The following is a 144179-nucleotide window of genomic DNA, read 5'->3' as shown; positions in this document are numbered from 1 at the left end:
ATCAAGGGTGGAAGCAGAGGGAGATCCACACTTGAAAGAGGAATTTCCTATGAGAGCCATTAAACTACTGTAATTGTGGGTGCTTACAGGGGTGGGATTCAATTTTTTAAACAACTGGTTCTGTGGGTGTGGCTTAGTTGGTAGGTGTGGCTTGGTGGTCATGTGACTGGATGGGTGTGGCCAACTCGACATCACTCATGTCTAGGGGTGTTTCTCCTCACCTGGCCTCTCATGACAGTGGGGATGCTGCAATGGTCATAAGTGTGAAAAATAGTCATAAGCAGGGGTGGGTTTCTGTCCACCTCTGTAAAACCAGTAGCTCTGAAGAGCAGCAGACATAGAACCAGTTCTATGTCTGCTGATGTTTTTGCCCACCCGCCGACCTGGGTTCTTACTTGACCTTTATTTCCTGATTTTTTCAACTTCAGCTGCTGTGCAAGGCACAGCTGCAGTTAAAAAAGCAAGAAAAAAGAGCTTTTTGAAAGGCTGCTTCTCTGCATGCAGCATGCTGATGACAATTTACAGGCGCACACCGGCAGCATGCAAGGAAGCACATTGTAAATCACCGAACCTCATAAATGACTGAACTGGTAGTTAACCCTGTTGAATCACACCCCTGGTCATGTCACTTTTTTCAGTGCCATTGTAATTTTGAATGGTCACTAAATGTACTGTTGTAAGTCAAGGATTACCTGTACAAAAATACAAAAAGCTTCTTTGCTTGCAAAAAGCTGCCCTAAATACCAATCATTAGATTAAAAATACCTGCAAGCTGGAACTTCCGGTTTGTCGGCTTCGCTAGCAGCAGGGATTTGCGATCCTGCACGATCCCTGCCACGCTAGCCGCTTTGGTGCCTCCGATCCACGGATCTGGAGGCTAAGGCTGCCACGAAGAGGCAGCCGAAGATAAGGGGGAGCTGGTGAGGGGTTTGGGGGTGTTGCAGACCCCCTTCCCAGCTGGCAAAACCCCCTTCTCCCAAGACGGTCAAGCGGCGGTCCGTAATGGCCGCCTCAAAGAAGCCGGCAGCTGGGTAAGATTGAGCAGGAGGAAGAGAGGAGAAAGTTGTCAAGAGAAAGGTTTTTTTGGCTGACCCAGGATTTTAAGAGGCGTTTAATCCTGAGAACTATGGTTTTTTGAACAACACTTCGTTTCCAGAGGAGGTTACAAGCGGCAAAATTGAGTGCTGAAAGGGAAAGTTTACTCTCCTTCCTTATGGAATCAACAAATGGCCTGTTTGTTTTTTTATAAAACAAATGGCCTGTTGTTTTTTATAAAAGGTAAAAACTTGGCTTCTTGTTTTAAGTGGGAAAGAAGAGGACAATATATATATATTATATAGATATATATAGATATATATATATATATATATATATATATATATATATATATATATATATACACACACACATACACAAATTAAGATTTTGTTGGGGATGCCTTGAAGATTTTGAGACCAGAAATTAATTGCAATAAGGCTTTAAAGTATAGATTGGAGGTTTTTTCCTTTCCCTTTGATACCTCCCCAGGAAGAGAAAGTGAGAACTTTGTGTATTGTTTGGACTGATTGACTCTCTCTGGAACTTTGGGGAATTGCTCTAACTTTTGAAACATTTTGGTTGCTTTAAGAAGAAGAATAAAGAATGGCTTTATCTGTTGATGAACTTAGAGAATATGAAGAAAGAAAGGACGCTGTGAAAGAAGCCTTTCTCTTTTTAGAAATGGCGCTTGTTAATTATCAAACACAACAACAGATGAAGGAAATGGAAGGAGAAGAAGAAGAAGAAGACGCCATCTTCAATGAATCTAAAAATTTAGTTAAGAGAGAAAGGAGAAAGGAAGGAAGGAAAATGAAGGACTTAAGACTTAAAAAAATACTTAAGAAAGAAAAAAATAAGATGCAAAACCAACTCAATGTTAATGTTATTGAGCAAAAGGAGAAAGGAATACAACAGAGAGGGGAAGCTAAAGGGGGAGGAAAAAGGGTTAGGTAGGATAAGAAAGGAAGGGAAAAGGGAGGGAAAAGCCACAAAGGTATAAAACAAGATGGGAAAAAAGGAATTTTGTTTAGGGATAAAGGGTAATGTATAATTTCTTTAAAAAAAGAAGATTCTGCAAGGTACATAAGATGGTATTGTAGTATTCATATTAGAAATAGAAAACTAGAATGTTTATAAGAATTAACAAAAGATTAAAATATTGAAATGTTTAGTAATGATAGATTTTAAAATTTAATAAAAGATTAAAAGGAATGTTTAAAATATTGAGTTTAATTAAAAAGTTTAATTTACTGTTGTTTTGATCTTATTATAAACTCATTATTGTAGCACTTGTTTCTTGAAATAGACAATTGGAATGTTATAAGATTTAAAATTTAGATTTGTTATTTCATTATATTAATTATTATGGACTTATTATTTTCTCTCTTTAGAGGTTAGTAGGTTGAATGTACTAAGCAGAATCAGATTGGGTATTTTAAATATTTTTAGGGGGAGGATAGAAAGGCATCATACCTTGATCAGTGATTTCAGGAGAAATTCTTTTTTTTTTACTTGCTCTAGGGAATGAGATAAATGGATAATTTGGAGAATGGACAAAAAATATAAATATAATGATTTAAATTAAAATGAATTAAATAAAATAGAAATAAGAAGAGTGAAAAGCGGGGAGAAGTTATATAGAAGATATAGAATGGTAAATAAGATAGGTAATGGTATATAAGATGAGCATGAATTTAATTGAAGTCCATACAATGAGAGGTAATCTGGGGCCAAACTACTTTCTTAAAAGAAGTTTTTATATTTTTGTGTTTTGTGTGTCTATGTTTTCTTTGAGAATTAATAAAACCTCGGAGGAATGTTGGATGAGAATAATGTTAAACAAGACAGAGAGGAATGAAGATGATATTAAAATGGTGAAAAACAGAATGATGTTGTATAAAATAATATTTTATTTGACTTGTAAAGTTAATAATGGAGGTTTTATGTATTTAAAGGTTAAGGATGGTTTGTTTGTCTTCAAAATCAATAAAATTTGTTTCAAAAAAAAAAAAAAAAACCTGCAAGCTGGAGTTACAAATCAGGCAGGGTGCCAGAGCACCTTGAGGAATTAAAATAGTTAAAATGCAGTGATAACTATCAGCAGCCAACTCTTGCTGATAAAGTGAAACCTTTTAGCAGAGAGGTCATTTAAGCTCTCCAGAAAGAGCACACCCAGAGAAGCAATCCTTAGATCCATTTGCACCACTTAAAGACACCAGCTGGTCTCACTCACCTCACAAGGCATCCTAAGGAAACCATCCAGATTTAAGGAAAGGTCACATGCCCCCCAGAAAGGCAGTAAAAAAATCAGTGCCAAGCTTGCATCCTGCCTTTTGGAAGTACACCCCAAAAGGACAGTGCCAGATACCACAAAAGCAGTGAAGGAAGACCCCCTCCCCAGATAGAAAAAGAAACCACGAGGCAGGAAAAAATTCAAACACAATACAAATAATTAAATCACAACAGTAGCTGTTGCTTGTTGAAGCTGAATAGGGAAAATTATCCCATCAATAAACACAGGATTAAATGTCACCAAGCACAGAATTAACCTTCACAAAAAAACTGTTTTAGACCAAAACTCAGAAAGGGTATATAAACTCACGTTTGAATGTCAATCTTTCTAGCTAGCCAAGAAGTCTTGCTGAATGTCACTCATCTTGGTTCCCTGCCATTAAAAGCTTCTTTCTGACAGCTCTGCTTCATTATTCAATTATTTCTTCAAAGTGCTGATTGTTCAGGGAAATATTTCCTCCCTACAGCAGTGTAAAAACCTTAAAACAATCCTTCCCCTTTTAAGAAAGTCAAGCCCCAGAAGCTCCAGAGACAGGAAGTCTAGGCATACTGGCAAGAATGTAGTAAGGGTGGGAAAAAACAAAAGGAGATTGCTTCTAGCTGTTGGTTCTCCAAACTGCTTAGAAAGTTAACAAGGGGTTCTATAGAACCAGTCAGAACTGGTAGAATCCCACCCCTGGTGCTCTATCACTGAAGGTTTTTAAATAGATTCGGGATAGCCATTAGTTTGAAGTGCTAGGATAATTCCTACTCTGGGCAGAAATTGGCCTTAGAAGATCTCCATTTTTCCTTCCAGTCCTATGATTCTATGAAATTCTTGTAGTTATTCACACAACAGGTCTACTGGATAGGGACAGAAATGTGAGGGTATCTTTGTATGCAGATAATGTATTGTTGGCTGAGAACCTAAATGATTTGTATCCAAGGTTTATATGATACAAGAAGTATGGTCCTGAAAATTAATGACCTAAGATGATGGAATCATTACACACACACACACACACACACACACACTAACACACACATAATCACCACCATATATATCTGTGGATAAGCTGAGAATTGTGGGTGTCCCAATGCATCTAAAAATTGGTTTCAGTTTCTCCATACATTGGCTTAACTATGTATACAATATTTTTAAAGTACCCATATTTCCCTTATATACTCACATACACAGTGGCCTTGCCTATTGGAAAATTCTATTTCAAGGTTTGTGTATATCTCTGGATTTAGGAAGAACTCATTGAGATGGGCCATTATTCCTAATTTGTACATCACAAATATTAAGGACTTCCTAGAAGTAATGCAAGATAATTCAATGTTGTTCATCAAAACACAATTACATAACATTTCCCATAGCCAACACGGATCTGTTATCACATCAAGTTCCAGCTTTCTCCTGTTTCAGTCACACAGTTTTAGACAACACAGAGGAAATGGAAAAGTTGAAGATTTTCAGCTCTGTTGAAGAAACTACCTTTCCACCTGTAACAGCCTAGTGACATCTGCTTTCTTCTCATTAAATAGTCTGGAATGATGGTACAGTAGTATAGCACTGAAACACTTTATTTTTTTATTCAAAAATGAATTTTTGTAAGCCAACCTGCTCAACAGTGATGTACAAAGCAATAGATATTAAATAACCTGAACAGAACTGTTGATTCAAGAACAGTTTGCAAAGGAAATGGATAAACACCAAAATAATTAAATAGATAGGCACTAGCACTTTCTTTCTAAGAGCAAACAGGCTGAATTTAACCAACAACACAGTTGTTTTCAGAAGAAATGTGAGAAGTGCAAAACTGTATATCCACTGCTCAAAAAAATAAAGGGAACACAAAAATAAGACATCCTAGATCTGAATGAATGAAATATTCTTATTAAATACTTTGTTTATTACATAGTTGAATGTGCTGACAACAAAATCACACAAAAATTATCAATGGAAATCAAATTTAGCAACCCATGGAGGTCTGGATTTGGAGTTACACTCAAAATTAAAGTGGAAAAAAACACTACAGGCTGATCCAACTTTGATGTAATGTCCTTAAAACAAGTCAAAATGAGGCTCAGTAGTGTGTGTGGCCTCCATGTGCCTGTATGACCTCCCTACAATGCCTGGGCATGCTCCTGATGAGGTGGTGGATGATATCCTGAGGTATCTCCTCCCACACCTGGACTAAAGCATCCCCCAACTCCTGGACAGTCTGTGGTGCAACGTGGTGTTGGTGGATAGAGCAAGACATGATGTCCCAGATGTGCTCAATTGGATTCAGGTCTGGGGAATGGAGGGCCAGTCCATAGCATCAATGCCTTCGTCTTGCAGGAACTGCTGACACACTCTAGTCACATGAGGTCTAGCATTGTCGTGCATTAGGAGGAACCCAGGGCCAACCGCACCAGCATATGGTCTCACAAGGGGTCTGAGGATCTCATCTCGGTACCTAATGGCAGTCAGGCTACCTCTGGTGAGCACATGGAGGGCTGTGCGGCCCCCTAAAAAAATGCCACCCCACCCCATTACTGACCCACTGCCAAACCAGTCATGCTGGAGGATGTTGCAGGCAGCAGAACGTTCTCACATGTGCTCAGTGTGAACCTGCTTTCATCTGTGAAGAGCACAGGGTGCCAGTGGTGAATTTGCCAATCTTGGTGTTCTCTGGCAAATGCCAAACATCATACATGGTGTTGGGCTGTAAGCACAACCCCTACCTGTGGACGTCAGGCCCTCATACCACCCTCATGGAGTCTGTTTCTGACTGTTTGAGCAGCCACATGCACATTTGTGGCCCGCTGGAAGTCATTTTGCAGGGCTCTGGCAGTGCTCCTCCTGTCCCTCCTTGCACAAAGGCGGAGGTAGCAGTCCTGATGCTGGGTTGTTGCCCTCCTACGGCCTCCTCCACGTCTCCTAATGTACTGGCCTGTCTCCTGATAGCGCCTCCATGCTCTGGACATTACGCTGATAGACACAGCAAACCTTCTTGTCACAGCTCGCATTGATGTGCCATCCTGGATGAGCTGCACTACCTGAGCCACTTGTGTGGGTTGTAGACTCCGTCTCATGCTACCACTAGAGTGAAAGCACCGCCAGCATTCAAAAGTGACCAAACCATCAACCAGAAAGCACAGGAACTGAGAAGTAGTCTGTGGTCACCACCTGCAGAACCACTCCTTTATTGGGGATGTCTTGCTAACTGCCACCTGTTGTCTATTCCATTTGCACAACAGCATGCGAAATTGTCAATCAGTGTTGCTACCTAAGTGGACAGTTTGATTTCACAGAAGTGTGATTGACTTGGAGTTACATTGTGTTGTCTAAGTGTTCCCTTTATTTTTTTGAGCAGTGTAGTATTCAACTGCAAACAGTCATTGAACTGGCATGATGGTATGATGATTCCCATATTTTAATGAAATTACAACTTCTGACTTGAAATGGCCTTTAATTGGCTTGAAATGGCCTTTAATTGCAAACATTTTAAAATGTTTTTAGTATTTTTAATTATTATTATTTAATTGTAAGTCGGCCAGAGTCATTGACAGAAATGGGTGGCTATAGAAATTGAATAAATAAATAAATTTCTTCTTGAAAATTTCTTTGTAATCTGTAACATTAATTTGAAACCATCTAATAAGTTCTTTTTACAAGACTTTGAGGAAAAGAAAGAGGAATTTGTAGCAGACCAATGCCATCCTATGGCTAATGTCAGCTCTTCAAAGTAGGTCAGATCTGGCAACAGACAGTGTATGAGCTACTGGAGTTCTATTTTACTGTGATGGAGGTATATACTATTAAAACTCTCATCGTGACCTTTAACTAGGCAAAACAGTGCGTTATAGGATTTTGAACCAAAGTACCTCAAATCAGTGGTGGGATTCAGCCAGTTTGCACCAGTTCAGGAGAACCATTTGTTAACTTTCTGAGCAGTTTGGAGAAGTGGTTGTTGGAAGAAATCTTCTTCCAACAACTTTTTGTTTTTCCCACTTTACAGGGCTAATCCTGTCAGGAAGGCAGGAAGGAAACATTATGGTGTACCTCTGTGTTGTTTCTAACCTAATCCTTATCTTTAGTGTCCTGCTTTAAATGTTTTCAGAAACTGCCTCTCTGATTAAGCCTTGTTACATTGTAACAACAGTTCTTGGCAGTACACCCAGACTAGCTAGAGCAGTTTCTCTGAAGTGGTTTTTTTTTTTTTTTGCTGGTACTTTTAGGGGCTTGACTTTTTAAAAAGCTTTTTACACTGCTTGGGGCATACTTTTGGCGTGTAATTCCAAGAGGTGGGATGCAAGCTTTAGCACTCTGTCTGATTTTTTTTTTTTACTGCCTTTCTGGGGGCATGTGATCTTTCCTTAAATCTGGATGATTTCCTTAGGATATATGGGTGGAAAGGGTGCTTCATCAGTTCACTGAGCACAGGAGTCTCTTATCTATGGGGATTTTCCACTCATCCAAGTCATGGTTGTCCCAAATGTGTTCTTTTCAAGAGTGTTGGAAGAAATATCCATCTGATTCAGTTCCAAGTGGGAAGAAAGACACTGGAAACCTGAAGGTTGATTGGAAAGATAGCTTATTGGTGAAAAGGACCACATGGGTGTGAGGTCCTGGGCAGCTGACCAATTGGTTTGATGAGTACATGGATTTTTATACAGTTTGTTCTACAGCATTTTGTAATTTAGAGGCTTGTTTTGTGTATTTTGTTATTTAATTTTAATTAGTTTGTCTCATGAAGGCTGGCAATGAGTTGGGGGTTTTAATCTTGTTTAACAAATGTAATTAATCCTAGATGCTGGCTTCCTTGGGTTTTAATCCTGTCTTGAATGGATTACCAAATCTGCATTTTTAAAAGGTGACCTCAGTCTCTTTGGGGCTATTAAAAAAGACTGAGTCTGTTTCCTGCCTTTTAAGAGCATGTTTCTCTATTTCTCATTTAGGAAATATAATTTTCTGCCTTTTTAATATTTCTCAAAATATTTCATTCTTGGGGGTGGGGCAGGTGCTAACCTTCTGCAAGAGGCAATTGGACTTTCTTGGTTACCAGAAAGTCCACTTGCCTCTTGAAAAAGTACCTTTGGGACAGGAGCCTCTTTCATCATTTTGGAGTGGCCAAGGCTCATGATTGCTCACTGATAGTAAGATTAAAAAAATATAGGAGGTAGGGGTGTGGATCCTTCAATTTGTTTTAGTCTTCTCTCATGATAATATGGCTTAGTAACATGGGACCCAGGCTTGAAGTTTATTTAGATATCTGTGACATGTACTAATTTTATTGTGATCCTGACAAGCTTGGGAGACTTAAACCTGGGTCCCCTTACACTTTGTTAATTTGTCTCTTTAGCTCGGCATTTTGTAGCCAAAATGTGCCCACTCACTTTCTAGAGAGCTTAAATAACCTTTCTGCTAAAGGGTTTCATTTTATGAGCAAGAGTCAGCTGCTGATAGTTATCATTGCTTTTTAACTATTTTAATTCCTCAAGGTGTTCTGGCACCCTGCCTGATTTGTAACTCTGGCTTGCAGGTATTACTCATGAAAAGGAAGGTATTCAGACAGAATGGTTTAGGTTTCCATGATGGCTGTGGCTATTGTTGATCTTCAGTGTGTATTCCCCCATTTCTAATCTAATGATTGGTATTTAGGACAGCCTTTTGCAAGCAAAAAAGCTTTTTGTATTTCTGTACAGGTAATCCTTGACTTACAACTGTTCATTTGGTGACCAAAGTTACAATGGCACTGAAAAAGTGACTTATGACCATTTTGCACACTTACAACTGTTGCAGCATCCCCATGGTCATGAGAGCCCAGGCGAGGCGAAGCACCCCTTGACATGAGTGATGTCGAGTTGGCCACACCCACCCAATCACATGACCACCCAGCTACACCTATCCAGCTGGTCATTAGGACAGAGAACCAGTTGTTAAATTATTTGAATCCCATCACTGCCTCAAATGGGCTAATTTACAGAATGTGTCCAAAAGCTGGTACCCATGACTCTTGAGGGAATAACCTTTGGGAAACTTGTGGCTGCTTCATTGCTACTGGCTATTTCTGGGCTGCTGCTGAGGTCATGTGATCTTCATTTTCAATATTCTCTGAGCCAATTTGATAACCATAGAATATAGAATAACATGGTTGGAAGGGACTTTGAAGATCTTCTACTCCAATCTGCTGCTTTAGTAGGAGATCCTATACCATTCCAGACAAATGGTTGTCCAATCTTTCTTGAAAATTTCTAGCGATAGAGCACCCACAATCAGGGGTAGGACTCAAATTTCTTAACAACTAATTTGTGGGTGTGGCTTGGTGGTTCATGTGACTGGCTGGGCGTGGCTTGCTGACTGGGCATGGCTTGGTGGTCATGTGACTGGCTGGGCATGGCTTGTATGTAAATATTATAAATATTTATGTAAATATTGATTTTTTTATAAAAAAGAGCAACTTTTACCCAAAAGCAGGCAAGCCAGGCAGGCAGATTGAGTTGCTCACAGAATCATAGATTCACTAAGATATCTATATTTCTGCAATCTGCTATTTGAGTCTGTCACATAAAATTTGTTTGCAAGCAAACTCATAAAATTTGCCAGCAAGCAAACTCACAAAATTAACTCATAACACACCATGTATGTAAATATTGATTTTTTTTAATTAAAAAAAGAGCAACTTTTACCCAAAAGCAGGCAAAACAGGCAGGCAGATTGAGTTGCTCACAGAATCACAGATTCACTCAGAGATCTACCATTCTGCAATCTGCTATCTGAGTCTGCACTGAAAAATAGAAGCTTCAGTCCTAAGGAGGGCTGAGCTCTGCTTTTAGATTAGCTAGAAAGCAAGAAATCCAACGATTTCCTGCTTTCTAGCTAATCTAAATCTCTTGGCACAGCAAAACAGCTGGTGGTTTGGGGGAAAAAAAAGGAAAAATAGCAACTTAGCAGGCAAGTTTGCCAGGTAAGGAGTGAGTGGGCAGGGAGGGGAGGGACCAGCCAGTGGCGTGATTTGCGGGTTCTCCGAACTGGCAGAATTGTAACAACTGGTTCTATAGAACCAGTCTGACCAGGTAGAATCCCACCCCTGCCCACAACCTCTGGAAGACGCCATTCCACTGTTCCCAAAGTCAAGAGATTTCACCTTAGTTCTAGACTGGATCTCTCTTTAATAATAGCAATAACACTTAAACTTACATACTGCTTCACAGTGCTTTACAGCCATCTCTAAGCAGTTTACAGAGTCAGCATATTGTTCCCAACAATCTGGGTCCTCATTTTACTGACCTCGAAAGGATGGAAGTCTGAGTCAACCTTGAGCTGGTGAGATTCAAATTGCCAATCTTCCACCCAATACTTCTTGTTTTGCCCTCAGACACTTTGGATAGTAAGTCACCCTCACTTCTCTATGATAGCCCCTCAAATATTATAAGACTGCTATCATGTCACCTCTAATCCTTCTCTTCAGTAGCCTAGACATACCTAATTGCCTTAACTATTCATATGGTTTAGCCTACAGACACCTTAACATCTTTGTTGCTCTTCTTGGCACTCTTTTTAGGGTCTCAGCATCAGTCTTGCAATCCATAACTGCCTCCCCCACATAGGAACAGTCACTTACCTGTCTGCTAGGAAGAGGAAGGGAGGGAGGGAGGGAGGAAGGAAGGGAAGATTTCTGATGCTCCCTACAGCTTCCCATAAGGAAAGTCAAGCAGCGCCACGCCCACCAGCACCTCTGCCTACATGGCCCGCAGCCTACGAGTGCTTCCCTTTCACCGGGATGATCCCCCCACCTCCCCCATGGGAAAACCACAGCCACCCTCTCCCCCTCCCCCTCATCCCTTTCTGGGCACAGAGGGAGGGAAGAGGAGAGGGAAGAAAGGAAGTAGATGGGAATGAGAAGGAGGGAGGGAGGGAGGGAGGAAGGAAGGAGATTGGAATGAGAGGGAGGGAGGGTCTGCTTTAATGCTTGTTCATCAGCAGCCCTACTGTCCTCTCGTCATCTCCTTGCCCCCTCCTCCTGACCATTCCTGGTGATCTCTCATCCTGCAGCTGAGGATGTTTTGCTTACAAAGCCAGGTCTTCTTGCATGGAGAGGGAGATGGACTTCCTCTGACACACACACTTTGCCTCCTGGATCCACCATGAGTAACCTGGCCAAGGAAAGTGAGCACGGCAGCAGCAGCCTCAAGGAGGTAAGCAGAGCTGGGTGCCCCTTCAGGTAAGTGGGGCTGGGCTGGGCTGTGGGGTTCCAGTGCCTCGGGAGCTCGAGGGCTGGGCTGGGTATTTGCCCTCCTCTGCCCAGGGCTCCGGGCAGCCTGCACCACTGTCTGGAGGTCCTCCACATGGTCAGAGAGGACAGTGAGGCCTGGTCTCACCTTCCTTTACTGGAGACCTCCAGATCCCCCATCCCAGCCTTGCCTGATCCCCCACAGGATGCAGTGGAAGCTGTTGCTGTGTGTGGAAATACGGAGGAGAAAGTTTGCAGGAAGCAGTTTCCTCTGAGTCTAACTTCTGCCTTGACAGATCTCTGGAGTGGAGGAGAGAATGGCAGGGGAGCTGCATGAAGAAAGGCTGCCCCAACAAGCCAGCATCCTTACCACACATGATTGGAAATGGGGATTCCCTTTCAAGAAGGGCCAGTCTCCTCGTGCAAGATCAGGAAACACTGCTCCCCTGCCTCCTCCTCCTCCTGGTCTCCAGAGATCTGTCAAAGCAAAAGTTGGACTTGGAGGAAACTTCTTCCTGCAAACTTTCTCCTCTGCACTTCCACATGTAATAGCATCATCTTCCACCTCCTGCTTTTCTGGGAGGGGGCACTAGACAGGGAAATGCCAACGATGTCTGAGATTGGAAGAAGAACATCTCCTTTGTCATGCTGTATACACATACGCATATGCACACACAGACACCATTCCAAGCTTGGGAGACTTTTATTCACATCTGAGCTTGCAAACTGACAATCATTTAGGGAGAAGGTCCTCTCCTTCCTCTGTGGATAAAAGTCCCCAAACTTAGAATGAAGTGCGCTTGTCCCAAGAACAACTTCCTCTCCCCCTTCCAGCTCTGCCTCCGCAGCCCTGGCTGGCATGGCTGGCTGCATCCCGTGAGATGGTGTTGAGCGAGGCTGTGCCCAGAGCTCCTGTGTTGGCTTAAGCCCATGGCAACCTACCTACCCAGGCGCTTCTCCCCTGGCAGACCCTGGAACAGGTTGCTGTTAGAGTTTGCAACAATCCAACTAGCACACAAGTAAAAAATTCAGCAGGATTCATTCATAGAAGAAACTTGTTTATATACAGTAATATAAAGTATGATGCATGTATACAATACTCAGTCATAATCACAGAAGCAATACAAACACAGAAGCAATATACTACAAAGGCACACACACACACACACACACACACGTGTGTGTGTGTGTGTGTGTGTAGTGTATGTGGTACACTACAGAGAGAGAGAGAGACAGAGACAGAGAGAGACACACACACACACACACAGAGAGAGATCAGTGAACCTAAGCCATGCCCAGGCTCCGAGCCATCTGGGTCACCAAACAGTCCCCATTGGCTGACCTGTTACCTTGTCTATACAAATTTATGAACCTTATACACTTTCATTTCCTTCCTTCATGACCGGAATAGACAAAAAACCAAAGAACTTAATATTCTTCCCATGGTGTACTTCACCCAATGGCTTGGTCATTATATCTGCCAGATTGTCTTCTGAAGAACAGTGAAGCAAGCTAATTAATTTACATTAGATGCCTTCTCTGACATTACAATACTTAATGTCCACATGCTTGCTTCTATTCTTTACTCACCTGTTGCCATTTTAATGCAAACAGCATTATCCTCATAAACTGTTACAGCATCATTTACCTTTACGCTTAAATCCTGTAACAGCTGTACGTTCCAAGTTACCTCTGAACAAAGTTTAGGTAGAGCTATAAATTCTGCCTGTATCTATTCCAATTCCAATTCCTGGCTGACTGCTTCAGCCCATAAATGGCCTTGTTTAATTTATACACAGTGTTAGGCCACAGTGTTAGGCCTCATACCCTGGTGCTTGAACCATGTAAATTTCTTCCTCTAATTCTGCATTGAGGAATATTGTGGTTAAATCAAAATGGCCAAATTTTATGGTCATATGCCACTGCCTATGCTAGTGCCAATCTTATGCTTTCACTCTTTACCGTTGGTGAGAATACCTCATCATAATGCACATTTTTCCTCTATGAAAAACCTAGTGCCACTAATCTTGCTTTATATTGAACCTGACTGTTGGGTAGAACTTTCCTTTTGTATACCCACTTACATTCTATGGTTTTGCAACCCTGTGGCAAAGTCATAGATGCAAACACTTTATGTTCACTCATGGAGTTCATTTCTTTGTCCATGTCTTCTTTCCACCTTACATGTTCAATTTTGAGTAGTGCCTTATAGTTCCTTGGCTCATACCACACATTATACACCTTTACTTCACTAGCAGAATACCTGTCATATGGAATTCCCTTGTTCTCAACCCTCTCTGGCTTCATATCTGAGTCATCATCTTCTCCTGACTCCTTTTTTAGTTCTTTTTCAGTTTCTCCTCCCTGAATGCTGACACCATCACTAATTGAGTTACTGTCACTAAGTGGTCATCACCACTAAGTGGATCAATCCAAAAATTGGCACCAATTCTGTTCCAATTTTGCTCTGCAAAACTAGCAGACCTTGAAATCACTACTCTTTTGCTCCCATCGCTTGGTGGGCGTGGCTATGTGGTCATGTGACTGGGTAGGTCAAAAGGCAGAAACTCACTTTAACAATGCTCTTGCTTAGCAACCAAAATTTTGGGCTCAATTGTTGTCATAATTTGAGGACTACCTTTATAACTCTGGATTAACATTTATCACTGGATTAACATTTTTAAAAGGTTATTTAAAAATATTATATTTTGTGCAACAAATATGCAAATATGCAACATATAAAAATTAAAAACAGAATGGCTAAAATTACATTAATATAAAAGTTACATTGAAGTGGAAAAGTTAAAATATTAACATATTTATATATTAAGAGGTCTTGGAGAATAAAAATATTTTTGCTGTAATGGAAAGAGAACAAAGTATGTACCAACTGTGCCTCATAGGAATGGGCAATCTACAGCTATTCTCTGCCTCCCTCAAGATAACCCACTTTTCAGTTGAGGTTGTTTGTTTAAAAATAAATTATGTTTTTAAGAATGACCATTTTCCACTGCATTTCAGGCAGGTGGTCCCAGTAAGGCATAACAATCATAATGATGTCACCTAGCATTCAAATACCCACTATCATTCATTTGGGGCTTGTATAAATAATTGTCCTTTTTAAACTCATGTTTTTGTCTAACTTATTTTATAGTAGAAATCTGCTCCCTCCCTCCCTTTCTTTCTTTCTTTCTTTCCTTTCTTTCTTTCTTTCCTTTCTTTCTTTCTCCCTCCCTCCCTCTTAAAGCTACTTCCTAAATACTGTACTTTCAAATTTGAAACATTCAGTTTATAGCTGAAATAAATTTTGCTAGATTGCACTAATTTGTTTAACTTGCTCGTTTCATTATAAGTTTGCAAATATGGTGGCACTTTCATTTTGGGAACATGGTTAGGTTACTTTATAATTCCAACAAACAGGCTGGTGATAGAAAAATGACTCTTGACAAATAATATTTGGCAAGTGGCAAAAACAGGCAGAAATGGGGATAGGAACAAGTAAATAGAACACAAGGTTACCAGGTATCATCTAATAACACTGCTTAACATTTCTCTCCCTTGGCTTTTCTTCCCAAGCATGAAATAGAATCTCAGCATCTCGGGATTTCACAGCTGCCAAAATGACTCCCCAATAATCCTGAAAATAGTGGGAGTGGTTCTGTCAATTTAGCCTAGAGAGCTTCAGATGGGAAGCTATTGCCAGAGTTAGCCATTTCTAAGTTTTTCAGGTTCCAGCAAGATTTATAGCACAATCCGGTGCATGTTTTCTGAGATTCATGTTAATAAGTTCAGTGCAACTTCTGATTCTGTAATTTTGTTTAGGATTACAGCCTTGACAAATGCTGGCTTTCATTACATCAGGAAAGTAAATTAAACATCATAGGAATTTGCAAGGAAATCTATGGCTGATTCAGAGAATTGAATCAAACCAGGTATAGAGGACTATAATACTTATGATAGATTCACTTCAGGGTTCTTGCCAATATTCTCTGTTGTTTAATGTTAGTCTGCTTCAATTTTCCCCAAGCATCTGCTGCTTCATACCAGGCATATTTTCATAATACAAGTAATTAAAAGAATAGGAAATGTATAATTCTTTTTTTTTTTAAGTGCTTTATTTAATTGGGCAGATTTTTAAAATGTTTGCATCATTTTTAAATGATTCCCTTCCTCTTTGTTTCTTTCTCTTTCTTTCTCCCTTTCCTACCTTTCTTTCTCTCATCTCTTTCTTTTTCTTTCTTTCACTGCACCCCGCCCCGTACCATGTTTTGGGCCTAGGAGGCCTCCCTGCAGCCTCCTGGAAGCAAAAACGGGGCATAGGGGGTTGTGGCCCTCACACGCCCCATTTTTGCTCCCAGGAGGCTGCAGGGAGGCGTCCTAGGCCCAAAATGAGGTGCAGGGGGGCAGCCCTCCATGCCCCATTTTGGGCCTAGCAAGCCTCCCTGGAGCCTCAGGAGAGCCAAAATGGGGGTGGGGCATCACACACCCCCACACCCCATTTTTGCTCCCAGGAGGCCTCCCTGCACTTACCTGGGAGTCAGACAGGCCTCGTGGGGAGTCCCAGCTGGTCATTGGACCTACCAGTTCAGCGAACTGGATGTAAAATTAACATCCAGCTCACCTGAACTGGCTGAATCCCAGCCCTGATCCCAACAACTCCTCTTCCTCCCATTATTCTCTTCCTGCCCTAATTTTTCCCAATATAACTCTGTTTAATTGATTAACTGATCTTACTAAATGATTAATTAATTTTTACAATTATTTATCATTAGTGAGTAATATATTATTATAGATTATCATAGATTAGTGGTTATTGATTAGTTTGGTTAACTATTTTGAATATTAGTATAATTAGTATGTTTAGTGCAAATTAATGATTAGGATAATTAATTGACTAGTGTGTTTATTGATTAGTGTAATTAATTATTAGGGTGATTATTGATTAGTTAAATTAATTGACTAGTGTGATTAGTATAATAGACTGTTTGGCATGATATTACTTTATTGATTTCCACAATACCTTGTTTGATTGAACAACCTAATCAACAAACCATGTCAACAAACCCACCATGGCAGGAAAACAATCCAATGTCAAACCTCAACCTAAAAAGAAAGAAACCCCTGCTAAAGAACCACAAGACTCTTGCTCTTGCCTTATTTGTAAGGAATCTTTAAAGGAGAATGAAGATGACATCAAATGTTCTCTTTGTAACAACTACACTCACCATAATTGCTTAGGATTACCCAAGCAAATGGATCTATTCCTAAAAACATCTGCCAATGCTTTTCCATATTTTTGTCCGCCATGCAGACCCAAACTAGAAAAATACATTACCCTGTTTGAAAGAGTCAATACCATTGAAACACGTATAACATCCCTTGACACCATTGTAGCATCCCTGGACACTATACAAACTAGATTGGCAAACCTTAAAAAAAAAAGAGTCAGCACTAAAAACAAATATCAAACATCTACAGACTATATCTCTACTCAACAACCGCAACCAAAACCCAATACACAAAAAACAACAAATCCTACAAATATTGATATCCCCATCCTCATCAAAGAAGCTGTTGAGCGTGAACAGAAGCGACCAAATGCCATCTTATTTGGTCTAGAGCAGGGGTCCCCAACCACCGGTCCGCGGACCGGTACCGGTCCGTGGAACAAGTCCTACCAGGCCGATGAAAAAGTGCTTCCGGTGAGCTTTTCCGGGTAGAAAGCCATTTCTACCCGGAAAAGCTCACCGAAGCGCAGTCGCTTATCTTTTTGATGAAAAGTGCTTCCGGTGAGGTCACCGGAAGCACTTTTTCATCAAAAAAAGATGGCAGTGCCCAGCTAATGCCGGTATCGGGCCGCACCATAAAAAAGGTTGGGGATACCGGGCCGCGGCGTAAAAAAGGTTGGGGATCACTGGTCTAGAGGTCAATGACAATGATGACATCTCTAATGTTAGAAACATCATCAGAGAAAATCAAGCATCAACCATCTCCCCTGAAGAAATACTTGATATTTCCTGCGTTGGTCCTGAGCTTAAAAACAAAGACGGCTTGATGATCCCACACCTCTGCAGGATTGTTTGCAAAAACGAAACAAGCAAACGCAAATTCATTTTCTCAATAAATTCACTCGCAAAGAACAACAACAACCATAAGAACCTTCGTTCTCGCCCTGATCTAACCTTACAGCAATGTGTACGATCCCAGGAGCTATGTTCTGAGCTCAAAAGATTACATGAATTAGGTAATACAAATCTATACATTGATTACCGTGCTGACTGTATCAAAAGCAAGAGCCTCAACCCACGTCACAATATCCATCACCCAAACATCCAACATTAGGGATGCACGCCCCTTACTTTCTCCAGACCTACCACTTCATATCTTAAATGCAAACTACTTAATGTAAGAAGCCTCGCAAATAAAATGCATGAATTCCTCATCCTTCTAAGCTCAACCACATTTGACATTATATTTGTCTGTGAGACATGGTTAAATGCATCTTTCCCAGACTCCATTACCACTACAAGAGAATATCAAGTTTTTCGGTCAGATTGTGAAATCCGTAGAGGTGGTGGAGTTGCTATATTCTATAAAAAGTCTCTAAATCTAAAAAAGATCCAAATTATACAAGAGCTTGCTCTTCCTCAGACCATCATCTGTGAACTGTCCTTAAACATCTCAATCTGCTTTTTACTTTGCTATCATGCCCGACTATGATATAATTCATGCAAACAAGCTAACTTCACTACTGACATGGGCTGCCTCCTGCCCACACCCTCTCATTTTTCTTGGTGACCTCAACTTACTTCTTATAAATTGGACACTAAATGAATGTACATCTGAACCCATTCATACAACCCTGTACAATGCCGTTACTACACTAGGACTAGAACAACTAGTAACCAACAATACTAGACTTAACTGCCTCGATCTCATCTTCTGCAACAGTTTGAATTCAATTTATGGAATACAAATTAATGAACCCTTTTCCAACAGTGACCACAGCATGATTGACTTTTGTCTCAACATATGTCCTCACAAAAATCACCATAACGACAGGATCCCCAATTATAACTTCAAAAAAGGCAACTATGATCTTATAGACAACGATCTCTCATCTCTTGATTGGCAAATTCTATTCACTGGATGCAATACTGTTGAAGACCACTACAGCATATTTTTACTTGAAGTCAAAAGAGTCATCAAACTATATGTACCAATAACAACTCCCAAAACCAGAAAAAACAAATTACCCATAACAATAAGGAAGCTCCAATCCAAAAACAAATCACTTTGGCGGAAAAACAAATCTGGTCACATTGCCAACTTTAAAAGCCAATACAAAAATTTATGCCACCAGATAAAGACTGAATGTACCAATTATCACACTAAACAAGAGGAAAACCTTCTATGCACCAATTCCACCCATGCTTTCTACAATTTTGTAAACAACAAACTAAATGACTCAAGGTCCATCCCACCCCTAAAAGAACCAAATGGTAAAGACTGCAACAATGACACCATTAAAGCCAACCTCTTTAACACATTCTTTGGCTCAGTATTTGTAAACAGCAATGGATCATGCCCAATATTTCCTAGTTGAACCAGAGACAACTACAATGATCTAATACATATCGATTTTACAGAAGACAATGTTGAAAAAGCACTACGCAATCTAAAACCATCTTTATCTATTGGACCGGATGGAGTTTTTAAAAAAGCTATCCACTGCTGAACCTCTAAGCATAATCTTTGAAAAATCTGCTGAACCTCTAAGCATAATCTTTGAAAAATCTTTCAGGACCAGCTCCTTGCTAAATCTATGGTCACTAGTCACTGTTATTCCCATCTTCAAAAAGGGAGACCCCAGCCTAGTTGAAAATTACAGACCAATCTCTTTATGCTGTGTCACCTGTAAAGTAATGGAATCAATTATTAACCAATCCATTATTCTCCACTTAGAGACAAACAACCTACTCTCTAACAAACAGTTTGGTTTCAGAAGGAAACTGTCCTGTAACCTGAACTCTGTAAAAACATATAGACTACACAACTTGATCAGGGCAAAGCAATTGACGCAATTTACATAGACTTCTGTAAAGCCTTTGATTCAGTGGTACACGACAAACTACTCCTAAAACTAAAATCTTATGGTATCTGGATGCCTGCATAACTGGATAGAAGCATTCCTGTCAAACAGGCAACAAATGGTCAAAATTGGGAGTGTCCTATCAAATCCTGTACCTGTCAACAGTGGTGTCCCCCAAGGCAGCGTTCTAGGACCAACTCTCTTCATACTCTTCATACTCATGGATAGAAGCATTCCTGTCAAACAGGCAACAAATGGTCAAAATTGGGAGTGTCCTATCAAATCCTGTACCTGTCAACAGTGGTGTCCCCCAAGGCAGTGTTCTAGGACCATACTCTCTTCATACTCTTCATACTCATATTAATGACCTCTGTGATTATATTAAGAGCAACTGTGTTCTTTTCGCTGACGATGTAAAGCTATTCAACACCACTGACAATGCTGCTACCCTTCAAAAAGACTTCGACTATGTGTCAGAATGGTCAAACAAATGGCAACTTCAAATCTCAACAAATAAATGCTCTATCTTACATATTGGCAAAAAAATCAAAAAATAAAATACAAGCTGAATAGTCAAGACATTGTTGATGACAAAAATTTTGTCAAGGACCTTGGAGTACTCTTCTCAAATGATCTAAGTGCTCACTAAGAGCCCACTGTAACTACATAGCCAAAAAGGCATTAAGAATTGTTAACCTAATCCTGTTTTTTCTCCGGTAATATCACTCTACTAACTAGAACATATAAAACATTTGCTAGACCAATACTTGAACACAGCTCATCAGTCTGGAACCTGCATTACATATCTATTATTAATACAATTGAGAAAGTCCAGAAATATTTTACGAGAAGAATCCTCCACTCCTCTACTTGTTGCAGAATACCTTATGCCACCAGACTTGAAATTTTAGACCTAGACAACCTAGAACTATGCCGCCTTCGGTTCGATCTAAGTATAGTATATAAAATTATATATTGCAATGTCCTACCTATCAATGAATACTTCAGCTTCAACCAAAACAATACAAGAGCACTAAATAGATACAAACTAAAGATAAACCGCACCAAACCTGATTGCAGGAAATATGACTTCAGCAACAGAGTAATGTCTGGAATACTCTACCTGACTGTGGTTTCTTCCCCAAACCCAAAATCTTCAACATTAGACCTCACCCCTTTCCTAAGAGGTCTGTAGGGGACATGCATAAGCACACCAAAACGTGCCTACTGTCCCTGTCCTATTGTTTCTTTTTTTTCTTATTCGTATCCATTTCATGTATTTATAACCATGTTTATACTTATACCTGTTATCTAATAATTGTTTGACAAAATAAATAAAATAAATAAAACTTGCTGACATGAATTCTGAACCTCTATCAGTTTGCAGCTGACATACCTGTTGTTTATATCTCCTTTCTACAAAACTTTCCCATTGCTTAAATTTCTGTAGCACCTCTATTTTACACTTTAGTAAATAGCAGAACCCAAATCTGCTGTAGTCATCTACAGTGACCAGTGCATACTTTGCTCCTCCCAAACTGACTTGCATTGGCCCCACCAAATCTGCATGTACCAGCTCTAGAGCTCTTGTTTGCCTTGTGCTGTTCTTTCTTACTGGGAATGCCTTACACAGTCCAAGTATGCCTTACACCATTTTAAATTTATACCATCTGCAAACAGTTGCATTTTTTGCAAAACTTTGAAGCTGGCATGGCCAAGCTTCCTATGCAAGAGATGAACACATGAATCATGTTGTGCCACATTTCTAAATGTTTGGGCACATTGAACCTTTTGTCCCTGCGATACATAAAGGTTATCCTGTTTTATGCCCTGTGCACATTCATTTCCATTTCTCTTTATGAGACACTTCCCATTGACAAATGTGGTCTCAAACCCTTTTTGGCCTAGACCAGAGACACTCAGTAAATTATGCTCCATTTCAGGCACACGTTATTAAACTTTTCCTTCAGACATGGAATCTCCACACTGCCTTTTGCTGTGACTTTAGCCTTCTGGCCATTTGCCAAGGCCACTACATCACCTCCAGATGGATCCATTCTGAAAAATAATTTAGAATAATTAACAATTGTTTGACTATTAACCATTTGTCTCTGCTATTACAATAGCTAACTTTTGCAACAGCAGCTTGTCTATTTGTTGTCTTTCTTCCTTGCAAAGTCTTTCTTCAAATGATTCTTATCACCACAAATGAAACACCACCGCTCTTTTTTGCTAGAAAATCTTTGCTGGGATGTAATCTGGTCTCTTCCTTCTGGTCTCTGCAGAAATCCTGTCTGTTGCTTTGGAATGTGCAGACCAGAGGTGGTATTCAGAAGGTTCTGACCAGTTCTGGAGAACTGGTAGTGGAAATTTTGAGAAGTTCGGAGAACCGGCAAATACCAACTCTGACTAGAGATTTTACAGTATCCTTCCCTTGCCACGCCCACCAAGCCACGCCCACAGAACCAGTAGTAAAAAAAATTGAATCCCACCACTGGTGCAGACATTTTATCTGTTGCTTTTTTTTCTTTCTGCTCCTTGAGATCCCACCTCAGGAATTTCTCCTTGTGGCTTTTTCTAAAATGGCGCTTGTTTTCTTCTGAAATCAAACAGGTCTTTAGAGCTTCCATTCGTAAGTCTTGTTCTGGTTTGCACTCAAAAACTGCTGAAACAATGTCCCATGTTTCATCAAGACTGTTTAACACTAACAGCATGCTCTGAGATGCAGGAATCTTCATTCCACGCTGTTCCAACTCAATAAAAGTTTGCACTTGCACCAATTGCTGCTCCACACTCGCTTGTCGCTGCAGCTGGGCTCTGTACAATTGTCTTGTTAACTGCACAATATTGCATGCTGATTCACTCACATGCACACTTCTCAATTTCAGCCAAACCTCATTTGCAGTCTTTAAATCAGTTACATTCAAAAGTTGTTCATCTTCTAAAGTTAAGATGATGCCTTATCATGCTGCCTTTGATCTGCTGCTGCTAATGGTGCCTGGGGTGGATTAATAACAATATCCCAGAGCTCCTTAGCCTTTAGGAAGCATTCAAATTTTGCATCCCAAACAATATAATTCTTCTATCCCAATCGAGGCAGAGAGCTCTCCTTAAACTGAACAGCCATCCTGCAAGCTTTCTCAGCCTTGTTCTCCTTTCCTTTTAACACAGGCTGTCCTTCAGCTTTATTACAGTTCAGTCTTACTGTGTGCTCTGGGACCATAACCTGTTAAGAGTTTGTAGCAATCCAACCAGCATACAAGTAAATAATTTAGCAGGATTCATTTATAGAAGAAACTTGTTTATATACAATAATATAAAGTATGATGCATGAACCAGAACTAGGATCCAGAAGTCATAATCACAGAAGCAATATACTACAGAGGCACATGTGTGTGTGTGTGTAGTGTATGCAGTACACTACACACACACACAGATCAGTGAACCTAAGCCACGGCCAGGCTCCGAGCCGTCTGGGTCACCAAACAGTCCCCATTGACTGACCTGTTACCATGTCTATTTCAATTTATGAATCTTATACACTGACAGTTGCTTGGCCTGCCTGCCTTTCCTGGCTCTCCAGCCACTCTCCTTGGGTGAGGTACCTGCAGCTGACTCGATCCAGGAGGTAAGTTGCAGAACTGGCCAGAGCCTTTATCCCCACAGCCCAGCTTGGAGACTGCCGGCCAATGAGCAGCTGAGAGGCCAACAAGCTGAGGAAGCGACCAGCCGGGTTGGGGTGGGCAGCGGCTGCTCCCTCGCTGTCTCCAAGGCAGCTACGTGGCGAGACCCTGGGCCTTGAGTTTGACACCCCTGCAAGCTCATCACAAAGTTGTTGATAAGAAGTTACCAAAATTAAGTGATATTACAGTCGAGAAAGACTGGGAAAGTGGTCTAAAGGGAGGTTTTCCTAGGAAGTCACAGCTGTTTAAACATTTATCATGAGGGAGTTTACTATTCTTAATACTCTTTTTAGATATTTATTCTGAATCATAGCTTATTATAAACCACAACAATGCTAAGGTGCAATAAAAGCTTTTATTGTGCAATCTGAATAATTAGACAAAACTTGCATATATTCCTTTACTAAGATTATACAATTAAAAAGATTTAAATCATTATTTTAAAAAGTATGATTTTAGCTGCTACTTCTATTGCAGGTGCTCCTTCATTAAAACAGTGAATTTGTCTTAAGTTTCTATGTATCAACATACAAGTCCTGCAGGATCAGACCAAAGGCCTATGTCACCCAGTATCTCTTCACATAATGAGCAACCAGAGAAATATCTTTAGAAAATTGCCAAGAAGGGCATGAGTGCAATAGCACCATCATAGCAGATCCCTTTGTTCCCTACTGAGAGGCACAGTAAAATACTGGAGGCAATACATAGTCACAATAATTACTATTCTAAAAAAATAAGTACATTATACATTTTCTAGAGAAGTACACAATTATCTTTTCAAAACAGGGTTGAGGTTCAGCATTACATGTCTGAAAATATGGATACTTCAATAGATGGTCTGAAGAAATTTACCAGGAGTCATTAATTTATGATGAGCCATTTGTTCAGCTGCTCAAAATTACAACACATGCAGTCACATGATCAAAACTTGGGAGCTGATCTGCATTTATAACAGGGATACATCAATCCCCCCACCTGCCTAGTCCCTCCCCCACTGCTCCTTTGGCTGCCCTGATCCCTGCCTTGCAGGGTAGCAAGCAGCCCCTGAAGTGCAGTATAATGCGAAGCCTCAGCTGTCCCAGCTAGTCAAAGCAGCTGGGAAGCCAAACATTTGTTCACCTAGTTGCCTTCTCTTTCTGCAATGACCTTTCATTTTTTGCATCCAGCCATCTTGGTTGAAGCAGAAATGCTTTGTTGCCTTTGCTGTTTTCTTTTCAGAAGTACTATCCCACACAACTTAGCTTCTATGGAGAACATTTCCTACACATGGCTCCTTGAATCTTTGGAAAGCTGAGCTGCCTTCAGAAAGCTTTTGAGGTCTGCTAAAACATTGGGAATATGGCGTGCTATTTGAATAACAGCAGGCATTCTCAGAATACTTTGCAAGATGTCAGAAGCTTTCTGAAGGATTAGGAAACCATATGTAGGAAGCATTTGCTACAGAAACTGAGGTAGCCCTCAGCACTTTCACATTGGGCAAAACCACTTCTGACCTTCCCCATTGGGTAGCATTCTTATTTATGGTATGCCATTGAGCCAGCCTGGGAAGCCATTTGTAGGGAGTGTTCACTTTTTCCGGGAGCTTTTTTGCAAAAGGGTATTTTGACACACCACATGGCTCAGGGCTCAGTGAGGTTTTTTTGTATGTGGAGTCAGGGTGGGCAAGCCTTGTCAGCAAAAGAGCAAGAAAACAGCTGAGGTCAGCTGAGGCAGTACAGCTCAGGGTGACAGGGGTCTAGAGTGCAGGGTGATGAGGGCAACTGTAACTGGGTAGTTCTGGCTTCCCAGGGCATGGCAAGCAGTCCCAGAGCTATGCAGGTCTGGGCTGCTTGCCACCCCACAAAGCAGGTACAGGGCAACTAAAGGGAAGACATAGGTGAGCGAGGGGAGTTGAAGAAACCAAGTCCAGAATGGCTCAGATTCCAGTGGGCATTTGCTTAACAACCCATTATTTTCAGTTAATGACAGCAATTTGGAGGGCTGGGGTTCCTGTCATTATTTAGTATAATCCTATGTCTTACTTTATGATACATTGCTTAACAATGGAAATACTGGTCCCAATTGTGGTCATAAATCAAGGACCACCTGTAAATTGCAGTCTCAACTTGCTTATTTTATCTATATAGTTTACATATAGACCTTGGAAGTCTTCTGGTCCAACCCCCTGCTCAAGCAGGAGACCGTATACTATTCTTGATAAATAGCTGTCTAATCTCTTTTTAAAAACTTTCAGTGATAGAGCACCCACATGTTCTGGAGGCAAGCCATTCCAGTGATTTGTTTGTAGGCTAGGAATAAAATACAGTATATTGTTCCAATCACAATTGGCTAGGAGTTGTGCAGAATTTCCCTTTCATAAATTGGGATAAAAGCAAAAAAATAGACAATAAACAGCCATACAATGTAATGAATATAATAATATAAAACCCAGGAATAAAACACAATCAGCAAAATAATTTCAAACTGCTCAAATTGTTCAAACCTCTGGGCCTACTTAAATTGTAGACATCCTAAATGCCAAAAAGAGAATTAAAAGCTTAGAAAGTGCTGTTCCATAGGCGGATGGCAGCAATAAAGAAGTCATGTTTTTGTGGCTTCTCAAGATGATATTCCCTGAGCAAAAGGATATGAAGAGAACCTCACCTACCGTATTTGCCGGCGTATAAGACGACTTTTTGCCCTAAAAACATGCCTCCAAGTGGGGGTCGTCTTATACGCCGGTAATCATTGTCACGGTGCAAGAGCGACGGGGCGGAGCTCCGCAACTTGCGAAGCCCCTTCAAGCCCAGCCAAGTCTCTCTTCCTCCTCCTCCTCCCACCCACCCACCCACCCTCCGCCCGGCTCGGGCGCTGCGGAGGCCAATCTGGAGGTGGGGTGGGGTGGAGCGGGAGGGTCTCTGGCGGGGCCGCTCGCCCAGCCAGCCCCGAGCCACGTAATGGCCCGGGAGTGGGGGGAGAAGGTGGTGGGGGTGGACTGTGGCGCCCTCCTTCTGGGCAGCGGGCGGGGGCGGCAATTTGCTCCTCCGCTTCTCCCTCCCTCTTTGAAAGACCGGGAGGGCTGTGCTTGGGGCGGGGGGGTGTCCTCAGGAAGTTCCTGATGGGACCCCGCTGGGCAGGGCCACCCGGCTCCCGAGCTGCTTTCCAGGGTCCCCTTGGGAAGAAAAGGGTCCGTGGGCGGTGGAAGAAGGCGGCGCCTCCTCCCGCCCCCTGTCCCGTCCCGTCCCTCCTCTTGTCCCCTCCTCCCCTCCCCGCTTAAGAGAGAAAGATCTGCCTCCCCTGCACCGAGCTTCCACCCGCGCCGCGTCTCCCGGCCAGCGCGCGCCATGGCACTTGGAACCGGCCAAGCGACTTTAAAACCGAGCGGAGGCCAGAGATAGCCGGATTACCCTCCACACCACACACACACACACACACACAAGAGAGAGAGAGAGAGAGAGAGTTGGCAGCTGTCCATCCCCACCCTTGAGTCCGATGGCACGCACGCGGGGCTGTCACAAAGAAAGGGAGAGGAATTGAGTGCCAGCCTGAGAAAGGCGAAGCTGCCTCTCTAAAGCATTTTGGTGGCTTTGTAAGTTTGGGGAAAGGGGTTGGGGGTGTCAATCAAGAATTATATCCAGAATACCCCAAGTGTTACAACTTACCGTATTTGCCGGCGTATGAGACGACTTTTTTGCCTTGAAAAGCATGCCTCCAAGTGGGGTGGTCGTCTTATACTGCGAGTATATAACAAAAACTATATTTTGAGTGGAAATGTTGGGGGCTCGTCTTATACGCCCAGTCGTCTTATACGCCGGCAAATACGGTACTTGATCTTCTCACCTACTCTTATGTTACTGGGTAAAGGCAGATATCCAGACCCTGAACCATGAAGGGTATTAAAAGTGACAACTTGCAGCTTTAATTACACCTAGAAGCCAATTGATAACTAATGGAAGTAGTTACAAAGGGACACTGAGAAATGCTTGTGACTATTTGTGTTGCCTCATCAGTTTTCAAAATTTCTCAAGAACAGTTGAGAGGTGATTAAGACCTAAATATTTCATGTAAAACTTTTCATTCTAGAAGGAGTTGTAACTGTTGCACTTATTTGCTGCCCACTCCTTGAGTAGGAACTATAAAGTTGTGGGTAATCCCTTGCAGAGCAATGCTGGGTGCAGAATTAAAGTCAGAACATTTCTGAAATTGGGAATGAGAGACTTACAAACCAAGATCAATTTATCTCACTGGAATTAAGCCTCAGCCCGGTCCTCCTCATCCACAACTAATTAGGCTTCAGACATCTAGTAGACAACATTTCAACAGGATCTCCTGTTTGACCCAAGGTAAATCAAGTATCATCATCAAACTGATATTTTATGCCATGAGAGCAGATGGCCTGTTTTCGGGGCTGATTAGAGTTGAGGGGGAGATGAATAGATGGCTCAGAACACACTCTTTGTTTTCAGGTGATTTTAGTTTCTGTATAAGAATTGGCTCCTCGCCCTTCCAACAAAGGCTATGTGATTTATAGTAATGATTCAAGAAGTACAATTTCTCCGATAAACTAGCAGCATTAGAAAAAAACTGCATTTACTGAATTTCTGCCTGGCTTTAAGAACACAATACATAGCAAAAATTCTTCACAATCTTTGCTGAAGATATATTCTTCAAGCAACCAATGTCCTATTTGACATTCAGTGGTATTAATATTTCAGTAGTTGATTCTTTTACAGTGTATTTAGTGTCTGATCGCACTGAAAACTAAAATGCAGTACATCAGGATGTGTTTCTAGTACCCTTCTTTCTGTCAGTACTTCCCATTTTAGTGAAACTATCAAGGAACCTCTACTAATAGCTGATGATTTAGATTTATCTTGAAACTTGAAGCTCAGTTTACCCAAAGCCATTTCTATCTTCAGCATGATGCATCATAAATATAGAGTGGGCAACTTTTGTAGAGCTGATTACAAAAACAGTCAACGTTCTTTTGTGGCTAAACTACACAAAGATGGCTAGAGTAGTAGTTAGGAAACAGTATTTCATGGAAGCTACAAATAAGAAAAAAGATGCTTCCAAAGAGTCAACTGAAAGTTAGTTGCTATAAACCACCATCCAATAGTGAATAAATTACTGTGTATAGCACTGGTGAAATAATATACAATCAAAATGAATATTTGACAGTAACTGACAGTTGAAATAGATTTCATACTTGAAACCTACTGAAATAAAGAAATGCAATAGAAATCTCAAATTTTAAAACGTTCACTTTGGATGATCAAACAGGAAATTTACTGACTTTTAGATATCCATGCATATTTGTTTCAATTTGATAAAAATCCCTGTGAGAGTAATAACAGAAGTAAACATGCAAAAATAGCTGGATTCCAAGCTGACTCCAATATTAAAAATAATAATATGAGTACTTATGTTGCTTTTCACATTTGGATATGTTCCTATATGAGATTGATACCATTTAACTGACATGTTCAAGGAGTACAATTAGATAGATATTCAAGCCATTAAGTTATAGGTGCATATAGAAAAATGCATTGGAAAGATTCATTGACAATCTCTCTCCCCCCACTATTTCAATTTTGCAGAAAGTTAATACTGAGCAGGAAAGACACCTCCCAGGTGAACAGGTAGCCAAGAACAGATTAATTTCAGTATAGTGTGCTCAGTGCTCAACTCTTTTCTTTGGTTTCAAATGGCCACTATTGAGTGATATGCCTACATAGTAAGTGACACAAATATGAAGGGCTGAAGGATTATATGATGGACTGGAATAAAGGCATTACTAGCAAAGATTGTTCTTCCTGCCAGACAGGTGGGTGGAAGGCAAAGGGAGGTACTCAAGCATCATATTGCTTTATAAGAGTTTCTCCATCTTGGATCAGGTCTAGGCTTTTTTGTTATGCTTTTTGAGAAAGGCAAACAAGGTCCCAGGGCACCTGAATGGACAGAACTCCAGCTAGATTTTTGGATGGAATTTAATCACATGTATAGAATTCAAACCCAGCCCAAACTGTTGATCTAAGTTAGGAAAGGCCCATATGGAATTCCTTCCTGCTTCTGAGGGATGTGTCTATACAGAGATTTTGTTGCTGTTTTTCACCCTCAGGAATTAAAATATTTATAAATGAAGCAATTTTATATATAGCAGGAACCCAAAACCTCTCCATTCAGGGCAATCAGAACAATGCCTAAAGAAATATATTCATAAGTTTCTCCAGGGAAACTGAAAGAGAACACAATATAATTTTTGGACCAGAGTGTATTCTCCTCCTCTCACCTCTCTCCAAAAATAATGCTTTGATTCTGAATTGCACTCTGAGTTAACGACTCTTATGAAATTTTGAAACAAGAAACATCTGTTAGTGATTATAATCCAGCATAGAGAGTCTCATATGAAGTACTACTACATTTTTGTTCTGCTCATGCAATTTCATTTTCATCCTATGGATATTAAAAATGCATTTGAAGAATATATCAAGAATGTCCTAATTTGGTTGCAGTTTCACCACAAAAAAATTCTCACATTCAGGTTACGCAGATTATCTTTGTTGAAGCTGTCTACACAAGAAACTAAACCAGAAATAGCACGTGGAATGCATTCCTATGGCTAGCTGAATGCAAGAAATATGTTAGAAAAGAGACCCACTTTTCCCTCAAGATGCTTCCTGCTATCACTTCCTGAGAATAGAAAGCTGCTTTCAGGGAATGTAGAGTCAATTCCAACACCTGGCTCAAGAAGTTTTCATAAAGAAACTGCTATGTTGACCAGTTTGGCTATAAAAGTGAGGCACTGTTGCAAATAAAAGACAGTTTTACTCAAAAGACAACAAGTCTGGACTATGACTTTCACTTTCAAAGGTTGGTATCTTTGCTTCTGAAGGTGTCTTACAGCTTTGGTGTTCAGGAATGTTTTTACCAGCACTTAAATCAAGTCTAAGAGTCACATTTTCTGGGAGAGCGGAAGAAGATATACCGTGAATTGCACTTTGTTTGGGCTCCATATTCTCCTTATGAATGAGATCAGGCACATCAAATACCCTATTGCTGGTTCCAATTTCCCTCTGGGTCAATGAATTAATTTCTTTAAAAGCTGCCTCTGTATTAGTGGGTAGCCACTGAAGTTCCTGGAATTCCTTAGGAAGTAAGGTTTCTGTAGTCTTCATCTGTGGTTCAGAAGCAATCAGCAGGTCTTGAGTGGTTTTCAGAGCTCTTGGAGTACGCTTTTTGGTACTCAATGGGGGTGGATTAAGCCGTGGAATTACACTTGTTGGTGTCTGCCTAAAAGTTCAGGAAAGATTAAGATTATTACATTAAAACTTTCACTTAAGTAAAAACGTCTCCTTTCCATCCAGTATTTATTCTCAACTGTCTCCCAAGCAAGGGAAATTGTTAGTCCTAAGTATCAGAACTCAAATTCACATGTTGTTATTGGCAAAATTAGGTTTTTAAGTTGGGTGGCTAAGAACAAAACTATTTTTCAATTTGAAAAATACCTGTCAGTGAGCCTATCCTAGACCCAGGTCTGAGTTGTTGGATTATGTGGACAAATATGGGCTCTTCCATCATCTGCTATATCACGAGAGGATGCATATAATGTGATGATCAGCCACCAAAGACCAGTCACCGAAGTTCATGATTGTCAACTATATGCCCCTCTTAGGTTTAGAATACTTAACATCCCTGGCTGAAAGAACAGCCCATTGGAATTGACTTGCAAATTGTCCTATTTCTTTCTGGGCTCTAACCTATATACTGTGAGCAGAACTGCTAAGTTTATAGTTAAGGAAGTTGATCTAAGAACCCAATATATCAACCAAATTAAGATATCCTATACAGATGATTTATTTCTCTGAATACCGATTCTTTATACTTATGTAGATATAATGTAAAGTATATTATATAAACATAAAACATGTATGTATTTTATTACTGTATTTTCTTTTATCTATTTTACCCTGGAATTAGATTCTGCATTTTATTTCTCTTTTATATTTTTGTCATAAGACTAATCAATTAATAAAGTATCTACCCTTGTTTTGCAATTAATAAACTAATAACTATTCTTTTGTAATTAATCTCAGGTTACAGGTTTGATTATCAACAGCTTTTTCACTAAGAAACAACTTTTAAACTTATTAAAAGCTCTTTTTGGCAAAGAAACAGTCAATATTTTGACAACTGGAATATTTTACCTTCAGGAAGTAGAGAAGATATTTAGAGAAAACATCTTCTTTTTTATGTCTCTAGAGAAAGCATCTTCCAAAAGTCCCACACAGTAGTCCTAGTGCTCATTTACTTGAAAAAACTTAGCAACATCGCCCTTTCCAAATTTCTTCCATCAAAACCCAATTGTGATTTCCATCAGGTCTCATTCTAAGCCACCACCATCGAAGTAATTTATGTTTGATTGCATCCTTGCTGGGCTGCCTGATATCCTGAAGCTTCAACTGTATGCACCTTCTGCTTGTGCACATACATCTCTTTCCTCTTCTGACCATGGCTTGCCTCACCTATCTGTACATACTCCTCCAAGGAATACATGCACTAAAACCAAAATGAATGCCTTTTTTTTGCTCTTTCAATTTCACACACCACCTCCCCAGAATAATTAAATAAATGAAGATGTTTAGGAGTAGGGGAAATATAATATACATACTGGACAATGTATGTACCATCTACATACTATATACTCAGCAATGGCTAAGACAGGACAGAATTTCTATTTATTTATTGATGAAATAGTCTGAATCAGAGCCCCAGTCTCTTCATTGCAAGTAGCTGTTGCAAAGGAAAACGAAGCAGAGAAATTTAGGTTCAAAGATATGCTCTTGAATATTTCATCAGTCAAAATTCCCCCTCTGCTTTGCATTTGTTATAATACAGTTACCTGCCTTTCAAAGACCTCTTGCTTGGCCTATAGCAATATCTCTTTTAATTTTTAACATCTAGGAGTGAAAGGTGAATAGAATTATTTAACTGAATCTTCTCTTCTAGTTCCTTCCTTAGCAAAGGGAAGATTGGGGTTAGATTGGTTAGTGGCAGAGAACCAGGAAGAAATGGTTGTTGTTGTTTTTTTAAAAATTGCCCTTGCTGATATAACCCAGATCTGGGAAAGATGAAGAACTAACCCTAACAAACCTTATTGAGCCACTTACCTATTTGCCTGGTCCTGACCTCCCAGCAATGTGCCTTGTCCACAAGAGAGGGCTGCCTCTGCACACTCATTGACTTCTGTTACCCCAAAGATGCTGTGGTTGGTGGGCTCTTTCCTGCGCAGGAAATCACTGACTTTTGCACCAACAGTCATACTGAGGTTTTTTAAATTTTGACTGCCAGTTTTCCATTCTGGCTGCACTCGCAGATTTATACCAGTGGAGGACCGGAAGGCAGATTTGACAATGGGCAACTTTGCTGCCAGGGTAGTGTTTGAATTCTCAAATACACTTTGGTCAACTAAAAAAGAAAGAGAACGCCTCTGTGAATAGGAGATGTGCCAGGCAGAGATATTATCCAAGAGAACAATGGAAACAATAATGGAAGCAGCAATGGAATTCAGGTTGGTACCTATTGCAAAAAGGTGGAAAAATTTCAACTTCCTAGCCAACAAGGGAAAACTTGTTGATCTACTGTGCTAAATTAAAAGCAACTTTAATATTTACAAATGAAAGCTGGACCACACAATATTTTTTCCCTAGCTCCTCCCCTAGTTCTTAATTTATTTCTTGCTATTTGGAAAATCCAACTTTAGTGAATATTTTTAAATATTTTTAATCCATCACAACGCTGATACAATTTATCTTAAGACAAAAGAGGAAAAACACTCCGAGTGAGAATCTGGTGGAGGCAAAGAGAGATCTGTATTTCATAGATCTGGTCCTCTGTAGCAATTCAATTCACTCATCTGTCTTTCTTTCATTTTGATTTAGGAATTTTCTGCCATGTAGAAATAAGTCAGCAAATTAACATAAAATAAGTAACAAACTAATTGATCACCATTAATGGTCATATTTTATTTACAACCAATACATCTTCAGGGATAGCTTTGAGGCAGTAAAGGAATTCAAGATTTGTCTGTCAAATAATCTGTAGAGAAATTGACTATATTTGAGGGAATAAAGACCCCCCGCTTTTTTTGCAATGGTACACTGAAACACTATTCTTTGTACTGACTGAAAAGCCCAAAATGGAAAATTCAAGATAGAAACACCTGTGTTTTGATTCTTAAGAAATAGAAATTAAGAGAAGCAAAAATTTTCATTCATATTTCTGGCACATTTACGATGGTTGCAGTGTCCCATAGTCACAGGTTTACCATTTGTGATTTTCACAGCCAGCAAAGTCACTGGAGAAGAGAACAAGAAGTTGCAGGTGGTGGTCTCATGACATTGCACTTAACAACTGCAGATGATTTACTAATGATTGCAGTCAGAACTGCCATATAAGTCAACAAAGTGCAAGGAGGTGATATTGAACATTGGTTAATATCTGTTAAAACCATGTGATAATTGAAGATCCAGCAAAATGAATAAGCAACAGGCCAATTACCTATCCACCAGCAACTTTCAAATTGCTAACCAAAGTTATAAGCAAAGGTCACTGAAGTTAGTATACCATGAAGGCTTATAGGTTTCTGAGTGTAATGAAGTCTTCCCATTATGGTTGCAAGTTGAGATGGTTATTAAGAAAGACACTCACGAAATTACTTTGCTTAACTATCTCAATCACAACTCTCCCTGTTGCAGTTAAGTGGAGTCTGTGGTGTCTCAGGGATGGGGGTAGGTGCAGGCCTGGCATTGCAACACTTCCCCAGCTCACACGTGGTCTTTCCCGGGTCTCCCCCACCCTCTGAGGCAATATGTGCTCCACTTCCTACCCTGCTTGGGTCTACTTCCCACCCCACTGGGTCCCACATCCTTCTTCCACTCCTCATGGCTCAGGTTGCTTACCTTTTCCATAGATCTCTTTTGGGAAACAACCACTCCACCATGTGACCTTCCTATACTATATGGCAGATTAGATTGAATTTTCATAGTCCACGCTAAACATGCTTACATTTTCCAATTTCTTCACTTGACACTTGTCAGGCAGGCCAAAAAAACCAAGTCAAGTGATTTTTCAAGCTGATTTCTTCATTGTCCCACTCCTATAGACAGCATTATGCAAAATGAAGCATTCTATCTGCATCTACCATATTCTCTGAGAACCGTTAGGGAGGAGCTGTCTTCACTCACTTTCTCTCACACAAAATATTTGCTGCTTATTCCTCTGAGATTCCAGCCTACTACATTCTATTGCCTCTTATTCAACACATTTCTTCTTGTAAAATTAAGTTAGGATAATAGGTCTTGATTATTTCTCGTGTATATTTGTGCCTTAGGTAGATAATTTTTATTATTTCTTTTACATTCTAAATGATAAAGTTTCAATGACAATTTGAAGCATTGTTTGATCATCTATTTTTTGTAGAATTACAGTTTCAACAGATCTCAGAATATTTGGAATCATATTTGGAATTATTAAAGCTCACTTATCTGCCCAAAGCAGGAGACTTTATTCCATCCTGGAAAAATGGCTGTCGAATCTTTTCTTGAAAATTTCCAATTGGAGCATCCACAACTCTGGGAGATAAGCTGTTCCATTGATTAATCATCCTTATTGTCAGGAAGCTTCTCCTATCTTCCAGGTTGGATTTCTGTTTAACAAGCTTCCACCCAACAAACTTTTTGTCCTGCCTGCAGAGGCTTTGAAGAATAAGTCAACCCCTCATCTCTGTAATTGTTCAAGTACTCGAACATAGTTATCATGTCACCCCTACTTAATCTTTTTGTCAGGCTAGACATGCCTAGTTCCTTTAAGCGTTCAAATCATATTTTCCACTATAGTTTTATGGACAGCTTCCCTAATTACTGTATTTTTCCGAGTATAAGACGCACTTTTTCCACCCCCCAAAATGGGTAGAAATGTCTTTGCATCTTATACAGCAAATGTTGCCAAAGCCCTGCCCACTCGCTGGCCCCCACCCTTTGGCCTCTGCCGCCCAGCAATTTGCCTCTTTGCAGCAAACAGCCTTGTCAGCTTCAGCACAGCTTGATTAGCAGAAGCAACTGATTGTAGGTAGGATTGGCCTCCTCTGATCATCAGTTGTTTCAGGCTGTAGGGATTGCCATTGCCTATAGCTGCTTCGGTGAACCCCATTTTCAGCCTCCGCAGCCCATTTTTGGCCTCCGCATGCCCCATTTTCCTCCTGAAAATGGACCGGGAGGCCGATCCTACTGACAATCAGCTGCTTGTGCTAATCAGGCTGTGCTGAAGCTGACCAGGGTGTTTGCTGTTTGCTTCAAGGAGGCAAATTGCTGGGAGGCAGAGGCAGATTTTTTTTTCTTGTTTTCCTCCCCAAAAGCTAGGTGTGTCTTATACTTCGGAGCATCTTATACTCTGAAAAATATGGTTAGTTGCCCTCTAGCAACATTGCAGAGAACCACCCACTTGGATTACTTGCCATATTTCCAAAAACAAACCATAGTGTTTTATAACAAAAGCTGAATCTGATGGTCCAGTTATCAAAAGGTCACCTTGAGATAAAACATATGCTCCTTTTCCTGCGAAAGCTGAGCCAGATCACTGGTAGCTTGCAACGCAGGCCCTACTAGTAGATGGGATTGGAGGAATGCCCAAACTGCAAAAAATAAACACAATTGCAAGCTCAGAAATGGGCTGAAAGTATATTTCAGGAACCTAAACAAAAAGATAAAGCTCAGACCAGAGACAATATTCCCACAAATATTTATCGGATCAATAAATGGTTGCATTTGTACAGCATGGTATCCTTGTTTTATTTTATTTTGTAACTTATAGTGTTTCATTAGCTTAGCTTATGTGGTTAGTTTATGGCTTAATATAGTGTGTGAACATAGCCAGTGCTTGAAAATAAGAAAATCTGAAGGAGAGAAAAAGCCAATGTCAATAGAATAATTATGACTATATATTTAATTTTTCCTTTTAAAAGGTCATAATGTCTACGTCAGTGATGGCTAACCTTTTCATCATCGCATGCCGAAAGAGTGTTGTGTGCGCACCTGCACCCATATTGCAATGTATGCATGACCCATCTCCGCAATCCCCGCCCCCTGCGCATGCGCATGTCTCCTGCATTCACCCTACACCTGCGCATGTGCAGCAGATACCCGACAATCAGCTGGCTGGCAGGAGGCGGGTGTGCAAGCACAGTGGAACTGACCTGGGGCGATGGCTTGTATGCTGGTAGAGATGGCTCTATGTGCCACTTCTGGCATGCGTGCCATAGGTTCGCCATCACAGGTCTATATGAGGACCAAATTTACAAATCCCTCAACATCCAGTTAAAGCTGTCTCATTTTTCTTCTTTGCACTCATTCATTTTCAGGAAACAACCCACAAGCTCTGATCCTCCTCCCACAGCCCAGCAGACTGAGTCAGAAGCCAAAATTCTAGTTTCAGCAGAGAAACGTTGCATTCAACAACTAGAAGAGACTGCATAGCACATTTTCTAGCACATAGCACAGGAAACAAGAGATAGATGTCTGAAGGGAAGCAAAGGTGCATTTGTTATATTTTTAGGCTAGCAATTTCTTTGATTTCTTCTCCATTTTGCATAAATTTTGAAAGGAATTACTACATAAGGGATGTGAGAGGAAAGAGTTAAACAACACATTACATTTCTTGCTGTTTTTAAGAGTGGAAATGCAAAACATAGTGACCTTATGTACCACATTAGTATTGCCTAGCATTTTAAAAAGTTTAATAATTCATAGTTTCAATTAAGATTAAACACCCTATGCAAATGTACCTAACTTTACTGCCAACTATACATTTTGAATCTTTGCAAAAGATTAAAAATATTCTAAAAGACCCATGTTAGGTGGCAAACCTATTGGTGGTGAACATATTTTGCAGGAAAATAGAAACTAAAAACATGCAGACAGTGTATGTTTAATGATGCATTTGAAAAAGATTTTATACCTCTACTTCAGGACTTAATCCAATCAAGACATTTAAAAATCATGAGTATACTTGTCCACTTCTTTACATGTTTGCTGTAGAAGTACCAATTCAAAATAACTATGCTCAGTTTGGAGCATTCTGTATTCTGTTCAGCTTGCCTATTACTGAGAGTTGATCCTGTAAATTTTTTTGAAACTGTTATGGAAGAAGGCTTTTGTAAAAAATCTATAGGCTTAGATTTTTCAGCATTTAAACCTGTAGTAAAAGTAATTCCATGCATGATCAAAGAAGATTGTTTAAATACATTGTTAAGATAGAAGGTTATGGATAACCCCAGTATTTGAATAAATTAACATTGTCTAATTTCTATATATCTTCAGATTCTAAACTGCAAATATTTAGTAAGAATTGTGTAATATTCCTATTCTGAAATGATTGCTTGGAAATATGAAGCATAACCTGTGTTCATTGAAAAGTAGCATATAGTAATAGCTCTTAGAACATTTTGGGGTTTTTTGCTTGATCCTTATTTCTCATCCTTTTAACAGCACTTTGTATGTTTAACTTCTTCCTAGGAACTATGAAAGGACAATTTGCTTTGAAAACATGGGAGTTCACTGCAGTTTATAACAATATATATCAATAATAATGCAAGTAAATTTTCAGAGTAATTTTCTTCCTGTGCTATTTCTCTTTTATACTGCAAGAAAAAAACCTCAAGATGTAAAAGAATGGAGCAAATGGTTAATTAAAAATGATTTCTTAGAAAAAATAAAAGAAAGCATTATTCTTTTCCTGCATGTTTAATTGATATTTTTTATGAGCAGAAAAGGACTCAATTCCTGATTTACTGTGTGCCTAAGCACAGAAACCTCTTTCCATTATACAGGAATAATTGCTAGGTAGCCACCAAGAGCTTTAGAAGCTCCCTAAGCTCATTTTGAAGAGATCTTGTGTCCAGGGGTGGGATTCTACCGGTTCGCACCAGTTCAGTAAAACCAGTTGTTATGGTTCCCGGTAGTTTGGAGAACCAGTAAATCAGGCCTCTGGCTGGCGCCGCCCCTCTCCACCTGCTTCTCTGCTCCCTGCAGTGGTGCAGCGGTGCAGCGGTGCGGCCCCATCCTGTCATCAGTGCTGGCTGGGACCTACCAACCTGTTCCCCCATCCCCGGGCTCAGCTGGCTGGCTAAGCTACCACACGGCGCTTTCCCAGCTCTCCCTACCACGTGGCGGCTTCTCGTAAGAAGCACCATCGCCCCAGCACCTCTACCGCTTCTACCGGGAGCAAAATGAAAGGAAGCAGGCGGAAGGAGCCAGGTCCACCGCCTCTGCCCAGTTCCTTTTCTTTTGCTGCCGCCGCCCCAGCCGCCTCTGCTGCTTTTACTGGGAGGTCTGCCGCCTCCACCCACTTCCTTTCATTTTGCTGCCGCCATCTGCAGAGGTACTGTACTTTTGGAGTGCTCCACGGCCCGGCTACCACCGCATGCGCATGTCTCCTGCATCTTCTTCCTTTTCCTGCCACACGCTGCTATCTGTAGCTCACAGGATCATCCCAGTTCATCCCAGACCGGGTGTTTGTGTGAGTGTGTGTGCATGTGAGAGAGAAAGACAAGAAAGAAAAAAAAGAAAGAGCAAGAAAGAAAGAGGAAAGAAAGAAAGAGAGAGAAAGAAAGGGCAAGAAAGAAAGGAAGGGAGAGAAAGAAAGCAAGCAAGAAAGAAGAATAGAGAAAAAAGAAAGAGAAAGAAAGAAAGAAAGAAAGAAAGAAAGAAAGAAAGAAAGAAAGAAAGAAAGAAAGAAAGAAAGAAAGAAAGAAAGAAAGAAAAAGAATGAAAGAAAGAGGAAGGGAGTGAAAGAAAAAGAGAAAGTAAGATGAAGGGAAAGAAAGAAAGAGCAAGAAAGAAAGGAAGGGAGAAAGAAAGAAAGAAAGAAAGAAAGAAAGAAAGAAAGAAAGAAAGAAAGAAAGAAAGAAAGAAAGAAAGAAAGAAAGAGATAGGAAGGAAAAAAAACATAGGAAGGGGAGGAGAAAACTCTGTGCTATTATTTTTAATTGTTCCATTATTTATCATATATTAATATTTTACACTGTCCCTACACCTAGAGTGATTTTACAACCTTCCTTTTGCCCAGGTATTTTTCAGGGTTTACATGTCCAGAGCATAAATATATGTGTGTTTCACAGAGTTGAAAGGGACTTTGGAGGTCTTCTAGTCCAACCCCCTGCTCAGACAGGAAAACGGAGGATGCCAAACTCTGAGTAGAGGTTCTGGGAAAGGTGTCAGAATAACAGAATAACATTTAGAAGGGACCTTGGGGAGAATCCTACTATTTCAGAGAAATGGCTGTCCAGTCTTTTCTTAAAAACCTCCAGTGTTGGAGCATCCAGAACTTCTGGTGGCAAGCAGTTCCACTTGTTAATTGTTCTCACTGCCAGGAAGTTTCTCCTTAGTTTGCTTCTCTCTTTGTTCAGTTTCCATCCATTGCTTCTTGTTTGCCTTCTGGTGCTTTGGAACAGGGGTCTCCAACCTTGGCAACTTTAAGACTTGTGGACTTCAACTCCCAGAATTCCTCAGCCAAGTTGCCAAGGTTGGAGACCTCTGCTTTGGAAAATACATTGTCCCCCCCCTCTTTCTGGCAGCCCCCTAAAAGCCTCTTGCCTATCACATTCTTGAGCAAAGTATGTGAGCCATTTCCTCCTTTCAGTGATCCATGAAAGTACATCTATAGTACGTAGATAATAAATGCAAAAAAAGGTGAACAACATTTTTACAGAACTATAGATAAGTTGAGGCTGGGTGTGACAAGGAATGGCTGGTAGGGGAGGGGCCAAGCAAGGCAGGCACCCCTTGACGTGAGTGACATTGAGTTGGTCAAGCCCACCCAGTCACATGACCACCAAGCCATGCCAGCCATTCATGTGACCATCAAGCCACGCCCAATCAGTAAGCCACACTCAAAGTCACATGACTACCAAGTCACACCCACAAATTAAACCACGCCCACAGAACCGGTTGTTAAGAAATTTGAATCTCACTCCTGCTTGTGTCACTTCATTGTAGAGTGAAGATTGCTGGCCACAATCTTTTCTCTTACATTTCCCCATTAAGGAAGAGATGGAAGCTGGATACTTTCTGTCATGGGAAGTCAACAGGCTTCAAATGATGTCACTAAATATCAGCTACTGTTAAAATGTCGGCATATGTTGTATGTTAACATTCAATTAGTCCATTCAGCCACATTATTCTGGTCATTTATACATTTTCTACTGCTCTACTACTGTATCCTGTTGAATGCGCTTTCTCACAAAGAAATATTTATTTTCCTCCATGATAGTGACATTCATTAAGTGGTTTTCATAGATTAGGGCGAATGTATCAGCATTACAGAACATATCAGTTCCTTCCCACCCCAAATTTGGTCATACATGTCTGCATTTGAGACTAATTTAGGATGTTACAGTTTAATGGAATTTGTCTACCAAACTATTATAAATAGGTTTGAGCCTCAATATCTTTCTGGATCTTGGATAAAGAGAGATGGGGAAGCTTTTGCCTTTGATACAACAAAGGAATCAATCAGTTTGAATGGATTGAGGTGACCCAGGAGGATTTCCAGGCTAACATGACAAGACTGATCATATGGATATGGATATGGTTATCATGGAATCTGACCTGCCACTCTTACTAAGTGCCTTGATGCAGGGGGTTCCTGTAGGAAACATTTTGTGTAAAAGAAAGTTGCTGTATAGGAGAGAGACAGGACAGATATTTCTTATTGGCTTATCTCTCTATTGACAATATTAGCCATTGATTCCCATGTGGCTTTTCTCTACAGAAGATGCTTTAGCTGCAGCTTTTTAGGAACCTTGAATAAATCACCCATCTCTTTTCACGATTCAATTCACAAAATGTAAAAAAAGCAGATTTGCAAAGAACAGAGAAAGCAAAGGAAGCAAAGAAAGCAGAAACAACGGTTTTGCTTTAGAAATAAGGAAGATTTATTTAGCAAAAGCCAAAAGCCAACATCACTATCCTGGGCTTAAGTGCACTTACAGAAAAAGTAATTCCATAATAACCACTCATCTAGCAAAAGAACACAAGAGATATAGAAATACCAGGGGGCTTTCTGAAGAAAATACATGCAATATAAAAATACACTAATGTTAGGTGACCAGATGGACAACCTGAGTTATTCCTAGGGATTCAGTTCTGGATTTCCAAGAGGATGGGTGAAAGCTGCTAGAGATGGATTCTGCTAAGTAGAGCTGATGGTGTTCTTTTTACATGGTATGCTCATGGTATCTGTGAATACCACTCCTGTGGATGCTACTGCTACTGCTGTGTCGATTGCTCTAGCTTTTGCTACTTGCAGCCTCATCTTCTTAGTGTTCCATCTCCACATCTTCATACTTGCTTTCCTGCCAGTTGGATCTAAATAAGAGCCATTGTGGCACAATGGTTAGAGTATAGTACTGCAGGCTATTTCTGCTGACTGCCAGCTGCCTGCAATTTGGCAGTTCGAATCTCACAATGAGGACTTAGATTATTGGGGGCAATATGCTGACTCTGTAAACCGCTTAGAGAAGGCTGTAAAGCATTATGAAGTGTTATATAAGTCTAAGTGCTATTGCTATATGCTCTTTCCATTTCTCAACATTTATTTCCTGTTCTTGACCACTCACTTCCTTGCCTTGCCTATTTCCTTAGCACAGCCCTCAGATTAATTTTTCACAATAGGCCCTGGCCTGAGGGGTAGCCCACAATAGGTGGAAATAGTCCTCCCTCCTTCCCACTACTTTTATCATGGACACCAGAGGCCACAATGCTCTCTTTCTATCTTTCAAGTAGGTTTGCAGGATAAAAGATAATGGTGAGGAAATAAGTCACCCACCTAATTCATTCAGAAGGCACTTTCTCCCTGAGTTGCATTCCTGAAAATCCAGCTGATGAATTAAGAATGGTCCTTGATTTATGGCTTATCTGCTCCTGTTTTAACAATGCAGGAATGGGCTATGATCTCTCTACTTCCCATTCATGTGAAGCCACAATAAAAAATAAAACTGATTTGATTTGAAATATTCCTCTGACATGTAGTGATTTAAGTATTTTTCCAAGACCAGGGTACATTTTGGGCTTCACGGGGAACTAATTTAGAAAAAAAAGTTACAGACCAAGCAAGAAAGGGAGAATCAGGAAAAGAACATGTGGACATTCTGCTTGTTCCTGGGAAAACCTAGGTTTTCACCTGAATGGCCTGGATCTCTGAAATTAGACCTTCAGAGGAAAGCAAGGGGAGTTTGGGGGAGGAAGGAGAACACCCCTCCACACACACTGCAACATAAAGGAAAGGCTTTATTTTCACCTCAGTTTTCTTCACAAATACCCATTTCAGGTTAGGCAAGACAATTGCCATGGCTGCAAGCCCTTACAGCCAGGAACACTTCTTGTCCTTCAGTCAGCTATTATACTCTTCAAACTTCGTACAATTTCCTTAGAATCCAGGGCTGCTCCAGGAACTCTGGAAACCCAGAGGGTATTCAGAAAACTGTGTTGCAAGTGACCACCTCCATAATTCTCTTTTTAAGAGTTCTCAGTAATATCAACTCACCAAAAATATAAATAATATTATAATTAGTTTAATGGAAAAACACAACAGGCATCTGTTGAATGTTTGAGGCCACCTGAGGTACATTTGGCCACATCCTATAACCAGCATCAGCTGATTTTGGAAACATACAAAATGCCCAGATATGTATTATCTCTGACCTTCCATTGCTGCCAATCTTACTCCAATTTGAAAGTCTGGAGGTAATAATTCTTTAAGATTAGATGTTTTGTGAATGAAATGACATAGCTGACAAATGAAAACAGGAAAGCAAAGCGGAATTTGTTTGACAATTTTTGAAAAAGAAAAATGAAAAATGTTTCAGTTTGAGGTACTGCCAATGGTAAAAGTAGGAATGAAGAAAGGGCCACCACTGCCATTGACTACCAATCATAATTATATACAGGAGCATAATTTGGAATATTTCAAAATATAAAATTAAATTTTCACTTTCTTTGCACAGAGACAGTTTAGATTAGAACATAGAATAAGAAGGTTGGAAGACACCTTCTAGTCCAACCCTGCTCAAGCAGGAGACACTATATCAATCTGGACAAATGACTGTCCAATCACTTCTTAAAAATCTCCAGCACCCACAACTTACAGAGGTAAGCCTTTTCACTGATTAACTGTTCTCAATGTCAGGAAATTCCTCCTTAGTTTTAGACTGTATATCTCTTTAATGGTCTTCCACCCATTACTTTTTGTCCTACCTTTTGGTGCTTTGGAGAATAGCTTGACCCTCTCTTCTCTGTGATAACTCCTCAAATAATGGAAGACTGCTATCATATCACCCATAATCCTTCTCTTAGTAAGACTATACATACCTAGTTCCCTCAATCATTTCATAACTGGCTGACCCACCGCACTCAGTGTTTAGTCCCCAATGGAACTGCATCTACACAGAGAGAAATATGCAGTGGAATACCCCAAGGCTCTGTTTTAGGCCAACTACTCTTCAACATCTTCATCAATGAATTGATGAAGATATATGTGGAACTCATCAAATTTGCAGATGACACCAAGCTGGCAGGAATAGCCAACACTCCAGAAGATAGGCTTAAGATACAGAAGCATCTTGACAAACTTGAACATTGGGCGCTATCTAACAAAATGAAATTCAAAATGAAATGGTGAAAAAAGTAAGGTTCTACATTTAGACAAGAAAAACAAAATGCACAGGTACAGTATATGTGGTACCTTGCTCAATAGTAGTAACTGTGAGAGAGATCTTGGAATCTTAGTGGACAACCATTTAAATATGAGCCAGCAGTGTGCTGCAGCTGCCAAAAAAAGCCAACACAGTTCTAGGCTGCATTAACAGGGATCAGGTGATGTGTTAATGCCACTTTATAATGCCTTGGTAAGGCCACACTTGGAATACTGCATCCAGTTTGGTCGCCATGATGTAAAAAGATGTTGAGACTTTAGAAAGAGTGCAGAGAAGAGTAACAAAGATGATTAGGAGACTGGAAGCTAAAACATAAATAATGGTTGCTGGTATTGGGTATGTCTAGTTTAATGAAAAGAAGGACTCGGGGTGACATGATAGCAGTATTCCAATATCTCAAAGGTTACCACAAGGAAGAGGGGGTCAATCTATTCTCCAAATCAGGGATCCCCAACCTTTTCGACGCCGCGCCCGGTTCCGACATCAGCTGGGCGCCGCGGCCCGGTATCAGGCGTCAACTGGCGCCGCCATCTTTTATGACGAACGGCGCTTCCGTGACGTCACCGAGCAAGCGCGCATAAAAGATGGCGGCGCTAGCGCTTCTGGTGAGCTTTTTCGGTAGAAATGGCTTTCTACCCGGAAAAGCTCATCGAGCGCTGGCGCCGCCATCTTTTATGACGAAACAGCGCCCGGTGAGCTTTCTACCCGGAAGCGCTTTTTACCAAAAAAGATGGCGGCGCCCAGCAACCAGCGGCCCGGTAAGGGTTGTTCCACGCGCCCGGTACCGGGTCCGCGGACCGGCGGTTGGGGACCCCTGCTCCAAATCACTTGAGGGCAGGACAAGAAATCAATGGATGAAAGGAAACTAATCAAGGAGAGAAGCAACCTAGAACTAAGGAGAAATTTCCTGAGAGCAATTAATCAGTGGAACAACTTGCCTCCAGAAGTTGTGAATGCTCCAACACTGGAAGTGTTTAAGAAGAGACAACCATTTGACTAAATTGGTATAAGGTTTCTTGCCTAAGAAGGGGGTTGGACTTGAAGACCTCCAAAGTCCCTGTTCTATTCTATTCTATTCTATTCTATTCTATTCTATTCTATTCTATTCTATTCTGTTCTATTCTTACTCCTACTCCTATCTACTCTTTTAATTCTATTTATCATGTTTTAGCCTCCAAATCCCTAATCTTTGTTGCTCTTCTTTGCACTCTTTTTAGGGTCTCAACATCATTTTTGCATTACGCTGAACAGAACTAGAGGCAGTATCATATTCTAAGTGTGGCCTAACCAGTGCAATATAAAGTGGTACTAACAGTTTAGGTGATCTTTAAACTATCTCTCTGTTGATGGAACACCTAGGTCATTTTCACGGTTACTACGGTCGAGCCAGGTACAATCTATTTTATACTTTGGATTTGAATTAGATTTTTCTTGCCTATGTGTAGGGCCTTATTTTTCTCACCAGTGAAGTGCATTTTATTGGGTAGGACTTAGCTTTCAAGTATGTCAAGATCCTTCTGACTTTTGAGTCTATCTAAAGCGTTAGCTATTTGCCACAGCTTGATGTCATCTGCAAATTCTATGAGTTCTCCTTCTAAATCATTTATGAAGTTATTGAAGAACACTGGGCCTAGGGCCGAATCTTCAGGTTCCCCACTGCATGCTTCCCTCTATTTAGATGTAGTTCCATTGAGGACTAGAATTGAGTGCAGTTATATATCCAGCTGGTGGTGATGCAGTCTATCCCAGATTGTTCTATCTTACCAAGAAGTAGGCTGTGGTCTACTTTGTCAAATGCCTTACTGAATTCCAAGTAAACTATCTGTTTCTGACAAACCCATGTTGACTTCTAAGTAATAGCTTTGCTTGTTTCTAGATGCTTACAAATGCAGTGCTTGATTACCTTTTCCAGAATTTTCCCAGCTATTTATGGCAGGCTAATTAGTCTGTAGTTTATTAGACCCACTTTTTTCCTCTTTTTGTAATTTGGAACCACATCAGCTCTTTTCCTGTTATCTGATATATTCCCTAACTTTTCTGTAGCTTTATCAAACTACTGTATTCCTTAAAGTTACTACAATCAAAACTAAAAATCTAGTGATCTATTTTTCAGAAATAGATCTGAACAAAAGCAAGCTCTACAATGTGCCAAAAGGGCGCTTTTTTCAGGAGGCAACTGGACTTTCTAGTTTTTCTTTGAAGACATTTTGCTTCTCGTCCAAAAAGCTTCTTCAGCTCTGGACATCATAGACATCAAGGTCTACAGTCTTAATTCCCAAGCAACAATTACAATATCAAGCAGAAAATATGTTAAATACTAATGATTAAGAAGTTAATCTGGGTATATTTCAAAGGACAGATCCAGATAAATTTATTCCACTGCCATAACATAAAGCAAGCACTAAACATTATCATTTGAATTAAAATACAAACTAGAAAGGAACTTCACATGCCAATTTAACCTTTTTCCACATCCACTGCAGGCACAAAGACCACTTGTGTATTTGGGCTATATGCAAATGACATATCAGCCACATAGTTATGAGAGCAGAGACTTTACTAGATAATCAGCACCCAGTTATATGGGACAGAATCTATCATGTGGAGAAGACATAGGTGACTGGCTGTGCTAAACCTCATTGCCTCAAAGATACATCTGGGTTCATGCATTTCAGCAGGCAACCAAATTAAAGACAGTAATGTTAAATTGGAACCAAATAAACTACTCCCATGAGATGATTTTCTAAGGTGTCAGGTTACCCACATAATCTGCATTTGATGGACGATAGAAAAACTGATTTGACAAGGACTTTCTACTCCAAAGACAAAATACTATAGCGATTCTTTTGGAATTGGGGGAACCTTTTCTAGAACATATTCATGAATGACCAGGTTTAAATTCCAAAAGAGAATGGGTGTCAGGTTAAACAATTTATCTACATGTAATTTGTTCAAAGCTGAACCATTTTCTTCAAATTTCATAGACATAAGGCAGTTACTGGTTCTGTCTGAAGATTAAATAGGGAGGCTTAAACAGGAAAGGTAGAAAGTTGAAAAGTTTTGGTTAAGAACACAGGACTCTACATATTCTACCTGCAGAAGGCAGCACAATACAAACAAGGCAATTCTGTACCAAAGTCAAACACATTGTATGCAACAAGTTCTCTTTCCAAATGGCATTTTGCAAACCAGGCAAATAAAATAAATTGCTTGACTTGCATAATTTATTCAGTTTCCACATTTATAGAGAGAGGTAAAGAGAAATATTGTACACTGAAGCCATGCCTCCAGGCCTCCAGTAACTTCTTCACTCCCATTGCTGGCTTTGGGTTTTTATCCATGCCCTTTCAATACTATCCTTTCACTCTCAAAATTGCTTTTCTAAAAGAAAGCTAAATTTTTGAGATTCCAATGCTCTAAAGTGATGGAAGATCAGAGATGTGTGATATCTGAGGTAATACTTGTCCTGTCAGTAGAAAAAGAGCAGTTTTTCAAGTGGCCTAACAGTGTGGACCAGGAACTATAATTCCTCAAGAGATTCACTCTTTCACAGGAAGAACCTGTACTCAGAAGAGAGAACAGAAATAGACATGCTTGTTGAGAACTTTTAAAAGGAAATGTAAATATCATTTCAGATATCATCAGACCTAAGACACTTCATTTTCCTTTCAAAGGGCAACCGCATCTTCCAGGCTATCTCCCAGCCCCTGTTTGTCCAGGACATTGAGCAGGTGATGTGGCTCCTCTTGGGCCCACTCCTCACCCTCATCCATGTTGGATTCACTCTCAGAGGCAATACCAGACTCATGAAATTTGATGAGCTCCAGGCTGCCCAAAGGAGAGTCCGTACTAGGAAGGAAATGGAAGCATTCCAGCTTCACCAAACAGTCACTCCTACCTAAAGGGCTGCCCAGAGAACTGGAAACATTGGAGAAGCTGTTGTCAGGATGAAGAAGGTGGGTGTCTTCAGGCATAGGGGTAGTGGGGTCACACAGAACAGGCAGGACACCTGATGGGTAGGTAATTTCCAACAAGCTATCTTGAGAGTCCACTGCAAGACAAGAAGAAAGAATGGCGCATCAGACCAATTACCTTTGCCATGTTTATATCAGAGAAGCTGGCTACCTTAACCATCCAAGAGAACAATTACCTGTTGCAATTATTTCTGCTGCTCTTGAAGACCACTAAGAATATACAGTTGGTCTAGAGTATGACTGCAAAAACAGTTTGGGGGGCATCACAGTATGCTTATAACACATCTCAATTCTGTGAGCTGCGCTGATTATTCATAAGCCCACTATGAATAATCAGCTCACAGAATGCACAGAATGGAGGAGTGTTACAAGCATACTTGTCATGGTTGACTCGCTATACAGCCCCACTCACAACCAGACAACAGTAACAGAAGGAGGATGGAATATATTGGAACGTAAGGGAGGCTTGGGAGGGAAATGTGGAAAGGAAGTGTGCCGATTGGAAGCCTGAGAAGGACCCAGAACCCCAAAGTCACCAGATGAGAATGTCTGAGGCAGACAAACTGTTCCCAAAACAAAGAGAATGCAAATGATTGGGGAACAATGGGAGATTCAGGAGGAAAAGGGAAGGTTTACTTATGCATGAAATAGTTAGAACTGGTTTTTCTACTTCTATACCCATATGGAATTTTCAGTAAAGTTATACTCTTGGTAAAAAAATGTCCCAGGAGTTTCTTTTGGTATCTAAGCCAGTGGGACTGTTGACAATACTATGATGAACCCCAAACTGTTTTTGCAGTCAAATTCTGGACCAACTGTACATTCTGAGTTACAATTCAAGCTACCAGTTGTCCTCTATATAACATCTCACATGGATTTGGGCCTTGTATTTATTTCTGCATTTGTCTCTGTTCATCCCATAAGATCAGACATTGTGGAAGTGCCCAATGCCCCATGGAGTATTATGTATATCTAAAGAATAGTGTCCATAGGAGTTCTGGTCTGCAGCGGTTCGGAGCAGAGAGGAATCCGCGACTGTGCACGGTTTCTGTCTGCGCTCGCTGCCGGAGTGCCCTGAGCCACCCGGCTTCAGGGCTAGCCACCTCCGTAGAAGGTGGCGAAGATAGGGGGGATCTGGCAGGGTCAAGAGATATCGCACCTCTCTTCTCTAGCTGGCTAAACTCCCTTTTCCGAAGGCAGCTGAGCGGCGGTCAGAAATGGCCACCACATAGAAGCGCTCAGCCGGAAAAAGAAAGTGTAGGAGGAGTTGAGAAGAAGTGAAAGTTTGTTTTTTTTTTGCTGACCGGGACAAAGCAACAACGAAAGTACCCTGGAACTTAAAATTTGCGAAAGATACATCGTTTCCAGAGATTTACAAGCGGCGAATGGAAGTTAAAAGGGAAAGTTTTTCTTTTTTTTCACTCTGCTTCCTAACGTGACAGCGAATAGAAATGCAAGAGAAATCGGAAAAACCCGCATTGGCACTAATAGGTAATTAAATGCTAAAGGGATAAGGATTTCTGAATATTTAAAAGAATTTTTTTTTGCTGTAAGTGGGAAGGGAGAGGAAAAGAATTGGAGCAGGATTTGGAAGTAAGGAGGAGATTGCCTAGAATCTCAAAGAACTATTAAATACTAACAAGACTTCTAAAAGATATATTTTAACTGGAACTTTGTAACTAAACAGTAACCCCAGAAAGAGAAAGTGAAGAAAGAAGAAAGTGCTAAAAGAAACAGCTTATTTGGATTGTTTGGTGACTTTGGGAATTATCATTGACTAAAAACACTTGGGTGGTTGTTTTGGAAAAACGTTTTCTTTCTACAATGGCATCACTTTTGGATGAATTGAAAATTGAATACAAAAAATACAAAGAAGAAGAACAAGAAGGGAAAGACTCTCTTGGCATTCTTTTTCAATTTTTAGAAATGGCGATTTGCACTTATGAGAAACTGACTGCGCAACAAGATGATTGGGACAAAGAAGAAGCCATCTTTGATGAACAAGTAACTGTATTTGGGGAAGAAAGGGAGAAAGAGGAAAAGAAAAAGGGGACTTTAAGACTTGAAAAAACAACCAAAAAAGAGAAAAATAAGGTGAAAAGTGGATATAATGTTAGAAAACAACAGAAAGGGGGAAAGCAGAAGAAGAAAAGGGAGGTGGAGAGACAAGGGGGTAAAAAGGGCAGGGAGAAGAACAAGCAAGGGAGGAAGGAAGGGATGAGAAGCCTTAATGGTGGGGAGCAAGATGTAAAGAAACAAGATTCATTTAGAGATAATGGGTAAATTTAATTGAAAAAGGGATTCTGCAAAGGTACATAAGATTGTATTGTTATATTTGTACTTAGAAATAATGTTAGAAAATTGGAAACAACATGTGATCAAAAAATGGGATAAAATATTTAGTGTAACTTAGTGAAATTTTTGTGAATAAAAAGAAGGCAATGAAATAAATGAGAGAATTGAAGTAGGAGGAAATGGGAACACTTTAATGATACAATGATTTAAAATATGTGATGTGGGGGGGAAATAACTATGGAAAGTATATGGAAAGTATATGGAAAGTATAAGTGTTCCCATAAAAGTATGATATTCAACTGAAAAGTAACGTGTAAAATGTTTAAGATATAAATGAATATTAATATTAATGATTAGATTTGTATTGGCATTGATAGTTGTTTTAATTATATTATATAAAATATAATGTGTAATTTTAGAATGTACTAAACAGAATCCCAATGGAAGCCATGTATTATATTAAGTATTATAAATTTAGGGGAAAGAGTTAAAGGCGTCACACTCCAATCAGTGTACAGGAGTTTTGTTTAAAGAGAAAAGAGAAATAGATAGCTGGAAAAACAGACAAATAATAATAATAAGCATTATGATTGAGATGAGATAAATAAAATAAAATTAAGAAAGTTAAAAGAGGTGAGAAGCTATATAGAAAATGGAAAATGGTAATAAGATCTGGAATGGTATGTAAAATGAACATGAATTTGAATTTGTGTCTGTACGAAGAGATGTAACCCGGGATCAAGCACCTTTCAGAAAAGATATTTTATGTTTTTATGTTTTATGTTTTGTTTGTTTGTGTATTGTCTTTGAAAATTAATAAAATCTGTTTAAAAAAAAAAGAATAGTGTCCATAGTCAAAGACGTTGACTGACTATAGTGAATCCTAGTGTAGTAGAAAAACTGAGGATGTGTCACAGGGAACTCAGGGTCCCTTTAGTGTTCTGCCAACTGGATGGCTCAGTAGCAGGGGCAGCCTCTGCACATTCAACTAGAAAGTCACATATGGCAGCACCTGTACTGTTTCAGGAGAAAAAGGGTGGATCCCTCTGTCTATGTGTAGATTACTGTTGGCTAAATGCAATTTGCATTGAAAACATCTACCCACTACCATTGAAGTGCTGACGTTTGAATTTTCCTGGATTCCTTCTTGCTTCTTGGCTTTCTGGACTCTTTCAACTTGCCTGCTGGATTTTCTTATTTGCAGCCGTGGTGCTCACAGTATTGGACTGGACTATTTGCAGCCAGAGGCTGCATGAGGCATGTGTGTGTGTGTGTGTGTGTCATCCTTTGGTTCTGGGACTTGCCAGGAACATGGGAGTATTTTGGGGGGGGGGGGGTTGGAGCAATAAAGCGCTGGTTTAAAATGTCAGCTGCCTGTGTTGCCTCTGTGCTGTGCCCTGGGTCATCAGACAAACTTTAACATTGGCGTGTCCCTCCCGAGCTCCATTTTCACTGGCAGAGAGTTGCAGGAGGCCGTTGCAGCCAAAAATGGAGCTTGGGTGGGCTACGCATGGCCCTCCCTAGCTCCATTTACGCTGGCAGAGGCACCACGGGCCGGTCCTTCACTGTTTCCAGGATGGCCCTGTGGGCCAGATCTAAGCACCCTATGGGTGGGCCTGCTATAGACATTTTACTTTTTCCTCAAGTAATTCAATTAGTTTACATTTTGTACAGATATAATTTGCTGTAAAGAAAAATACAGCATTAAAGACAAATGGAAAGTGTCTTCTGAACAGAAACTAAAACAGGAAAAGAAATGGTTCTTATAGACAGGAGGAAAAGTCCTTACTGGTGTTGAATCCCAGCAGTTTTGCCTCCAGTTCCTGCACTTGCTTTACCAGAAGTGATATATGCTGGAGAAGATCCTTATTCTGAAGCAAGAGCTGGTGTACACGAGCCTGGGCTTCAAGGCGGGCAGCTGCCTCTGTAACTAATTGGTCTTTCAACAGATGTACCTGCAGACACAGACAAAAAGCACATGGTTATACATAGCTGCAGAGAGAAGTATACAATAAAGATTTGTCTTTCTGTCAGAAACCTACACTCTGAATATAGATACGAATGGAGGCTGAATATACTTCAAGATTGCTTCCTCTGAGTCTTCCGGTTTGCAAGGTTTCGGCAGCGGCAGGGATTCGCGATACTGCGCGATCCCTGCTGCGTTCGCCGCCAAGGTTCCCCCGATCCGTTTGGATCTGGGGGATACAGCTGCCCCGTAGAGGCAGCTGAAGACAGGGGGGATCCGGACAGGGGCTTGGGGGTGTCGCAGACCCCCTCCCCAGCCGGCAGACCCCCTTTTCCCAAGGCGGAGGAGCGGCGGTCAGCAATGGCCGCCACGAAGAAATCTGCAGCCGGACAAGCAGGTGCAGGAGGGAGAAAGTTGGAAGAATTATGAAAGTTGCTTTCAACTGGGACAAGGCAAGAGAAAGTGCCCTGGAATTTTGAAGGCTGCTAAGGATACATTGTTTCCAGTGAGAGTTACAAGCTGCGAATATTCTAAAAGGGAAAGTTTTTTTTTCCTTTCGTTTCACTCTCCTTCCTAACGTGACAGCGGATGGAATCATAAGAGAAATCCGAAAACCTGCATTGGAGGTAATTGAATGCTGAAGGGATAAGGATTTCTGAACATTTAAAGGGAAAAAAAAAATCTTTTTGGCTGTGAGTGGGAAGGGAGAGGAAAAAAAGAATTGGAGCAAAATTTGAAAATAAGGAGAAGATTGCCTAGAATTCTAAAGAGTCACTAAACATCATTAAGACTTCTAAAAGATATATTTTAAAGGGAACTTTGTGACTAAACTTTAACCCCAGAAAGAGAAAGTGAAGAAGGAGAAAGTATTTAAAAGAAACAGCTTGTTTGGATTGTTTGGTGATTTTGGAACTTCTGAGAACTATTTCTGATTAAAAGCACTTGGGTGGTTGTTTGGAAAAACTTTTTCTCTGTACAATGGCATTACTTGTGGATGGACTGAAACTTGTATACCAAAAATATGAAAAAGAAAAGCAAGAAGGGAAAGATGTCCTTGGAACTCTTTTTCAATTTTTAGAAATGGCGGTTTGTACTTATGTAAAGCTGAATGAGCAACAGGATGACTGGGACAAAGAAGAAGCCATCTTTGATGAACAAATAACTTTGGTCGGAGAAGGAAAAAAGAAAGAGAAAAAGGAAAAGAAGACTTTAAGACTTGGAAAAACAATCCAAAAAGAGAAGAATAAGGTGAAAAGGGGATATTATGTTAGGAAACAACAGAAAAGGGGAAAGCAGAATAAAAGGGAGGTGGAGAGACAAGGGGGTAAAGAGGACAAGGAGAAGAAGAAGCAAGGGAGAAAGGAAGGGATGAGAAGCCTTAATGGTGGGAAGCAAGATGTAAAGAAGCAAAAGTTTTTTAGAGATAATGGATAAATTTTATTGAAAAAGGGATTCTAGAAAGGTACATAAGATTGCATTTCTATATTTGTATTTAGAAATAACCATAGAAAATTGGAAATAATATGTAATTTAAAATGCGATAAAATATTTAGTATAATCTAGTGAAATTTTTGTTAAGAAAAGGGGAGTACTGTAATGAAACAATGATTTAAGATATGTGATGTGGGGGGAGAAATAATTTTGGAAAGCATAAGTGTTCCTACAAAGGTATGATATTTAACTGAAATGGGTAAAATGTTTAAGATATAAATGGTTGTTAATATTAATGATTAGACTATGTTATCCTAGTGAAACTTTTTGTGAAATGAGAGATTTGAAGTAGGAGAAGGGGGAACATCGTAATGAAATAATGATCTATAATATGTGATGTGGGGGGGGGGGAATAACTATGGAAAATAGGTGCTCCCATAAAAGTATGTGATTTAACTGAAAAGTAATGTGCTAAATGTTTAAGATATAAATGAATATCAATATTAATGAATAGATTTGTATTGGTTTTGATAATACTGTATAATTTTAGAACGTACCAGACAGAATCCCAATGTAAGTTATGTGTTTTATATTAAGTATTATAAATATAGGGGAAAGAGATAAAGGCATCATACTCCATTTAGTGTACAGGAGAAGTTTTTTTCAAAGAAGAAAGATAAATGGATAGCTGGAAATAGAACAGACAAATAATAATAAATATTATGATTCGAATTGAGAGGAGATAAATAAAATAAAATTGAGAAAATTTAAAAGAGAGGAGAAGTTATATAGAAAATTGAAAATGCTAGCAAGATATGGAATGGTATATAAAATGAATATGAATTTGAATTTGTGTCTGTATCAAGAGTTTTAACCTGGGACTAAGCAACTTTCAGAAAAGAGATTTTTTATGCTTTTATGTTTTGTGTTTCTGTGTATTTATGTTTTGTATGTCTTTAAAAATTAATAAAATTTGTTAAAAAAAAAAGATTGCTTCCTCTGAGATAGCTAGTGAAACTGTCTTCTGGGCCTACAAAAGACTGAGAAGATCCAACCCACCAAATGCTTTGCAGATTCCTTAGATATTAAAGAGAAGCCAAGATATTGGCTTAAAGATAAAAACAACATTCATAATGATATCAATCTTCAGTAGAACTGCCAAGAGAGCAGTTCATAAGTAAGAATACAAATGTTGTATTGTCTCAACCACCACCAAATATTCTTAAATTTTCATTACTATCTTGGCAGTAAAGACAAAGATATTCCACGAGAGCTATGCAATGAAGTTGGCATTGAAACTGCTGGCCTAGGGTTCTATTCCTTTAAATCTTTTGCAATTTCTTAGCTAAAGGACTGCAATTGAACAGGCAACTGCTATTAGCTAAGCTCAGGTTGGAACATTTCATGCACTAACATGGTTCAGATTATTTTGTATAGGATTTCTATGCAGCCTTTTCTTTAATTAAATCTTCCTGCAAAATAGATAATAACCTGAGCCACAGCGAATTGAGTCTGTTGTTGTTGCTGCTGCAAAAGCTGTTGCAGAAACTGCATTTGGTGATGAGCAGAGAGAGGAACCTCTGACTCAGGCAACTGGGTAGAAGAAGGGAGAAGAATCTTATGAGAAGCCATGAGGATATTCTCTTTGTGAACCAAGTCCTACGAAAAAAGCAGATGCAGTGATCAATGCAGGATTCAATTTAGACTTTCCTATACCCAGTATACATCTCTTATTTCTCAGAAACATAATTCTTCCCCACCCAACAGGCAGAAAGGAGGAGCTACAGTCGCACAATCAAAGCAGAGTTACACTCTACCTTAGGAAGGAGACCACAGAAATTCCAGTGCTCACATAACTCAGCAAGTACAGCTAACCAGGATAATGTACTCCAGCTCATTCATAGTTTTGGAGAAACCATCCATATTATTTTCTTTACCCAATTAAAAAAAAAGTAACAGCATGAACCATAACGATGCATCAAGGCCTCAATCCAAGAGGATCTGATATTCTGGCTAATATGAAAAGTATCCAGTAATTTGTCATCTATGTATGTAACCATCTTAAACATCAGAGACTGACTTTAAAATATCATTGTTTCCTGCCAATATCAAATGGAGGAGGAGATGGAGAAGGCAAAGGGAAAGCAGTGAAACAGAAAAAAACTGCTTCTGAAGTACAAAGTTTTCAAATATTGTATGGCATCAAAAATAGAGATCATTTGCTGAGAACACTGGGAATGGGCTGACATGTATCACAATAACATTCCTTTGGAAAAGGCTCTACTGAGTAGGGTCAATTTATTTCCAATGAATGATATATTTCTCATATTCCCCACAAATGAAATATAAATGGATAATTCCCATTAATGAAATGAAATATTTATCATGAACAATGTAAGAAAAAATCAGTTTTTCAATTCAAGAATATAATAATTTGATTTGATTTGCCTTTCACTTTAGGATTAGAATAGCGTACGGAAGGTAGTGGACCATATGTCAGTTAGACTTTTGATTCTATAAAAGGCAAAGGCTATACTCTTCTTAGAGCTGCATTCTTTGAACATAAGCAACACTAACAAGCATACATATACCTTGATGCAAAGAAGACCAGACGTCTCTTTACCAACAGCGTCAAGATCTGTCACCCCCCTGGTAAATTCCAAGTGATCACTCCCTGGTCGTCTGATGTCCACAGCATCAATGTCTGTTTCCTCAGTAGTGTTGACAGGTTCAGGTTCAGTCAAACCAGAGGCTGTGAAAAATTATTGGTAGCAAAAATTATTGTTAAGGTTGAACCACTTTTGAACCATTTAAGTTTTATCGCTATTCAACTTGCCAACGAACTGGGTGGAGGGAAGAATGCAGATGCTCCAGAGACAAGAGAGACAAGATCTCACTAAGGATGCAGGTGTCCAACAGAGGAGTGAACTGTTCCCAAAACAAATGGATGATTCATAATTGGACAACATGATCAAATCGGGGTGGGGAGAAGGGGAAGCTACTGTTTAACTATACAAGCATTGCATGGGAAAACCAGAGTTGGTTTTGATTCTTCAGTGCTGAAATGGTGTATCCAATAAAGTTTTGCTTTCAGAATTTAAAAGTTCCTGATAGTATCTACTTTTCTTAGATTTGCTAGTCGGACCACTGCCAATTATGACAGCAATTTAGGCAGGCTCTAAGATAAGGTCCTAACATCTGGTTTAGGAGAGTCAAAGTGAAGTCCCAGTAGGCCCACAGAGAAAGATTAATTCCACGCAGAGAAAGATTAGATCTACTCTTTCAGTTCTGTATGCAAGGGGTGAGGGCATTTTTCAACCTGCTCTGGGCAAGTCGAGCCCATTCTTTACTCAAATACATTTTTGCCATTTCTTTTTCTATCTGTCTAGACTTCAGTTTTCTGTTTGTAGAAAGACAGAACCTTTCCCATCATTGTTGTCTTTTTACCTGATGCTTCCAAATCCTCGCTGCTCTTTTCACTATGACTGTCCTCTTGGCCATCAGCATTCTGCTGTGTATGCTGAAGGCTCAATTTATGGCAGACTTCAAATGCTTGCCCCACTGTTCTGACAATGCGCATGGCTTGACTCTGCAAAGTAGAGAAAAAAGGCAATAAGAACATCCCATCTGAAGACCAAGGCTAACAGCTTTCCTGCAGAAAAAGATTTATGCCTTCTCTTAATATTCAACTAGATAAAGTACCAATAATCTAGTTGCAGTTTAAACCTGTGTCAAGTTTGGTAATAATCCATTTTCTTCTATGTGCTATTAAAGCTTTGGTTTTCTCTCATTTCTGTAGCTAACATATTGTCTCAACATAATTAGACAATCTGCTCCCAAAGAGTCCATTTTCCTATATTCTTCTTTTAAACTTTGGAGTCTTGCTCTTTAGTGATGTGGAAAGAATCACAGATGAGCCAAATTGGAAAACCAGGTCTCGTTTCTGGCTAATATGAAAGTTCCGTATTTGTCATCTATTTGTAACCTCTTAAACATCAGTCCATTGAATATTGTACTCCAGGATTCAGAAGCTGCATTTGATTTTAAGCTATTCATTCTGAATTTATATATAGAAATGTACATCCTCGTAGACTTACCTAATCCACATTTATAAACTTCTATCTCAATCAGAGCTGAAGAAAGAAGGGAAGCGAAAGGTAAGGGAGAAAGATACACCCAATTGAATGCAGAATTCCAGAGAATAGCTAGAAGAGAAAAGAATGCCTTCTTAAATGAACAGTGCAAAGAAATAGAAGAAACAATAAAATAGGGAGGACGAGAGATCTCTTCAACAAGATTTGAGATATGAAGGGAATGTTTCATGCAAAGATGGGCATGATAAAAGACCAAAATGGCAGGGACCTAACAGAGGCAGAAGAGATTAAGAAGAGGCGGCATGTGCTGTCCCAAGCCAGTCTATGGGAATTGGATAGTTACTTAGGAATTATGAGCTGTCCCCTTAACGGAATGCATCATGGTAAATGTAGTTAAAGGTATCCTGGGAAATGTAGTTCATGTCACGTGGCTACATCTGTAATCCTGATTGGTCACTAATTTGACCCTCGATGGTTGGGGGAGTTTTCCTCACTTTTGCCTGAATTTCCTAACTCATGGCAGCTGCTTTCTATTGCTATGAGATGGGTTAGGAGATAACCATCTTTTACCTACAAGACAGATATGCAAAGGATTGGTCATTAAAGAAGAACTTCATCACAAATGTGAGTTATGAGGATACCTGATTAACCAATAAAAGTACTTTGTTATGGATGTTTTGTTGAGTTTATCTACCTCTGTAAAGAATACAGAAAACGGCAAACTTACACAGAACTATACAAGAATGAGCTTAACGTCCCTGATAACCACGACGGGGTGGTCACTGACCTAGAGTCAGACATCCTAGAATCAGAAGTCAAATGGGCCTAAGGAAATCTGAGCAACAACAAAGCTAATGGAGGTGACAGTATTCTAGCTGAGCTATTCAAAATCTTAAAAGACGATGCAGTAAAAGTTCTATACTCAATTTGCCAGCAAATCTGGAAAACTCAACAGTGGCCACAGGATTGGAAAAGGTCAGTTTACATTCCAATTCCAAAGAAGGGCAATGCCAAAGAATGTTCAAACTACCACACTATTGCATTCATTTTACATGCTAGTAAAGTTATGCTTAAAACCCTACAAGCTAGGCTCCAGCAGTATGTGGATCGAGAACTACCAGAAGTACAGGCAAGATTTCAAAGAGGCAGAGGAACTAGAGATCAAATTGCCAACATATGCTGGATCAGGGGTTGCCAACCTTTTGGACCTCAGGGACCACCAAACTCATAATTTTAAATTCCAGGGACCACTAACCAGTTCTATGGGCATGGCCTAATTTGTGGGTGTGGCTTGGTGGTCATGTGACTGGCGGGGCATGGCTTGTATGTAAATATTATCAATATTTATATAAATATTGAATTTTTTATAAAAAAGAGTAACTTTTACCCAAAATCAGGCAAAGTAGGCAGGCAGATTGAATTGCTCACAGAATCACAGATTCATTCCGATATCTATCTATCTGCCATCGTCTAGCTCAGTCTGTCAAATAAAATTTGCTTGCAAGCAAACTCATAAAATTAATTCACAACACACCATGTATGTAAATATTGATTTTTTTTATTAAAAAAGAGCAACTTTTACCCAAAATCAGGCGAAGCAGACAGACAGATTGAGTTGCTCATAGAATCATTCAACCATCATCAATCATTCATATCTATCTGCCATCGGCTAGCTCAGTCTCTCAAATTTGCTTGCCATGAGTCTGCACTAAATAATAGAATCTTCGGTCCTAAGGGAGGTTCGGCTGTGCTTAAAAGCAGAGCCGAAGATCTAAAGACTAGCTAGAAAGAAAGAAATCCAACCATTTCCGGCTTCCTAGCTAATCTAAATCTCCCGGCACAGCAGAACAGATGATGGTTGGAAAAAGGAAAAATAGCAATTTAGCAGGCAAGTTTGCCGGGTAAGGAGTGAGTGGGCAGGGGGAGGGTTCCCGGGGGCCATGTGGGCTGTGTAGCCTTGTGTTTCTGCGCAGCCTGGATTAATTGCTTTGGGGAGGTGCTCTGGGGGTGAGATTTCTCTGTGGCCCACCAAAATTTTCTCATGGCCCACCAGTGGGCCGTGGCCCACTGGTTGGCGACTGCTGCGCTGGATCATGGAGAAAGCTAGGGACTTCCAAAAAAAAAAAAAAAACCTCCTTCTGCTTCATTGACTATGCTAAAGCCTTTGATTGTGTGGATCACAACAAATTGTGGCAAGTTCTTAAAGAGATGGGAGTACCAGACCATCTTATTTGTCTCTTGAGAAATCTATATGCAAGTCAAGAAGCAGCAGTGAGAACTGGACACTGAACCACTGATTGGTTCAAAATTGGGAAATGAGTCCAGCAAGGCTGTTGTCCTGCCTATTTAACTTATATGCAGCGCACATCATGAGAAAGGCAGAGCTAGTTGAATCAAAAGTTTGAATTAAGATTGCCAGGAGAAATATCAACCTCAGATATGCAGATGATACCACTCTAATGGCAGAAAGTGAAGAGGAACTAAAGAGCCTCTTGATGCAGCTGAAGAAGGAGAGTGCAAAAGTTGGCTTGAAACTCAACATTAAGAAAACTAAGATCATGGCATCCGGCCCTCTCAATTCCTGGCAAATAGATGGGGAAAAAATGGAGGTAGTGACAGATTTTATTTTCCTGGGCTCCAAGATCAAGATTGGGACTACAGCCAAGAAATTAAAAGACGCTTGTTCCTGGGAGGAAAGCTATGGCAAATCTAGACAGCATATTAAAAAGCAGAGACATCACCCTGCCAACAAATATGTGTATAATCAAGGCCATGGTTTTCCCAGTTGCAATATATGGCTGTGAAAGTTGGACCCTAAGAAAGACTGAGTGCCAAAGAATCGAGGCCTTTGAATTATGGTGTTAGAGAAGACTCCTGTGAGTCCCTTGGACTGCAAGGTGATCAAACCGGCCAGTCCTAAAGGAGATCAACCCTGACTGCTCTTTAGAAGGCCAGATCCTGAAGATGAAACTCAAATACTTTGACTACCTAATGAGAAGGAAGGACTCACTGGAGAAGAGCCTAATGCGGGGAAAGATTGAGGGCAATAGAAGAAGGGGACGACAGAGAATGAGGTGGTTGGATGGAGTCACTGAAGCTCTAGGCATGAGCTTAAATGGACTCCGGAGGATAGTAGAAGGCCTGGAGGAATGTTGTCCATGGTGTCGCGATGGGTCGGACACGACTTTGCAACTAACAACAATCTCAATCAGAAGGCAGATATAGAACACTATTCTGAATTTTGAGTAAGCAACAAACTAGATACATTTTTGCAATAATATGTAGTTTGTCACTTAGACGTGAGGGCATAACAAGGAACACATTTTTGGAGTGGCCATTCCTGAATTATATTCCCAGAGAGCAAATAATAACTATCATAAAAGTTATGGTGTAATTTAGGTTTAAATGGTTTTTTTAAAGTAAAAGGTAATGGTAAAGTTTTCCCTGTCAGTCATATCCGACTCTAGGGGATGCTACTCATCTCACTTTCTTGGCTGAGGGAGCCAGCACTGTCTGAAGACAATTTCCATGGTCATGTGGCCAGCATGGCTATATGCCAAAGGCACAATTTAAGCTGTTACCTTCCCACCAAAGTAGCACCTATTAATCTACTTAGATTTGCATGCTTTTGAACTGCTAGCTGGATAGGAGCTGGTGCAAGTAATGGAAGTTCACCCCGTTGCATGGAACTCAGGTCTTGAACCTGAGCTATCAGCTCTCCAGCTGACAAGCTCAGCATCTTTAAAAGTAAACCAATTTAAACCTAGAAACAGAACAGTGTTTTCCAACCTGACCAATCTTCAGTCAATGGGATGTCAATTTCCATTATTCTCAGCAATAGCCAATGTGTAAGGATAATTCTCTCTCATCTTTCATCCCAGATAACCAAAACACATTGGCTTTGCCTCAAAGCAAGCAATGTGACATGCTCTGGCTCTATTAAGGAAAAAGGTCTGCCTAACGCCTTCTGCTCCAAGTTAAAAAACAATCTTGCCTATTTGAAACTGAGAAGAGCGAAAATGGAATGAAAATAAGGAAGATGTATTTGAATAAAGAGAAAGGGCGTTGGTACTTACCTGACACACCTGTTCTCTTTGAACTGTGAAGAGCATCCAGTAGTGGGAGGTGCTTCAGTTCTCTGCACATCTAGGCTGGGCTTAATTTGTGGAACACTCCTCCTCCTCCACAGGACTCCTCCCCAGCGTTCCCCAGTTTTGGCGAAGACGAGAGAAATAAACACCCTCGCCCTCAATGCCCTAACAATTCATTGGCTGAAACAGGACCCCACCAGACGGAAAAGGGGTGGGGCTGGATGCTCTGAACAGCTCAAAGAGAATGGTGTGTCAGGTAAGTACCAATGCCCTTTCTCCCATGAGCTGTTCAGAGCATCCAGTAGTGGGACATACCAAAGCTTGGCCTGTCCTACGGGAGGGACTCCATCTGGCTTGGACTCTCCTCCTGGTGCCTGTGGACCCGTTGCAGAACTCTTCTGCCAAAGGAGGCCTCAGCGGATGGAAACACATCTATTTTATAATGCCTAATGAAGGGCGATGGAGAGGCCCAGGTTGCAGCTCGACAAATTTCAGTTATTGGTGCCTGCGTGGCCCACGCTGCTGATGTTGCGGCACTCCTTGTTGAATGAGTTGTTATGCCCCTAGGCACCTATAGTGACTGAGTATGATACGTTTTCGCTATTGCAGCCTGTAGCCAATGACCTATTGTGGAAGATGAGGCCTTGCATCCCTGAGTGTTGGGCTGAAATGACACAAATAAAGCTTCCGTTTTTCTGAAAGTTGCTGTGCGGTGAATATATATTTGCAATGCTCGTCTCACATCAAGCCAATGCCACCCTTGGAATGGCCGGGGACAGAAATTAGGAAGTATCAGCTCTTGTGTCCTGTGAAAAGCTGAATTAATTTTGGGTATAAACGTAGGATCAGGACAAAGGACCACCTGGTCAGAATGAAAAATGCAAAGGTCCTGTCTGATCGCCAAAGCTGCCAGTTCCGAAATACGACAAGCGGAAGTGATCGCTACAAGGAAAACTACTTTATATGTCAGAAATTGGAGACTTGATGATTTCAAGGGTTCGAAAGGGTACTTGGTGAGTGCAATGAGGACCTTGTTAAGGTCCCAAGTGGGATAATGGTGAACTGCTGGCGGGTGTAAGTTTGTGGCTCCTCGAAGGAAACTCCATATGTGTGGGTGATGAGAAAGAGACAGTAGACCCTCACAAGAGACAACTGATGCCATGGCCGCCACCTGTCTTTTCAACATATTAGGTGATAATCCCTTGTCAAACCCCTCTTGTAAAAACTCTAGGATCTGAGCCACTGATGGAGAGATGGGATAAATGTGAGACTTAGTACACCATTTGCAGAAACTGGACCACGTGGCATTGTAAATGCGGGGTGTTGAGGGGCGTCTGGCAACTTGGATGGTGGTGATAACTCTGTTGGAAAACTTTTCGCTCTTCAGACGTCTCCTCTCAACCTCCAGACGGTCAGGAGCAACCATTGAGGGTCCGGATGTTGAAGGGGTCCCTGGGTTAGCAAAACCCTGTCCGGCGGAATTCTCCATGATGTTGATAAGGATAGACTGCGGAGGTCTGCAAACCACGGCCATCTGGGCCAGTAAGGAGCTACTAGCAGCAGCTCCGCCCTCTCGTCCAGCAGCTTCTGGATGACCTTGGGGATCAGTGGAAGTGGTGGGAATGCGCACAGAAGACCCTGGGACCAACAGCAGCGGAGCGCATTGAAGTTCTCCGCTCCTTGTGAGGGGTACCTGGAAATGAATCTGGGGAGCTGAGAGTTGAGGGTGGAAGCGAACAAGTCTACCACCGGCTGTCCGAATCTCCTGACCGCCTCTTGAAACAGGGTCGGATGGAGGCGCCACTCCAACTGATCGATCGTGGCCCTGCTTAGCCAGTCTGCCTGTGTGTTCGATAGGCAAGAAATGTGCTCTGCTCTGATGGAAAGCAGGTTGTTCTCCGCCCAAAGACACAAATGCTCCACTTCCCGCATAAGGTGTTTCGACTGTGTGACTCCATTTGTTTATGTGAGCTTTTGCTGTTACATTGTCAGTCAATATTAGTATGTGTTGATTGCGTACCTGTGGAAGGAAATTGCGGGAGAGCCAGGTGTACTGCTCAAAGCTCCAGCCAGTTTATGCTGCACGACTGTTCTATGGAGGACCAGCGGCCTTGGTGCTGTGAGCAATTGAAAGTGAGTTCCCCATCCAAACAGGCTGGCATCGGTGATGATGATAAGTCTGTGGGGCTCTTTGAACAGACAACCTCTATTGATGACTGGTCTGGTCCACCAGTGGAGAGATATGAGGATCTTTGATGGTACCTTGACCTTGTATTTGGAGTTGCTTTGGCCAGAGCGCTGGTACGGGAGCAGGAACTACTGGAGGGATCTAGTGTGGAGCCGGACCCAAGGAATAATAGATATACATGAGATCATCTTGACTAACAATTTTGATAGTTCAGCTAGGGACACCCTCTTATGAACCCTGATCTCCTTAACGAATTGATGAATGCTGTTTTGTCTATCTGGTGACAGGAAAACTTTGTCTTCCACCGTATCTATGACTGCCCCCAGATGGATTAATCGAGTCGAAGGTGTTAAATGACTCTTTTCCCAATTGATTGAGAACCCGTGTTGTTGTAGGGATTGTAATGTAGTCTGAATATCTCTGACTGCTTGATGAGGGGAAGATGACAAAATTAATATGTCATCAAGGTAACACTGGAGTCGTACAGGGATACCTCGGAGATGAGCAGCGAGAGCTGCGAGAACCTTTGTGAAGGTCCTGGGGCAGAAGCTAGTCCGAAAGAAGGGGCCACATATTCGAAATGGTGGTTATTATAACAGAATCTCAAAAATTTATAGTGGGAAGGCCAAATAGAAATATGTAGGTATGCCTCCGTCAGATCTATAGACGTAAGGATGTCACCTTTTCTGATGCCGAGTAAGATAGATTGCAGGGTGTGCATTTTAAACTTGTGATATACTAAGAAATGGTTAAGACGTTTCAGATCTAATATTGCTCTCCACCCCCCCCGAACTTTTGGGAACAACAAAAAGATGTGAATAGAAACCTTGCCCTCGTTGGTTGGTAGCTGGTGGTTGGATGGCTCGTATGTCCAGTAGATGTTGGATAGCTGTTTCCATAAGATTGCGTTTAACCGGATCTCTGGAAAGAGGGCACGACATAAAGAAGTCTGGGGGAGTGGATTGAAACTCCAGCGCAAGGCCAAATCTGATCGTGTCTCTGACCCAGGAATCAGACGTTGGAGTCCCATTGGTCCGCGAATAATCTAAGGCGTCCACCAATGGGAGTCGGGTCCAGGGAGTTATCTTGGGCGCCAGAAAGACCTATTTCCTGCTCCTCGAAAGGATCTCTTGGATTGGCCACCCCTTCTGTTCCTATCCCCGAAGTTGGACCTCTCTGGCTGCTGCCCTGGTCTGAATGATGGGGGTCTCTGGTATCTGGGTGAGAAGGGTCCCTGATAAAAGGGCCGAAAGGATCCCCTCCGAAAGGACTGAGGGTTTCTAGAATCTGACTTCCGAAAAAGGGAAGGTAGAATTTTCTTTTTGTTTTGGGTTTCGATTAGCAGCGGGTCGAGGGCAGGGCCAAACAGTCTGTCTCCCACAATAGGAGATGAAGCCAGCTTGCATTGTGTTTAATGTCCGCTTGCCAATGTTTTAACCATAATAAGCGTCGCGCTGTGACATGTGAAGTAATGGCTCTGGATGAAAACTTGACCGCATGATGAGTTGCGTCAGCTGAGAATTCAGCGGTTGCTATAAGTTTTGCAATATCTTGGTGTGCTCTAATGTTGGAATTAGGGACATACTCCCGTAAGAGACGGAGCCACCTGAGAGAAGAACGGGTAAAGAAGGAAGCGGCCGTGGCTGCTCTGATGGCCCACGCATCAGACTGATGGGCCCTGCGTAGGGCTAGCTCAGCCCGTTTTTCCTCTGGCTACAATGGCTCCAGCACTTCACTGGGATTGGAGGACGAGGATGCTAATCCCACTATAGGTTCGTCTACCTCGGGAGTATTCAACAATTTTGAGAAATCAGGGGCCAAATTAAAATATTATCCTGTCATATCCCATGGGGGCAGGGTACACCGCTGCAGACGCCCACTATTTCTGTACCAGGTCCGAAAACATGTGAGGAACTGGAATCACATCTGCCTCGACTACCGGTTGGTTGATCTTCTGGTCCCTCTTCTGAAGGAGTTGGAGTGGTACAAGAGATCGACTTGTTCAGGCACGCAATGTTTTTTGCCTTAAACAAGAGTGATCTGAATAGTTGTGGGCGGAATAAGCCTGTAAATACAGGTTGATTGGGAACAAGGCCCTCATCCTCAGACATCCCCCTTTCTAAGGGGTCCACTTCCGACAGGGCCGGGTCACTGTCATGTATTGATCCTGATTCAATCTGTTCCATTTGATCAATTTGATCCACTTCTTCCATCTCCTCCTCCTCCATCGGCCCTTGGAGGAGCACTTCCCCTTGTAACTGTACCTGGGTATAGTGTTGCTCTGACCTGGTCAACGACCTTAGCGATTGAGAATCATAATCAACAGTTACAGGATGTTCCCTGGTCAGAACTACGTGTTGAAGATCTGCTGCTATTCCCTGGCGGATTGCCTGCTCCATCCACACCTTCATCCTCTCTGGAGCTTCCTCTGGAAGAATATCGTCCTGTCGAAGACCAGCAGCCATTGGAGTGAATGTAGCTTCGGGAGACCTTTGCATGGTCAGTGTTCCAGGTAACTGGGCCTGTTGACTCAGGGGAATCAAGTTGCGCCTGGATGAGAGTGAGACATCTAGAGGAGGAGGAGGGTGGGAAGAGGTAGACGGTCCTGGACTGGGGGACGGAAAGTCCTGTGAGGCCCTGTGTGCCTCCCTTACACACTTATCTATTTGCTTTTCTAATGTTTTATGGTGGCCTGTTGGCATCCTTTTCTGAAGCTTTAGAATTACCTTTTGTCTGCTTACATTTGCACTGAGATTTAGCTTTGACCCTTAAGGTCTGAGAGCTACTACCACCTGCCATTTTGATTGAAAGAAATGCAGTATGCTCGTTATTCAAAGCGATATTGTGGAGGCAGTTGGCACGCCCAGGGGCCTGATCCAAGAAGGGACTGGGTGCCCTGATAATATCTTATCCCCTTCTTCTTTTTTTGTTAAAGATATATATATGAGTCGTATCAGAGTAATAATATATTTCGTTATTAAGATATTAATACCGAATATTTATTATCTGTAAATTATTATTATTATTATTATTATTATTATTATTATTATTATTATTATTATTATTATTATTATTATTATTATGGATGATAATCACCAATATGTATAGATATAAATATATATTTCTAAATTAATAGAAAACAGCTTGATATAGTGACGATCCAAACAGCCAAATGAAGAACTCCTGAAAAGGCCAAGATAATAAAGAGAGGCCTTCAACAGCTTCCCTGCACAGGCAGACATGGGCCTGGGTGCTCACTGTTGTGCCACTGGGTGGATAAGGCTGTGAGGGTTAAGCCAACAATAATCCATGGATGGCCTAGAATCTAATAAGAAAACGAGGTGTAATAATTCCTTAGATTATCTGAAGAGAAACCTGATTGAGAAGGAAAACTACCTCACACAGCTCGAGTTACAAATAGCGCGGCCACGCAGTCTTTAAAACAAAAGCAAAACAATGGCCATTACTTTTGGTGTGCGCGTGCTTCCCAACAACAAACTCCCGCCGCGTGGAGAAAATGCCTCTGACGACTTCTTCTTGTGGCTAAAAAATGGCCGGGAAAGGGGTGGAAAGAATTAAGCTTTTATGCTTTCCACACCAAAACGGCATTCTGAGCGGAAAAAAATCAAACGATACGACTTGGATGAGGGTGAAAACGTCCACGCCGCTATTGCCGATGTAAAAAAAGGCAATGCGGAATCACAATGGCAGGGGGTAGAACAAGCAGTTAGGGGGGCTCGGAGTGATGCCGAAGCCGCCTGCCACTTCGGGGCGCGAAACAGCGCTGCCCGAAAATGCAAATGATCTCCGATGGCCAGATGGAGAGAGTTAACATCAGGAGATCGTAATGTGATTTGGAGGCTAAAAGCCTGAAAAAACAAACCGGACTATTTCCAAACCTGCTGAATAATTCTCCTGTTTCGGCCAAGGAAGAACAAAAAGCACTGCCTATCCTCAACGAGGCTGAGCCAAAACTGGGGAACGCTGGGGAGGAGTCCCATGGAGGAGGAGGAGCGTTCCACAAATTAAGCCCAGCCTAGACATGCAGAGACTCAAGCACCTCCCACTACTGGATGCTCTGAACAGCTCATGGGAGAAGGGGAAAGCTAAGATTATTCAGGCCCAGTTTTAAGCTTAGATTTTCTAGAAAACTAAAAAATAAGTACAATTGTACAAGTAAAATTGAATTCTTCTGATTCAAATAAATTCCTTACTTATTAGATATTTCCTTTTATTTTCATCAATTTTTCTAACCCATCTAAGATGTTTTTCAAGTTTTATTTCTACTTCCTAAGGCTTGAGCTATCTCACTCAATTTTGTGTAATCTGAATTTATTTTATCTTTATGTGTTAAACTAATTAACAGAAATAAAGAACAAATTATAGCATTGTTTTTGTTTCTGGTGCTTATTTTATTTATGCAAGCTCAGTTACTGTAATGACACTTTGGGAACTCTGTGCAACAGAATGTCCTATATAAATAGTAGATCCATTCTACCATCAGCCTTAAAGTTATCCCCATCTGTGATTTAAGCAGCATTATGTTTTTTTGAACCCAACCTTAATTATATTTTCAGATGATTATATAAAACAATTGAATTAATTTTTACAATGTTTTTCATTTTGAAAATAATGTTAGAGCCACTGTGGTGCAGTGGTTAGAATGCAGTACTGCAGGATATTTCTGTTGACTACTGGCTGTCTGCAATTTGACATATTGAATCTCATCAGGCTCAAGGTTGACTCAGTCTTCCATCCTTCCGAGATGGATAAAATGAGGACCCAGATTCTTGGGGCAATATGCTGACTCTGTAAAGTGCTTAGAGAGGGCTGTAAAAGCACTGTGAAGTGGCATATAAGTCTAAGTGCTATTGCTATCTCCCAGTTGATATCTGGGGTGTATGGAATGTTCAGGGAGGGGTAACACCTCTGGTGTAGGGACAGGTTGTGTTCTTTTAGGGCAGCTCATCCACCTTTGGTCCCCACCTGTCACTCAGCTCTCATCCTAGTAGCTGTAGAATGTGCAGCAGCCATACCCTGGGCAATAGTTTCAACCAAACCAGGTTGAGAGTAGCTGTTGGGTCATTGACCTTCAGTGAGAGGGACTTGTTTATCCCGAGCATGTGAGGCAGATTCTGATGGAGTGAGCAGATGAAATCTACCAGAATAGAACAACGGTCATGAAGGCAGTCTCTGCAAGTAATGTGGTTATGCTAAGAGGTTATGCAAGACATGAAAGGCGCCCTGGTCAACCACTGTGCTCAGCCCATCTCCAACTGTCTCGACTCTTGTCCTGCCATTGGAGCAAGATGGAATCTGGGAAGAGAGAGAGATACTGACTATGCACACTTCTCCCTCACTTTAATCCAATTCATATGCAAGTCTTGACATCCCCCAACTCCCATAAACCTTCAAAGTCCTGTGGTGATGGGTGAGTGATGAAGTAGCAGGTGTGGATACACCAGGAGCTGTAGCCACAGACCTGCACATAGGCAGCTCAGATCTAATGGTCGTCTTCTTGCTGACCAAAGCAACAGTTAGCTTTGGCAGCCCTCTTTAGGACTATACTGCTCACCTCCGTAGTAAGAGGAAGGGGCTAAAAAAGGTGCCCTAAACATTGTTGCTTCATAGAATCCTGGCCAGCTTACCACGGGTAGAGGGGATCCCATTTCATATGATAGAATAACAAAACTTCAAAGAAAACTTAAAGTGACACCACTCACTATTGGCACATGGAATGTATGCATGCTTCAAGACAACCCCTCAGGAGATCGACCAGAAAGAAGAACAGCCCTGGTCACCAGAGAGGTTGCAAGATTTAACATTGATATTGCATCCCCGTGTTAAACTCATCTAGCCAGCAAAAGTCAGTTCACAGAAACAGGAGGTGGTTATACATTCTTCTGAAGTGGACACATCAGTAACGAACGCTGTGAATCTGGAGTTAGTTTTGCAGTTAGGAATCATCTTATCCACAAACTTGCCAGTCTTCCCAAGGGCGTGAACAAATGACTCATGACACTGCATCTCCCACTACCAAGAGGAAAACAAGCCACACTGATCAGCACCTACATACCCACAAAGACGAATCCAGATGAAGTAAAGGACAAGTTTTATGAAGGTTTCGATGCCCTACTCTCATCCAGGAAGCGCACCGACAGGCTGATTCTACTTGGGAATTTCAAAGCAAAAGAAGGAACTAATCATTCTGCCTGGGATGGCATCATTGGAAAAAATAGAATCAGAAAATGTAACAGCAATAGCCTATTACTACTGAAGACATGTATGGCTCATGAGCTGATCATCACCAATACCATCTTTCGCCTGCTCACTCGCAAAAAGTTGTCCTGGATGCACCCATGCCCAGAGCACTGGCATCTTATTGAGTATGTCATCGTGCAGAGGAAAGACAGACAGGATGTATGGGTGATCAAGACCATGCCAAGTGCTGACTGTTGGACTGATCATAGACTCATCATCTCTAAATTAAGCTTTCACGTCAAGCCAAAGAGACATCTGCAGGGAAACAAAGATGTGATGAAATGGATTAACGTCAGTAAACTGAGGAACCTCAACACAGCAGCTTCACTAGCAGAAGATCTTGACAACCAACTCTCAGAGCTGCAATTTAGAAGGAAATGTTGAGAAGGACTGGGACTGCTTCAGGAATCTGTGCACTCTTCTGCACTTCTTGGACCCTAATACAGGAAACAGCAGGTTTGGTTTGATGAAAATGATGAAGAGATCAAGGCCCTGCTTGCTGAAAAGCACCACCTTCACCGTGTTTATCAGAATGACCCACCATCAACGGCTAAGGAAAATGTCTTCAACAACACTTGCAGGACCATACAGAACAAGCTTCACAAGATGCAGGACTCCTGGTTGAGTGCCAAAGCAGATGAAATTCAGACGTCTGCTGATAGAAACAATGCCAAATGGTTCTACGAAGCCCTAAGATCCTTGTATGGACCTCAGACCTCAAGGAGCTCCCCTCTATTAGACTCAAATGGTGCAACTCTCATTACTGAGAAGACTCTGATTCTACAGCGTTGGGCTGAGCACTTCCAATCTGTACTGAACCACCCATCTTCCACCAACAATGATGTGATCAACAGAATGTCCCAGGTGGATATCAACCACAGCCTGGATGCCCCACCATCAAAGACTGAAACCCTACAGGCCATCAGCCAGCTGTCCAGTGGCAAGGCCCCAGGATCTGACATGATCCCAGCAGAAGTCTATAAGGATGGCGGTGCAGTGCTTATCAACAAACTCACTCTGCTGTTCCAGTTCTTCTGGAATCAAGGATCCATTCGTCAGGAACTGAAAGATGCACCCACCATACATCTCTACAAGAGGAAAGGGAATCGATAAGTCTGTGATAATCATAGAGGAATATTACTGCTTTCCATCACAGGCAAGTTCAGCACAGGTGTTGCTGAACTCAGATAATAAACCCTTTTCCAGGTGGTCAGTCAGGTGGTTCAGCAACACCTGTGCTGAACCACCTGACTGACCACCTGGAAGAGGGTTTATTATCTGAGAGACAGTGCGGTTTTTGCAAAGAGCGCGGTACTGTGGACATTGTTGAGGTAATTCCCCGCTAGGAGAATGAGCGCATGCAGGGAGACGTAGTGAGAGTAATGTTGAATAATACACACACAGCACACAGATACACTGTACAGTAAATGTAGGTTTTTACTTCCAATAAACGTTTAAGCAAAGTCCAAGATAAGCAGTTCAAGTCATTCACAGGTAAAGCAGTCAGTGTTCAGTTCAGGGATAAACCAAATAACAAAGTCCAGTATCAAAAAACAGTTCAGTAACAGACTTACATCAACAATCCGTAACAGTCATTAGAAGGAATGGCAACACTCTCCAGCAGAAGAAAACAGATACTCACTGAGACTTTCTCACTCCTAACAACCCAGGTTTCTTATGGCCGTTTGAGAAACCACACCCAATTACAGTTTTTACATTTTCTTAAAGATACAGTATTAAAATGTCTATCCTAGTTTATATATTTCCAACCCAAATAACTGTTAGGTGACTTATATTCCTAACATTCTCGCCTTTGGGTAGGACAATATATACAACCTTACATTCTAAGTCCATAATCCTCACAGCAAACCTTATGCTTTATAGAGCCTTGGGCTTTTGTAAAATGATCTGCTATATTGTTTTCTGACATACAGTATTCTAGCTTAATCATCTTACTTTGCACACATTGTCTCACATTTAAATATCTTAAATCTGTGTGTTTCGTTCTTGTTTTAACAGCAATATTTGAAGCCATCTGTATTGCTGATTGGTTATCTTCATAAACAACAATAGAATCTGTTACATCAATTCCCATGTCAATTAATAGTTGCTTATAACAAACTAAATCAGTACATAATAAAGATAAGCATGAGAATTCAGCCTCCATTGTTGACAAACTTAAATGTTTCTGTTGAATAGACCTCCATCCAATCAACACTTTTCCCAATAATACAACAGTACCCGATGTAGATTTTCCTGTATTTATGTCTGTAGCAAAACTTGCATCAGTATATGCAGTTAAACTCAGTTCATCTTTAGGCTCCAAATACAATGCATAATGCATTGTTTGTTTCAGATATCTTAACACACGTTTAGCAGCTTGCCATTGCCTTTCAGTCGGCTCAGCGTTAAATCTCGCTAATTAATTAACACTGTATGCTATATCTGGCCTTGATCAATTACTGAGATAAGATAAACTACTAATCAAGGACTGATAAATATTCTTATCAAAAATAGGACTTTGAACATCACCATGGCTAAACTCCTGGCTCATTGGTGTCTTAGCCGCCTTACAAAGTTCAATTTTAAATTTTTTTAGTAATTGGTTAATTTTATCTGCCTGTGAGATCTTGTATCCTCCCCTAATTTTATCTATCTTTAAACCAAGATATTGTTTGATTTCTCCTAACTGTTTTATCTTAAATTTCTTCTCTAACAATGAAATTATTTTAGTAGCTTCTTGTTCAGTTTTGGTGATTAATGCTATGTCATCAGTAAACAATAGCAACAATGAAATTACACAATTACTTTCTCTTTTGAACAAACATGGATCAGCCATGCCAGCTACAAAACCTATCTTAGTTAATTCCTTAACTGGTTTCACTCATATCCTGACTGCTTTAAGCCACAAAGACTCTTTCAACCTCTAGTAATCAGTTGTATTATCATTTTTGAGACCTAAAGGTTTCTTTAGATAGTGTGTTGCAACGGTGCATGCAGATATGCCGTCTCTACATCCAAATGATTTATAATGTATTTCTCCTTAGCGCCCACACTAATGCTGCCCTTAATGTAGTAGCCTTCAGACTAGGTGCAAACACCTCATCATAGTCAATTGCTGTCTGATTGAACCCTTGTGCTACTAACCTGGCTTTATGGGTTACAGTCCCATCTATATGAGTCTTAATCTTATAAATCCATTTACATCCTATGGCATGTTTACCTGGTGGTAACTTAATATTTTCGTATACCTCCAATTTTTTTTAATGATTCCAGTTCCTTATCCATTGCTTTCTGCCAAGCAGCCTGATCCTTAGCAGGATAGTTTTAGTTCACTATAGTTACTTGGAACTGTATTTACTTGGCATACAACACTAGCCTGATATCTATCAGGTGGTTGTGTTACTCGGGTTGAACATCGTGGTAATACAGGGCTTATTGGTGGATCACCTGTTCCACCTGCTCCTGTTCTCCTATCTCCTCCTGTGCCTGTTCTACTTCCTCCTGTTCCTGTTCTTCCTCTGGCTATTCGTGGTTTACTTATTTTCATCTTTAGGGACTATTTGGGTGTCAATAATAACATCATTGCTGGATTCCTGTTCCAGTTTATCCCACCTAATGTGCTCAAGAAATTTTGCACTAGCACTACAATAAACATGAGCTGTGCCTTGATCCCAAAATGTAAACGATCTATGGTTGGCCTCATAACCTACAAAAAATAACTTCTTAGCTCTATGTTGCCCTTTCAGTCTTACTTGTGAGGGAATATGCACCCATGCTGGAGCTCCAAATGTGTGTAGGTAACTTAAATTTGGTTTTCTGCCATGCCAACGAGTGAATAGCAATTCACCAGTTGTTGTATTTACTACATTGTTCAAAACATGGTTGCTACACATTATGGCTTCACCCTAGTGTTTCAGGCAAACCTGAATCAGATAACATAGTGTGAGCCATGGCTTGTAATGGTTGCCCTCTTCGTTCTACAAACAAGTTATGTTGTGGTCTGTAAGGTGCAGAACGTTTATGCTGGACACCAGCCAATTTCAACATTGTTTGGAATCTTTTGTTAACAAACTCAGTCCCATTATCAGTAACTAAAGTAATTACTTTACTTTTCATTTTTCTCTCTGCAAATCTCAGCCAGTTAAAGAAATGTTGGAATGTTTCTGTTTTGTTTTTCATAAGATAGCAGAAACTGTATCATGAGTAATGGTCCATAATACTCAAAATATAGCAGGCACCTCCTAAACTAGGTTTCTTAGGACCAATTATGTCAGCAAACACAACCTCTAAAGGTTCTTTGGTCTTAAACCCATTTAGTCTGTTTGGTGGAGTAACCTTGTTTTTATCTTGGCTACAGGCATTGCAGTTTAAATACTTGCTACAGGGTTTCAATTTTATTTCCTCTAACAATTTAACAGTTTGTTTCAGCATTTTGAAATTAATGTGCCCCAGAGGTCTATGTAGTAAATGTATACATTCATCATGTGGCTTAACCTTGTTATAAACTGAGTTAGCCATCTGCAACTGGTCATCATGTATCAAATATAAATCATTTTCTAAATTAGCACCAACACTTTTACCCTCTTTCTCTATTATACAGTTATCCCCACTAAAGGTTACTACATAATCAAGACTAACTAAAGCCCTTATTGATAACAAATTAAATTTCAGCTTAGGTTCATATAACATAGTTAAATGTTCATTTATACAAGAACAATATGCAGTACCTTCACCTGAAGCCTTCATCTTCCATCCATTTGCCAATGATACATGTTGTTTACTCGTGGACATCTTTACAAACCTTTTTCTATTTTTAGTAATGCACTGCGATGCTCCACTATCAACAACCCACAAATCATGGTTTACAGTTGAATTGCTAGACATAGCTAAACTAACATTCTTCTTAGCCTTCTGGTGTTTACTAGTATTCTGTTGTTTTCCCTTCTTACAGAATCTAGCTATATGTCCCCTAGCCCCACAAGAAAAACATTTCCTAACAGTATAGGCAGTTGAACACAAATCCTCTTCTTGTGGTTGTTCCTTCCTCAGTTGGTCCCTATCCAGTCTTCTTCTTGCTTCTTCTAACAACCTTCCAGTTATGTCAGTCAATGTCAGTTCACCTTTGGTCAGGACTTCCAGTGAAGATACGTAATCATCATCACTTTCATCCAATGAGGAAAGAATGATGTAAACTTGATGCAGCTCTGAAAATATCAGTTCCTTTTCATGTAGCTCTTGAAAAGTTCTTTTCATGAAGTTCAAATGAGCTAACATATCTCCACCTTTCAGAAGACGTGCTCTAAACAGTTTACGTGTAAGATGTACGTGTGCACCTACACTGTCACGAACATAAATCCTCTTCAAATTCTCCCAACACCTAGCAGCAAACTCTTCTCCACGAATATGGACTAGCCGCTGGTCACTCAGTGTTAGTCCAATTATACAAAGAGCTCGTTCATTGTTCTGTTTAAAGTCAGCAAGCTTCTTGGCATCGTCCTCATTTTCTGGATCCCAAGTATTTACATCCGGTGGATTTTGAACTACATTCCATAACCCTTCTCTACGCAGAAGTAGACTGCACTTCATAGACCAGGAAACATAGTTTGTTCCATCCAACCGGGTTATCAGTGATAGACTTGTTGAAGTGTCTTGTGCCATCTTTACCAGGATAGTAACCCACAACTAAACAGTAAACAGCTGTCTGTATACAGTACTGTGTATTCACACCAACTCTCAGTTATCTGAACCTGGTATGGCCTGGGCCCATAACCAGTGTTGAGGTAATTCCCCGTTAGGAGAATGAGCGCATACAGGGAGACATAGTGAGAGTAATGTTGAATAATACACACACAGCACACAGATACACTGTACAGTAAATGTAGGTTTTTACTTCCAATAAACGTTTAAGCAAAGTCCAAGATAAGCAGTTCAAGTCATTCACAGGTAAAGTAGTCAGTGTTCAGTTCAGGGATAATCCAAATAACAAAGTCCAGTATCAAAAAACAGTTCAGTAGCAGACTTACATCAACAATCCGTAACAGTCATTAGAAGGAACGGCAACACTCTCCAGCAGAAGAAAACAGATACTCACTGAGACTTTCTCACTCCTAACAACCCAGGTTTCTAGCTCCATCTTATGGCCGTTTGAGAAACCACACCCAATTACAGTTTTTGCATTTTCTTAAAGATACAGTATTAAAATGTCTATCCTAGTTTATATATTTCCAACCCAAATAACTGTTAGGTGACTTATATTCCTAACAGACATGACAGCTCCAAGAGAAGTGTCAAGAGCAGAATCATGAATTGTACAACACCTTTGTGGATCTCACCAAAGCTTTTGACCCTGTCAGTTGCGAAGGTCTGTGGTGCATCATGTTGAATTTAGGTGCCCTGACAGATTCATCCTAATGGTATGTCAGTTCCCTGACAGCATATGGCTCCTGTTTCGGATGACGGAGAAGCTTCAGAGGCCTTTCCCATTACAAATGGCATCAAGTAAGGTTGTGTGTTGGCACCAAACCTGTTCAGCATAATTTTTCAGCCATGCTGGCAGACGCTTTCCCAGAACAGTTCCTTGGGAGTTAGCCTGAGATACAGGACCAATGGGAAACTGTTCAACTTGTAAAGACTCCAGGCTGTCACCAAGATAAAGGACACACCTCCTTTTTGTTGACAACTGTGTCCTGAATGCTGGATCAGAGCAGGAAATGCAAGCCAGTGTGGACAAATTCTCAGCAGCATGCGGCAACTTCGGCCTCCTCATCAACACAAAGAAGACCGAAGTGATGCATCAGCCAGCTCCGAAAGCCCAACACCAATTTACATACTTTGGCAGCACCCTCTCCCGCAGAGTGACAATTGACATTGAGGTCAACTGCAGAATTGCCAAGGCAAGCTCTGCATTTGGCAGACTACTGACCAACGTTTGGGACTGCCATGGAATAAGCCTTGTTACAAAGATCGAAGTTTACCGAGCAGTAGTGCTAACTACCCTGATCCATGCCAGTGAGATTTGGACTGTATACAGGAGGCATGCTCGGCAATTGAACCACTTCCACATGACCTGCCTCCACAGACTTCTGAGGACCGATGGCAGGACAAGGTGCCAGACACAGAAATCCTCTCCAGAGCAGGCCTGCCATTAGTTCACACCCTGCTGATGAAAACCCAGACACGCTGGGCAGGCCATGTTGCAAGGATGCCAGACCACTGTATCTCTAAACAGCTCCTCTATGGTGAGCTGTTTCAAGGAAAGCGATTGCATGGGGGACAAAGGAAGTGATACAAAGACATGTTGAAAGCCTCTTTCAAGTCCCTGGATATTGACACCTCCTCCTGGGAAACCCTGGCACAAAATCGACATGGCGCACACTGACCCACCAAGGCTGCCAGACATGTGAAGTCAGAATAACAACCATATCACAAGAGAAGCAAGCACTCCGCAAAGCCAGAGCTACAAATGTTGCAACAATGGTGCCCACACGTCTGCCTGACATGGCAGAACATTTTGTGCCCATATAGACCTTACCAGCCACCTGCGGACACACTGTGGACAGCCCACAACCTGATGTCAAGGTCCTCTTCAAACACGATGGACGAACATCATCATTGCTATCTATCATAAGATACCCCATCATGCCCTAATCACACATCACACACTATAGTCCTGGGAGGTGGTGTAATAAAATGCATTATAATTTTATTTGCTTGGGTTGTTGTTATTTGCTAGTGAGGGCACAGAATATAGGATCCTTATCCATCCCACACCTCAGAGTTAAAGAGGAGGAGAGCAGGTAAAGGCATCCCCCTAAAAGACAAATAATGGCAGCAGTTAAGACCAAGCAGCTACATCAAGACAAAAACACAGGGCCACAATGTAGAATTTGAAGTTTCTGGGAAAGGAGAGTGAAACAACAGGATGAAAGAGAGTTTTCTGTAGAGGCCAAGTTTTACCTGCCAATAAAAGATACTGTGAGTTCTATTTTCCCTGTAAAAAAATAAATCTTTCTGACTAAGTGGTGATCACAGATGATAATAAGCCATCTGCTAAAAGTTAGATAGTTTCACTTTTTAATTAAGAGAAGTGAGATATTTTAGAATAGAAATAGAAATAATAGAAATAGAAATAGAACAGAACAGAACAAAACAGAACAGAGCTTTAAGGGACTTTGGAGGTCTTCAGCACTCTGCTCAAGCAGGAGAATCTATATCATTTTAGATAAGAGACTGTAGTTTCTTCTTAAAAACCTCCAGCAATGGAGTGCCCATGATTTCTGAAGGCAAGCTGTTCCACTGGTTAATTGTCCTTAGGAAGTTTCTCCTTATTACTAGGTTGCTTCTCTCTTTGATTAGCTTCCAACCATTGTTTCTTGTTTTGCCATCTGGTGCTTTGGAGAACAAGTTGACCCCCTCTTCTTTGAGGAAGCCCCTCCAATATTGGAATACAGCTATCATGTTACCCCTAATTCTTTTTTTTTTTCTATAGACATATAGTTTCCCATGCTTCTTGAGTTGTTTTCCCTTTTAGGATTTTCATCCATGGAATCTTTCCTCTGAGTTTCTTAAAATCAGTTCTTTTAAAGTTTAAGACACTGTTGGATTATTTTATATTGCTTGTGTTTGCATTATATGGAAGTCCAGTATGTTATCTTCCTCCACATGGGTCACTGAGAAGGGCTGCCGGGCTAGCAGGAGATGGGGGAGTGTCTGCTGATCTCACTGGGGAGGGATAAAATCCTCCACAATTCCTCCACCTGGAGCAGGTCAGGCTGGAAATTCGAAGGGGGATGGCTATGGTAGTTGGGCTGCCTCTAGTTTGCTGGGCCCTGAGCCCTGGGATGCCTGGCTGCCCCCTTGAACTGGGCTGCCTAGATTGGAGTATGGGTCTAGTCAATTACCAAATATACTGTGATCCACCAGTTCGCTGCCTCCCACAACCTCCCTTCTTGCCTGCTGTTCAGCCGCTGGCTCACTACTCTCAGTTGCCTCTTTTCCAGCGTTGGGCTGCTTTGTTGGGCTCCTGAGCTGGATCTATTCTCTGTTGCCAGCTGCCTCCAACTCAGCCATTCATTTGGTGCGCTGCTGTTTTGCTGGTGTTTTTCTCCTTACCCCAATTTCTTTTTTTCCTTTATCCCTTCTATCGTTGTTATCTAACTTTCTGCTTCTTTTTTCTCCATTTCCCCTTTCTCCTTATATTTTCTTAATTAATTTAGTAACTTCTCTCCCTGTGATTTGATACTGCTTCCGCTGCCACCATTTTAACTCATTGCTCTGTAAGAGAAGAGTATATAAGTCCTCCATCTTGTCAGGCACTTTCACTTTTGACCTTTGTTTCCAGATGTCTTTTTACTAGCTATTTCACCAGCTGTTGAGGAAAGATGCTGGGGGAAATACATTGTTTCAAGTATCATCAACACAGCATAAATAAAAATCTTGCTTAGAAAGTACAAAGAAGCTCCTGTTAGCCCCGAAGCTATTTTGAGATGAAACCATTTTAGGAGCATCTTCAGGGCTGCCATAGCAAGGCCAGTTGGAGCTGTGGGAACATAAGGGGGGGAGACAGAGATAGCTGGGGATATATAACCACAACATTTGTTCCCATGGGAGCCAAGGATGCTCTACCAGGTGCTGGAGAGGCATGGGAGACCTGGTTGGCCCATGTGATGGATGTGTGACCTGAACTTTGGGGTTTGATTTGGGTGGGGAAAACCTCAGGTTTTCTCCAGATATTTCAATATGACATACCTAATAAATCTATACTTTGAGAAATATGCCTGCCTTGGAGTTTTGATTCTGTTGGGTGTGTTAGCTGGAAGCCTGACAGCTCCTTTCCCACAGCACGTAATCTCCTCCACCTAATGCGAGGAAAATACTGAAAACCTGTTTACAATTCCCATGTAAATAGACTTTTAGAAAATAGAGATATAAACTATGCACAATATCCAGAGTGGGATGATGACCTTCAGTTGTTAGAGGGATTTATAAGAGGCCCTAAGCTTGTATCTTGTCAACTTGCAACATACCTTCTTCTTGGACTTGAAAACATTACAGCGGAAGGTGTTACTGGAGCCATCCCTTGCAATATAACTGAAGATCTTCAGGTCCTGGGAATCGTGGGACACATAAAATATCCTGCAAAAATAGCAGAACTATATATGCAATATATATGCCACATAGAAAACAAACTATTCTGTCACTGTCTTGGAGAAAAGCAAGCCAAGTCAAGGTATGAGTTCTCATTGATTGTTTGTAATTAACACTGGCAAATATAATAATATATTTCCAATACTACCATTTTGCAATTTATTTATTTCCTTTACTCTACCACTTACACATTTTTTTTAACCAGATATTTTATTAATCAGGATACGTTATTACCATCTAATATGATTAAAGCTCTGGAATAATATTCCAATGCTAACCATTTCTGTTTAGTGAACTGGTTGACTCTTAAAATGCATGTAGTCAGTTACCAATTAATATTTTCTCTCATGCAAGTTATAGCTGTGGCATGACAGAATTATAATATGAATTCCAGAATTCCATCCAAAGGATTATTAGTTCTCCTACAAATACTTCTGCATGTACAGTGCTCATGTCCTAAAGTATGAAGTTGGACTGGTGAAAAGGGAAGACTGAAATAGAAACTATCCTTCAAAGTGCGATCACTGTCACATCAAGGCCTAGAAATCTCTGCCAAGTGCTAGCTTGGTCTCAGGTCCCAATCTGGATTCATTCTGGACTGTGTGCAGAGTTCAAATATACTACAACCTGGAACAAAATGATCTGGGGAAAGAGAGACAAATCCATGTAAAGATCAGCTATCTACCAGCAGTTTCTACCTTCTTTAAACCCTCTAAGAGCTATGGTCTTCCATCCTTTCAAGGTCGATAAAATGAGGACCCACATTGTTGTGGGCAATATGCTGACTCTAAACCAGAGAGTTCTATAAAGCACTATGAAGCAGTAGTGCATGTCAAATTTTTCAACTTTCAATTTCCAAACAGGGGTACTCAAAAGGGCCTTGGGGATCGTAAAGACATTTTGGTTACTTCAATATAATTTTGATGTGCTTGGTAAGTAACTATATAAATATAACTTTTAACATTTTGTTTGTTTCATGAAGCAGTATAAGTCCCAGTACTATTGATATTGTTCTCAATAGTCCTGTCTGCAAAATAGAACCTTATTCAAGTCATTGGAGACTTGCCTATAATATTCACACTGCTAATTAACTTTTCCTTCTCCCAGGGACAAATACTGAGGCTGCTAACCCATGTTTTTCTTACTCACAACTCTTACCTGTAGATTGGGTCATGCATCACCAGTAGCTTGCTGTCATCCCAGTCCCACTCTTTCTTCTGTAAAAGAGAGCTGCGTATAAGCAGGACAGATGCTTCACTGAGTGACATAACATTTATAAAACTTCTAATGAAATGAATGTCCTTTAGACATTCTTACTAAGGAACCAAGCACTTTCATAGCTATATTGTTCCGGGAAGGTGGTTATATCACATTCACCGAGAATGGAAAATATTGCAAATGACTGCATAGTCTGCAGCTGAAAAGTATGAAAACCTTTGAAAATTACATGTCCCTTGCCAATTGGGTTCCTCCCTGCTGCATGTCTAATTATTTTTAATCCTTTTGGTAATGCCTGGGTAGGTTTTCTCTTTCTTTTCTTTCTTTCCTTCTCTAATTACTTTCTTCCCCTCCTCCCAGTGCAACCTTTCTGTTTCTTCCTTTCCCAATGCAATTAACTCTTCTCTTTACCCCATATCCAGTCTTCTCTGCTCCCCCATCCCTTCTGCTACTCTGCTGACCAGAAAAAAGAATAACAGAATAACAGAGTTGGAAGGAACATGGGAGGTCTTTTAGTCCAACCCCCTCCTCAAGCAGGAGACCGCATACTATTCTAGACCAGGGGTCGCCAACCTTTTAGATCTCAGGGACCACCAAACTCATACTTTTAAATCCCGAGGACCACTAATATGATTTTTTTTTAAAGCTAGCACATTTAATACATTTTTTTATGTTAAATATAAATTTATATACATACATACATACATACATACATACACACACACACACAAACATACATGACACACACACACACACACACACACTTACTTATTTAATTATAACAAAAATGTAAATGCTTAATGATAACAAAATAAAAAGTTCCGGGCTGGAAGCCTCCCCCCACCTGGCACTTTCCAAAGAGACAGAAGAGCGGGAGGGGTGTGTGTGTGTGTGTCTGAGCTGAGGGGCCTTGGGGCAATTGCTGCTAGGAGAAGCAGAGGCAGAAAGGGGGCTTTGCTCTCCTTGGGGGGCAGCGCCCCTTGACTGCCACTCCAGGGGCTTCTCAGCAGGCATCTGCCTGAAGAAGGACTGCCGCTCTTGGTGATTAATTCGGGGTGGGGGTGGAGAGAAAGCATCTCTCGCATTACCAGGGAAGGAAAGGAGACGAAACAAAGCTCACTCTTTCACTGAGACATACGAAACGCCAATCTACCATGTTCCAGGAGTTCTTCGAAATCATCAAACACTCCCACTTGCAGTTCCCGTGCCTCTCGGCTCAGGTCCCTGAGATGCACGCTCCCACACACAGAGGCGGTGGCAACAACAGTCCCCTCCCCCAGCACCCGCTGTCAGCTCTCCCCATTAGTTTTCTAGCTTTGAATTGCTCCCGGCTCTCTCTCTTTCCTCCCCCCCCCCCCGCCCATGTGCAGGCAGAAAGGAAAGGGAGACGAAGCCATGTACAGCTCTCCCCTTTTCCAGCCCTTGCTGTCTCTCCCAACATCGAAGCCTCGGAAACGCAGGCAAAGCCGCCACAGCAGTAGCGCCCTGAGTTGCTTGCTTCTCCACTATCTGCCTCCTCCTCCTTCAGCCCCACTTCTTTCTCTGGGTAGGGCGATTCTTAACTAACCGAGCATGCTAAGGCAACTCAGGACACTACCGCTGCGGTGGCTTTGCCTGCGTTTATGTGCTCATTTTCTCAGATTCAGAATTCTTTTGTTGCTACCACTTGACTTCCAGTAAAAGATATATTTTCTCTAATTAATGGAGTCTAAGTATTTCTTTCTTGGATTTTGAATGGAGTACCATCTGACATTATTCTGAATCTCACTTTACCAGCCCACCCGGAGAATTAATACATTTTCTTCTGAGGGGGTCTGAACACAATGTTTAATCCAGCCAGCGACCAAGAAGACCTGGGAGCGACTGCAGGACCAGATTCCCTGCTGTTAGAGGCGGCAGGGGAAGCCGACTTGTTAGCAGATTTCAGTCTTGGCGAAAAATCAGCTGTAAATCCCAAATGGTTCCTGGGAGTCGGCTGGAAGGATCCTGAGGAAAAGCCCCCTCCGGGAGTGACCACTGCCCATTGGTGTGGAAGAGAAGAGCCATGGCAAGAGAAGGAAAGAAGGAAGTTTTTACTAACTCAAGCCCTGCATCTTCTAAATGAAGCTGTCGGAGAAACTCAGACTGATCAAAGGTATGAGAGGGAAGAGGGGGAGGCAGCCCCAGCCAGAAGAATCAGAGCAGCCACCCCCATAAATCAACCTGGGCCAGTGCAACAGGCAGCAGCAGCCCAGGGCCCCCCAGTGGGAGGAGTAATTGCCAGAAGGCATAGAACTCCAAAGGTGCCTCCATTGGAAGTAAAATATAGGGGGGGGGGGTGTCCCAAGGAGTTAGGATTCTTCCTGGCACAAGTCTGGAACCATATGGAGGAATATGGGGATAATTTTTCCTCGAAAGCAGCCAAAGTGAGATGTGTTACAAGGGCTATGGAAGCTGCAAAGTGGATGGTGACTTTGCATAATGATAATGCCCCCTTAACTGATGAATTATGACCTGTTCATGACTGCACTGCGGGCCAGATTTGAAGACCCACTTGCTGAACGTAAGGCTAGAATTAGGATGAAAACCATAAATCACGGGCAGAGATCAGTGGCCGATTACACCCAGGAATTTAGAGAGCTGGCGTGCCATATTTGAGGCTGGTCCCAGGGAGCCCTGATTGAAGCTTTTAAAGATGGTTTGAATGAAGAGGTTTATCAAAGCTGTATTGCCAGAAGAGACCCCAGTGAGCTGCAGCTGTGGTACGTGCTGGCAGCAAAGGTGGAAATTGATCTGACCTGAAACAGATGCCAGGGGGGCCTTGGTTGGAGCAAGTCCTCCCCCACCAGCTCTTGAGAAGCCTTAAAACCTCAAAAGGGAGGAATGGCAGCAAAACCCAAGACCACTGCATGCTTCCGATGTGAGAAGGAAGGTCACTGGGCTGCAGACTGCCAAGCTGGAGCCAAAGGAGGCGCCAGGAGGAGGAACAAAACCTGAAAAACCTCCAGCAAAGCCTCCCGAAAAGGCGCTTAAAGTGGAGGAAGTTGTAGAGATCACCCCTCCGAAAGGAGAGGAGCTGGGAACTCCAACCTCTTCTGAAGAGAGTGAATCCGAATCAGAAGACGACTCACTGGTAAGTCCAAACAAGGGCCCTATGACCATTCCAGTGAGATTAACGGTACCCATGTCGGGAGCCCAAGGGAAAAAGTTGGCCTTGTTAGACTCTGGGTGCACAAGGTACGTAATCAGCTCGGAAGTAGTAGAGAAAATGGGCTTAAGGCTAAAGACTTTAAAAAAGCCATTAGCATTTTGCCAACTGGATGGATTGGTAGCTGGGGGTGGTCCTGCACATTTCATAATGGAACCAGTAGAAATGATGATGGGGAAGCATAGAGAGACTTTGTGTTTTATTGTGGCCCCTGGGATGGAGCGCCCCCTAATACTGGGTTTGCCCTGGCTCCAGAAATGGAAACCCCACGTTGACTGGAGGAGGGGATCATTGCGCATACGTACTGACCAACCCCCACAGAGCTGGCCTCCACTGGCACCGAGAATCCATTGGGGGAGGAGAAAATTCCAGAGTAATATTGGGACTTAAAGGAGGTATTCAGTGAGAAGGCGTTGGACGAGCTCCCCCGTATCGCTCAACAGATTGCAGTATTGCAATTTTGCCAGGAATGAAACTCCCAAAACCAAAACTGTACTCGATGCGGGAGCTGGAAGAGCTGTGGTCATTCATTGATAAAAATTTGGAATGTGGTTTCATCCAACCTGCTAGGCCCTGAGTAGCGGCCCCAGTATTATTCCATGAGAAGAAAGATGGCTCTCTTCATTTGTGTGTGGATTACCAGAACCTCAACGCAATTTCGGTGGAGAACATGTACTTCCGCCCTTTGATGAAGGATATGTTGGCCCACTTAGTCAAAGGGAAAATTTTCACAAAACTCGATCTGAGAGAAGCTTACTACCATGTTTGAATTAAGGAAGGAGATGAATGGAAAACTGCTTTTAACTGCCCAATGGGGTCTTTCCAATTCAACGTTCTTCCATTTGGCCTACAGGGCCCCCCTGCAGTATTCATGCAAATGATAAATCAGGTTCTGCACGAACATTTATACAAGGGGGTGCTGGTTTATCTTGATGATATTCTTGTCTACACGGAGAGTCATGATGAACATGTGAAACTAGTGCATTCAGTTCTGGAAAAACTTCGAGCTGCTGAGCTGTACGCGAAGTTCTCCAAATGGGAATTCCACCAGGAAAAAATTGACTAATTTTTTCATTTTTAAATTTTAATTTTTTAATTGACTAAAGGCTATTGCATATCACATTGTTCTGTCTCACCTTTCTTCTTTCCCAAAAGATGAAAGAGTACAAACTCACACAAACACAGGCAGGCAAGCTGGCTCGGACTTCACACAGTTAATTCTTTGGAACTGATAATGTCCTTGGCATTCCAACACGCTCTGCCTGCCAAGTCCGAACTGATAACAAGTAAAAAGCTACTCACAGAAAATTACAAGGCAGACCACAAAAATCATTCACAAAGAAAACCTGAAGAAAATTAAACTTTGTCCCATACAAAGTTCCAGCCGAAAACACACCCACTTTTATCCTCTGTGGGGTGTGGCTCAATGACTCATCTCACTCTCTGACCCTCCCACGCCTCCTACGTTGCTGCTCACGTTTCTCCCTACGACGCTGCTTAGGATCAAGCCAACATTCTTCCTCTTGACTCCCTGTCAGGGGCTGCTCCGATATGCCTTCCTCCTGATTAATCTCAGGCTGTTCCTCTCGGTTGTCTGATGAAACCTGAGGCATTATCAGGGAGGAAGGCATTGCCAGAGAGGAAGGTCCTGGGGAGGAAAGCATTCCCAGTTCCTCCTCATCTTCCAAGCCCTCTTCCTCTGACAGCACAGGCTCGGGAATCAGAGCCACAACATCACATGATGGCATAGAAATGGATCTGGGGAAAGTTTGTGCCATTTTGGAATGGGCCCCTCCCCGCACCAGGAAACAACTGCAAAGTTTCTTGGGATTTGCTAATTTTTACCGTCAGTCTATCCCTGCTTTTGCGAAGATTGCACTGCCTATTACAAATCTCCTAAAAACCAAAGGGGAGGTGAAAACGAAACCTAGGAAACCACGGAGTGGTCCATGGAGTGCCAAGCCACTTTTAAGAAGTTGAAACAACTGTTTGCTGCTGAGCCGATGCTCAAGCACCCGGACATGGATACCCCTTTTGTAATCCAAGCCGATGAGAACGACGCAGCAGTCGGGGCAGTGTTACTAGAAGCAGACGAGATGGGGACTCTGCAACCATGTGCATATACTTCATGTAAACTGAGACCGAACTGGGAAAAAGAAGCTTTTGCTGTTGCTGGGCTCTGTTAACCTGGAGTCATTTTCTAGAAGGGGCAAAATACCCTTTTGAGGTGTGGACGGATCATAAAAATGTAGAGGCTTTGAAAACGCCTCGGGAGCTGTCTCCCAAGCAAGTTCACTGGGCACAGTACTTCAAATGCTTTAATTTTTCATTGAAGTACATTCCAGGGGGGAAGAACTTCATGGCAGATGCTTTATCTAGATTACCTCAATATAATAGTGCCTGCCCAGAAGTGGTCCGGCCTATTGTCCCCACCAAACAGTTGGTGGCTCCAGTGGTTACCAGAGCCCAGAAAAAGAAGGAAGTTGAATTATCAAATGATTTATCTACACAATTAAAAGAAGCTCTGAAACTTGATGATTTGTTCTTGGCTCACTCAAATAACTGTACGGTTAGAGATGGATTGGCATGGGTGGGGGCCAAATTACATGTGCCAGCAAAGTTGAGAAACCAAATATTACAGCAAGCTCGTGACTCTAAAGCTACTGGACATTTTGGATTTGTAAAGACCTTACACTTGGTTAAAAGGCAATTTTGGTGGCCTACCTTGAAAAAGACATTGAGGCTTATGTGGCTAGTTGTCCTATCTGTATCTCAGCCAAACAGCTTCCTGGTATACCAGTAGGCTTGCTACAAAATGTGGCTAGGCCAACTGCTCCATGGAAAGAAATTTCTATGGATTTTATAGTGGAATTACCTGAAAGCAGGGGAAATACAGTTATTTGGGTAGTAACAGATTTGTTTTCCAAACAGGTATACTTCATACCATGTGCAAAGATCCCATCTGCGAAAACTTTGGCTAAACTGTTTATTTTACATATCTACAGGTTACATGGGGTTCCTGAAAGCATAATCTCAGATAGGGGTGTCCAGTTTACTTCAAAGTTTTGGAAGGAGTTCCTGAAGTTATTGGGCTCCGCCCAGGGCTTAAGCTCTGCCCCAAACCAATGGGGTTTGTGAGAGAACTAACTCTGTATTGGAACAGTATCTTAGATGTTATATAAATTATCAGCAAGATGATTGGGCTGACCTATTGCCATTTGCTGAGGTGGCATATAACAATTCGGTACATAGTAGTACTGGGTTTACTCCATTTAAAGTGGCTTCGGGACAAGACTTTGTACCCATACCCGAGCTTCCATGGGAGAAACCTAACATTCAGTCATTAGATGAATGGATAACACAGCTCCAGCTTACCTGGCCGGTTACCCGTAAAGCATTAGATGATGCTCATCAAGCTCATAAAAAATTTGCAGATAAAAAAAGAACTCCACAAAAAACATATCAAGTTGGTGACAAAGTCTTCTTATCCACCAGATATTTGCAGACCACACAAAAGTCAAAAAAGTTTGGACCTAAGTATGTTGGACCTTTTCCAAGTGAACGAATTGTGAATCCAGGGGCAGTCCAACTGCAATTACTAAAAACCCTCCGACGAATCCACCGTCTTCCATGTTAGTTTATTAAAACCTGAACATACCTCTGACCTGAGACCGGCTCAGGTCGACCCCCCCCCCCCGTGCCTTTGCTAATTGAAGGTGAGCAACATTTTGAAGTTAAAGAAATCTTGGATTCCAGGAAACAAAGAGGTTGACTCCAATATTTAGTTGTTTGGAAACATTTTCCTCCTTCCTATTCTGAATGGGTGAATTAGAAGGATGTTCAAGCTCCTAAGCTTGTCAAGGCGTTTCATACTAAATCCTGATAAAATATAGTATTATGGTGTTACATGTATATTATTATTTTATCTTCTATTCTTTCTCTTTTTTAGGACTAACACCTCTCTTGCATCTGAATGTCAGCCTTCAAGATTTTCTTCCTTTGCTTTGCATCTTTCGGCTGTCATAAGTAACGGGGGGAGGAGGGGGGATTTGGTTATGGGAAGTGAGCTGGAGGTTTTACAAAACAGAACTGTATAAGTTGTGGGGGGGAGGAAAGTTTCTTGCTTAGGCTTCTATCCTATGCTATGCGCAGCCGCAGCTCTTTATCAAAATATGTCAAGGTCAACGGACAGAGGCCTCATCACCACCTGGAGATGTCCACATGATGTTATACACAACTTCTTATTGGTTGAACAAATTGAACTATTGTGGGTGGGAACGTTGCCATCACTTTGTGTATGTGATTTACGTGCTCATTTTCTCAGATTCAGAATTCTTTTGTTGCTACCACTTGACTTCCAGTAAAAGATATCTTTTCTCTAATTAATGGAGTTATGGATCTAATGGAGTAATGGAGTAATGGAATTTCTTTCTTGGATTTTGAATGGAGTACCATCTGACAGAAATGAAATTTTTGTGTGGGAAATTATTTATGCAAGCAGTCTGATTACAGTAGAAATGTGTGAGTATGTTGATGATAAAATGTTGGTGTAAATGCCTGTGTGTGTTGACCCCCATCCCAGATTAAAAGGAGAGTACTTTGATACCTTTCATATAAAGAAAGAATGTGGGAAGAAATTTGAAGAAGGGGAAGGGAAATATGTGTGATTTACTAAAGCTAGAGAGAGAAAGGGAGAAACATTATCTTTGCAGCTGGCTCAGCTCCCAGTTTACAATGGAGCTCAGCTCAGCAAGGGAATCAAAAGTTTCCCTCTGTATATGCTCTTAATCCATATTTTGCTCAAAGCAGAGATTTGACATTAAATCAATTTGACACTAAAGTTTGACCCAAATATATTTTCGAGCATTGACTTAAAATACCTCATTTAGATTGTTTGTTTTATCTTTAAAGTTGTTCTTCTAACCACCCTCTTTTATGTCTTTATGTCTGTATGCCTTATGGATGCTTAGGAGTCAAGATGCTTCATCCTATGACATTCATTGTTTGTTTGTTTGTTTGTTAGCAACACAAGTTGTTGTCCTTTTAGGAATTGTTAGAGATGAGTTAGAAATTACAATATGTAGAAAGAGAGAGAAACTTTCTAGGATTGCCTGGATATTGTAAGTTGAATAAAGACTTTTATGCAAAACTAAACACCTAGTGTTACATGGATAAGGGAATGGCTTTTGAGAATTTTAACACAGCAGTGGGAAGGAAAAAGACAGCCAGTGACAGTTTTGTCTAAAATGCTAGACCCTATCTGTCAAGGATAAAAGAAGGAGTTTTAGAGGGAGGATTTAGCATGAGACCATTTCAATGCATTCAGATTGATTTTATTGAACTCCCTCAAGTGGGGAGATTTAATTATTTATTGATGATAGTGGATCACTTGACTGGATGGGTTGAGGCTTATCCAGCCATGAGACCCAATGCAGCGTAATCACCAAAATTATACTGGAACAGATAATACCAAGATATGGGATACTAGAAGCTATAGACAGCAAATTATTTTTCTGCAAAAGTGCTTCAATCAATCATGGAGTGTGGGAATTCAGTAGGAATGTCACAGTCCATGGAACGCAAATTCATCTATGCCATGGACCAAATGTTTAACTTGACCAAAAAGGGACACTTTATCTTATGAAATGATGCTTGCATTACCACACTTGGAAATTCCACAATATGAAACTAGGTGTTTTTTTTTGTAAAGAACTGTATACTTGACCTCTCCTCTTCTTTATATTACCTCAGAAACAAAGGACTACTTTCAAACCCTACTTTCTGAATTTGCTGTCCATAAGTTCCAGCACATCCTGCATGTCCTGAACACCAACATCGATCGGTAGGCACTATGCTCACATGGTGTTGCGAAAAGTAGACATCAACCTGACCAAGCGGGCTGGGGAGCTCACAAAGGATGAGGTCAAGTGGGTCACCACCACAAGATCCCTGACTCAAAAGGCAGAAGGACCGCAAGAACGGCAAGTACAGCCAGGTCTTACCCAATGGGCTGGACAAGAAGCTGTGCGAAGATTTGGGGCGCCTGAAGAAGATCAGGGCCAATCGGGGCCTGCACCACTTCCAGGGCCTCCGTGTCTGTGGCCAGCACACCAAGATCACTGGGCACTGTGGCAGAACTGTGGGTGTCTCCAAGATCCCAGAGAAGTTCCAGCCTGGTGATTGGATCCTGATAAAAAGCTGATGTAAGAAAAAACTTAGCCAAGCCTGGGACAGGTCCTGCTAAGTCCTGCTGACCACTGAAATAGCAGTCTGAACAAAAGACAAAGGGTGGACCCACTACAAGTGTGTAAAAGGACCAGTTGATGAACTTGGAAAGTGGTTCCTAGAGAAGACCAGCTAAAAATAAACATTACCAAAAACTGGTCATGGTGGTATGAATGTATTTTGTTTGTGATTTCTTTTTTGTTGTTGCAGGAGTACCAACTTTTTGATTTTTCCTGCCTGAGTGATGGCCTATGTTATTCCATCTGAAGATCCCAAGTGAAGCTGTGGAACTTTGCACCCTACAGGATGTGTTGGTTCTGTGATTGTAACTGTATCACTGAATGTTTTGGTGTCAACATTGTTGTGATTGTGGACCAGTATGCACTTGTGAAGAACCTTGTGATATAGTAATAATAGAAGACTAAATGATAATAGAGTAATAATAGAAGTAATAATAGAAGATATATAGTAATAATAGAAGACTAGATTAAATGTATAAGAATTGGGGCATTAAACCTGATCAACCTGCCTTGGACACAGTAGTCCAAATAAGGGTCTTTTCTTTGCTTAATGTAACCTTTCAGTTTGGAATTAACCTGACACAATGTAGTAACTCATTTGAAAATGCACCTAGACTGGGTGGGTTATGGACGGATGTGGGTAATGAAATTCTTAACTGGCATGCTACAGATGGCTTATATGGGATATGTGGAAAGTTTGCCTATATGCAATTGCCTAGCCATTGATATGGAGCATGTGTATGCGTGGTTATATACATACACAGTATCTATCTATCTATCTATCTATCTATCTATCTATCTATCTATCTATCTATCTATCTATCTATGTTTTCTTAAGTTTTCGCGGGTATTTATATATATGGTATTCAGCTATGTTCGGGTATTTTCCCACGTCATTATAGTTGTGCTTTTAAAGTTGTAGCAATGTTTCGGCAGAATCTCATCTGCCATCATCAGGCTTCTGTATAGTGTTCGTCTGTGAGTCAGACTGTGACTCCATAGATAAGGGGAGGCTGCCTAGGAGCACGAACAAACAAGGACAAGGGATACTGTGTAAAATAACGAAGTATGGACAGAGCACGGACAAAGAACGCTCCACGGATAAGAAAGGGGAGGGACATTAATAACGAACCTTTGTCTCTGATTGGATAAACTTTGTTTCTGTCAGCGTAAAATGTATATAATACTCTGAGCCACTCTCGCAGGGTGTGGCTATTCCTTACATGCATTTTGTCTGTATGTTTTGGACATAGTATTCACCCAGACTTTTTGCTTTGGCCAAAGAATAAAAAGCTGTTACTTTTGCAAGCCTCGTCTCAAGTCTCACTCTTTGGCATCTCCGTGGCTCGGGGAAACTGCTGGGACCTTACAGTAGCTTTGGGGAAAGGAGTCTGTATTACCCTTGAATGGTTGCTATCAGTGGTGGGATTCAGATTTTTTAACAACCAGTTCTGTGGGCGTAGCTTGGTGGGCATGATTTGGTGGTCATGTGACTGGGTGGGCATGGCCAACTTGACATCCCTCACATCAAGGGGTGCCTAAACTGTTCTCTCCTCGTCTCAAAGGCCTCAACGAGATACAATTTCCCTGTCTATTTATTTACTACAACTGAACATCCAAAGTACACTATTTAATTCTATGCATATATGCCATATGTATACCTACATATTACATAGTATAGAGCAGGGGCCGCCAACATTTTGGACCTCAGGGACCACCAAACTCATAATTTTAGATCCCAGGGACCACTAACTGGTTCTGTAGGTGTGGTCTAATTTGTGGGTGTGGCTTGGTGGTCAGATTGAGTTGCTCACAGAATCATTCAGTGATCTATCTATCTGCCATCGGCTAGCTCAGTCTCTCAAATTTGTTTGCCGTGAGTCTGCACTGAATTTGCTTGCAAGCAAACCTTCAGTCCTAAGGGAGGTTCAGCTGTGCTTAGCTAGAAAGCAAGAAATCCATTTCCTGCTTCCTAGCTAATCTAAATCTCCTGGCACAGCAGAACAGATGATGGTCGGAAAAAGGAAAAATAGCAACTTAGCAGACAAATTTGCCGGGTAAGGAGTGGGCGGGGAGGGTTCCCGCGGGCCATGTGGGCTGAGCAGCTTTGTGTTTCTGCGCAGCCTGGATTAATTGCTTTGGGGGGGGTGCTCTGGGGGTGAGATTTCTCTGCGTCCCACCAAAATTTTCTCACGGCCCACCAGTGGGCCACGGCCCACTGGTTGGCGACCGCTGGTATAGAGTGTGTATAGGCACACAAAAAGATACATTATCTACTATATATACTGTATGTATATGTACACACACACATACACACACACACGCACACACAGAGCTCTTCTAAAACTATACACATTCAACCTCACTTACTGCATTTGGAAAAACACACCCAGGGTCCACATTCTGCTGCATATTTAACTATAACCTCTGTACATCAGAACATTACACACACAGAGATTTACTTCCCTAGCCTGCACATGACTGTTAGAGCCAGAAGATGTCATAGATTGAGTATAATGTGGTGAAACTCACTTAACAACGCTCTTGCTTAGCAACCAAAATTTTGGGCTCAATTGTGATCATAAGTCAAGATTATCTATCTCTACCTTCCTCTGCATGGCAGCCTTAGCCTAGTAAACTCCTCCTTTTTGGTAATTTTCCTTTCTGTTAGAGGCACCAAAATAATCCAGATGATATAAGGTTTCCTGCTGCAGCAGGGGGTTGGACTAGATGGCCTCCAAGGTCCCTTCTAACCCTGCTATTCTATGATTCTGTAAAGATCTCCTGCTGGAACAGGGGTTTGGACTAGATGACCTCCGAAATCCCCTCCAGCCCTAGATTGCTGTGCTGTTTCAAAGCGTCTTCTGAAGCCACGTCTCGTGCCAGGACTTGTGGTCCTTCCTTCCTCTCCTTTTTTTTCTCTGTCTCCCTTCCTCCCTCCCTCCATGGATCCATCCATCCATCCAACCAACTATATCTCATTCACTTTCCCCTCCTTCTTTCTCTTCCTTCCTTCCCTCCCTTTCTTTCTTGTCTATCCCTTTCCTTCCTTCCTTCCTTCCTCTTTTACTTTCTTTTATTTCTTTTCTTTGTCTCTCTTCTCTCTCTTTTCTTTCTTTCTCTTATTTCTTGTCTTTCCCCTCCCTTTCTTTCTTTCTTTCTTTCTTTCTTTCTTTCTTTCTTTCTTTCTTTCTTTCTTTCTTTCTTTCTTTTTTTCTTTCTTTCTTTTTTTCTTTCTTTCTCTCTCTCTCTTTCTTTCTCTCTCTCTCTCTCTCTCTCTGTGTGTGTGTGTGTGTCTCTCTCTCTTTCTTTCCCTTCCCTTCCTCCTTCCCTCTCTCCTTCTAAGGCTAGGAGATCCACCTGAAACAAAAACTCCTTTGGATGAAACTGGCCATTGCCATTCAACTTATTCAACCCAAGACACACACACAAACTTCTGTGATGCTAGCTAGGCTGCAAAATGTAAACTAACTCTTTTTTTTCAGCCCGAAGCCTCTCACAGTGTTTTCCTCTCCATTGTCACAGTGCCGGGCTGCAAGGGGGGAGACCTTAGGCGCGTGCGCGCGCGCACACACACACACAGGCACAGACACACACAGAGAAACAAATTTCTGTGATGCTAGCTAGGCTGTAAAATGCAAACTAACTCTTTTTTTTTGTAATAGCTTGTTTTTTTTCAGCCCGAACCCTCTTACGATGTTTTCCACTCCATTGTCACAATGCCAGGCTGCAAGGGGAGAGACCTTAGGCACGTACCACATGCACACACACAGAGAGAGACACATGTACACATGTTGGAGAGGTGAGTTGAGAGTCATGCAATGGTCCATCAGGCACAGAGACAACAACAGGGGAAGGGGATCAAAATGGGAAGCCTCTGCCCATTAAAAAAAAACCTGCGGAGCTTCCCTTTTAATCCACCCACCCCTCCATTGCCTCCATGCCTGATGCCAAAAGGACAGTTCTGCTTCCACCCCCTCCCCCCTGCAATGCCAGAAGCCACATGCCACCACCGTTCGTCTTCCGCTTCCCTCCCAGAGCCCCTGTGGCTTGCAATCTCCCATACTACTACTGCCCATGGCGTGCTGGCAGGCAGAAGCTTCCTGGGTCCCATGCCCTCTCCTTCCTGCCTCTTTCTTCTTCCACACACAGGTAGGAACATTGCTTTCCCATGTGGGGGTGGGGTGGTTCCAGGGAAAAGCTAGCAAGCAGGGCATGGAGACACTGGTGCTACCCAGGTTGGGCCTGGGTGAGGAACCAGCCTGGGCTGCAGGCATGACTCTAGGCAAGCAACCAATGCAAGATAAGGAGTGGCTAGGAAGGACCAGGCGTGGTGGGGTGGGGCCAGCTGGTGGTGCAATCAACCAGTTCGTCAAACTAGGCAAAAAGTTAACAAGGGGTTCAGCTGAACCGGACCGAATTGAATCCCAGTTGAATCCCACCCCTGGTTGCTATTCAAATGGCCATAATCGAAGATTACTTGTACACAGATAATATTTGACACCAAAATTTCCAAAGCATTTCTAATTTACAAAAGGATACAAGTTCTAGAAATCAAAAACTTACCTTCTTCTTCTTCTTTAGTACCACTTTCACACCATCTACAGATACCAACAAATTCACTTTCTTCTTCTTTATACTTTTGGCTTTGAATTCATACTGTCAGGTGCAAAACACAGGTATAAGTAAGGTCTAACTTCAGCACTGTTCAGCAAACAATAGGAGATGCCAAACTGTGCTGGGCCTACCTTATTTTCTCACTGTTACTGTCCCCTTATAGCCACTTAATCATTAAGGCACACAACTCCCTTCTGCAATAAATGACTTGCAAGCAGTGCTACATTTCTGGGTCTCTGTGATGCAATTGGATTTATGAAGTCTTTACAGTTGATCTAATTCAATTCAGCTCAGTAGCTGCTCCAAAGAAAAGCGGGAACATAAGAGTGTTACAATGGACAATTTCCCATTGTGTCAGATCCCTAGTGATACTGCCATTCAACTGGACAGAAGGGGGAACCTGAATGTAATCCTTTCTTATTACCTCTGACAACTACTATTTTATCATCTTTATCCTGGCGCTTAAGCGCCCTGAGATTTTCTCACCTTTGGGGGAATGTATTAGGGGGGATGGCCATGTGGGTTGCTTCACCGGAGGAAGATGACCCTGGAACACCTGCTTATCTGGTTCTTAGGACGGCCATTACAATAGCATCTTCACATCTGAGGATTGCCTGAATCCACACTGGACTGAGGGGAGAGGTTTCTAATGCCTTATTTCTAACTGTATTGCCTGAGGGGATTTAGAGTCTGCTTTGCTTTTGTTCTGTTATCACTTCTGCTCAATAAAAGGTTCTTTTTGAAATACTAAGTTTTTACTTTCTTGAGTGGGAATGAGATGCAGGACCTTACACATTGGCAGGAACCAGTTCTTCCAATCTCCATATTCCCTTGCAGTTTGCCAATAATCTTTGGAGAAGTAGCTTTGCTACTTGGCACAAAATAGGAGAACAAACCCATCAGGACTAGATTCAGCAGTCCATCTATATTTAAAAGGCAAAGGCCACTCTTTTGAAGACAGCAAAATCCACATTTTGGATAGGACTGCTGGTTTGAAAGAGGAGTCAAAGAGTCCATCTATGTCAAAATTGAACAGACCTCTATCAACAGGGGAAGGAATATGACATCATCTATCTCCAGTCTACAACACAGTTCTTTAAACAATTCCAAGAAGGCTCCACATCCATTTGCACCACTCAGGTGACCCAGGCCTTAATGACTCTCCCCAAAAAAGAAAATGACCAGATCAGGATGTCTGCAAGGAGTGTCAATCCTTCCATTCCCCACCATTCAGTTAGAGCTGACGAAGCTTCTTGGATAAGAAGCAAAATGTCTTCAATGAAAAACCAGAATGTCTAGTTGCCTCTTTAAAAAGCACCTTTGGGACAACCATGATCTGAATGACTGAGAATCTCCACAGACACGTAGCTTTGCAGCTTTCCCCCTCCCAGCACCATTTCCTTTTGCTACCAATAGCTGGAATGTAGGTTTAAAGAATACAGAATAACAAGAGGGGATCTTGGAGATCTTCTAATAGAATAACAGAGTTGGAAGAGATCTTGGAGGTCTTCTAGTTCAACTCCCTGTTCAAGCAGAAGACCCTGTACCATTTCAGACAAATGGCTGTCCAGTGTCTTCTTAAAAGTCTCCAATGATGGAGTACCCACAAATTCTGAAAGCAAGCCATTCCACTGGTTAATTGTTCTCACTGCCAGGAAATTTTTCCTTAGTTCTAGCATGTTTCCCTGAAAATAAGACCAGTCTTTTATATATTTGTTTCCTTCCAAAAGACACATTAGGGCTTATTTTCAGAGAAACATTGTACCGGAGATGGTGAGGGACCACCCCTACCACACTAGCTGTGGTCTGCCCAGCCAGGCATGCCCCACCTCCCTGGCATGCACACAAGAGGTGGTGAATGCGTGCGGGCTGACAATATCCAGCAGTAGCTGCAGTCCGCCAGCCCCTTGTCCAGCAGACTCTGGGGCTATACCCATGACGGCTTTGACAGGATATCCTGTCAGAACTGAAGAAGCTTCTTGGATGAGAAGTGAAACATCTTCAAAAGAAAAAACAAGAAAGTCCAGTTGCCTCCTGAAAAAGCATCTTTGGGTTAATAAAGGAGAGTTCCTGTATTTCTTTTGCAATCTGTTTCCTGACCTCTACTACCCTCAATGGGCAGACAAATGTCCAATCTAAGGAAATGTAATGGGAATGACCTTGGTAGACAGGAGGAAAAGACACAAAGTAGGTAACCATCATGCAAAAGCTATCATAGCCCATTGAAGCAAAGGGTCATGGAAAGCATTTCAGAAAGAACCCTATTTTTCCAGTAAGTAAAAGGAGAGACTTGCAAATGATAACTCATTGAAATAGTCTAGCTAAAATTTTATTCTCTGGAAAATTAGGTATAGTTCTTCCTGAAACACTTCCTATGTTTCATGATTAGTAATTGTGTCATTAGTTTTGCTCAATTTTCAGACACATAGTTGTAGTTACTCTAGGTGACTATAGTACTTGAGACAGATTACCCAGATGTTTTAGTAGTTGCTACAGATGTTCTTCTCACATTTCCATTCGGGGCAAATATTCCATACAGCTAGTTTGATAGTACTTTCAAGTCCATCCATGCTTCTGTTTCAGTAGTTTGGTTGGCAGAATTGACTTGTACAGGGATGTTTCCTACACTGACTGTTTTGGAAATGGGTCATCACTGTACCCTGATTGGCTCTTTCAGTCTTATACTCTTATATAAGAATAGGCTAGAAAAAATTGACTGACACTTTGTTGTACTCCCATTGAATCTAAAAAATCCTGATAGAACTGCTTCCACACTTCGCTTTAATGACTCTAATTGGAAGGTCTGATGACTCATGAATTGTCACAAGACCTGAAGTTCAGGATTGCTCTCCATAATGTGGTTTTTTTCAGTACCATAAAGAAGATAGAAACACATCTTTTAAACTCTCTCCTGAGATGTACACTTTATTAAGACAACAGTTAATAATGAGTTAATTCTTTATTGCCCCTTTCATCCTAAGATATTTTCTTTTATTTTAGAATTTATATTATTTTAAAAAGACTGTCATGCCCCTGTCAGAGTTTGAATCCGAGTGGGAAGACAAACAGCTGACAGAGAGCGGGAGAGTGGCTCCGTTGGCTGTGGAAGAAATTGGGGAAGGGCAGTCAGGCTGGGCAGAGCTGGGGAGAGATAGAACAAGGGAGAGGGGGTTCAGATGAAGACCAAGGCCCACTCCTCTTCATCCTAGGGCATGCAGGGAAGAACGGAGAAGAGAGCAATGTGGGTTGCATGGCTTATGAGGGAGGAAAGGGCCCTGATTCCCTTCACAAGGCACACCTGGGGATGGAGTTTAAAGGAGAGGCAGATGGGAGGGGCAGTTGTTGGGAACAAATGCTGAGTTCACCTAGTGTTGGCTGCTGTTATCTAAGTTCCTGGCATCCTCCCAACTGGTTTGATTTACTGCTGTGTTACTTCACTTCTGGAATTCCTTATCTTGTTCTGCCGGATTTATTACCTTATCTTGCCTTGTTGGATTTATAATTTGAAGTTTTCTGTTTGCCACATTTGGAGTGAAGTATCTGCAGCCAAAGGCTGTTGCGGGTTCGTGGGTGAGTTTTTCTCCAGACCGGAGAGGAACCAGGATATTGGAAGCAAAGTTGGAACTAATAAAGAAACTTGTGTTGCCTTTGTGCCACGCCTTGGGTCATCACAAATACAGAGAATGGTGAAATTGCCTTTTGACTTTCTTCTAACTTTTACCTTGCCTTTTCAGGCCAATTCATCATGAAAAGTGCTTTAGGAGTCTGATTCAAGTGTATCATGGTTTCTATTATTGCTAGTATTATTTTTATTCTGTTGAAATAACATTATAGTATGTCACATTCAACTGATATGACATGAAGTGGTGTATGCATAATTTTAATGCAGAATTATATAAATTTTAAAACCATATTTATTAAGTTCTTTTTGGAACTTTCACACCAATAAAAATGTTATGGTTATATGCAATTTTCTTGTCAACAATTCCAAAGTGGTTATTTCATTCTTCTTGACTATTTTTCAACTTCTTAGTTTAGCTTGCAAACTAGGACATGGAATTTCCTGTTCTAAGTATTAATCAGATCCAACTCTACTTGGGTTTTCAAGATCAGCCAAGATCACTTAAGTGCTGTCAGCATCTAGCTGGTATTTCATGCAAATAAGGAACAACAAACGCAAAGCGCGTGCTCACCGAACTGGTTATTATGCCGGTAGGATCCCACCCCTGTTTGGGAGGGGCGTGTTTCAGATTAAATTTTAGCAAAACAGAGTTTCTAGTTACCAGGTGACATCTGGGCAATCTTGTAACATCAGTAATCCTTCTTGAATACCTCAGCAATCTATGGTTGAGGCCTTTGATTCATTAACATTGTTGTATTTGTGCAAATCCTGAGGTCATCCATTCCCACTGAATGTCGGTGATGGTTTGTTCTCCAAGCTTGTTACTTAGTTTCCAAACATTTCATCACCAGGCTAGGTAATACCATGAGCAGAACTTCAGTTGAAAAGTCTTGTTTCAGTTCTCTTCTGCCTTTATAGGCCTTAGGTGGTCAAGTTGGTCATGTCACGTGAAGGTCATCTGGTGGTGAGGTCACCCTGGCTGATCATGCACGTGAAGGACCAACTGACTACATAAGATTGATAAAAGTAGAACTGAAACACTTCAACCAAAGTTCTGCTGATGATGTTACCTAGCCTGGTGGTGAAATGTTCAGAAACTGAACAACAAGCTTGGAGAACAAACCATCACCAACATCTACCACCCAAGCTGCAAATATTTTCCAAAATACCCACTGAGTCTTGTGTACTGAACTCTATGTATTGGTAAAAAGATATAGAATGTAATAGCTATAAATTTTAGTTTACTATTAATGTATATGCTGCTAAACTAAATGTAACATTTTTATTTCAACCCTCCACCTCACTGCTTCATTGTGAGTACACAATGAATCCAGGACATATTTCAGAGCAATATAAAATGAAAGGATAGAGCCTAAGATATGTCATCAGGAGAAGAGAACTGCATTAATGTTTAGTGTTTTGGTAGAATGGGATTAGCAAATGGAATTCAAGTTAATTCTCAAACACTGTGTGGAGCATCTTGGCAGCAGATCACAAAATCCTTAACATACACAAGGGTGAAAGGTCACAACATACAGCAATTCCAAGCATTCCAGATAAATGCCAAAGCCACCCTCCCCCCAAGCTGCTACTCTTCATGCAAAGCTAGGAGAGGTGGGAGAAATATAAAACAGAGCAAGAAATGGAAGAGTTTGGGAAGTGCTCCAACTGGCAAAATCAGGCAGGTGAGCAGAATATCAAATCAGCTTGTCCTTTCCAGTTTTCAGTAGAGACAAACAAGCAGATGACTTGAAGAAACAGGGAAAAAGCTTAAACAATTCTTTATCTTTCAGATGAAACAACTTTTCATCTGGAAGTCCCAAGAGCTCTCCTGAAAACTGAACTGGGAATGCTGGTACAGCTCTCAGTTACTCACACTCAACCTTTTGAGATCATAAATATACTTAAAATGTTAAGAGAATATTACAGGCACTTTCACAAAACTTTTGCCATAGTGTGCTGTCAATCATAAAGCACCACTATACAGACAATATTAGTGTCATTTCTCCAACACTGAGTAATGTTATCTTTAAATATCCCATAATGCCACACAGTGATCACTATAGTGATGCTTCACCACAAATACTGTAGTGTTGTTGATGGCAATTACACCAGTAATTAGATGATGCCATCAGTCATCCAGAATAATTGGCCCTGCCTGGTCTGCTCCTTGGTATATAATGTATATTGGGAATTTTTCTTCTTTTAACAAAATAATAGTCATGTAGGAATATATAGTTTTAATTAAACATATATTCTTGAAACAATAGCTTAGCTCAAGATTTATGCTACAACCAGTGTAACAATAAGTAAGTGTGATTAGAAAATATGGAATCTACTGATCTGGACACTATCTAGAAAGATGTTCACAATTCCATAGATGTTTAGATTTGTCTTATTGAAATATGCAAAACAAATTCCAGTAACTATTTATACCCATTTTAAATGAAAAGGATTACTTTTTTCCCCAAAGGTGCTTTTTCAAAAGGCAACTGAACTTTCTGGTTTTTCTTTGAAGATGTTTCACTTCTCATCCAAGAATCTTCTTCAGCTCTGACTGGATGGTGGGGAATGGAAAGATTTATACTCCTTGCAGGCAGCTGGTCATTTGCATTCTTTTAGGGCAGGCCTGTCAAACTGATAGCCCACAGACTGGATGCGTCAGTGCATGCCACATCCACCCCAGCTCCGCAAAGGCAAAAAACATCGTGATATGTCATGATACATCATGTGACACGATCAAGTTTGACACCAATGTTTTAGAGTCATTGAAGCCACTTGGAGGTTTATCTGTATTGTCGGGGTCACCTGAGTAGTGAAAATGTGTGTGGCGCCTTCTTGGAATTGTTGAAAGAACTGTGTTGTAGACTGGAGATAGATGATGTTGTATCCCTCCGCCTGTTGATAGAGGGTTGTTTAATTTTGAATAGAGGAACTCTTTGACCTCTTTCAAATCAGTGGTCCTCTCTATCCAAAATGTGAACTTTGCTGTCTTCAAAAGAGTGGCCTTTGACTTTTAAATGCAGATGGACTGCTGAATATTGTTCTCATGGGTTTGTTTTCCTATGTTGTGCCATGCGTTTATGAAGTGGTTGTTTTTCCCCCCAATGTACAAATCTGCACATGGCTCACTGCATTGTACTGCATATACATATTGTCAGTTTGTGTCAGGATGTCTTATTCTTTGGGATGGACAAGCTTTTGCCTTAGTATTTTCAGAATAGAATAGAATGGAATGGGAATAAGAATAGGAATAGAGCTGGAAGGAACCTTGGGGGTTAGAATTTCTAGTCCAGCCCTCTGCTCAAGCATGAGATCTTATACCTTATACATATATTCTTGGTTTTGAAATGTGCATATTGTTTGAATATACCTGATATTACCACCATTCAAATTCTAAACCTCCCTCTTGTTATTACATTTATCTTATTATGTAAAAATGTGTATACAGTTATTACCCTTTGCTCTTATTTCTGTCTCTATTCTAACTTTTATTCATATCACCATTATATTAAAAGATGTTTCCTTTCTGTCTTTCATCTCTGTTTTAACACTTTAATTCATCCTTATTTCATTATTCAATGTTACCATATTCAATTCTAATATCAATCACAATATTATTTAAACAAACAGAATGATTCTGTTCATATTATATAAATTTATCCAGTCTATATGATTCTGCTATTAATACACCTGTTTATATTAAAATATATTATTTCACTATTTCATTATGCTCACTATTTGACTTTATTATTTCACTACTAATCATATTATTATTTAAGCATATTTAATAGTACCATTGTTCAATCTTTAATTTTCCCATTTTTAATAGTTAATTCTTATTCATATGTCCCATATTCCACTCTTCACATCTATCTGTATTAAAATATTCTCCTTCATTATTTCATCATTATTATTTCATTGTTCAATATTTCAATATATATTATTCTAGTATCTACAATACATACAAAATAATTCTATTCACATTCTTTGCTTACATCCAGTCTATATAATTCTAATGTTAATACACATTTGTTAAAATATCTTCTTAAAGAAAAATCTTTTTCTCTTTTTTTTCCTATCCATCATCTCTTGTCCGCATCAATCTTTTAAATCTTAATCTTTTTTTGACTTGCCTCCCATATTCTTCTCTTGGATCTTTGTCTCTATCTACATCCTGACTGTTCAATCTAAATATTTCTCCCATCCCTACCCTCTCCCAGGTCTAACTTTGTAACTATCTGCTCTAACTCATATCTCCATTCCCAAAACATCTTCCTGCTTCTCCAATTCTCTTTTTAGATCTCTTGAAGTGTTTCTCCCCTGGTTAGATTCAGCAATCATTGTTAATGTTATTAGTATCTCCTCCTTTTTATCTTCTTTTCGCTGATTTCCCGGTTCTGCTTTTCCCTCCATTCCTTCTGTTGGGTCCTTCTTTTCCTGAGCATCTTGATCTTTACTCATTATCCCTTGTAAAATATTTTCCAGTTTTTGGTCTACGCCATCTATTAATTCCCTGGTCACCTTATGTTCTTTCTGTATAATATCCTTTATGCTTTGAAACATCAGCTCCATCTCATTTAAATTTCCACTCATTTCCTCTTTGTATTGCATCTTTTTCCCCCAATACATTTTTATTTAATTTCTTTAAATACATCTTTGGATGAACAGTGTGGTTCCAGGTTTTTTACATCTTAAGTCAAACATGATCACAATTACATATTTAGCTTTCTTGTCTAATTTCATATCATTACCTATTACCAATTTTCCATTTTATATTCCCATACATTACTTTTCATCAATCTCTATGTTCTTAAACTTTCTCTATTTTCATTAATCATATATTCTTGTATTCATCATAGTACAAATCTTAGATAGTCTTCGGCTGTCACGGCTTCATGGTAGCCATTTTTGGGCTGCCTCTTCTCCTCATCGTAGCTGAGAGGGAAAGAAAGCCCTGGGTCAGGCAGGAGAGATGTGGCTCTCCGCAACCTCCCAGGTTACCTTACAGAGCAGCTTTGGCTCCTTTCGAAGTTCACCAATGGGGAGAACTTGGCATAGGAGCGCTGATACCACTCCTCGTGTCCGATCACAACACGTCAGCCAGAAGTTCCTGGCTTCTGGCTTCCTTAATGTGTACTGCACAGTCCAGGAAGGCTAGACTACTTTCCTTAACATCTTCCCATGTGAATTTGATGTATCTGTCCATAGAGTTGATATGTTTCCATTTTTTAATTTATTTTGTCAAGCATGCATTTGATAACATATACGTAAGTATAAACATGATTATTAATACATAAAATAGATATGAATAAAAGGGAACATTAAGACAGGGATGGTAGGCACATTGGTGTGCTTATGCACACCCCAATTCCTGTGTTTTGATCTTGGCCCAAGTATCGTCTACATGCCCATACCAGTGAGTGGGTGGAATTCCTGTGAAGGAGTCTTTGGTTTCTATCTCTTTGGTTTCTATCTCTTCCATGTAGAGATTAGTCACAATGGGGGGGGGGTGTTTTTGTCTGTATAAACCTTTATTGTATTAAAATAGGTAGTGCTCAGGCAGAGATCCAGCATGGCACATACGTGGTATGGGCTGAGGTTGGTTCTGTCTACCAAGGTGCTGTCTTGTAACATCATTTCTTCACTACCATGACAGCTTCAGTTGTTGGAATGCAAGTGAAGAGGGAAGTCATATCAGAGGAAACCATGGTCTCATCCGGGTCCAGTTTTAGTTTCCAAATCTTGCAAGGAAAGTCCTGTGAATTGTTATTCAAGCATACGTCGGCACCATAGGACATTGCTGGCATGTCAATGACACACCGGGCAGATGTCCCGGTGTGGCTGGCTGTTTCCCATAGCAAAATGAACAGGAGTGATTGGTGGACATTTTGGACTGTGGGTGGCCCATAGGGAGAAGGGGGAAATAACTATGCCTGCTTTTGCATGGGAAACCGAGAGCTGGTTTCACTTCTTCTATGCCAATGTGGTTTATTCAATAAAGTTTAATACTGTTGGGAAAAAATGTTCCAGAAATTCCTTTTTCTGGATTCACCAACTGGACACATATTTTGAATCAGCATATACACTTAAAGTAGCAGGAATAACATGAAAGTGAACTTTCATTGTGATGTTTTATGGATCAGCAGAATCAAGCACAAAAACCAGTGGCTTAATTTGTCTTCTATCTTAAAAAACAATCTAGTTATATTTGTAGCAAATGAAAGTTTGAAGCAGTCCTTTATGAAAAATTCAAAGGGACTTCTGGTTGATGTTGCAGCGAGAACGGATAGAAAATAGTGGAGCTCCACTGGGCTCCATGTAATGCAGCCAGCAACTGCTTGCTGGGACACCCTACGTAGTTAAGTTGCCCTGGAGGGGCAGTGAAGAAAGGCAAGGCACTTTGTCGATCATGAGGAAACCGCAACTTCGTTGATCCGAAGAAAGCTCTCCCAAACAGCAGCAGGAACAATGGCCATTTTGGTCTGTCACAAGCTGGGACAACTGGGACACTAAGATCTTGTGCTGCAGTGGTGTGTGGACAGAGCAGTGAAACTAGGTGAGATAACTTCCCAACTGTTACCTTAGAGATTTAACCCAAGTAAAAAGCTCCAAAAAGGACCTCCAAATGTTAAGAAAGGGATGATTGGATTTATGGGGAAAAAATCAAAAACTAATAACTAAAGAGGAAGATGAAAGACTTAGAAGTAAAAGAAGTACCTAAAGGATGATTTAAAATATAGAAAGCCTGGAAAAGCTGAATAACATTGTAAAAAGTTATTATTGGGACAAATTGCTTTTCTAAATTCTATTTCTAACCTCCCTGAAAATCAGCTGTTTTTGACTTTTATACATGGTTGAATGCTGGAATTGGGAGCAGAGGAGCCATTTACTGGAGGAAGAAGATTACTGCAATGTGTGAAAGGGAAGCAAAGAATGGAGAGAAAGTAAACAACACCTTGAGGGCTACTTGACCTTGACTTTATCTTAGTAGGCAATTTGGATGCTGGGAATTATTTACTGAGCTTTTTGAAAATCCCTAAGGCAAACTAAACTAAGCACTAAAACTTTATTGGAAATGTGCACTGGAAAGTGGATTTGAAAGATCTGAAGAAACCTGGTGGGCTAAATTGGATTTGGGTTAGATTATCATGTGACAGATTATCCTATGAGGCAAAAGAAGAAAAGCAATAGAAAGAAAAGATAAATAAGACTTTAAAATCTGGACAATTGAGAAGTATAAACTGAAAATTATAAAGACTGTAAAGCACAAACTTATAGCATTTTAAGGACTAGAAATTTAGAAGACTTGGAGGAATAATTCTGGGATTGGCTAAATTTTATTAATAATTGATTTTTTTTAGTTTTTAGATATTGGGATATTGAAATATTAGAGCTATATTAACTTAGTACAAAATGACCCAGCAGAAGACAATAAAGTTTAATGAAGAAATGCTACAATTGGTGACAAAGAATTATAAGGAGTTGATGGGAATATTTAAAGATAAAGATGTGAAAGTAGAAGGCCCTCAACAAATGGGAAAAGATGAATATAACACACAGCAGATAGATGAGAAATTAAGGAATGGTGGAGGAGACAAAGCAATATAAATTACAAGATAAAAATAAGTTACAAGTAGATAAAAACACTGAAAAAACAGTAAATCAATAAATACTAAAAATCAAATAGATAATCCCTCAAGAACTTACAATAGAATAGAGGGGGGCGGGGGGGGGGGAAGGAAGACTTTCCAAAAATAATGAAAGGGTTATGGATGGATATTCAAAAGATGCAGCAGAAGGGGATAGTTTGTGTAAAAATGCTAGAAAGACACATAGGATTCCAAGAGAGAAATATAAAAAAAAATCACCAAAAAATCAATAAATGATGAAATTCTAAAAATACTGATAGATGATGGATAGAGACATAATGATTTGCAATACAGTAATTGTATTAAAAACTAATAGAAATAAGTGGAAAGTTTAAATTGGGAAAATAGTAGCACATATATAAATATATAATAGAATTTATTATAAGCATAAATATATTTGAGATTAGGGGGTGGAAGACTATGACTAGATATATTTAAATGTATTATTATGATTAACAAAGTACAAAAAATATACTAGAACATGGACTTCTGGTTTGTCGGCTTCGCGAACGGCAGGGATTCGCGAAGCTGCGCGATCCCTGCTGCGCTAGCCGCTTTTGGTGCTCCGATCCAGACGGGTACGGAGCTAGGCTGCCCTGCAGGGGCAGCTGAAGGTAGGGGGGATCCGGAGAGGGGTTTGGGGGTGTTGCAGACCCCCTCCCCGGCCGGCAGAACCCCCTTTTCCCAAGATGGTGCAGCGGCGGTCCGTAATGGCCGCCACAAAGAAGCTGGCAGCCGGGTAAGAATGCGCAGGAAGAAGTGGAGAAAGTTTTCGAAAAGAGAAAGTTTTTCTTGGTTCCTAGGACTCTAAGACATATTTAACAAAATTCCTGAAAAGTATGACTTTCTGAATGATACCTTTTAGAAGAGGAAAAAAGCGGCAGTTTGATGGTGCTGAAAGGAAAGCTTACCCTCTTTTCCTACGGAATAAATAAGTGAATATTAAGAAACCTATTTTTTTTTAGGTGAAAACTGGATTTAAGCGATGAGTGGGAAGAGAGAGGACTAAAAAAAAAATATTTGTATGCTAAGACTTTGTTGGAGGAGATGCCTTAAGGATTTGAAGACTAAAATATATTGCAATAAGATTTTAAGAAACAGATTTGGACTTTCTTTTTCTCTGCTTGATACTACCCCAGGAGGAGAAAGTGAGAACCCTGCCTTGGTTTGGACTGATTGCTAACTTTGGGACTGTTTTATTTTTTCTTTGGAATATTCTGGTTGTTGTAAGAAGAAAGAAGGGGAAAAGAAAAGAAAAGATTTATAATGGCTCTTTCTATTGAGGAACTGAGAAAAGATTATGAACAAGCAAAAAAAAAATGGTAAAGCTGGTTTGAAAGAAGCCTTCCTTTTTTTTAGAAATGGCGCTTATTAACTATCAACAAACATTACAACAGATGAAGACAGCAGAAGAAGAAGAAGGAGAGGAAGCCATTTTTAATAAATCTCAGAACTCGACCAAGAAAGAAGGAAGAGGGAAAGGAAGAGAAATAAAGGACTTAAGATTTAAAAAAAACACTTAAGAAAGGGAAAAATAAGGTGCAAAATCAATATAATGATAGTAAACAAAAGGGAAAAGGAATACGACAGAGAAGGGAAGCCAGTAAGGCAGAGGCTAGAAGAAGGGGGGTAGAAAGGTTTGTTGGGAGAAGAAAGAAAGGGAAAAGGTGGAGAAAAGCTACAAAGTTTTGAAATTAAATGGGAAAAAAGGAATCTTTTTTAGGGATAAAGGATAAAAGTATAATTTCTTCAAAGAGATTTTGCAAGGTACATAAGATGATATTGTAGTATTGTATTAGAAATAGAAAACTTAAATGGTTTAAGAGTTGATAAGAGATTAAAATGTTGAAATGTTTAATAATGATTGGTTTTAAAATTTAATAATATGAGGGGAGGTTTAGAATATTGAGTTTTAATTAAAGAGTTTAATAAGATTATGGTATTGATGTTATTATAAAATTTCTATTATAGTATTTGTTTTTAATATTTAGATCTATTGTTTAACTATGTATTTAATTATTCTGGATGTACTATTCAGATAGAATGTACCAAGCAAAATTGGATTGGGTATTGGGTGTTATTTTAAAGGTTAATTTGATTAATTTAGTGGGGAGATAGAAAGGCATCATACTCTGATTAGTGATTTCAGGAGAAATTTCTTTTTTTTTTTAATAAGGAACGAGACAAAGGGACAATAAAGAATGGACAAAAGATACAAATATAATGACTCAAATTAAGATGATTAATTAAGATAGAATTAAGAAGAGTGAAATATGTGGAGAAGTTAATATAGAAGACTTAGAATGGTAAATAAAATAAGTAATGATATGTAAGATGAGCATGAATATAATTGAAGTCCAGGAAGAGAGAGATACCTGGGTCCAAGTTACTTTCCAAAAAGATTTTTTTTATGTTTTGTGTGTTGTGTGTATATGTTTTTTTTTGGGGAGAATTAATAAAACCTTGCAGAAATATAGAATGAGAATAATGGTAACTAAGTCAGAAAGAAATAGATGAAATAATAATAATAAAATTGAATAAGAGTAAAGAGAAATAAAGAGAAATTGGATAAGAGGTTTTTGTATGTTTATATGGAAATGGTTTAAAACAGAATTATAGTTTATCTGACTTGTTAAATTTATAATGGAAAAAGGTTTAAACATGTAATGGATAATGATGATTTGTGTGTTTTGAAAATTAATAAAACTTGTTGTTTTTTAAAAAAATATATACTAGAACATATAGTTTTCAAGGATTATAATTTTTTTTAAAAAACAAGTTTTTATTTTTAAAAACAAGCTTAAACAAACAAAACATAGAACATAAAACCATAATCAAATTACATACATACATATAGTGTGTCGGTTGGTTACATATCTTTTGTGCTTCCTCTCCATAGTCTTCACTTATCATTTATATAAATTCTAATATTATCAATCTAATATATATGTATATATTAATTATCAACTATTTATCACTTATTTGACTAAACTGTTATTTACTCATTTTATACAAGATATTCTATATTTGCTATACATTTATATTATACATTCTTCCAATGGTTATAAATTTTATACATATATTCTATATCATTCTATTACCTTTAAATTTTTCTAACATATTTCATTTCCATATTTTTTTTCTAACCATTGATAAAATAACTCCCATATCTTATAAAATTGTTTATCCTCTTGTTCTCTAATTTCAAATGTCAATTTACTCATTTCAGCACAATCCATAATTAAGGATTATAAATTCAGGGGACTTAGAGATATAATTTCAGGACTGATTAAATTTTATTAACAATTGGTTATATTGGTGCTTACAGAAAATTGAGACATTGAAAATGTGGCGGAACACTGAGTAATATTTATAATATTAAAACATTAGTGACTCAGCAGGGGTTAATAAGTATATAGTAATAAGAAATGTTATTGATGTTTACATATATTTTTGCAGAAAGTAATAAAAAAATCATAAAGAGAGAATAGTATTATTTAAAGATAGTGAGGTGAATATAGAAAACCCCCAAAAAATGGGAAAATAAAGAAATAAGTACAAATTAGGAAAATAGTATAATATATATTGATACATAAAAGAATCTATTATAATTATAATGAGCATATCAAGGTTAGAAGTTGAAAGATAAAAACTCTGTATATGTAATTGTATTATTACTGTTAACATTGTGTGAAAAATATATACTGTCTACAAAAAATATTGGTTGTTAAAGGAAAACCACAAATACAAAAGAAAAAGAAAAAGTCAAAGGACTGGAACAGTAAATGGCCAAATTCCCCTTCCTTTCTGCCTCTTAACTCAAGAAGGAATTCAGAGCAACTGACTAAGACAGAAATATGTGGCATTTCTATTATTTTCTTTGTAAGCATGTGATAGAGCAGACGAGATATAGATACCAGTAATACATATCTGTGCAGATCAAATATCTTCAGTCAACATTACTTAACTTCCAGTCTTACAGCAAACAAAACAATCATCCTTCAAAACTGATGTAGAAGTGCAGACCTGTTAGGCCTCCTTATAATACAGATCAAAAGCCTTTTAAGGCTTTTCCCAACACCTGCTTTCTCAAAATGTGGGAGCAATGTATAATCTTCCCCTACTAATTCATGCCTCTACCCATCTCCTGTTCCTCTCTGCCCTGAATTCTTATGGTAAACTCCTTCAGGCAGAGACAAGCCAACTTATGATTACTTTGTAATGAATACCGTCCACCAATGATGCTAACGAAGATATATTCATAATTAAATCTATTATTAATATGTATTTTATACATGGCATAACACTACACTAATCTACAGATTAGGGAGTTCATTTTGCCCAGGGCTGATCTTTTGTCACTCTTACACCACTGATTAGCCAAAAGCTAATGGGGGGAATGCCCTGTGCCAGAGCTGCTATTAGCATGACTACCCCCTTCCCTGCCAATCCAACTGCTTTAACTGTTGTTTTTTAAGTCCCCTCTCAACAATCCCACCTCTTCACTGATTCCTCCCCTCCCAGTTTGTCAAACACTGACTGACGTTTACAAACCATGCAGAATAGCAAGTGTGGCTCTGGTTTTCCAAGGATAACTGCAATGTGCTGCCAGATTTTCAAGAGGTATTCTGACTGAAAGAAAATCTGCTGTGTGTATATGTGTGTGTGTGTGTGTGTGTGTATGCACCCATGCATATGTACTTATCCAGAGAGCAAGAGTGACAGGTCCACTACATGAATCCACTAAGGCAGTGATGGCTAACCTTTTTGTTTTTGCGTGCTGAAAGTGCACGGATGCATGCGTGTGTGCACATGTGCCTGCACCCATAATGCAATGCACACATGACCCCCCGAGCTCCCCTGCCCCCTACACATGCACACATGACCCCCACACTCCCACGCCCTGCAGATGTGCACATGACCCCCTGCACATGCATGTGACCCCCCGTGCTCTCCCTGCCCCCTGCGCATACGCATGCAACCCCTCATGCTCCCCTGCCCCCTGCTCACACGTCTCCCACAAGCGCCCCGACGCATGCGCAGCAGATACCCAGCAATCAGCTGGCTGGCGGGAGGCACACGCACATGTGCAGTGGAATGGTGCTGGGGCGATGGCTCACATGCCAGCAGAGATGGCTCTGCGTGCCACTTCCAGCACTCATGCCATAGGTTCGCCATCACAGCTCTAAGGCATTCAAATTCAGTGCATTAGATTTTCCACCCATAGGATCTTGTTTACTGACTAATTTACTCTCCTCCCAAATAAAGCCAGATTTGGAGGAATTAATAGGATGGAGAATATTCAGAATTGAATGGTAATACTGCAGATAGCCAATATTTAATTGAAAAGTGCACACATTTGAATGACAGTGGTAGTGAATAGGGTAACCCAATTTCTCTTTGAGATGTTTCAAAGATCTATAAATAAGCTGCAATAGTATTGCCATCACTTACCCGGATGCGTCTCATAGCAGTCACAATCTCTACCCTGCTGTTTGGCCGAGGTACATCTAAGCTGCCAATATACTGGAGGAGGAGAAAGAGTAGAAGGGTTAGAGTTAGAGTATTCTAAACAGGACTGGATGGCTAAAATTTGTTTGGCAAGAAAATATTTATTGCTACTCCTCTTTGTACCCAGGAAATACATATACCAGTTTTCTCCAGACACATGCATTTGTGGGGACAAGAGAACACATGCGGCAAACTTTGCAAGTTGTACAGTTGTACCTGAAATCTGGATACAAGTATATAAGGATAGTTTGTACAGTGAAAGAACTGTGCACAGGTGGCTTGCTTTGGACACTGGTACTTCACCACTGTATCTACATTCTCAATGTATCTGCAGAGACAGGTTGGGTTGGAAGAGGGATACCTATTTATTGAATAAGCTGCAACATGCATTTAGAATAATAGAAAATAGGGCTGGAAAGGACCTTTGAGTTGTTCTAGTCCAACCCCATGCCCAAGGCAGGTGTTCCATACCATTTTAGGCAAATGGTTATCCAATCTTTTCTTGGAAACCTTCAGTGATAAGAGCACCAAAACTCTGGGAGGCAAACTGTTTCCCCGCCAGGAAATTCTTCCTTATTCTTCCTTAAGTTGGATCTCTCTCTGGCTTAGCTTCCACCCTTTGCTTCTTGTCCTACCCTGAGGTACTATGGAGAATAAATTGATACTGTGGAGCCCTACAGGAAGACTGCTATCATGTCTCCCCTTCATTAAACTAAAATATATATAGTTCCTTTAGCTATTCTTCACACAATTTTGTCTCCGGAGTTCTTATCATTTTTAATTGCTTTTTTCTGCATTCTCTAGGTCAGGGGTGTTAAACTCAATTTCATTGAAGGCCGCATCAGGATTATGGTTGGCTTTTGGGGGGCAGGGGGGCGTGGCCAGGGATGGGCGTGGCCAGCTCCCACTGCTGCTGTGCTTGCTCTCCTTGGCCAGGTTGTTCATGGTGTGAGCGGGAGGGCAAAGTGTGTGGGTCGGAAGCCCGCTCCACCTCCTTACGAGGAGACCTGGCTTTGTAACCAAAGCATCCTCAGTGATAGGATGGGTGACCACCAGGAGAGGTCAGGAGAGGTCATGAGGAGGGGACAAGGGGATGGTGAAAAGCAGCAGGATTGCTGGTGGCCAAGTGCTAAGGCAGGATTTACCTCAGACCTTCACTCACTCTCATTATCATCTTCCTTCCTCCCTTCCCTTCCCTTCTTTTTCCTTCCCTCTTCATTCTCCTTTCTTTCTTCTTCCTTCCCCCTTTTCCTTTTTCTTCCTGGCTATCTTGCCCTCTTTCTTTTTATCTTTCCTGTCCCTTCTTGGATGCTCAAATGCAAAAGAGGAAACATCAAATGCCACTTTTGCTAGTAATTTGTGGCCATTTGTAATACTGAGAACAAACTAGGCTCGGTTTATCCCATGCTTGCATTTTTTGGGGGCTTCCACAGACTATAGGGTAATACAGCAAAACTGTCAAAATGATCACTCTGATAGTTGATCAGAGCTCCTCTGTTTTTTATGTGCAACGGCTTTAGTGTTTAAGAACTAGTCAGCTGCTTTTCTATTAATATATAATCCTTAAAAGGGCTCTCCTGTAGGGACCCTGCCATGGTCTAATTCAGACTGGAAATATAGCAAAGGAAAGTATTTTCCCTACTTGCTTCATCCCATTTTCCCCACTGGAAATAGCTGCTTGCAATACATAAGGGGGGGGTGTAATTTCCTAAGAGCTCAATTCAAGAACACCAATGTGCACATGAGATATCTCAGGGTGGTGAAGGCTGGGGTGGGGGGTAGTGATAGAACAGGCCCTCAAGGCCTCCCCATCCACTAAGATACCTCATGCTTCTCCTTCCCTTCCTGCCACAAGGATTCACCTTGCAAACATCTGTCTCCTCTCTGTTTCTATTTCTTTGCCTCTGAGAAAGGGAGAGATTTGGTTTGGAAATGCTTTTCGTGAGGAGAATGGATGGTCCTGGGTGCTATAATATCACACAGATTCAGGCACCCATCCTCTTTTGCAGAGTGTCGGGGTCCCAGAAACTTTCATTCTTGGTGCAAAAAGTGTTTGCCTGTCTCCTGCTCCTCCACCCCCCCAAAATACTTTCCACTTAACTACTTAATGAGACCTTGTCCCATGGAGCTGGCAGTGGCATGGGCCACAGGAGCCACCTGAGCAGCAAGGCAGTGGGGGGCAGGGCGGCCAAGAGGATTATTAAGTGCTGGAACAAGACTAATATGGCTCCCCTCAACTACATATTACGTAAGTTAACACGACCACAAGGGTCTCCCTTTCCCCTCCCCCTCATCCTATGATAGGCTCACTAAAAAAAGGGGGGGCTGCCAGGGCAGCGAAGCAGATAGGGATGCGGGGTGGGGGGGGGGAGAGGACAAAGTACAGAGAAGCAACGTTGGAGTCTGCACAGCCCACAAGTAGATTTTTTTTCCAAGGGGGAGAAGAATGATTCACTCTAGTCTATACAAATGAAAGAAAAATGATGCTTCCCTCGCCCGTCACCCTCTCCTCCGGTTTATCCTCCTGTGTTTTAAAGCCACCTCTTGCCAGTTACCCTTTGGTATGGCTGACGCGCGCAAATCCTCCCGACTAAGCTAACAGTGGCGCCTCCTTACTTTTGGCGTGAAGGATTTCAACAGGATGAGAAGTGGAAGTTCCTTAAGAATTGAGAAGAACGGGAGAATGAGAGAGGAGGAGGTGGAGGCGATCATTGCTGCCGCTGCTGCATGAGGACATGCCTTCCTTCCTTACCGTTTGCCCTCTGATGAATTGATTTGATCCAGCTTTAGAGTGTTTTGCTCACAGCCTGTGAGCCACCACCCCCACCCCCACTCCCGCCTGGGCATGTAATTGACACACCGTCCCACTGTTTTTCTTTTTTAAAATTTGGTTTTGTAAAAATAAAAAAAATCCCCTTCATGGGGCCCCCTTTGAGCTCCATGGGCCCCGGAACAATGTACCAGCTGAAACCCCCCATGCCCCACACTGGCTTACCTGAGCACCCCACCAGACAGGCACTGAAGTGCCACAATTGCCGCTGCAGAGACAAAGAGAGAAGGGGGGGCTCTCCAAGCTCTCTCTGTTTGTGTATGTGTATGGGAGAGAGAATGATCTTCAGCCAAGCTTCTGGTAGCAGCGCGGGCGGCAGGAGCCACCTGAGCAGTGAGGCAGTGAGGGATGAAGTAAGAAGCAAGGCTGTCCCCACACCCCACACCAGCTTATCTGAGTGGTCTGCCACACAAGCACTGAAGTGCCACAACTGCCGCTGCAGAGAGGAGGGGGACTCTCCAAACTCTCTCTCTGTGTATGGGAGAGAGAGCGTGCAATCCCTGCTTTAGTTGGAGCATTTAAGTGGCAGCAGTGGGGGAAGGGGGCAGGAGCTATTTTTCTCCTTGTCCTCCCCATTGAAGCGGCGCAGCCACCTAATGATTGCCCCCTCCCCAACCAGCCAGCCACCCCTGCCTGCCCTGCTCCCTGCCTGGCCAGCCAGCGCAAAGCCTCGCTGTTCTTCTCCTCCTCCTCCCCGCCCAAGGGTAGCAGGCTCTGCATTCCTGTCCCAGCTGGATGCAGGTGTGAAGGGTCTGGCCCTGCAGTGCTTCCTCGCTCAGTTGAAGGCTTCATTCAGCCTTCAAACAGTAAGGCCGTGTTAGATTTTGCAGCACAAATTCAACTCCAGAAAGCACACACAGATGACTGATTCAGCAGGATTCAATAACTTCTTTATATACATAATACCATGAAGTACAGTTTACAATACCATTAGTAGTTTCTTCCAACATGGTAAAGGTTACAAGCAAAACCACAAGTAGCAGCTTCAAGCAGAGATCATTTTCTGTTTCACTTTAGAGCTGAGAGTACAGAGCTAAGCCATGCCCAGATTCCTTTCACTCTCAGCCCCCAATTCAGCTCCCATTGGCTGACCTTGCTAACCATGTCTCTGCCAGTTCATGAATATTCTGACAGGCCAGCCAGGGAATTGGAATCGGCTGGGTTCAGGAACAAATGCCGTCCGTGGCCCTGGTGTGCTGCTCGCTTACCTGGCTGGTTGAGGAGGGGGCAATCATTAGGTAGCTGCTTCTGCCTCAGTGGGGAGAACAAGGAGAAAAACAGCTCCTACCCCACTGCCGCTGCTTAAATGCTCCAACTAAAGCAGGGATTGCACACTCCCTCTCCCATACACACACACAAACAAAGGGAGTTTGGAGAGGTCCCCTCCTCTATCCCTCTCTCTTCAGCTGCAGTTGAGGCAGTTCAGTGCATGGCTGGCGGGGCACTCAGGTAAGCCAGCAGCTTCGCATCCCGCTGCCTTGCTTCATACTCCACCCCCCACTGCCTCTCACTGTGGCCGTTGCACCAGTGCATTGCTCAGCCTCCTACTAGATTATGGAGGCGAGCAAGGAGAAGAAGTGGCAAAGAATGAAATGATGCAAAAGGGGGTAGAGGATGAAGCAAGTCAGGGGGTGCAGAGCTGCCCTGACCCACCTTACCTGAGGGTCCTTCAGCCGGGCCAGCCAGGCCAAACCCTCACACGCACACCGCCACCCAGGGCAGCCATATCCCTTCACTAACAGTTCCAGCTCCTTTTGCTGCCACCACCTGCAGAGCAACTAAAAGTAGCCTGTGGGGCTACGGTAAAAAAAAATAGTTCAGACCTTCCAAGTTCTCACAAAAAAAAAAAAGATATTGCGAGATTGGAAGGTCTGAACTAATTGTTTTAATGGTAGTCACACAAAATACTTTAGTTTCTCTGCATGTAGCGATGGAGAACTAGGCCTGTGTGTGCACACGCACCCAGGATGGTGTGCGCCGAACCCTTACAGTTTCCAGGATGGCCACACGGGCCGGATTTGGCCTTGAGTTTGACACCCCTGCTCTAGGTTCTCAGCATATTTTTTTAATTTTGTGATATCCAAAACTGGAGGTAATATTCCAAATATGGACTCATTCGTGCAGTATGGAGCAGTGCTACCACTTCTTTAATTTTTATACAATTCCTCAAATTGATTCAGCCTCAAATTGCATTGACTTTTTTGGGGAAGTTCAGCATATTACTAACTCATATACTTAAGTGGTGGTATACTAGAACAGGGGTCACCAAACTTTTGGACCTCACGGACCACCAAACTCATAATTTTAAATCCCAGGGAACACTAACCAGTTCTGTGGGCATGGCCTAATTTGTGGGTGTGGCTTGGTGGTCATGTGACTGGCTGGGCATGGCTTTTATGTAAATATTATATTTATATAAATATTGATTTTTTTTATAAAAAAGAGCAACTTTTACCCAAAATCAGGCAAAGCAGGAAGGCAGATTGAGTTGCTCACAGAATCATTCAGTGATCTATCTGCCATTGGCTAGCTCAGTCTCTCAAATTTGCTTGCCGTGAGTCTGCACTGAATAATAGAACCTTCAGTTCTAAGAGAGGTTCGGCTGTGCTTAAAAGCAGAGCTGAAGATCTAAAGACAAGCTAGAAAGCAACAAATCCAATCATTTCCTGCTTCCTAGCTAATCTAAATCTCCCAGCACAGCAGAACAGATGATGGTCAGAAAAAGGGAAAATAGCAATTTAGCAGGCAAGTTTGCCGGTAAGGAGTGGGTGGGGAGGATTTCCGCGGGCCATGTGGGCAGCGCAGCCTTGTGTTTCTGCGCAGCCTGGATTAATTGCTTTGGAAGCGTGCTCTGGGGGTGAGATTTCTCTGTGGCCCACCAAAATTTTCTCATGGTCCACCGGTTGGCAACCACTGTACTAGAACACCTAGATCCCTGTCATAGGCACTACTGTTGAGTCAGGTACCACCTATTCTAAACCTGTGCATTTTGTCTCAACTGTCCAACTAGCAAATCCAAGAACAGTAGGCACTCTCAGGCATTTTAAAATCCCAAAAGTAAAACTTTATTGAATACAGCATTTCAGCATTGAAGAATTAAAACCAGCTCTGAGATTTTCCTGTGCAATGCTACATGTAGTAATTAAACATTGGTTTCCCTTCTTCTCACCCATTGTGATCATGCAGTCCAATTATGAATCAGTCTTTTGTTTTGAGAACAGTTCATTTCTTTGCTGGACACCTGCAGTACTGACCTTGGTGGGTTCTTGGCTCACACAGTCTATTCTTGGATCGTCTGCATTCTTTCTCACCCTTCCCTCCCCCTAGTTTGTTGGGAAGTTGAATAGCAGTTAATTGTTCAAATGGTTGAGAAGTGGTTCACATTTGGCATTTGGTTTTTCCTATCTAAATGCAGGCCTTACTTTTCTCATCACTGAATTGCATCTTCTTGGATTGGGCTCAAGGATCAAATCCATCAACATCCTTCTGAATCTTGAGTCTACCTTCTTAAGTGTTAGGAATTCCACCAGGCTTTTAAAAATTTTAAATATGCTGTAGCATGCGGAAATTTATGCTACCTGTTTAATATGCCATAAAACTCTTATTTTACAGCTTATAGGTAATTGCATCCTGAATACAGCATTTATATTGTAATGTTAGCATGACTAAATCTGAAGCATGAATCTGAAAATTAATGACTCAAAGACCATTGTAAATTGTTTTGGATAAGAAAAATGAACAATTAAAAGTTTGGTAAAAATATAAAACAGTAAAGCAAATAGATAAACATGGGGAAACATATCAAAATATTTTAAATAGCAGAAATGCTAGTAAAAAGTACTGTAAGTTATAACATACAGTCTACTGTGACGAACAAATGTTTGTTGTAATAAGCGAAAATCACTGTAGTGTATAACAGCTTGCTTCAGCTCTTTGTTATGGAACGGCAAGTTGGATTTCTCAGAAAAAACATGAGAGGGCAGGGCTTGAGCAGCAGCGGAAAGACGCTTTTCTCGGAGCTCTGAGGGAAACGCTGATACCCCCACAGCTGGATGGTCCCAGTGGACCCGGACCGTCCTGGAGAGATGGTAAGTGAAAGGAGCACACCCTGTTGATCCCAGGGACATCACAAAGTCCCTGGTTGATCCAGGAAAGCTCCTACAGTCCGGCAGTGGTGGGAAGTGGCCATTAATCTTGAACCGCTAAGAAGCTGTGCAAGCCTCGGAACAGAAGAACAGAAAAAAGACAGGAGTACACCAAGTGAAAGATTTATTAAAGAAAGAAAGAAGACAGGAAAGATAAGGGCAGTGGCGAACGGCTGGGTGATGTCAACTTTATTTGGACTTTTTATTTTTTAAAAAAAGAAAAGGAAAATTTTGTTTGCTTCTTTGCTTTGAATAACTGGACTGGATTGAACGTAAAAATTAAGAAGAAATTGAACTTTTTTTGTTTCTTAGTTTAAAATCTCTCAAGTATTTTGTTCTTTTGACTTATTTACTTTCACTGTTTAGAACGCAGAGATACACTGTAACTAAGATAAAAGTGTAAGGAAAGCTAAGCAATCTGTCATCTAGAGGTCACAAGGATATTTTTTTTAAAGAATAGACTTTAAAGATTAAGCTATTTTGACTACAGAGAAGTGGAGAAAGATAATGAGTCAGCACTGAAAACAGGTGTTGCTTTTATATAGCTGGTATACAATTGGAAAGCTGAATAAGAAAAAGAAAAAGAAAGAAAAGAGAAGAGAAGAGGAACTTAAAATATGAGCAGAAATGGCAACGGAAATGGAGAAGGAACAAAGGGAGGAAAGGAGACAGGAGGAGGGAGCAGTAGGTGGCCAAATGATAATTAAAGAACAAAGAGAACAAAGATCAACAAAAGCAATAAATCCTACCTATAAAGTATAAACAATGGAAGAGGAAAAGAAACTGATTTCTATAAACGTAAATGGACTAAATTCGGCTATTAAAAGGAAAAAGATATTTCATAAACTAGGAAAATTAAACATGGATATAATCTCCCTAACAAGAAGTACATATTAAAAGACAACATGTACATTTGTTAAATTGCCCTAGAATTGGGAATATATTTACACCATTGGCACAACAAAAGAAAAGAGGAGTTGTTTTATAGAATAGATATGATTTGGATGTCAACAGATTTAATATCTAATATTCAGGAAGCAAATATTTACACAAACATTTGGGCTGATCACAACCCAATAAGGACTAAATGGAAGGGACAGAAGAAAAGATTAAGATGGTCTTTGAATAATTTGATTTTGAAAGAAAAAGAATTTATTAATAACCTGGAAAAAGAATTGGTTTACTTCCTTAAAGAAAATAAATCAGGAGAAACCTCATTACAAAAGGTATGGGATACCATGAAACCATATAGTAGAGGTGTGATTATAACCTATACAAGAAGAAGGAATATTAAAAAGAGACAAACACAACAAACTTTAGAACAAGAACATAAGAAACTGGAGAAGGATTTACAAAGATATCCACAGCACAAAAATATTAAAAATCAAATGGATATAATTAAACACAAAATTGGACTAATGGAAAAAGAAGAACTGGCACAAAAGATTAGAAGGGCTAAACAGAACTATTTTGAAAACACAAATAAACCAGGTAGATGGCTAGCATATAAATTGAACAAAGAAAAAGAATAAAAAATACCACAATTAATAGATGAAAATGGCATGCTATGTTATGAAAATGAAGAGAAGAAAAAAATAGTACAGAGATACTATGAGAAACTATATGATCAAGAGGCAATACTAGAAAAAAAGTACAGCAAGAGGCAGAATTACCAAGATTACCCGATGAAGTAAAGACCATGTTAAGATGAGAAAATAACAATGATGGAACTGACAGAAGCAATAAATAGACAAAATATTGGGAAAGCCTCTGGCCCAGATGGACTACCAGCTGAATTTTATAAGGCAATACAGGAAGTTGGAAGTATTGAATGAGGTTTTGACAAAAAATAAAGTACCTGACTGATGGACAGAGGCACACTTATACCAAAAGAAGATACTGACCCACGACAAATAAAAAATTATAGACCAATATCCCTGCTAAATGCTGATTATAAAATATCTGCTTCAATAATGGCAGAAAGACTAAAAATATATTTAAACTATTTTATACACTCAGATCAAAATGGATTTTTACCCAAGAGGATAATATTTAATACTCCTGGAATACTATGAAACCCACTCAGAGAAACAAATGGCATTAGTGTTCTTAGATGCACAGAAAGCATTCGATAATGTGAATTGGCAGTTTATGTTGATGCAACTAGAGGAGATGGATTTTGGAGACAGGTTCACTAAAGCATTAAAAGCGATATATAACAAGCAAACAGCAAGAGTAATGATAAATGGAGAACTGACAGAAAACTTTAACATTCAAAAAGGAACTAGGCAAGGCTGTCTGCTATCCCCATTATTGTTTGTACTGACTTTGGAAGTTTTGAATAGAAATATTAGGAAAAATGAAGAAATAAAGGGAATGAAAATAAAAAAGGAAGAGTATAAATTACACGCTTTCGCAGATGATTTGGTCTTTATATTGGAAGAACCATTGGAAACAGGCCCTACATTGATTAGAGAAATAGAGGAGTTTGGCGAAGTAGCAGGACTGAAAGTAAACAAAAAAAAATCTTGGTGAAAAATATGACAGAAAAAAAATTAATGGACAAATTAAGTATTCAAGTTTCAAAAAAAGTGGAATATTTAGGGATACAAATGACAGCTAGATGTGGAACACTTAAAGAAGATAATTATGAGAGATTATTACAACAGATTGCACTAGACTTGGAAAAATGGAAAAACTTACAACTATCTTTAATAGGTAGAATAGCAACAATTAAAATGAACATATTGCCAAAAATATTATATTTATTCCAGATGATTCCAATAAGACTGAAAAAAAATACTTGGATGACTTAAATAAAATGATGTTGAAATTTATCTGGCAGGGGAAAAAGACAAGAATTAAGATAAAACTATTGCAGGATGCAAGGGTGATAGGGGTTTTTGGATTACCCAATTGGAAACTATACTATCAGGCAACAATATTGATGTGGATGAAGGAATGGATTGTATTGAAAAATGCCAGATTATTAACACTAGAAGGGCATGATTTACAATTGGGGTGGCATTCATTTTTATGGTATAAAGAAAGTAAGGTACATGGACATTTTAGGAGACACTATATTAGGGAGCTTTATTAACAGTATGGGAAAAAATAAGAGACTCTCATTATATGAAAATACCAGCCTGGTTATCAACATTAGAAGACTTTACATATCCGCAGCTTTTTAAAAAGGAACACATTATTAAATATGAAGAAATTTTAAATGAAAAGAGTGAACTCAAAACAAAGCAAGAATTAGAGTTACAAGGGATAAATATAAATTGGTATTCGTACTTGCAAATACATACAAGGTATGAAAAAGACATTAAGATGGCTGGGTTTTATAAGGAATTGACTGAATTGGATAAAATCCTAACAGGCACTGAAGAGAAGTTGATCAGAAAATTATATGGTTATTTATTAGGAGTGAAATTAGAGGAAGAACAAGTAAAAGAATCAATGATTGCGTGGGGAAATTTTTTTGGATAAATGGCAGATATTATGGTCTAAAAACTATAAATTATGTCAACGGCCTATAAAGAGAATCTATATAAGATGTTTTACAGGTGGCATTTAGCCCCAACAAGAATTGCTAAGATGTTTAAAGATAAGTTGGCGAAGTGCTGGAAATGTCAGAAGTCACTAGATCATATTACCATATGTGGTGGAAGCTAAAATGTATTGGACTAGAGTACACATGTGGCTGGAGAAAATGATAAAACAGCGTATAGACTAAAAACCAGAGACACTTTTATTGGGAATTTTGCCTGAGGGTTACAACAAAGAGTTAACGTACTTGATTATCAATGTACTAACAGTAGCTAGGATTGTATTTACACAAAATTGGAAAAATGAGAAAATTCCAATGGATGAGGAAATAAATTAAGAAAATAATGGAATGTGCAGAAATGAATAGATTGACAATGGCAATTAGAGAACAAAAAGAAAAAGATTATTATAAAATTTGGAATGTATTTTATGAATGGCTGGATAGAAGAGGAAGAAATTGAAATATGAAAGTACAGTATAATATATCATTATTGATAAATGAATGAGTTAAATAGAGTAAGGAAATGAATGTGAAATATATCATTGAAAGTTAATAATTATAATGATAAGGATAATATAATAAGTGATACACGTGATATAAAATACTGATTAGAACGATTATAAACATATATAAGTAAAATATGTATGATAACGTTATTATGTGCACAAAGATATATGTACCCAACCAACACTGTTGAACAGAAAGAAGGTTTTGTTTGTTTTTGTTGTAGTTATAAAAATAAAAAACCTCTTATTAAAAACAGAAGAAACATAAAAGTAAGTTCTATGCAACACTACTTGGCACTTTGTATGCAAGAATACCTATGCAATGGGATTCTTAAGTGTATGCATAGTGAAATAGAGAGTGAGTAAAAGGGGCATTGGTACTTACCTGATACGCCCGTTCTCTTTGAGCTGCGAAGAGCATCCAGTAGTGGGAGGTGCTTCAGTCTCCGCATTGTTAGGCTGAGCTTGAATTAAGGAACACTCCTCCTCCTCCACGTGACTCCTCCGTAGCGTTCCCCAGTTTTGCGAAGATGAGAGGAATAAGTGCTCTCATCCTTACTACCTAAAAAGGTTCATTGGCCGAAACAAGAAACAGATGGGAAAAAAAGGGTGGGGCTGGATGCTCTTCGCAGCTCAAAGAGAGCGGGCGTATCAGGTAAGTACCAATGCCCCTTCTCCTATGAGCTGCTCAGAGCAACTAGTAGTGGGACATACCAAAGCTTGGCCTGTCCTACGGGAGGGACTCCGTCTGGTTCAGAATCTCCTCAGGGTCCCTAAGAACCCGTTGCAGAACCCGTCTGCCAAATGAAGCCGCTGCGGAGGCAAATACATCAATTTTGTAGTGTCTAATGAAGGGTGATGGGGAGGCCCAAGTCGCCGCCCGGCAGATTTCAGTTATTGGTGTCTGAGTGGCCCAAGCCGCCGAGGTCGCCGCACTCCTAGTTGAGTGAGCAGTTATGCCTCTAGGCACCCGCAGGGCTTGAGCCTGATATGATCTAGCTATTGTTGCTCTTATCCAGCAGCCTATGGTGGATGGAGACACCTTGTGACCCTGTGTCTTGGGTTGAAAGGAAACAAATAAAGCTTCTGATTTTCTGAAGGGCTGAGTGCGCTTGATGTATATTCGCAGAGTATATAACGTCAAGCTTGTGCCATTGCCTTTCCCTCTCCTGTGAAGGCCTGGGACAGAAGTTTGGAAGGATGAGCTCCTGTGCTCTATGGAAAGCCGAGTTGACCTTGGGCATAAGTGAGGGATCGGGGCGGAGAACCACCCGATCGGCATGAAAAACGCAGAGGTCTTGTCTGACAGACAAGGCTGCGATTTCTGATATGCGACAAGCGGAGGTGATGGCTACCAGGAAAACTACCTTATATGTCACAAATTGGAGACTTGACTCCCTCAATGGCTCGAACGGTTCTTTGGTGAGAGAAAGAAGTACCTTGTTAAGGTCCCAGGTGGGGTAACGGTGTACTGCTGGGGGACTTAGATTGGTAGCCCCTCTAAGGAAGGAGCGTACGCGAGGGTGATGAGAGAGAGAGCTGAAACCTTGGCAGGAAATAACTGATGTTAGCGCTGCTACCTACCTCTTCAGGGTATTAGGGGATAGCCCCTTATCAAGTCCCTCCTGCAGAAAATCTAAAATCTGAGCCACAGAAGGTGAAGTAGGGTCTATTTGAGATTTACTACACCATCTGCAGAAAATGGACCATGTGGCATTGTAAATACGGATGGTTGAGGGTCGCCTGGCAGCTAGAATAGTGCTAATGACTTTGTTGGAGAGCTTCTCGCTCTTCAATCTGCTCCACTCAACCTCCAGACGGTCAATTGAAACCATTGAGGGTCCGGGTGTAGGAGGGGCCCCTGAGATAGTGAGATCTTGTCTGGTGGAATCCTCCAAGGAGGGGCTACCGAGAGGCTGCGAAGGTCTGCAAACCACGGCTGCCTGGGCCAGTGAGGTGCCACTAGGAGTAATTTCACTTTCTCCTGCAACAATTTCTGGATAACCCTGGGCACCAGTGCTAGTGGGGGGAATGCATACAAGAGCCCCCTTGGCCATGGGCAGTGGAGTGCATTGTAATTCTCCGCCCCGTGGGATGGGTATCTTGAGAAAAATCTCGGGAGCTGAGCATTGAGAGGGGAGGCAAATAGGTCCACCAAATATATTGTCCAAATATCCTTGCTGCTTCTTTGAACAGCGATGGGTGGAGGTGCCACTGGTCTATGGTGGCCTTGCTTAGCCAATCTGCTTGTGTGTTTGACAGGCCAGAAATGTGCTCTGCCTTGATAGAAAGAAGATTGTTCTCCGCCCAGCGACACAGGCGCTCGGCTTCTCTCATCTATCGTAAGGATTGTGTGCCCCCTTGTTTGTTTATGTGAGCTTTGGCTGTCACATTGTCTGTTAGGATGAGGATGTGTTGACCTCGTACCTGGGGAAGGAAGCTGCGGAGGGCAAGGAAAACAGCGTGAAGCTCCAGCCAGTTTATGCTGCACGACTGTTCTATTGTGGACCATCTGCCCTGGGATGTGAGTGACTGAAGGTGGGCGCCCCATCCGAATAAGCTGGCATCTGTGGTGATAGTAATCCTTTGAGGCTCCTTGAAGAGGCAGCCCTTGTTGATGACCGGTTTGGTCCACCAAAGTAGGGACATGAGAACCTTGGGAGGTACCCTGACCATGAGTTTGGAGTTGCTTCTGCCGGATCTCTGGTATGGAAGCAGGAACCACTGGAGGGATCTAGAGTGTAGACGGGCCCAGGAAATAATAGAAATGCATGATATCATTTTTCCTAATAGTTTAGATAGATCTAATAAGGACACCTTTCTAGAGCGCCTAATCTCCCGAACGGATTTTTGGATGCTAAGAAGTCTATCTGAAGACAGATAGACTTTGCCTTCCAATGTGTCAATAACTGCCCCCAAATGAGTTATTAGAGTCGATGGAGATAATTGACTCTTTTTCTAATTTATGAGAAAACCATGCTCCTGGAGAGAAGCTAAGGTGGCCTGGGTGTCCCTCGCTGCTTGGGGATTAGAGGGGGACAGAATTAAAATGTCATCCAGGTAACACTGAAGACGAACAGGGATATTCCTGAGATGGGCAGCGAGTGCTGCGAGGACCTTGGTAAAAGTTCTGGGGGCAGAGGCTAGTCCGAAGGGAAGGGCCACGTATTCAAAGTGGTGATTGTTGTAACAGAACCTTAGAAACTTAAAATGGGAAGGCCGAATAGCGATATGTAAATACGCCTCCGTCAAGTCAATGGACGTGAGCACATCCCCATGCCTGATGCCCAGCAATATAGATTGTAGGGTATACATTTTGAATTTACGATAAATTAGAAAGCGGTTAAGCCTTTTTAAATCCAAAATTGCTCTCCACCCCCCCCCCCACCCCCGAGTGTTTTGGAACAACGAAGAGATGAGAGTAAAAGCCCCGCCCTCTTTGTTCATATGGAACTGGTTGGATGGCTTTTATATTTAGGTGGTGTTGGATAGCGGAATCCATTAGATTACGCTTGATCGGGTCTCTGGAGGGGGGGCATGACATAGAGAAATTTGGGGGCGTGGTGTGAAACTCAAGGGCAAGACCAAATCTAATGGTGTCTCTGACCCAAGCATCAGAGGTAGAAGAGTCCCATTGACTCGCAAATAACTTAAGGCGACCGCCAATGGGGAGAAGTCTCCCTTGACCTATCTTGGTCGTTGGAAGGGCCTGCTTCCTGTCCCTCGAAAAGGCCTCTTGTATTGGCTGCCCCTTTTACTTCTGTCTCCCGAATCAGCTCTATCCTGGGGCTGACCTGATCTGAAGGAAGGGGGCCTCTGATACCTGGGGGAGAAGGGGGCCTGATAGAAGGGCCGAAAGGAGCCTCTCCGAAAGGGCTGGGGGGTTCTGAAATCTGATTTTCGTATAAGGGAAGGAAGAAACTTTTTCTTGCTGCGGGTCTCCATAAGTAAGGGGTCCAGGGAGGGACCAAACAGCTTGTCACCCACAAGGGGGGAAGAGGCCAGTTTTGCTTTATTTTTAAAATCTGCCTGCCAGTGTCTCAGCCAAAGTAAGCGGCGGGCAGTGACATGTGATGTGATTGCCCGAGAGGAAAACTTGACTGAGTGGTAAGTGGCATCAGTAGAAAACTTGGCAGCAGCCGTAATCTTCACGATGTCTTGGTGCGCCCTGATGTTAGTCGTGGGGACGTGTTGCTGCAGTTGGCGAAGCCAACGAATAGATGCTCTTGTGAAAAAAGATGCGGCCGTAGCCGATCTGATGGCCCATGTGTCTGACTGGTGTGCCCTGCGCAGGGCTAACTCAGCCCGCTTTTCCTCAGGCTTTAGAGCCTCTAGCGCCTCAGTCGGAGTTAAGGAGGACGCTAAGCCCACTATGGGCTCGTCTACCTCCGGGGTACTCAGTAACTTTGAAAATCCTGAGTCTAAATTAAAGAATTTTTTATCGTGACCAGATGGGGCCAGGTGTACCGCTGTAGAGGCCAGCTACTTTTGCACTAAATCAGAGAAAATGGGTGGGACCGGTATAACCTCGGCCTCAACTACAGGCTGGTTAAAGATTAGGTCCGCAGGACCTTCCATTGAGGGTGCAGGGGTGTCGCCTGGTGATTGGGTACTTGGCCTTGAACAACAGTGATTTGAATAGGTAGGGTCTGAATAAACCCGCGAAGGCGGGCTGGTCCGGGATAAGCCCCTCGTCCTCTGACATTTCCCCTTCCAGGGCGTCTGCCTCTGATAGGGGCTCGTTATCCTGCATAGACCCCATTTCAAGTTCATCTGCCACTATGAACTGGCCCATTTCCCCCTCGTCCTCCTCCTCCTCCTCCCGGCCTTGAAAGGAGGTCTCCCTCTGCAAGTATACCTGGTGGTAGTCCGACCTGGGCAGAGATCTTAGTGACTGAGACTCGAGGTCAGGAGCCACCGGATAATGACTGGACCTGGTTACTTGCTGGATTCCGTCTGCTATCCCTTGGTGGATGGCCAACTCCATCCAGGTCCTTACTCTCTCTGGAACCTCCTCAATGAGGGAGCCCTCTTGACGAAGGCCAGCAGCTGTTGGGGTGAAGGTGGCTTCTGGTGCCTTTCTGGCTGGCGTTCCGGGAGTCGGAGCATGTTGTCCCTGCGAGGGCAAACTGCGCCTGGGTGAGAGGGGAAGATCTAGAGGAGGGGGGGGTTGAGCAGAGGTAGACGGACTGGAGGATGGTAAAGCCTGAGGCACCGGGAGGGCTTCCCTGGCGCGCTTGTCAAATTCTTTTTGTAGGGCCTTGTGGCGCCTTAAGGCATCTCTTTGGGAGGCTTTGGAGGTCTCCTTAGCCTGCTTGCGCAAGTAATGGGTTTTGGCTTTTGCCTTCAATGAAGGGCCTTTGGAGGTGTTACCATCTGCCATTCTTATAAATTATATATTGTAGTAATACAATACTGTACAGAATATATTATTATTAATATCACAATTATTGTTAATGTTGTTATAATTATTAGTATTATTATTGTAAATTAATACTAATATTATTATGATTGCAATTGATACCACAGTGAAGCTGGTATGATTGTTGCGTTATTGCTCCAGAAACCACTTTAGTATGCTTGCCACAATTTTTTGAGAGAAAGAAGACCAATCAGCCAAATTTCGACATGCCTGAGGCCCGGAAGAAATGAAAATGGGCGTTGGTACCTACCTGATATGCCCGTTCTCGTCGAGCTGCGTAGAGCATCCAGATAATGGGAGGTGCTCTAGTCTTCGCTCTGACAGGCTGAGCTATGATTGAAGGAACGCTCCTCCTCCTCCACGTGACATCTCCACGCGTTCCCCCAGTTTTACGAAGATGAGAAGACAGCAACTATCCCCTTGTGTCAACTATATTACAAGACTCAACTCCGAACTATAAACATCATTGGCCGAAAAGGGATTCCCCCCCCCCAGATGGACCAAATAGGGTGGGGCTGGATGCTCTACGCAGCTCGACGAGAACGGGCGTATCAGGTAGGTACCAACGCCCATTCTCCGTTGAGCTGCTGCGAGCATTCAGATAATGGGACATACCAAAGCCTGGCTTGTCCTACGGGAGGGACTCCATCTGGTCCGGAATCACCTCTGGCTCCTTTGCCACCTGTTGAAGGACTCGCCTGCCAAAGGAAGCCTCAGCTGAGGCGAAAACATCGATTTTATAGTGGCGTATGAATGGAGATGGAAAGGCCCAGGTAGCCGCTCGACATATGTCCTGAATTGACGCCTGGGTAGCCCAGGCAGCCGAGGTGGCCGCACTCCTTGTAGAGTGAGCGGCAATGCCACTAGGGACAGGAAGAGCCTGTGCTATATAGGCCTTGGATATAGTGGCCCTAATCCAACGACCAACAGTAGACGGGGAAACCTTGCAACCCAGAGTCTTTGGCTGAAAGGACAGGAATAAGGATTCAGATTTTCTGATTGATTGAGTACGGTAGATGTAAATACGAAGAGCCCTTCGCACATCAAGAGTGTGCCACTGCCTTTCCCTTTGTCGAGAAGGCTTGGGGCAAAAATTAGGTAGGATTAATTCCTGAGATCTGTGGAAGGCCGAGTTGATTTTAGGCATAAAAGTGGGGTCTGGCCTCAGAACCACCCGATCAGCGTGGAAGACGCATAAATCCTTTCTCACGGATAGAGCTGCTATTTCAGATATCCTTCTTGCTGATGTTATTGCCACCAAGAACACTACTTTGAGTGTGAGGAACTGAAGAGACGCCTCCCTGAGGGGTTCGAAAGGAGGTTTAGTTAAAGCCATCAAAACTTTATTAAGGTCCCAGGTAGGGTACCTGTGAATCACTGGAGGGCGAATATTGGAAGCCCCTCTAAGGAAAGACCTTATGCGAGGGTGGTGCGAGAGTGAACCAGAAGAACTGCTAGAAATCACCGTTGCCAGGGCTGCGACCTGCCTTCTCAGAGTGTTGGGGGAGAGACCCCTATCCAGCCCGGCTTGTAGGAAAGCGAGGAGCTGGACGATCGAAGGTGAGAGCGGATTCACGCATGACTTACAGCACCACTGACAAAAAATATTCCAGGTGGCGTCATAAATACGAGTAGTCGAAGGCCGCCTTGCTGCCAAGATGGTAGTGATGACCTGAGCCGACAAACCCTCATCCTTTAATCTTTCCCGCTCAATTTCCAGACGGCTAGCTGAAGCCACTGCGGGTCCGGGTGCTGAAGAGGGCCCTGGGACAGAGAGATCCTGTCGAGGGGAATCCTCCACGGTGGTGCCACTGACAGATTGCGCAGATCCGCAAACCACGGCCTCCTGGGCCAAAACGGGGCTATCAGGAGGACCTCCGCCTGCTCGATGATCAATTTCTGAATCACCCTGGGTAGTAGCAGGAGGGGTGGGAAGGCGTATAGAAGCCCGGTGGGCCAAGGGCAGCGTAGGGCATCGTGATTCTCCGCGCCGTCGGCAGGATAACGAGAGAAGAACCTCGGTGTCTGGGCGTTGAGGGGAGTTGTGAACAGGTCCACCACAGGCTGACCGAACCTCGCTGCCGCCTCCCTGAATAAGGAGGGGTGTAGGCGCCATTCTGATTGGTCCAGCTTGGCCCTGCTTAGCCAGTCTGCTTGGACGTTCGAGACCCCCGAGATGTGCTCTGCCCTGATGGATAAGAGATGTCTTTCTGCCCATCGACAAATGCGCTCGGCCTCTCTCATGAGACAAATGGAATGAGTGCCCCCTTGACGGTTGATGTGGGCCTTGGTGGTAGTGTTGTCGAATGTGTTGTAGAATGTGGGCCTTGGTGGTAGTGTTGTAGAATGTGACGGCCTCGTACCTGAGGGAGGAAGGCACGTAGAGCCAGATACACTGCATGCAACTCCAGCCAGTTGATGCTGCAACGTCGCTCGGCTACTGACCAAGTTCCCTGGGCTGAAAATGACTGCATGTGAGCTCCCCAGCCGTAAAGGCTGGCGTCTGTTGTGAGAGTGGCCCTCTGGGGCTCCTTGAAGAGATGACCTCGATTGGTAGACGGCCTTGTCCACCAGAGGAGCGAGGCGAGAACTCTTGGGGGGGATCTTCACCACGAGCCTTGAGTTGCTCCTTCCGGAACGTTGGTAAGGCAGAAGGAACCACTGCAGAGATCTGGAATGTAAACGTGCCCAGGGAATAATTGAAATACAGGAGACCAACTTTCCAAGCAGCTTGGACAGGTTTAGTAACGAAGCCCTTTTATTTTGCCTGATTGTCTTGATAGCTTTTTGTATACTGGTGAATCTTTCTTGTGAAAGAAATACCCTCTCCTGAACCAAATCAATAACAGCCCCAAGATGCGATATACGGGTGGAAGGATTAAACTGGCTCTTTTCCCGGTTAACGAGAAATCCATGGGCCTGAAGCACTGAGAGGGTAATCTTAGTGTCACTCTCAGCCTGCTGTCGGGTAGGAGCCAGAATAAGGATGTCGTCGAGGTAGCAGTGAATGCGAATAGGGAAATGTCTCAGGTGTGCTGCCAGAGCCGCCAACACCTTGGTAAAGGTCCTCGGGGTCGAGGCAAGACCGAAGGGAAGGGCTACATACTGGAAGTGTTGATTGTTATAACAAAATCTCAGATACTTGTAATACGATGGATGAATAGGTACATACAGATAAGCCTCAGAGAGATCAATGGAAGTGAGCCAGTCTCCCTTCCTAGTACCCTGTAAGATAGACTGGAGTGTGTGCATTTTGAATTTGTGATGAACTACATAGCGATTGAGCCTTTTTAGATCTAAAATGGGTCTCCATCCCCCGGAATGCTTCGGGACCAGGAAGAGGAGGGAATAAAACCCTCTTCCCCGCTGCGACAAGGGTACAGACTGGATGGCCTTGATGTCTAAAAGATGAGTGACAGCGGACGCCATGAGAGCCCACTTAGACGGGTCCCTGGAAAGGGGAGAAACCATAAAGTGTTCCGGGGGAGGTGATTGAAACTGAAGGGGGAGACCAAACCTAACAGTATCCCTAACCCAGGAATCAGATGTGGATAAGTCCCACTGGTCGGCAAAGTACTTAAGGCGACCGCCAATGGGATAAGAAATTGAAGGTCTACCTGGGACGGCGGGGAGCTTTATTCCCAGCGCCCCGGAAGGGCCTCCTGTAGGAGCCTCCCCGTCTATTTCTATCCCCAGAGTCGTTCCGGTCCTGATAGGTCGACCGGAACATTGGGGATCCCTGATACCTGGGGGTGAAGGCCGGTGGAAAGGAAGATCGAAAGGAGCCCCTCCGAAAGGACTGAGATCCTCTAGACTCCTGCCTCCGAAAAAGAGATGGAAGGAATTTCTTCTTATTTCGGCTCTCCATCAGCAACGGATCAAGTGCAGGGCCAAACAACTTCCCTCCTGACAAAGGAGCTGAGGCTAATTTGGCTTTGTTCTTGACATCGGCCTGCCAGTGCCGAAGCCACAGTAATCTACGTGCAGAGACGTGTCAGGAGATGGCCCTAGCGGAAAACTTTACAGAATGAAAAGTAGCATCGGCCGCGAACTTGGCTGCGGCCGTTAGCTTCGCAATGTCCTGATGTGCCCTAGTGTTTGAAGAGGGGACATGCTGTCTTAACTGCCTGAGCCACCTGATAGAAGCCCGGGTGAAGAACGATGCGGTTGTGGCCGACCTGATGGCCCAAGCATCCGACTGGTGCGCTCGCCGTAAAGCCATCTCGGCCCGCTTATCCTCCGGCTTAAGCGCTTCTAAGGCATCAGTGGGGTTGGATGAGGACGCTAGCCGCACTATTGGATCATCTACCTCCGGGGTGTTTAGCATGTTGGAAAACTCTGAGTCGAGATTGAACAACCTCTTGTCTAGACTGGAGGGAGCGGGAGGGGGGCCGGCAGAGGCCCATTGTCTAGCGACCAAATCGGAAAACATCGGGGGAGTTGGAACGACCTCGGTTTCGATGACCGGCTGACTGAAAACTAAATCCTCTGGTCCCCCCGGGATCGCCGGTGCTGGTTCAGAGGAAGTCTGGGGAATCAGGCCCGAAACATTCTTTGCCTTGAATAACAAGGACTTAAATAAGTGTGGCTTAAATAAGCCTACGTGTACTGGCTGGTCAGGGGAAATGCCCTCGTCCTCGGACATTTCCCCTTCCATGGGGTCTACCTCGGAGAATGGCTCTGAATACTGGATCGACCCCCTATCTGAACCTTCCTCTTCCCTGAAGGGTTCAAACCCCATTTCTTCCTCATCCTGGGTCACCCCCTCTTCCAGGAAGGGGGCCTCCACATGGGAAGGTACCTGACCGTGATGTGACGACGGCCTGGAGAGAGATCTTCCGGACATCGACTCAACCTCAGGTGCCATCGTTTGGGATCCAGTTCTGGACAATTGTTGCATGCCCTCTGCTATTCCTTGTTTGATAGCCATCTGCATCCATTCTCTAATGCTGTCCGGGATAATGGATGAGGCCGGGTTTTCTGGACGCAAGCCTGCAGCGGTCGGTGTGAAGGTTGCTTCAGGCCGAGTGGTCTGGAGACTTCTAGCGGGAGAACTGCGCCTAGAAACAGAAGGTTGTTCTGGCAAAGGAAGAGGGTGAGTAGAAGTAGAGGGGGTAGGGGGTGGTGGTGGTACAGATTGAGATTCCCTAGAACGCCTATCAAACTCCTTCTCCAAAGCCTTGTGACGCCTAAGTGCGTCCCTTTGAGAAGCTTTGGAAGCTTCCTCGGTCCGCTTGAGCAGGTGATGTGTCTTTGCCTTAGCCTTCAAAGAAGGACCTCTGGGATTTCCTTCTGCCATAATAAAACCTGAATAAGGTAATATTAATACAAAGGCGGTTGGCACGCCTAGGAGTTCGGCCTAGTTGTGGGCCGGCTACCTTAATGTTGGACTACGTCCCCCTTTTGGTAAAAAAAAAAATTCGTGTTATTTGTATTTGTATTTATTTATTTATTTTTTATTTTTTTTTATTTTTTTTGTTTTTATTTTAATTGTTTATTTGAACAAAAAAAGGATTAAAAGTAGGCCAAATTAAAGTAGGCCAAATTAAGGTGTAAAAGAACCAATGGATCAAATGAACGCTGGGGCCAGACAAAAAACAGAACCAAAAAAAGGAGTGAATTTTAAAGAAAAAATTATATAAATATCTATGGAAAAAAAATAAATGGCCTCCTGAGACAGCCTCCCAACACCGATGGGAAGTAGGTGTCTCTCCTCCACCTCAGAGTTGCTGCGGTAGCCAACCAAGAGAATAAAAAGCAGGGCAGCAGGGCACGGAACCACAGACCCCTTGAAAGTAAAAACAAACTGCAAACAGGCCTGCCGGTCCTGTTCTAAGCCTCTCAATCGTCGCAGCCAAAAACGAAAGTGGAAAAAAATGCCACAACAAAAATGGCGGCCGGCCATGAGGCGCACCCAAAATGGCCACCGGAACCAGCACTCACTCAGGGAGGAGGAAAACCCCTCTAAAAATAAAGAAAACTGTCGAAAAAAAACGCGACAGGACGAGGGGCCTGAGAGAGCAGAGCTCGCTCTCTCTCCTGCGTTCGTGGGGGGAAAGATGCCACGACGCGCTATGCAGCGCGCTAACACAAGCCGCTGCGATGCGGCTGGAATGGCAGGCACCAGAGGAGGGGGGTGGAGGGGGCGAAATGGCCCTAAAACCCCCCAATCTCCCCCTGAGGGGCGAAAACAAACGACCCCTTCTTATAAGGACAGTTCAACTGCGCAGGGACCGGAGGAAAAATTAAGAAGAAAATCAAACCTGAATAATCTTAGAAAGAAATCCCAATTCGGCCAAGGAGCGAAAACTAAAGCTGCCTGTCTCTGCGAGGCTGAGCTAAAAACTGGGGGAACGTGTGGAGATGTCACGTGGAGGAGGAGGAGCGTTCCTTCAATCATAGCTCAGCCTGTCAGAGCGAAGACTAGAGCACCTCCCATTATCTGGATGCTCGCAGCAGCTCAACGGAGAATGGGCCTACGGCAGCTTACTTGCACAGGCGGACAAAAGGCCTGGGTGCTTGCTGCTGTGCCACTGAGAATTACACTGTGAGGGTTAGCCAACAAGTCTCAATGGGGAGGAAATAACTTCGAATGGAATCTGGCCAGAAGGTTAATGGCCTTGTGAGTCAGGCGGGAACCTGCAGTTTCGATTTTAATTCTTCCCTTCACAGCACAGAATTACAGAAAAACAAAATGGCGTGCAGCCACGAGGTGGCACCCAAAATGGCGTCCGCCAGCAGTGGGATAGATTGCGCCTCTCAGCGGCGGTTTCCCGCCAAGCAAAGTCAAGCCGAAGCTCTGAAAACAGAGTCGGCCAAGGGAGGAGAGGGAAAGGCCCTTCTCCCTCGAAACACGGCGTTCGAAGAAGGGGGGAAAACAGCGATACGACTCAGAAGGCAAGTTAACACAAGCTGCTAACTCAAACGGAGCGAAAAAGCGGCAAACAACGAGGCAGAGGAAAATATCAGTTTTTGGCTATGGGAGGTAGTGCGAATCAGCTACTGAGCCTCCCGTCGCCTTCCTTGAGGGCGCAACAGCGCTTCCCCTTTAATTGAGAAACTCTTAAACAATATAATTGTGCAGAGGCTAAGGAGAGAAAAGATTTTCAAACCTGATTAGAGAAACAATACAAAGCAATGCAATCCTGAATCGGCCAAGGAGCTGATAAAAAACACTGCCTGTCTAGCACGAGGCTGAGCAAAAACTGGGGAACACTATGGAGGAGTCACGTGGAGGAGGAGGAGCGTTCCTCAATTCAAGCTCAGCCTAACAATGTGGAGACTGAAGCACCTCCCACTACTGGATGCTCTGAGCAGCTCATAGGAGAATAATATGCTCCCTTTAATGGATCACTGCCTTGTTGTGACGAAGGGGCTTGCATAGCTCAATGAAGCTATGAGGTATACCGTGCAGGGCCACCCAAGGCGGACAGGTCGTAACAGAGAGTTCTGACAAAATGTGATCCACTGGAGAAGGAAATGGTAACCCACTCCAATATCTTTGCCGTGAAAACCCCATGGACAGTACCAAAAGGCAAAAAGATATGATGCTGGAAGATGAGCCCCTCAGGTCGTAAGGTGTCTAATAAGCTACTGGGGAAGAGCAGAGGGCTAGTACTAGTAGTGCCAGAAAGAGTGAAGCAACTGGGCCAAAGCCGAAAGAACACTCAACCGTGGGTACATCTGGTGGTGAAATGAAAATCCGATGCTGTAAAGATCTATGCTCCATAGGAACCTGAAATGTAAGATCCATTAATCAAGGCAAGCTGGACGTGGTCAAACAAGAGATTACAAGACTGAACATCGACATCTTAGGAATCAATGAACTAAAATGGACAGGAATGGGTGAATTTAATTCAAATCACCATCAGGTATACTATTGCGAGCAAGAATCCCTCAGAAGAAATGGAGTAACCTTCCTAGTCAATAAAAGAGTAGTAAAAGCAATACTGGGATACAATCCCCAAAATGACAGAATGATCTCAGTTTGAATCTAAGGCAAATCATTCAATATCAGAGCAGTCTATGCCCCAACCACTGGTGCTGAAGAGGATGAAATTGACTGGTTCTATGAAGCCCTACAGCACCTTAAAGAATTAACACCAAAAAGTGATGTCCTTATCATCATGGGGGATTGGAATGCTAAAATAGGAGGCCAAAAGATAACCGGAATAACAGGCAGGTTTGGCCTTGGGGTACGAAATGAAACAGGGCACAGGCTGGTAGAATTTTGTCAAGAGAATACGATGGTCATAGCAAACACTCTTTTCCAACAACCCAAGAGACAGCTCTACACATGGACATCACCAGACAGTCAACACAGAAATCAGATTGACTATGTGCTCTGCAGCCAAAGATGAAGAAGAAGCTGTATACAGTCAGTAAAAACAAGACCAGGAGCTAACTGTGGCTCTGATTATGAGCTTCTCGCTGCAAAATTTAGGCTTAAATTGAAGAAAGTAGGGAAAACACTAGGCTACTCAGGTATGAACTAAATCATATCCCTGATGAATATACAGTAGAGGTGACAAATAGATTTAAGGAATTAGATCTGATAGACAGAGTGCCTGAAGAACTATGGACAGAGGTTCGCAAACGTTGTACAAGAGGTAGCAACTAACCATCCCAAAGAAAAAGAAATGCAAGAAAGCAAAATGGCTGTCTGAGAAAACTTTGCAAATAGCTGAGGAAAGAAGGGAAGCAAAAGGCAAGGGAGAAAGAGAAAGATACACTTGAATGCAGAATTCCAGACAACAGCTAGAAGAGATAAGAATGCCTTCAATGAACAGTGCAAAGAAATAGAAGAAAACAATAGAATAGGGAGGACCAGAGATCTCTTCAAGAAAATTGGAGATATGAAGGGAATGTTTTATGCAAAGGTGGGCATGATAAAAGACCAAAATGGCAGGGACCTAACAGAGGCAGAAGAGACTCATTTTATATGCTAAAGTTATGCTTAAAACTCTACAAGCTAGGCTCCAGCAGTATGTGGATTGAGAACAACCAGAAGTACAGGCAGGATTTCAAAGAGGCAGAGGAACTAGAGATCAAATTGCCAACAAATGTTGCATCATGCAGAAAGCTAGGGAGTTCCAGAAAAACATCTTTTTCTGCTTCATTGACTATACTAAAGTCTTTGGTTGTATGGATCACAACAAATTGTGGCAAGTTCTTATAGCGATGGGAGTATCAAACCATCTTATTTCTCTTGAGAAACCTATATGCGGGTCAAGAAGCAACAATGAAAACTAGACACTAGACATTGATTGGTTCAAAATTGGGAAAGGAGTCCGGCAAGGCTGTATACTGTTGCCCTGCCTATTTAACCTATATGCAGAGCACATCATGAGAAAGGCAGGGCGAGAGGAATCAAAAGTTAGAATTAAGATTACCAGGAGAAATATCAACAATCTCAGATGATACCACTCTAATGGCAGAAAATGAAGAGGAACTAAAGAGCCTCTTGATGCAGCTGAAGAAGGAGAGTGCAAAAGTTGGTTTGAAACTTAACATTAAGAAAACTAAGATCATGGCATCCAGCCTTCTCAATTCCTGGCAAATAGGGAAAAAATGGGGGTAGTGACAGATTTTATTTTCCTGGGTTCTAAGATCACTGCAGATGGGGTCTGCAGCCAAGAAATTAAAAGACGCTTGCTCCTGCGGAGGAAAGCTATGGCAAATCTAGACAGCATACTAAAAAGCAGAGACATCACCCTGCCAACAAAAGTGTGTAAAGTCATGGCTAAGGTTTTTCCAGTTGCAATGTATGGCTGTGAAAGTTGGACTATAAGAAAGGCTGAGCGCCAAAAATTGAGGCCTTTGAACTATGGTTCTGGAGAAGACTCCTGTGAGTCCCTTGGACTGCAAAGCGATCAAACCAGTCAGTCCTAGAGGAGATCAACCCTGACTGCCCTTTAGAAGGCCAGTTCCTGAAGATGAAACTCAAATACTTTGGCCTAATGAGAAGGAAGGACTCACTGGAGAAGACCCTAATGCGGGGAAAGATTGAGGGCAATAGAAGAATGGGATGACAGAGAATGAGGTGGCTGGATGGCGTCACTGTCTCCTCCATGCTGCTGCAACAGCCCAGGATGGGCCATACCCAAGCCTTCATGTCCTTGGGAGGATCCTTGTCCAGTCTCTCACTCTGAAGTAGGCACCATTCACTGAAGAACCTGTCTGCCAAAAGCTGTGCTTGTGGAGGCGTAGGAATCCAGGCGGTAGTGTCTGATGAACGGAGACAGGGATGTCCATGTAGCCGCTCTGAAAATTTCCTCTAGGGGTGCCTGGGTGGCCCAGGCAGCTGAAGTTGCAGCACTTCTAGTGGAGTGTGCTGTCAAGCCGTGTGGTACTGGCAGAGCTTTGGCTTTGTAGGCCTGTGCGATGCAAGCCCTGATCCACCTGCTTAAGGTGGCAGGAGAGGCCTTGTTCCCCCAGTGGGAAGGGGAAAAGGATACAAACATAGCCTCTGCCTTCCTAAATGTTGAAGTGTGTTTATATAAATTCTAAGAGCCCTTCTAACATCTAAGGTGTGCCATTTGTGTTCTAAGGCGTGGTGTGGACGGGAACAAAAATCAGGAACTGCTATGTCTTAGGATCTGTGGAATACAGAATTTATTTTGGGTACAAAGGTAGGGTCTAAATGAAGAACAACTCTATTGTTGTGAAAAGTGCAGAGGTCCTGCCGGATAGATAGAGCAGACAACTCTGACACCCTTCTAGCTGAAGTGATGGCTATTAAGAAAACCACCTTGAAGGTCAAGAATTGAAGGGACACCTTTCTGAGTGGTTTGAAGGGAGGTTCTGTTAGGGCCTGGAGGACCTTGTGAAGGACCCAGGATGGGAACCTGTGAACCACAGGAGGGCGGAGATTGGAAGCCCCTTTTAAGAATCTCTGAACTGAAGGATGATGGGACAAGGAAGGAAAAGAATCCCAGGAGATAACTGAAGCAAGAGCCGCTACTTGACGGCATAAAGTGTTAGGAGCCAGACCTTTGTCAAGGCCATCCTGGAGGAAACGGAGGACCTGTGGTACCCCCGCTACTGTAGGAGAGAGACCTTCCCTGTGACACCAATGACAAAAAACCCTCCAGGTGGCATTGTACATACGCGTCATAGAAGATTTACGAGATGCCTGGATAGTAAGGATGACCTGGTCTGGGAGATTGGCTTCTCTTAACAGTTGCTGCTCAAGCGCCACACGGTCAATTTCAACCACTGGGGATCCGGGTGGAGTGGTGTCCCCTGATGTAGTGAGATCATGTGGTCTGGAATCCTCCAAGGAATGGCTACAGACAGGTTCACCAGATCTGCAAACCAAGGTCTCCTGGGCCAATGGGGGGGCTAGGAGAATCAGCTCTGCCCATTCCTCCAACATCTTCCAAATGACCGCCAGAATGATGGGAAGAGGGGGAAAGGCATAGAGGAGACTGGTGGGCCATCTGCTCCGAAGTGCATTGGTCCCCTCCGCTCCCTGACAAGGAAACCTGGTGAAAAATTTGTTTACTTGAGCGTTTTGGGGAGAGGCAAAGAGGTCTACCTCTGGGGCCCCGAACCTGAGGGAGAGATCCCTGAAAATGGACTGGGGAAGGGACTATTCTGCGTGGTTTACTGGGCTCCTGCTCAGCCAATCAGCCTGGGAGTTGTTGACTCCCGAGATGTGGTCTGCTATGATAGACAGCAGATGTCTCTCTGCCAACCTCCCCAACCTTTCAGCTTCCCTCATGAGGGCCCCGGACCTTGTGCCCCCCTGCCGGTTGACGTGCGCCTTTGCAGCCATGTTGTCTGTCAACACTAGCACATGGGACCCCACTATACTGTCCCTGAAATGTTTCAGGGCTAAAAAAATGGCTCTGAGTTCTAGCCAGTTTATGGGCCCAGTCCTGTCTAACTGGGACCAGATCCCTTGAGCCATGAAACCCTCCATGTGGGCTCCCCAACCCAGGAGACTTGCATCGGTGGTGATGATCAGTCTGTCCGGTTCCTTGAATGGGAGACCCTTCGAAAGGGCTGGGGAAACCCACTTGAAGGAACGGCGGACCTCTGGAGAGAGCAGGACCTTGGCAGATGTGTGGCTGGTTCCTGCTCATTGAAAGGGGAGCAGGAACCATTGTAGAGCCCGTGAGTGTAGCCATGCCCACGGAATGATGCCTATGCATGAGATCATTTTGCACAAAAGTTTGGACAACAGCGACAGGGAGACAGTGTGTTGACATTGGACCTGTCAAATGATCTCTATAAGGCTCTGCCCTCGGGCTGGAGACAGAAAAACTTGGCACAGAGTTTTGTCAATGATGGCTCCCAGATGGAGCAATCTGGTTGTTGGGAAAAGATGGCTTTTCTTGGAGTAGATGGAAAAACCGTGACACTGGAGGCAATGGAGAGTGATTTGAAGATCTTGATGGGTAGAGTGGGTGGAGGATGACAGGATCAAGATGTCGTCCAAGTAGCATTGGATCCTCACTGGAACAGACCGGAGTGAAGCCACCAATGCCGCCAGTAACTCTGTGAAGACTCTTGGGGCAGACGAGAGCCCGAAAGGAAGGGCCCGATACTGGAAGTGGGAATTCTGGTAACAGAAACGGAGAAACTGGCGATGATGAGGCCAGATGGGAAGGTGGAGGTAAGCCTCCGTGAGACCAATGGAAGAAAGGAGATCGCCCTCCCGAACGCTCTCTAGAATAGAATGCAAAGTCTGCATTTTGAAGCGCCTATATGGGATAAACTCATTCAGAAATTTTAGGTCGAGAATGGCTTGCCACCACCACCACCCTGAGGCCTTAGGGAGAACAAAAAGCTGAGAATAAAGCCCACATCCACATTGTAATTCAAGGACTGGTTGAATGGCCCTTATATCGACCAGGTGACTAATGGCCGATTCCATAAGTGACCTTCGTGAACTGTCCTGGGAAATGGGGCAGAGTAGAAATTTTTCTGGAGGTGGTGATAGAAATTCTAATTGTAACCCCGACCTTACGGTATTGAGTACCCAGGTGTCTGTCATTGACTCCTCTCATCTGGAAGCAAAGGAGCCCAAACGACTCCGATGGGAGGGGAGAATGAGAGATTATTTAGAGCGACAGAAGGAGTGACCCCCTCCCCCATGAAAGGACCGTTTACCCGCAGCTTGTTGTCTGCCGGTAGCCTCATGGCGTTGATCTTGACACTGAGAATACGCTGTCTGAGGTCTGGAGAAGCGAGAAGTGTTTTGGGGCCTGAATGAGGGAGGGCGGAATGGGGTAGGGCGGAAGTCTGCCCTCTTTCCTGTTGATGAAAGGACTTTCCTTTTGTCTTTTGTTTCAACAACAAATGGGTCAAGGGCATCTCCAAACAGCTTCTTACTGGTACATGGGGCAGAAGCTAGTTTCCACTTCCGTCGAGGCTCCGCTTGCCAATTTTGTAGCCATAGCAGTCTCCTAGCTGCCACTGATGACACCATGGCCCTGGAAGAGAACTTGGCGGCATTGAGGGTGGCGTCCACCAAGAACTCTGCTGCTGCTATGATCTTATTGAGATCTTGATGCAACCTACAGTCTGATGGAAGTATGCGGCCTTGAAGTTGGCGTAGCCAGCGGATGGAAGACCTTGTAAAAAATGATGCAGCAGTCGAGGACCGGATGGCCCAAGCCGAGGCTTGATGGTTACGCTTCAGTGTTTGTTCGGAGCATTTGTCCTCTGCCTTGTCCTCTGCCTCAGGCTCAGTTGGAGTGCTTGAGGAGAAGGAGGCCACAACTGGGGCGTCTACTGGTGGAACTGCCAGAGCCGTAGCTAAGGAAGGACCCACGCTGTAGAATCGCCTATCTTGGGACGATGGGCTTGCAGTGGGGAAGGCAAATTGTTCCTTGACTAAGTCAAAAAAGATGATGGGGGAAGGAAGGACCTCCAAATGAACAATGGGTTTGGAGAAGAGGGAATCCCCATGTCCCGATTGTACCACTTGAGGCTCGGGGGCAATTTCCTCCGCTGACAACTGGGCTGTTACCAGTGCCTTGTGTAGGAGAGGTTTGAATAAAGCAGATTTGAATACAGAAGCTGATGGAGGCTGATCAGGCCTCAGATCTTCCTCTTCCTCCGAGAGGTTGGGGTCCCAGATTTCTCCCTCTTCCAGATCAGAATCAGGGGAGGGGCTGTGCTCAGATGATTCCTCATACTCTCTCCGAGTGAGGTCCACTCCTTCCACATAGGTAAGATGGGCCCTTTGTTCTACACGGCGAGATAGTCCCCTTTGGGGAATCTGAGCTAGAGGAAAAGCTGGGAAGGAAGGCTGAGGTCTATCTGAAGGCCTAAAGATGTGTTGACGCCCTTCTGCCAGATCCTGTCTGATGGCTAAGGAGACTACTTCGTTGATGTCAGAAGATCTGCCACTCGATGGAGGATCCGGGGGTGAAGACCTGCTGCTGTTGGTGTAAAAGTGGCCTCTGGTCTTGATCAAGAGCTGCTTTGGGCCACGGATGGGATAGATGAAGAAGAAAGATCCCAAGGAGTCTGGGCGAAATTGGGACCTGACCTGCTCAAGTCTTGAGGTCCTGGTTGGATTTCAGGTTGCTCTGGGGACCAGGATTGGAGGTGGCTAAGAGGAGCTGAGGTATCTTCCCTCTCCCTAGAAGTAGCTGGCTGAACAACTATAGGATTGGCTGGTTGGGAAGCCTGTTATAGTTGACCCCTCATTTGTTCAATAGTTTTGTTGAACTGCCTTTCTAAGGCTGCATGCCTTCATTTCTCTGCCTTTAATTCGGCCTGGGATGTTTTCTTAGGGCCCAAAGCTTTGGCCCTAATCTTGGTTGCCATCTCCCTTTGAACAGACTGGGAGCGTTGTCCCCTTCTCTTTCTTTTGCCAGCTTGGAGGCCTTGAGAGATCAGGCCTGATGGCTCTGTGTGGACCTTGTTTTGATCCATAGTATGCATAAACAGACACAAAGGTGCTGGAAGTGATCCTCACTATGTGTTGCCTATGCAGTAGCCTGAATAGGAGCTTATGAATGGTAGAAGCTGGCCTTTGGGGGATGATGCCACCTAAAATGGCCACTCGCTACTTTCTTTAGAAGAAGAAGCTTTCAAAATGGCCGCTCTCCACGTGCGGTTGAAGAAGAAGCCTCCAAATTGGCCGCTTGCAAGAGCTATAAGCTACGCAGGGGTTAAATCGCTCCTTAGGCTGTAAACAGCCCCGA

General features: G+C 41.9%; 1 protein-coding gene and 1 long non-coding RNA gene across 7 annotated transcripts; both read right to left on the bottom strand.

Moving 5' to 3' along the window:
• Positions 1 to 26900: 26900 nt before the first annotated feature.
• LOC113421456 (carboxyl-terminal PDZ ligand of neuronal nitric oxide synthase protein) lies at positions 26901 to 112605 on the bottom strand. 6 transcript variants are annotated; one of them, XM_087962465.1, is made up of 11 exons: positions 112500 to 112605; positions 95721 to 95813; positions 81663 to 81721; positions 80384 to 80492; positions 57169 to 57310; positions 56313 to 56473; positions 55213 to 55314; positions 52114 to 52279; positions 47954 to 48106; positions 32459 to 32756; positions 26901 to 30581 (listed from the first exon to the last, which is right to left on the bottom strand). In XM_087962465.1, exons 1-11 carry the CDS (start codon positions 112512 to 112514, stop codon positions 30116 to 30118), a joined length of 1764 nt encoding a protein of 587 aa, XP_087818591.1. In that variant the 5' UTR covers positions 112515 to 112605; the 3' UTR covers positions 26901 to 30115. The 6 variants fall into 6 exon arrangements, with proteins under 6 accessions (XP_087818591.1, XP_087818592.1, XP_087818594.1 ...); XM_087962464.1 differs by having other exon boundaries at positions 26902 to 30581; positions 55213 to 55380; XM_087962466.1 differs by lacking the exon at positions 95721 to 95813 and having other exon boundaries at positions 55213 to 55380; positions 112500 to 112589.
• On the bottom strand, positions 41255 to 45111 carry LOC148131346 (uncharacterized). Its single transcript, XR_015748741.1, has 2 exons — positions 44868 to 45111; positions 41255 to 44483 (listed from the first exon to the last, which is right to left on the bottom strand). It is a non-coding gene; the product is annotated as an uncharacterized LOC148131346 (long non-coding RNA).
• Positions 112606 to 144179: the final 31574 nt, after the last annotated feature.

Source organism: Notechis scutatus, chromosome 3, assembly GCF_049901735.1.
Source record: "Notechis scutatus isolate UNSWTSFEM ecotype Mainland chromosome 3, rNotScu1.2, whole genome shotgun sequence".
Lineage (NCBI taxonomy): Eukaryota > Metazoa > Chordata > Lepidosauria > Squamata > Elapidae > Notechis > Notechis scutatus.
Note: the sequence above shows the minus strand (reverse complement) of the source record. Positions and strands in the feature narration are given on the sequence as shown.

Coding starts and splice junctions, on each gene's coding strand:
- LOC113421456 (XM_087962464.1), bottom strand. Junction 81,722..95,720: donor TACTAAAGAAGAAGAAGAAG/GTAAGTTTTTGA, acceptor TCTCTTTTACAG/AAGAAAGAGTGGGACTGGGA. Junction 32,757..47,953: donor TTCTCTGGGCAGCCCTTTAG/GTAGGAGTGACT, acceptor TTTCTTTTTTAG/TTGACCAAAGTGTATTTGAG.